The 141,344-nt window shown below is 39.0% G+C and overlaps 14 protein-coding genes across 22 annotated transcripts in view; 7 read left to right on the plus strand and 7 right to left on the minus strand.

Annotated features, from left to right (window-relative positions):
- Positions 1–2,418: 2,418 nt before the first annotated feature.
- On the plus strand, positions 2,419–20,459 carry LOC122358083 (serine protease 23). 4 transcript variants are annotated; one of them, XM_043257856.1, is made up of 3 exons: positions 2,419–2,436; positions 2,570–2,700; positions 17,986–20,459. In XM_043257856.1, exon 3 carries the CDS (start codon positions 17,998–18,000, stop codon positions 19,111–19,113), a length of 1,116 nt encoding a protein of 371 aa, XP_043113791.1. In that variant the 5' UTR covers positions 2,419–2,436; positions 2,570–2,700; positions 17,986–17,997; the 3' UTR covers positions 19,114–20,459. The 4 variants fall into 4 exon arrangements, with proteins under 4 accessions (XP_043113791.1, XP_043113790.1, XP_043113792.1 ...); XM_043257855.1 differs by having other exon boundaries at positions 2,422–2,436; positions 2,567–2,700; XM_043257854.1 differs by lacking the exons at positions 2,419–2,436; positions 2,570–2,700 and adding exons at positions 14,837–15,217; positions 15,387–15,454.
- Positions 20,460–21,602: 1,143 nt separating this feature from the next.
- On the minus strand, positions 21,603–26,250 carry cfl1 (cofilin 1). Its single transcript, XM_043257556.1, has 4 exons — positions 26,104–26,250; positions 23,034–23,332; positions 22,840–22,916; positions 21,603–22,563 (listed from the first exon to the last, which is right to left on the minus strand). The coding sequence occupies exons 1-4, from the start codon at positions 26,104–26,106 to the stop codon at positions 22,445–22,447; spliced, it is 498 nt and encodes a 165-aa protein (XP_043113491.1). The 5' UTR covers positions 26,107–26,250; the 3' UTR covers positions 21,603–22,444.
- A 1,241-nt stretch (positions 26,251–27,491) lies between these two features.
- Positions 27,492–37,103, minus strand: atl3 (atlastin 3). Of its 2 annotated transcripts, none has more exons than XM_043257510.1 (14): positions 36,997–37,103; positions 35,740–35,967; positions 35,494–35,628; positions 33,860–33,964; positions 33,725–33,775; positions 32,886–32,942; positions 32,381–32,473; positions 32,154–32,292; positions 31,366–31,493; positions 31,223–31,279; positions 31,062–31,133; positions 29,179–29,370; positions 28,853–29,092; positions 27,492–28,768 (listed from the first exon to the last, which is right to left on the minus strand). In XM_043257510.1, the coding sequence occupies exons 2-14, from the start codon at positions 35,941–35,943 to the stop codon at positions 28,700–28,702; spliced, it is 1,542 nt and encodes a 513-aa protein (XP_043113445.1). In that variant the 5' UTR covers positions 35,944–35,967; positions 36,997–37,103; the 3' UTR covers positions 27,492–28,699. The 2 variants fall into 2 exon arrangements, with proteins under 2 accessions (XP_043113445.1, XP_043113444.1); XM_043257509.1 differs by having other exon boundaries at positions 36,965–37,096.
- A 1,585-nt stretch (positions 37,104–38,688) lies between these two features.
- si:ch211-145o7.3 (forkhead box protein N2) lies at positions 38,689–42,563 on the minus strand. Its single transcript, XM_043257943.1, has 5 exons — positions 42,297–42,563; positions 41,207–41,813; positions 41,003–41,124; positions 40,832–40,887; positions 38,689–39,718 (listed from the first exon to the last, which is right to left on the minus strand). The coding sequence occupies exons 2-5, from the start codon at positions 41,765–41,767 to the stop codon at positions 39,426–39,428; spliced, it is 1,032 nt and encodes a 343-aa protein (XP_043113878.1). The 5' UTR covers positions 41,768–41,813; positions 42,297–42,563; the 3' UTR covers positions 38,689–39,425.
- Positions 42,564–42,699: 136 nt separating this feature from the next.
- On the minus strand, positions 42,700–46,152 carry yif1a (Yip1 interacting factor homolog A (S. cerevisiae)). 2 transcript variants are annotated; one of them, XM_043257944.1, is made up of 9 exons: positions 46,033–46,152; positions 45,692–45,730; positions 45,113–45,354; positions 44,833–44,937; positions 44,565–44,643; positions 43,991–44,048; positions 43,626–43,781; positions 43,433–43,526; positions 42,700–43,340 (listed from the first exon to the last, which is right to left on the minus strand). In XM_043257944.1, exons 2-9 carry the CDS (start codon positions 45,720–45,722, stop codon positions 43,182–43,184), a joined length of 924 nt encoding a protein of 307 aa, XP_043113879.1. In that variant the 5' UTR covers positions 45,723–45,730; positions 46,033–46,152; the 3' UTR covers positions 42,700–43,181. The 2 variants fall into 2 exon arrangements, with proteins under 2 accessions (XP_043113879.1, XP_043113880.1); XM_043257945.1 differs by lacking the exon at positions 46,033–46,152 and adding an exon at positions 45,835–46,010.
- Positions 46,153–49,133: 2,981 nt separating this feature from the next.
- On the plus strand, positions 49,134–53,780 carry fosl1a (FOS like 1, AP-1 transcription factor subunit a). Of its 2 annotated transcripts, none has more exons than XM_043257061.1 (4): positions 49,134–49,566; positions 50,146–50,403; positions 51,325–51,432; positions 51,530–53,780. In XM_043257061.1, exons 1-4 carry the CDS (start codon positions 49,444–49,446, stop codon positions 52,103–52,105), a joined length of 1,065 nt encoding a protein of 354 aa, XP_043112996.1. In that variant the 5' UTR covers positions 49,134–49,443; the 3' UTR covers positions 52,106–53,780. The 2 variants fall into 2 exon arrangements, with proteins under 2 accessions (XP_043112996.1, XP_043112995.1); XM_043257060.1 differs by having other exon boundaries at positions 49,135–49,566; positions 50,143–50,403.
- A 1,264-nt stretch (positions 53,781–55,044) lies between these two features.
- On the minus strand, positions 55,045–58,621 carry ccdc85b (coiled-coil domain containing 85B). Its single transcript, XM_043257062.1, has 2 exons — positions 57,784–58,621; positions 55,045–57,672 (listed from the first exon to the last, which is right to left on the minus strand). The coding sequence occupies exon 2, from the start codon at positions 57,509–57,511 to the stop codon at positions 56,909–56,911; it is 603 nt and encodes a 200-aa protein (XP_043112997.1). The 5' UTR covers positions 57,512–57,672; positions 57,784–58,621; the 3' UTR covers positions 55,045–56,908.
- Positions 58,622–60,543: 1,922 nt separating this feature from the next.
- On the plus strand, positions 60,544–65,031 carry fibpa (fibroblast growth factor (acidic) intracellular binding protein a). 2 transcript variants are annotated; one of them, XM_043256570.1, is made up of 11 exons: positions 60,544–60,692; positions 61,108–61,205; positions 61,292–61,490; positions 61,566–61,692; positions 62,132–62,232; positions 62,496–62,629; positions 63,331–63,439; positions 63,559–63,622; positions 63,698–63,784; positions 63,871–63,968; positions 64,703–65,031. In XM_043256570.1, exons 1-11 carry the CDS (start codon positions 60,658–60,660, stop codon positions 64,770–64,772), a joined length of 1,122 nt encoding a protein of 373 aa, XP_043112505.1. In that variant the 5' UTR covers positions 60,544–60,657; the 3' UTR covers positions 64,773–65,031. The 2 variants fall into 2 exon arrangements, with proteins under 2 accessions (XP_043112505.1, XP_043112506.1); XM_043256571.1 differs by having other exon boundaries at positions 60,574–60,832.
- Positions 65,032–67,760: 2,729 nt separating this feature from the next.
- efemp2a (EGF containing fibulin extracellular matrix protein 2a) lies at positions 67,761–80,076 on the plus strand. Its single transcript, XM_043257975.1, has 11 exons — positions 67,761–67,952; positions 71,598–71,863; positions 72,052–72,100; positions 72,816–73,028; positions 73,622–73,744; positions 75,456–75,572; positions 77,007–77,126; positions 77,235–77,354; positions 77,449–77,572; positions 78,142–78,337; positions 79,169–80,076. Exons 2-11 carry the CDS (start codon positions 71,768–71,770, stop codon positions 79,328–79,330), a joined length of 1,320 nt encoding a protein of 439 aa, XP_043113910.1. The 5' UTR covers positions 67,761–67,952; positions 71,598–71,767; the 3' UTR covers positions 79,331–80,076.
- Positions 80,077–91,783: 11,707 nt separating this feature from the next.
- npas4a (neuronal PAS domain protein 4a) lies at positions 91,784–97,757 on the plus strand. The gene is made up of 8 exons (XM_043256426.1): positions 91,784–92,294; positions 92,663–92,826; positions 92,973–93,075; positions 93,168–93,474; positions 93,585–93,694; positions 93,937–94,072; positions 94,165–95,948; positions 96,062–97,757. The coding sequence occupies exons 1-8, from the start codon at positions 92,120–92,122 to the stop codon at positions 96,088–96,090; spliced, it is 2,808 nt and encodes a 935-aa protein (XP_043112361.1). The 5' UTR covers positions 91,784–92,119; the 3' UTR covers positions 96,091–97,757.
- Positions 97,758–106,681: 8,924 nt separating this feature from the next.
- mrpl11 (mitochondrial ribosomal protein L11) lies at positions 106,682–135,626 on the minus strand. Its single transcript, XM_043258073.1, has 6 exons — positions 135,480–135,626; positions 130,906–131,072; positions 114,306–114,401; positions 108,771–108,864; positions 108,135–108,294; positions 106,682–106,904 (listed from the first exon to the last, which is right to left on the minus strand). The coding sequence occupies exons 2-6, from the start codon at positions 131,026–131,028 to the stop codon at positions 106,787–106,789; spliced, it is 591 nt and encodes a 196-aa protein (XP_043114008.1). The 5' UTR covers positions 131,029–131,072; positions 135,480–135,626; the 3' UTR covers positions 106,682–106,786.
- On the plus strand, positions 122,272–127,540 carry tmem265 (transmembrane protein 265). The gene is made up of 2 exons (XM_043258072.1): positions 122,272–122,907; positions 126,127–127,540. Exon 2 carries the CDS (start codon positions 126,128–126,130, stop codon positions 127,172–127,174), a length of 1,047 nt encoding a protein of 348 aa, XP_043114007.1. The 5' UTR covers positions 122,272–122,907; position 126,127; the 3' UTR covers positions 127,175–127,540.
- A 217-nt stretch (positions 135,627–135,843) lies between the features above and the next one.
- On the plus strand, positions 135,844–136,987 carry pfdn6 (prefoldin subunit 6). Of its 2 annotated transcripts, none has more exons than XM_043257511.1 (4): positions 135,844–136,036; positions 136,338–136,408; positions 136,515–136,639; positions 136,721–136,987. In XM_043257511.1, the coding sequence occupies exons 1-4, from the start codon at positions 135,973–135,975 to the stop codon at positions 136,839–136,841; spliced, it is 381 nt and encodes a 126-aa protein (XP_043113446.1). In that variant the 5' UTR covers positions 135,844–135,972; the 3' UTR covers positions 136,842–136,987. The 2 variants fall into 2 exon arrangements, with proteins under 2 accessions (XP_043113446.1, XP_043113447.1); XM_043257512.1 differs by having other exon boundaries at positions 135,851–135,904.
- A 3,893-nt stretch (positions 136,988–140,880) lies between these two features.
- Positions 140,881–141,344, minus strand: part of her5 (hairy-related 5) — a 900-nt gene continuing 436 nt past the window's right edge. The window contains exon 3 of the mRNA XM_043256512.1: positions 140,881–141,344. This exon is cut by the window's right edge and continues 37 nt beyond it. Coding sequence (XP_043112447.1) covers positions 140,881–141,344 — 464 coding nt within the window.

Raw genomic sequence — 141,344 nt, forward strand, 5'->3', positions numbered from 1 at the left:
TAACTCTCACAACACTGTGGCTTTAAGGTCAGTCATTAGGAAAAGAGCTGAAGGATTACAAAGTGCTGAGAGCTTTCTGGACTCGCTTTGGCATTCTGCTGCTCCACGGATGTTCTTTATCTGCAGCTCCAGCCAAAATGAGAAAAACAGGTTGAATCAAGAAATAGAGCAAGAAAAAATAAATAAATAAATAAATATATATATATATATATATATATATATATATATATATATATATATATATATATATATATATATATATATATATATTATATACTGTTTTATATCGTTTTATATATATGCACTGTTTTATATCGTTTTAAAAAAAGACAAAGAGAAACACAGAAATATATTGACCAATACACTGCCTTCATTGACCTAAATGATTACATTTATTTTTTTACTATTTTTTTACTGGGCGTCTTTCTGGGTTAAAAACTAGACTCATCTGTGTTTCATATGCCCAACAGGCAATTTTGTACAAAATACACTATATGCATTGTGCAGATGACATTAATTCAGCCTCTCCCACCACTTTCTGTCACAACAACATCAGTGCTTTCAGCTAGTCTCCTTGTTTTTGTGTTCCTGGTATTTGTCATGCAGTTTCTATGTGCTCATCAAAGCCATAACTGGTTCCTATTGAGTTTGATTTATATCCTGGAGATGTGTACAAAACAGCTTTGTAATGTTCGGTCTTTGTACCCTTCCTGCACTTAAATACTTGTGGTTAATGCTTTTAATTCATCTTGACTTTTCCCTTTGTATGTAATCTGCATTTTCCCGCCATTAGTTTATTAATAGCCCATTGCAGTTTAATGTAATTTACTTTCTCACTTGATCCCAATAGACCTCTGTGGTTCATCTTCATGGTTATAACCAGTCATACTCAGAAGTGTGTATGTTAAATAAAAATTACAAGAGATAGAACTGCACTAATAAACAAGATTCATAATTGGAATGTTAGTTACAGGCCTCGAATCTGATTGGCCGCGTTGCTTTCCAAGCTTTCTCTCAATGGTTCTGGCTTTTCACTGTGTTTGTATCACTCTGCTTTTATGTGTTTGCACATTTAGGTCGTATGTCAGTCTGGTCTGTTCATTATTACATTATTAGTGATGGAGACTTTCTGCAGGTTACATTATTACACAAGTACGCGATGACAAGTGATTCAGTGAATCATATGTTTTGTTTAGGAACAAAACGTCGCTAGCGAATGTTGGTCGTTGTCGCGTAGGTTGAATGTGCACTGGCTTTTTGTTGAATGTCGCTGGCTTAGCAAAACAACAGGAAGATGCTATCAATATTGTGTAAGTTTGTCGAACCTTTCTATAAAAATAACATTGAGCTCCTTGGTCTCAATGTCAACACTCTTAATCGTGTTATATTGAGTGTGCACACAGAGACCGCTTCTACATCTGGGGTTTCTGTTGGGTGCTGTGAAACTTGTCCAGACCAGCCTCCTGACTGATGTGGAAAATTGAGCTCACTTTATCATTTACTGGCAGAACATTCGCGACTCCATTAAAGGAGCATGTCAGAAGTTCATGTTCATCAGCGTCCAAGAAGATGAGGAAAGTGCATGGTTCAATCTAATGTTTCGTGGAAGCTTTTTAAGGGAATTGTGAGCCTGAAGTGAAGTGAAGGTCATGGATATAGAATTCAACCTTCCTTTTATCTGTTTGTGTACAATGCACACACCTTAAAGGTGATGTGTGCAACCCCAGACAGGTGTTCAGTTGTTCTGCTAGGTGTTGGCTTCCATTACGATTGCCTGTTAAAAACCACAGAAGAAGCCCTTGTATTATGGACACATAAAGAGCAGAGACGCCCTGCAATAAATCAACTCAGCTGCCGGGTCTCCCAAACATTGCTTCAGGCTCCACTCTGCAAGTTTTACACTTTTTGAAGTTTATTCAGTTGTGTAAAATCTTGCTGTGCTTTGCAGTATTTTTGCCAGGCTTATTATATTGTCAGCTTAGACTACAGTAGATACATATCGGCTTGTTTTGATTATTTAAAACTAGGATTAAGTATTTTAACTATGTTTGACTTCACAGTCAAATGTAACAAGTTACAGAAGTGACCCAGTATTTCAGATAGAATACATGTTGAAATTATTGGCAACTTATTAGTCAGCATTTAAAGCATATAGTTGATTACCATTAAATATATATATATATATATATATATATATATATATATATATATATATATATATATATATATATATATATATATATAATGCAAAAAAATAAGGTTATGTTAAGAAACTTGAGTAAATGACTTGGATCATTTAGAAGCATGCATACAATTTTATTAAAACGCATTCATTCTTATGTTAAAACCTATATTATATCTGAGTTTTAAACCATTTATGTAATTTTTCACAGTTGTTTTTTTTTAATTTTACAGCAGTGCATGGTTGATAAAAAGGTAAGAAACTTTTTTTCCCATTCAAATCATATTTACACAAGCAATTATGAGCGAGTGAAAATTCTTTTTTGTAATTAAAAGCATTATATCACAAATGCTATCACCAAAAAAAACTTCATTTATTCCTCAGCAGCGGAGGGAGTTGAGTTTGACAGCTTTCAGCGTCCTCTTCACTCAACAGCCTGGAAAACTATGCACAAAAATCTGCGACACCTTCACCACAGATTGGCTTAGGAAGTCTTAAGATGGGATTGTACCTGTAAGGTCAGTGGTTTACAACCTGCCCAAGTTGTGCCAGTTCCCCCTGAGGCGATTGTTGTGGGTCATTTAGGAAGTATTGCGTAACAACAGCTGCTTCACATTTGGTCCTCATTGACCGTTAACGGTTTCAGAACTGGACTGGCTCTGTGGCTCCGGATCTTCATCATTAACAAAGACACTGCACTGGCAGAAATATAATGTCTAAACTCCGGGAGATGATGCATTTATCTTCATTATTTTTTATATATGTATAGAAGGATCAACTGGGTTATGTTTTTGAAAATGTTGGAGTTCCTACTCTCCACCATGCAAACTTTTGGCTCTGGGAATTGGATGTTGGGGACGTGCCGGGGAAGGAGGATGTATTAGCCTGTGCTTGGCAGAATATTAGGGAGACTAGGCTCTCTCCTGGGATACTGGATTTTGTGCTCAATCGGACAAAAGATAGAGGTTGAACAAGAGGACACGCAGCTGCAGCCCAGTCTCTGCTTCATCTCATCTCAGTCTCTGAGTCCTCATGCTATTAATTAAAAAACAGCAGGACTGATCTTAGAGTCTGAGCGCTGTTTACAGCTGTTTGATACACAAGAGGATAACAGAAAGTCAGTGCAGGACATTTATTGCACGTCTTTGCATCATATAACTTTAACATTGCACAACAGAAACTGGATTTCTAATGTGGGGCCCATTTGTGCTGCTGTAAGTCTGCTGTTAATGACATATGGGGCGTTTAAAAATCCAGCACCTCATGCACCACAGGGCCAGATCGCTGTTAAAACACTAAATCATGAGGCTGTTTTCAGATCAAAGTTTCATACACCAGAGCTGTAGAATTAAAATATATCGCCGTGAAGAATAAGTTTTAGAGCAAACAGACAGTTTGCATTATTTACTGAAAATCTTCCCATCTGTGAAGCTCTGAAGTGAAATACGACACACAAGTATCAAGTTTGATTTCACGAAAGAACAAATAGAAAATTTAGTTGTTTTTTGGTTTTTTTGTAATCTGAGAGATGTGGTATTTATGCCATTGTAAGAGCTAGATTTTGTAAATTACCTTATGTTTCATAAAAAAAAAAAACAACAACGTAAACTTGAAAGCCTTTGAAAACAAATGTTCGACTTATCCTCCTCAGGCCATCCCAGATGTAGATGAGTTTGTTTCTGCACCGGAAAAAACTCGTCCTCTTACATCAAATCCACAGACATATTTGTTTAGAATCATTTAGACTGTTTTGACTTCTAAATTGACTTCTGCTTGATCTGTGATTTGTCTTCTGATTCAGACTAAACAAGTTTTTCAGTGGAGAAAGCAATATTATGGAAACTCGTTTGAAGTTAAAAACGTCTTGATGGATTTTCACAGCTTTTTACTTCACAAGACATTATTTGATGGACTGGAGGACTGTGTGTATTACTTATGGATTATTGTGTTTTTTTTATCAGCTGTTTAAGATCTCATTTTGACGGCACCCATTCACTGCAGTCGATCAATTGGTGTACAAGTGAAGCAATGATCAATTTCTCCAAATCTATTCAAAATAAGAAACAAACTCATCTCATCTCGGATTACCTGAGAGTGAGTAAATTTTCTGCAAACTTTCTTTCTTGGGTGTACTATTCCATTAAATAATGATTATAGTATAACTAAAGCAATGACACTTACTTGGTGATATGAAATATTCTTACTAGATTAAACCAAATGATTTACCACTCAAAGAACATTTTAGTCCACATGACCAAATTTTTTTGCTGTGTAGAAAAGAGCTTACTCACTTCAGCTGTGAACTATGGGAAGGCCCTAGAGAGCTTTATTCCCATAGTCTGTATGCAAGTGTAACTGTCTTGTAACAAGCCCATTCTCTCTGTACTTTATGTCCTGAATAGAGCACAGAGCTGGTGTCAAATGCGGCTGCTCTGAGCAGATTAATGTGAGGATGGGATGTTGGTTTTGTTGCTGGTACAAACTCGCTGTCACAATCCACTCTTTTATATAGCGCCGTCGCTCTGTTTTTATAAGCTTCTCTCAGATAGATTCCTGCTGTCATGGACAGGGATGATGTTTTCCCTCATGTTTTCTTTGGCCAGACACTAAATGTTTGAGATCGTGCACGAATCTTCTGCTACACTGACATGCATTAACGGTGCTGTTTGATGAGCCTGGTCTTGCTGGTGCTAATGCCCCAGAGGAGAGATGCTCGCTGCACAGCGCTGAAATCCGCATCAGACTGAAAGAAGTTGATAAAAAAAAAAAAAACATGTCAGGACAGAGCTTTTCGAAATATATCGAAATACCAAAAGCGAGATTAGTAAAGCAGATTAAAACAAAATCAGGTTTGAGGCATAGTGTAATCTGAGAATATTATTTGTGAGCTGTTTTTTATCACCAGTAGTGTGAGGTTGCTTTGACCCAGTCTTATGGCTGTTATTTATGAATAGATGGAGTAGAAAGGTTGTATGTTGATTTACATGTCGGTCTCCTTCACCGTTATCCCAGCACTCTCCATGCAGTCCGTCCTTCTTCAAGTAAAGGAGATAGACTCCAGTAATAAAAGCTGCCTGCCAAAACCTCAGTGAATTCCTGATGAAGGAAAGAATGCAGCAGGAAAAGAAGCCACATTTTCTTTCCCTTCATCCGACTTTTTTTTCCCCTTTTAAAAAAAAAAAGCAAAACTGTCCTATCCATTCTCCACAATTGTCTCTTTTTTTCCCCGTTTGACAATTTTGGCAGGCGTCGGTGCTCCGAATGCTTCAGGCTGGAAGAGAACAATGTAGCAGAACTGAATAGTTTTGCATCCTTTTCGAATGAAGTCTAATGAAATAAATCTAAATCGACTGAATGGATAATGTTTTACATTTCTACACCTGCTAGAGCTATAGGGAAAGTACGAGGGAAAGCAGTTTTGTTTGTTTTCTTGTAAAGCGTTAAAGGGGAAATGTCTCATTACGCAGTATCAGAGACAAAACGCAGACTGCAGTTTGTTTGGCTTGAGAAGTACGTCTGGTAATTAGTTTGAGCTGTGGCGAAGGAAAACTGCGGTCGTGCAGACGTCTGCAATGCACTGCGAGGCTCAAACGTGTCTCTGCGTCGGATTAGAAATCGCATTTGAAACCTAGGAAGTGAAAAGGTCTTTGTTCTGTTTGTTGCTTTGTCGTCCTGCTTGTGCATGAACTTGTGCTGTGCATATAGATGTATATTCATCCTGACAGCTCGGAAAGTAAATCTGTGGTTTATAAAGGAATATTTTCGAAAATTGATATTGTGGCCACACACTCTGTTTTATATTTCAGGCAGGCCGCTGTAATCATGAGCAGCGGTTTGTATTGTAGTTTTCTTTTATGCGCTAGGATGTGGCGTTAGTCATTCTAGAACTATCCGTTTGCGGAGACAGATCCACATGAGTGTGCTGCCTCAAGAGGCCTTCAGCCTGCTCCTCCGGTCACTCCCAGTTGTCATGGTTGGTGTGTAAATTACTATTGTCATTCTTATCAAATCCCAACACAACCCTGTTTGCTATTCAGCTGAATGGGATAGCTAACCCAAAAATTAAACTTTGGTCATTATTTGCTGACTTTCATATTGTTCCAACCTGTAAGCTATGGAGGATTGACTGGAAGTGTGATTTTTATTCAGTATGTTGCAATTTATTTCACACAATTCTGAGAAAACTGCAAACATGCAATTGTGAGTTTTAGCAATTTGGAATGAATAACTTACATTTCATAATATAAACTACAAGGTATGATTGTGAGACATAAATTGACAATTACACTTATAAAAAAAAAAAAAGGGTTGGTTAAATGCAACCCAGCACTGGGTGAAATATAGAGTAGACAAACCTGGCAATTGGGTTGTTTTTGACCCAAACGCTGGGTTTGTGCATATTTAAAGGGTTCGTTCACCCAAAAATTTAATGAGGGTTTTGCTCGCCTTCAAAGCATTCTAGGTGACGAATTTAATCTGAGTTATATTACAAATTGTCCTGGCACAAGTTCTATCATTGCAGTGGGTGGGTGATCTCTTTAACAGTCTAAAACATGTTAAATAAAGTGCAAACAAACATCCCTAGCCAGGTTCTGTCGGAAAGAAGAAAGTCACATACACCTAGGATGCATCGATGGTTAAAGCACTGCCTAATTTTTATTTTTGTGTAAACTAACCCTTTAACCCAGACTTTTTTACTGTTTTTAGTGGTGGAAAAACAACTGAGATGTAAAATTCTGAGAAACAATTAAGAATTATGAGGTGTTAACTGTGTATTTTAAGGGAAAAAAATAGTAAAGATTTGGAGATGTAAAAAAAAAAGTATGAATTGCAACAATATGATAAAAGATTGCAATTGTAATAAAAATAAATGCAACTGATATAAAAATAAAAAACATGAAACAATTGCTTTTATTTTTTTTCAACTTTCATACGCTGTCATGGCTGTGGAGTCAAAAAGGTTTTAAGTGATTCATAGTAACATAATTAACATAAATAAATACAAATTCACCAATTCAGGAACAAACTAGAAATGTATTTATTTTTTCTAATAATCTTAAATGAAATAAAAATTATTTTAATAAATTAAAACGGCACAGAAGTTAAAAACAACAAGGGTAATGAACTCTTTCTTTTGAAACATCGGTGATCCTGGCAGTCAGTGTTGGATAATCACCTGTGCTTACAGAGCAAATATACATGTGCGAGCCAAAGAAGCAGTGCTAAGCGCTTCACCGCAAGGACCACCGTAAATATTTGGGGTTGTTTATAGAGAGCCTCTGAGCTGATTTTTCTCTGTTTTTTAACTTGTGTTTTTTCTGCGGTCGTTTGTCTGTCATAACTGAACACAGGTTTAGACAGCTTGATTTCTGCTCTCTTCCCTCACATGGCCACAATAAGCTCAGTGTTAAAGCAGTAAGGCCAACTGATTGCTTTTCAGTGTGTTATCAGTTCAAGGTATGTGGTCAGGAAAGCAGAAGACCTTTCATTTGGTTTAACATTGAAGATGATATTTCCTACAGGCATTTTGTTCCACGTGGGAGTGTCATTTTTATACATTTTAGTTCAGTTCTGTGCAACTTATGTCTTGAATTATGTCTTCTTTAGGTATTGCTCTGGGCGTCTGAGTGAACTGAAACTGGCTTAGAGAACGACAGCCAGAGATTCATTTATATTCTTTTTCTCGGATTGCCTTTCTCCAATGATCCTCCCTCCCTCTCCTTCTCATAGTCTGAACCATAAATGAACTCAAAGCTCCAAAGTGGAGAACTATTATCCAAAATATGTGCATTAATCTGCCATGATTACGGCAGAATTTTCTATTTGCTCAGCTGTTTGAGAAGCCCTTTCTCCAATCAGCTCACTGCGCCGATGTAAAACCTCTCAGTGTTTCAGTGCAATATTTATGGCATATATAAATGTACTAGTTCGGAATGACTTGAAAAATAACACATATTTTTGCAGTGCAGGGCTGACGTGGAGCACTTTAAAGTGGCCATTACTATGGGAGTCCTTTCACAGGGTCAGGCCTCCAGATGAGTGTTGGACTGTGTCTGTGGTAACATCTGCAAAGCAGTCACATCAGACTCTCGACAGCTGTCTCTGTCTGCCAGTCCTCACATTATGACTGTTCAGAGGCAGAACACTGCTGGGAATATCCAACATCACCAAATCATTTGCTCAACTCCTCTCAGACGCGTACCAAAGCTTAACGTTAACAGAAATTGCTTTCGTATCCATCTTCAATAATCAGTTGTTTTTGTTTGTTTTTAGGTTTGCATGAAACAGTTGTGTAGTGTATATATTTGGTACGTTTGAATGTACTTTAATGGACATTACATTTGGGGGTGTTTTGTAAATGAACATCAAAATCAGAAATGATTGTTTACTTATATTATTTCGACATGAAAAAAAAAGAGAAAAACAATGTGTGGCCAAAACAATGAGGCATTTTTCATGTTCTGGCTTGGATTAAAGTGTACAAGTCATCTCAAACACTTTTAGAATATTTTAAAGGAGCTTTTCTTAATCATATTTGAAGCTTTAAATGACCATCCATTTTTGTTTAAATGGAAAAGTTTAGATTGTACAGTTTTCCTTACCTCTGGAAATATAATGAAAGTCAATAGGGTCCAAAAAAAAAAAGAGATGCAGGAGAAAGAGAGAGAGAAATGAGTGAGTCAAAGTATGTTTTGACTTGGGAGTATAGTGTACAAGGCGCCAGATCCACCTTTACAATATTTTAAATGTGCATTTTTTTTTTTAAGCATATACATCGCTGTTATATAACCGCTATATAAATCGCTATAAGCATATAACCACTTTTATTTTGACTGAAAAGAGCAGATTGTAAATTCCGCCTAGTTTTTGTCAATATAATGAAAGTCAATGGGGTCCAAAATAAAAAAAGATGAGCGAAATGATTGGTTAAAGCATTGAGGTTTTTTTTGGCTTGAAATATACTGTATAAGTCATCTGAACCACTTTTAAAATACTTTTAAAGGTGCATTTGTGTCATTTTTGACACTTAAAAATTGGCCACCCACTTTTGTTTTGCTTTTTTTGTGGAAAAGAGCAGATTGCACAGCCTGTGTAATATATTTCTTAATACAGAACGGAACGACTTTAAAGTTAATGATGACAAAATGTTCATTTTCGAGTGAACTATTGCTTTAAGTGGTGGGTAAATGTGTTTTTTATTCCACGGCTACTGTAATGGGAAAAAGAAACATTTATGTAAGTCTGCAAGAAGTAAGACATTCCTGCTGCAGACAGCAGGTTGGTTCAGTGACATGTCTCTTATTCTTGGCTTCATATCCCACCATGAGAACAATCATTTTCCAGTATGGTAATGCCTTCATTTCCACCATGTCAGTGCAGTGGATGTCACAGTGTTTCTCTTGCCTTGTTTTTGTTCCTAAATTTACAAATTAATCAAATTACGAAACGCCATTCTTAGTTTTCTACATTACTCCGAATCTCATTTTAGCACACGGCCTATAATAGTAATTACCATGAATGATTTTCTAATGACCCAAAAATTAATTCCAGATATTGGCATAACTGAGCTCTTAAACATGATAGTGACTTATCATTACAAAGTTGTTCAAGGATTAGGAAAAAGCCCTTATTAATAATGTTTTATTTCAGTTAAACAGAGCAACCCGGTGCTTGGAGCCAGTTACGCTTCTTACAAATGTTTTTGCGATAAGAATATTTTGTTCTGCATTCCTCGACTTGTTTTTGCAAACTATGTGTTTTTGTGTCGGTTTTCCGCTCACTCCTCTGAGCTGCCAAGTTGGGAATGAGCTCATACTGTGGGGAAGCAGAGCAGCATTCATACCCCTCTGGAGCTCCTGGGGAGAACAAGCCTGCGAGATGAGGAGGGGGAGCGCAGAACGAGAGAGCGAGAGATAGAGTTTGTCAGAAGAGGTTAGAGAAGACGAAAGAAGAATCTGTGTAGCACAGTAGTGGTCGGAGTCAAGGTGGACAGCTGTGTTGTGGGAGAGGAGAAGTCAGATTCACTGAAGGGGAACGGGGAACATAAGACGCAAAGGACAGTCGAGGACCTCTTCTGGTGTTTGACACTTTGATGAGGGCCAATTAAAAAATATGGATGGGTAACGCTTTATTTTAAGGTGTCCATAATACAGAGTAATTAATTAGTAAGTACTTAGTTCTAGTTTTGTTAATTTACATTTATGTAACCATGGTTGACCCAAAGTGCTATACAATCAAAAGACCAAAGAAACATATATAAGTAAAACACTGGAATTAAGCCCCAAGAAGGGCTTCTGATAAAAGATGTTTTTTCTGTAAATACTTGCTTGGGAAGAGACGGTTCTAATAAAAACAGATAACTTGTTCCAAAGTCTACGGCCTGCAACAGAAAAGGCTCGTGCTCCTCTTCTTTCAACAACAAGGAGCCAAGTGTTACCAGACCTCAAGGAGTATAATTAGAACAGACTTAGGAGAGATAAGATGGTGCCAGGTTGTGTAATGATTTAAAAACAAAAGTTAGGAGCTTTAAAACTCGATTGGTAACCAGTTTAAAGAAATTAAAATGAGCGTAACATGGTCAAACTTTCGTCTCCCAGTCAGCGGTCTAGCAGCAGCATTTTGAACCATCTGTAGACGCTTACAACTAGAATGACTAATCCCATAATACAAGGAATTACAGTAAACGAGACAAGAAAAAATGAAGAGGTGAATTAACTGTTCAAAGTCTTTTAAAGAAAGAAAAGACTTAAATTTTGCGAGGCGCCGCAGATGGAAAAAGCTGGATTTAACCATTGCTTTCACAGGTTTCAGAGCAAATATATTAATTTCTGTTTTACTTAACACCAGAAAATTTTGATCAAACCATGCATGTCAATAAGTTAAACAAGAGAGAAGTGGTTCTCTTTATTTTATATTATTTTATATTTGTAATGGAAGGTAAAGTTGTGCATCATCTGCATAGAGGTGGAACGATACTCCATGTTTTTTAAAAAATGTCACCAATAGGGAGCATATATAATGAAAAAAGTATCAGGGAAAGAATCAATCCTTGAGGAACGCCACAAGATAGAGGATGGGTAGAAGAAACATGCTATCCTCAGTAGTAGTCGTTGTACTTGCATAAAACAAAATGTACTAACCATGTAACTAGTTTATGTAACAGTTTGTACTTAACTCATTAGTAAACAGCTTAAATACACCTGTCTGATTACATTAAAATTACAGAATATTACAAACGCATAAGCTACTTAAATAATGTGTATCAAAATTGTACTTAAGTGTAAGTAGCTGTGTAACTGACTCTTTTTGTTACATATGTGTAACAGTAGCCGGCTGTTACATCTACATAATTACAAGTAACAAATAACAAATCATAACTCTTAGTCATAATTCTTAGTCCTGCTGTAAAAAAAAAATAATAAGTTGATCAGAGTATTTTCTTGTTTAATTCAAAATTACTTGGCATTTCTTTTGTAATTATTTGTGAAATTTATTATAAATTTCTGAATCATTTTCCAACATCAACTTTTTATTTTGTAATTATCAAGCATGTAGCACAATAAAGCATGTTTTATTATCTTATTGTAAGTGAGAAACTTGCATGTTTGTAAAAAAAATATATATTTTTTTTTTTTGCTTCATTTTAACATAAGATCTCATTGAAGAAATAGTGCACACATTAGGTGTCATCTTTTCCCGTACTGGAGTCTGATTGGCAGTATGCTGTGGAAGTGAGTCAAGTACAATGACTATTGTTATGAAAAGCTTTTTCCGCTGTTGTGAGTCCAAATCACTGGGTCCAACCATAAGTCAATTAATGGATTAAAGAGAACAGAGGGAGTCTCTGATCTTGTTACCAATACTTATTTGCTTGGATGGCTACTGTACACTGAGCCTCATTTTAATGGGAATTAAGGGTTTGGAGAAAATGGGACTTGTACTACACCCTGTAAAAGACTGGAAGCTGTGCACTAAACCACACCTATGTATTTAAGATAGAGTTCATACATACATTCATAGGGCATTTAATAGGAGTGTCACTAAATAGGTCTGGCTCTTTATTCCTGTGCAGAGAAGAAAGCATGGCCCCTTAAAAAGCACTGTTATTGAATACTCTTCATGCTATTGTGGCTTCTCAGCTTACCGTTCAAGACAAAAAGTCTGCTATCGTCTGTCTCCCATACGCATTATCTGTAAATCACTTATAATTGAGATGGGAATCATAACAACTGAATGATTCTGGTTCCAACTGCAACTCCTTAACAGTTCTGGTCTTTATCTTTAAATACACATTGGTGTATTAACATTGTTTTAGTAATTACAGTAGTTGAGTCTCATTGGCCATAAATCATACATCAGTTCTTGGTTAATGCTAAACTGAGAATCTACTCCAGTTGATTGACAAGTGATTCACTAAAAAAATGTCTTTTTCCTCATAAATCAGATTTTGCTGGTCATAGAGTGTTTTATTGACTAAAAGAAACGGCTGACAAAAGTGTTTCTAGTTTCCCAGAAAGCCCTGAGCTGTATATATATATATTTTTTAAAAAGCATAATTAGCTTTATAATTATCACATTTAGAGTTCACGTTTTCACTGCGCGATTTAATCTATTAAAATACAAGATAAGGGGGCAAAAATGACCCTATATCAATCAATCGTTTTTATTTATATAGTGCTTTTAACAACACAGGTTGTATCAAAGCACTGATATTGTATCAAAGCACATATTTCATGTCTTTCATATTTATATCTTCTGATATATTTAATATCACATGAAGAGAGACTTGAGCGTTTTAAGCTATATCAGTCCAAACCGGCACCAACAAAAATGCCACAACATTCAGCTTTAAAATATGCTCTTCAGCGGCTTTGAACTGAAGCATTATACCATAACAGCTGTATATGTCTGTGAAGGAAGCCCAGTGTCCTCTTCATTGACTTGTTTTGCATCCATCAGTGGAAGAATTTCCTCTTTTTTATTAACTTGGAGCATCAAAGTCTCTGCTACTGCAAATTATCCAGTGCTGCTGCAGAAAAGGCTTTACTGTTTGTCTAAAAAAAAAAACACTAAAGAAGAGAGGACAAGAATCAGTTGTTCTGAAAATAGACGGCCTGGTGAATAGAGAGAAAGCCACAGGGGCACAGGACTTGAGCTGGAGCTGGAGGTGATAAAAGATCAGCTTTGGAGGAATGGACACACTTTGAAAGGCCCCTCCTCACGGCCCCACCTCCCTCCACGAGGCATGAAGCCAGGACAGGTCAAGAACAAGAGTCCCACTGTAAAGAGATCTGGGGATTGTCCAAAGTAGCAGATTCCTGTCGAGTGAATGAGCTTTAGGCTGCATTTCCAGTGTCCTAACCCCTTATCGGTAACCGTGAAACAGCATAGCAAATATCAGTGGCTTGTCGGCTAGAATGATATCCACTTCGGTCTCTGGTGGCTTGTGATGTTAAATAAGATATATGTCTGGAAGTGTCTGAAAGAAAACCTGGAGAAAGGGGGCAGGAAACAGACAATGTGAACCGCGTGTCGGTGCCAGCACACGTCAACAGAATCTCGCTCACCCACCGTGACACTCAATGTAGTACATGATACCATCGCTGAACAGTGTTTTGCTAAGGTATTAGACATTTACAGGCTTCCAGAACCCCTACAAGACTTCAAACATTCCTTATCCTGGTGCAAAACTGCAGCTTGAGTGAACAGCCCTGGGGGTATTGTGGAAAGATTTTCTTGCATTGTAAATGCGGCAGATATAGTAATACACTAACATGAAATGAAAGCCTCACAATATCACAGTGGTGGCTTAATATCTCGCTTTGTGCCTTTTTCTTAAAAATTTACTTTCAATCTCACCATTTTTACTGTGTGTCTCTTATTGTAACTTTTCTTTTTTCACATTATCTCACATTTATCTGCAGGCTAGAATACTTTGGCGCATGATTGTATGCCTCGTTTATTTGAGCTAACTTGATACGATATGCGTTTTGTTATGTACGTGTGCGACAAAGGCAATTTAAACTGTTTTATTTTTTTCTCTCTTTTTACCTAAACACACACACACGCATAAAACTGTATTTTAGGCATTACGGCATTATTTTAGGCAATGCATATGGAAATCTTTTGACCCGAGGGCTTCCCGGAGAGTTTTTCTGCAGGTTAGGGCAAGTGGTGCGAGTGCTTGGAAAGATCAAGGTCAGAAGGTTATATTCAAGCTTGCGCTATGGCTCAAGACGCCATCACGACTGCAACACACCCAAGTATTTCTGGAATGTGTCCCGCTATAAGACCAACCCTGCAACAATCAGGCATTTTAACCCCTTTAATCCGTAAAAGGTACGCTTAGTCACACCTATAGGTAGCTCACAATGAGCGATGCATGATAAGAGTTACCTAAACACGTGTGCATGCTCTCGCGCTTGCTTTGAGTGGCGTAGTACATGCATTGTAATTTATCTGAAGTGAGAAGGAATGTGTGTCCTCAAGACATGACTCTGGCCTACCTTTGATAGACAGCTTAATAACGTCTAGGGGAATATTTTGATGTGTGCCAAGGCATGCCCAGGATGGCGTCTTTTAGCGTACAGGTTTGTCGTTACGTTTTACTGAGGGAAGGAAGTGCAGTACTGACGAAGTGTCTGTTCGCACGTAGATGTTGCTTTTGGACGCACCATCTTTGCCTTTATCCCTGCGGCGGCGGCGGCACTAGGACCACGCGAGCAGGCGCCTCGGTTATCGGGCTTGCACGACCTCAGTATTGCCATACACCATTCAACGGAGGGCAAGTATGCCGTCTGATGTGATGAACTAAGAGCCGTGGAAAAGAGTCCGCATTTGAAGTAAAATCAAGCATTTCGAGGCGTTAAAAGGTTTGCGCGTGTTTTTTTGGCGGACCTGTCACGCACTCCAGCGCAAACCTTCGCTGCGGAGATGGGAGTAAACCTGGAGACTGGGATACCCGGTGAACTTCCAGGAGAGGGATCTGTGATTTGGATTTAAGCTCGCCTCGGTCATTATAAACGCAGCTTGAAGTTAAGTATCACCCGTTAACGGATTTTTTTAAAGACCGTATAATTGCTTCGTCGCAGAGAGCGCGCGTAAAGCTGTGGCGCACGGGTCACTGCTGCTCTGCGTATTATTAAACTCGTTTTAATTGAGATACCTCCGAGGTTAATTCAAAGTGAATGCTCGTTTTGTGTAGATTTGGAAGACCCAGCTGTCTTTTGCGCAAGTGTATTGCAGTTTGTACGGGCGCAATGGGAAAGTGAGGTGGGTAAACAGAGTTTGTTTTCCTTGAGTTTAACAACAACGCAAGGCGTGGATAGGGTTGGTTGGACATTCATTGGTGATGTGAAAGACAACAAAAAGAGGCGAGATTGGGGGTTTTAGGACAAAGGGATGTTGTGGGAAACAGGTTGGGTCCAGGGAATTCCCCAGGTGTCACACATGGGTGTCCATGATGAATGGAGCAGATGATAATGTCCCTTTATACTTGGACTAATACAAAGTAATTTGTATTACGCCTATGTCTATAGACTGCTATGTGCATTGTACATTGATGCTTTTTTTCCCCAGACTGTAACTTAAATTTGGCAATCATAAAATGAATAATGGTTATAATAAATGACAGCAGTTAGTAAACAAACTGTATTTTACCGGCCAGTAGGTATGCAAGTGGGACATCCAAAAACACTGGTATTATTTAACAGATTAGAGAAAGCTAAATGTATAATTCATTTATTTTTAAGGCATAAGAATATTTCTGAAACAGTATTTGTATCTTTAATTAAACTCTTTGAATCTTTTAACCAACTTCAGATGCTATGGGTAATTTCCTTTAAGTGTCTTTTTATCGAACACTCTGACCAAAATGCACCGCACGTATTTATAGGTTACTGATGGTGGTACTACAACTCTTAAAATTAAATTTTCCAAAATAGAACTTTCAGAGATGCTATAAAAGGGCTCTTTTGGGTTCCTGAAAGAATCATTCAGTAAAGTTTTTTTAAAGGCTTGAGTATTCTATACATCGTTTGCCCATGTTTTTACCTCAATGTACATTAGATGCTAGTTATCGAAATGTTTAAAAACAGGTTTAAAATTTTAGCTTCAGACTGTGATTTGGAAGATGTCTGGACATTTTGAGTAAAGTTTAGAACACAGTGCTTTTATACAAAAGTCACTGTAAAGTAGGTACTACATTTAGTCAACGTAGGTCATCACTGAAAAGTATATTCTACGTATGAATATGGATAAAATAAATGAAATTCAGACGTACTACGTCTGTCATGTTGTGAGTGTCACATGGCCTACCAGCATTATTTGCATTGTTTCACCATTATTCACAACTCCTCTCTTCGGGCTTCAAGTGTTTGCTGAACTCCAGAGACTCTGTAAAAGTGTTGTTTTTCTAATACTACACTGTTAGTCACATGCTATCCAGTTTGGAAGTATTAGATGCAGTAATGATTTGTCATGTATTAAGAAACAAGGCACATGTTTCTGTGTAAATTTGTGATATTTAGTCAGATTTGATGCTTGTTTTTCTAACCATTTGCAAAGACAAAATGTGTTATGCCTAGTGTTTAAAAATTGTGTCATGAAGTGTATTCTTTTAGCGTGCAAAATGTTAAAGTAGTCATATTTTTCTTTGGACTGTTACAAGCTGTTAGTGCATAGATAAGATCCCTAAAGTTGCAAAAACTAAAGTTAAACTAAAAAGTGATATTCTTTAGTTAAAGTTATTACTTCCACCCCAAAATGGCTCGTTTAAACACACCCCACTAATGTTTTTATTTTCATAACACTCCCCAAATGTTTACGCAAAGAAAGAAGACAACTATTATTCTCGCTGAAGTGTTGTTGCTGCTGGTGCCATGTTCTGGAGTCATTGTGAAAGTGAAGCTACTTTTTTTGTTCTTCCAAAAGAGGACACAACTAGAAATCAGTGGTTAACTTATATTTACAACTCTGTACTAGAACTTTTCAACTCAGATATTAGAGTGTGTTCAGCGCATTTACAGAGGACTGATTCCTGAACTTGGAGAACAGCCTATGCTGGCTGTGCACAGAGACTATAAAGTGAGGCAATTACAACTTTGCAAGGACAGACTAGTGCTTCTGACTCACAATTAAGTTACTTTTTTTTTATAATAAAAGAACCTGCTGCTTATTATTCAAACGCTAGTTTTGAGCAGTGAAGGGTAAGTGCTTGTTGTTTGTCCGATCACAAATGCGGACATGGTCATGGATACGAGGCATGATGTAACACAACACATAAAAGACAGTACTAAGTAGTTATAATCATGTTCCCTCTAGATGCAATAAATGCTTTTATTGTTTTTGTGTCATAGTGCTGGGACGCAGCATCACGTTATGGTAAGGGGTGTAATATTTTCATCGCTTGAGGTGTTCAGCCAATCACAACACATTGAGCACACCTCTCTTTTTTAGAACGATGAGCTTTGTGCAAATCAACCTGTTTCAGGAAGGCAAGGCTTAGAGGAGAAACTTTAATGTACAGTATGTGCAAAATAAGGTGTTTTTGACATCAAACCGCATAACACATTGCATTATCCCAAATACACAAAACAAACATCATATGACCCCTTTAATAATCTGAAGTACCTTTTACACTATATAGTCTATAGAACCTTTTAGGAAAGTTTCTGCATGGAACCATGAAAGCCATTCCTGTTTTTAAAAGAGCGAATGCTCAGCATTAAATATCTTTATCTGCAAAAAATGGAGGATCTTGAGTTTTATTTCATGCTTGCATATATTCTTGTTTTTGCATTTAGGTTGCATACGCCATGGTGCCTAACCGGAGATTGGGTCTGGCCCATCCTTGCTGTATCGGCCTGCTGTTTCTGCTCCTCCTGCCCAGCTCGGTTTCAGTGAGAGAACCTCGTCATCAGTCCCAGCTCCCCTCGCTGATACCTCACGCCACCCTGCCCCTGTCCCGCTCCCGCTTCAGCGCCAAAGCGCAGTTGGACCTCACCACCCACTGCAACGAGAGCTGCTTCCACAAAGCAGAAGACAACGATAAAGAGCACCTAGCGTTCGAAACTCTTTACTCAGACGGCTCGCGAACTTTAACCACCGTCGACCTGGAAGAAAGCGACACTGAACTCAATGCCAAAGCAACCGCTCCCAGGCGCAAGCGGCTAAAGCGCCAGATCTACGGTTCGGACGGGCGCTTTAACATCCGCGGTGACCACTTCCTTCTGGACTACCCCTTCTCCACAGCCGTCCGCATCTCCACCGGCTGCACTGGAGTTCTGGTGTCCCAGCAGCACGTCCTGACCGCGGCCCACTGCGTCCATGATGGGAAGGATTACGTCAAGGGAGCGAGGAAACTCAGGGTGGGCTTTCTGATCCCTCCGTCTGTTAACGGTACAAAGCCGGGTCAGGCTCCTGTGAAGAAACCCTTGGTGCGCTGGGTGAGGGTTAAGCGCACGCGGGTTCCTAAAGGCTGGATTCAAGGCCCTCAAGACGTCAGCATGGATTTTGACTACGCACTTTTAGAGTTGCGCTGGCCTCACCGGCGTCCCTTCATGCGGCTGGCTGTGGCACCCTCCTCAGACAGTTTGGCTGGTAAACGCATACACTTCTCTGGTTTTGACAGCGACCGGCCTGGAGAGCTGGTGTACCGCTTTTGTCCAGTGGAGGACGAGTCCAACGACTTGATCTACCAGCACTGTGACGCGCGGCCTGGAGCGAGCGGCTCTGGTGTCTACGGACGCGTCTGGGACGAAACATTAGAGCGCTGGGAGCGCAAGGTGATTGGGATCTTCTCGGGCCACCAGTGGCTGGAAATCAACGGCGAGAATCGCGACTACAACGTGGCTGTTCGATTCACTCCACTGAAGTTCGCGCAGATCTGTTACTGGGTTCATGGAAATAAGGTGGACTGCAGTCAGGACTGAAATGATGTGACACAGAGGAATGGGATGATATTAAATCAGAGGATGTTGGACACTGCACTTTACAGTCCTTTTACAGGTGTGGCTACTGAAGAAAGAAGGTCCATGTCTGGTAGATCATTACTCACAGGCTTTGATCACTCGAATGGGCTGAGCTGGAACTTTGTTTAACCACTACCTTTAGCTTTTGCTCACTATACTGACAATGTTACACATAGATTTAGACCCAGAGTCCTGCAACCTAGTAGATTTATCTTGTCAAGTCTTTGCCAATGTTAAGTAGACATCTGATCTCAGTTATATGATTCTTTCCACAGCCTTGCTTTGGTCAGATTACACATTATAGATGCTTCGGTCTGTTCTTTGCACTTTTAGATTTGGTATGGAGAGAGTTTTTTTTTCTTGATATATCATGACTTGGGTGTTGGTTAACAGTAGATTAACATACAGGTCTTTTCATAGACAGGTCTTGGCCCAATCCAGGATTAAGCCATAGTTCAAGTATGGCATTTAAGTAATTTTTTTAAACTTGCCTTTGAAAGAGCATTACTGGCACTGACATGTTTTAAGATCAGTCGGTGCAAGTTTTTGTTTTTTTCAGTCCAAGACTAAGTTTTGCCTGTGAAACCGGGGGACAGAGTTTCTTTGGTGACTTAAAGTAGCTGCAAAATGGCTTTTGATTTTTTCCTTTCCATCCCTGCATATTTGTTTGGTCTGCTAAGCATAAAGTTTCTATGCCTTCTGATTTATGATTACCACAATAACATAAAAAAATCAATGACTGTGAGATGTAGAATGGGTGTTAAATTGAGAGTTTGTAGACAGAGTTTTAAAATATGTATATTTAAAGCATGGATTCAAACTATCAAAAAGTTGGTTTATTAATGCATTCATCTGACTGTATGAATATCGTTCAGTTCTGCAGTTACACATTTCTAAGACAGATAAAGACCTCATATTGGTAAAATGGCGTTGAGATATAATTTTCCCTATTATTATATGTCGGATTAATATAAAAACTGGACACAGACTAAGAGAAAAAGGTTGTGGGGTAAATGTTGATTATAATTCTATTTTTTAAAAGCTTTTATTTTAATAAACAAATATGTCTGTCGTTTTTCCTGTCTTTTTCATTACAATGTGATATGTACTTTCTTAATGAGGACTTTATGAAGTTAGTGGTAACATTAGATATGATTCCGTGTTGTATGTTTCCTGTATTATTTAGAAAAAAAAAGGATAAAAAGAAAAGGAGAACTACAATTTTGGTGTCTGTACGTAAAATGCGACACTGGTACCCTCTGGTGGTAAACGCATTAAAAAAAAAAGTTTCCTCACGGTGCACTTAACCCTTTGGACTGGTATCTTATTATTGTTTGTGTATTATTATTATTTGTATTTGCTGGTTCTTGGCAGTAGCTACTGATAGTTTGTGGTTGAATTTATAATCTCAAAACCACTGAAATACGCAGGGAAGAGTCGGTAAGTATCGAGCTCAGCACAGGAAGGTGGAAGCTTCTCTTTCCGGCGTGATGTTGATGTGAATCTCCACTGCCCTCCTGTGGTTGACATGATTAACATCTTCCTAGTCTTTCACAACATGGCTGAGCAGAAGCCCTTGGTATACCGACGTGATCACATTATTCGCATTGCAGTAGCTCAGCGCTTTAGTATTTGACAAGTTGTCCACTATTTTCTACAAGGAGCGAATCGTCTTAACTCACACTTTGTTCTTTCAGTAAGAAGGGTACACATACGTAGTTTTTGGTTAAAAAAATATTTTTTTTTCCTTGGGCTGCTTTTGATTAGTGTTTTTTTTTTTTTTTTTAGGTTAAATACATTAATCCTCTACATAATTGCATTACGTGAAAGCTGGTACAGGGTACTTTTATCAATCAATAATCAATGAATGGATGCATCTGCCCATTTAGGTTTTATCTTAATCATAGATTTGATTCAAGTGCCAGGACACTTTAAAACATTCGATAAATGCATCTATTGAGGGATTGATTCAAACAGTACGTGTTGATGGAATAGCATTTCTAGTTAGTTGTCATTCAAGTATGCCACAAAAAAAAATATATATATATATATATATATATATATATATATATTTGTTAGCTTGTAGTCTGCTGACCTAAAATTTCAGGGCAGTGTTACCATCATATTGTGCCACAAAACCACCACCCATCAACCTATAGGGAGGATGAGAAAGCAATCAGAGCCTTTGTTTGGATCCATTTAAACTTTATCATTTTTGCAAACGATCACATACTTCAGTGCATAAACCATGCTGAACACTGATAAAACAGCAACAAATGCAGAATATCCACACATAAAACGTAAGCAAATGACTTTAAAACCAATATAAAAGATCAATGTTTGCCATGTTGCAAAATTAGAGTCACCTTGAAGCAAAGCTAAAATAAAGACGGCCCTCGCACAGAGAATCTGCCAAACATGAAGAAACAAACCAGTTGTAACACAGCAGAGTTGTTTAGTGCTTTTTTTATTAGAGATAAGGAGACGATACAAAACATCCACTGACCAATATCCATCGAAGCTCTGTACACAGGCTGCCCAAATATATCGCTCCATCTAAACTTAATACGTGTCCATCAATCCACTCAATCCAATTCATCAACAGACCGCTCATCCACTAGGTCCCAGATTTTACAGGTAGAAGGAATGTGTACAATTTCTTGACACCAGTGCCATAGTTTTGAATTACATTTGGAAATATTTAAATCAGATGGAATCATTAAAACGACTTGTGAGCTCAAAATAAAACAAAATGGGGAAGGGGAGAGTAAATCGTGTTCCCAGAATGGTCCAATAACGTGTGATTTGAGTCAATTTTGTACTACACCTAGTCTTCAACACATGCATACTTAGAAAAACTTAACAAGACGTTTGGCAAAAAAAAAAAAAAAAAAAAAAAATTAAACCTTAAAGAACAAACAGTATGTTGTATAGCTGAATTGTAACGGCTGCCGTCTCACTCTTTCCTTTCAACAATCCAATGGAACCCAGAAAGAACGAAAACCTGCCAGTACACATTTACAGTTATATTACTTTGTTTTTATAATCATCATCCTTGGTTTTTGTCATTAAGATCTTTTTTTTTTCTCTTATGTTTTTGTTCTTGATCATTGTATGTGTGAACTGGAATGACAGCCTACATCTTTCGCCATGTGTGGAGTTTGGAAACTGTCACTTTCGCCCAACCCTCCCCACCCGCATTAACCCACCCCCGTGGCCCACAAACGGTCGTGCTGGCCCATCTGCCCCACCCATGTCGGAATGAACAGCTAACCCCTGAAATGTGTCAGCCTCAATCGCACAGAGGCTTGCCCTCCAGAGACACAACTGACGCTCCCCCGAGCTTCTCAGCAAGGGTCTTTCGGTCCTTGATATCTTCTAAACCGTTCACTTGCCACTCGTGCTTGATGCCTGTTAAAACAAGACGGAACGGAAGGTTACATTTCACAATTATTTTTATTGCACAGATTACACATCTCCATTTTTATTTAAACAAGCTCATATCTAAACTTTTCATATTTTGCAGCTACTACCGTTAAAATGGTCCATTTAATTGTATTTTGTTAAAGTATATATATATATATATATATATATATATATATATATATATATATATATATATATATATATATATATATATATATATATATATATATTTTATACATGCATTTATTTTTTTTGTATTACCTGTGAACTTCTTCTTGATTGCGTCCTTGGAGCTGGCGTAGATCATCTTGCTTTTAAGTGGAGCACTTTCTGGGGCCCTGCTCGACAACAATGGGAGAGATCAGATCGTCCGTTTAGATCAGTGGCACCCAATACCGCTCGCGAAGATGTACCTTCATCTCAACACTTCAGGGAGGTAGATCTCCAAGACTTACCAGAAGATGAAAACCAGGTCCTCTTTCTTGGTCTCTTTAGTCTCATACGTGGCATCGTAGAGAGCGTAGCGACAGTCGTTAGGAGGAAGCATCTTGACAAACTTAAGGTAGGGATCTCCTTCATCTCCCTGCAGGATCTCGCTGCCCTCCTCCATGATGATATGTTTCTTGTCATCGCTCAGGCAGAAGAGAACGGCCTTCTTCCTCTTGCTCCTCTCTTCCTCGTTGGCATGAGCCTTGCGCACCTTCATGTCATTGAAGATCGTCAACACGTTCTCGTCCACTGTAACTCCGGAGGCCTGCGAGAAACACGAACACACACAGGATAAGGTCTTGTGGAGAATAAAGGGACGCGAGCGAGCTGATGAGCAAGGATGCGTAAACGTGTGGGTGCCAAGTCAGAACGAAAGCGATTTAAAACAGCTTTTCTTGGTCTTAAACTGGCTGCCCTCTCGACAAAACTGGACCTCATCCGGCCGAATCCAAAATACTAGGCAGGTTTTGCCACGCAAGACGGCAGTAAATGACTAAACAAAAAAACCCTGACGTCAGAGAAACAGGCCTGCACTCTTCAAGGGCAGTGGAATGAGATTCGAGACAAAATGACTTAATCTGGGAGAAAATTAGACCGTATTGCAGGGATTTGTTTTTTATTTCTATAAAAACAGTGTAAGGGGAAAAAAAGGCTGATTTGAACAAGTCACCATTCTTTCCTGGTCACGTGACACCTCAGACATCTAACATCTGAATTAAGATAAGGTCGGCCACTTCCTCAAGAGTGGATGAGATTTGTACTGATGGCCTGATTTAAAACAGGAGCATCAAAAATATTATACCAAAAAAAAAAAAAAAAAAAAAAAACTCCATGGAGGTAAAACAGTCACACAATGTACAAAGCTTCAGATCACAAAACAATGATTCTTCTGTGGGGGACAAAAAAAGAAAAAGAAATTCAAAATGGCTTCAGTCACACCAGTCCCATAAACCTACTCAGGTCCTCTGACTTCTATTAGAAACGTGGATCAGTGACTCACACTGCAATGCCATAACCAGACATTCAACATTTCAGTTGTCAAGATTATATTGTGAGCAAGGAGGGAAGCCTTAAAAAAAAAGAGCAAGAAACCTGAACCTTGAATTCTCTAGCACTGATCCAGCTTCTTGAATAGCATATGAGCACATGAGAAAAAGAGAGAAAAAAGTGGACAAGGAGCCTTGCGGGGTAGATTCCTAAATGGCCCACTTACAGGAAACTTACGGCTGATAGGTGGAACCGGGTTTGCTTAAGGTGTGAACGAAAGGAACGTGGCAAGATGCTTCATTACATAACACACTAACAAATAATGGGAAAAATAGGGCACTAAGGGGGCCAGGATTAAGATTCCCGCACCTTTCGAACAAACTGCCACGAGCTTCTCAATCTTTATGATCACAGGTTATTTGTTTTGACATAGGTACGTTTTTGAAATCCAAAACGAGGCATTCCCACCCTCATCTACCACCATAAAATATTAAAGTGCAAAATAAAGTCCAAAGTTTAAGTACAAGGACGCTAATGCTGCTGGTAAATCATCCACGTTCACCGAGAAGTGAAACCCGCAGCGAACAGGAAACGTGACGTCGAGGGTTCTCGAAAGAAAAGAGTTTACACGTTAAAAGAAAAAAAAAAAAGCTATTGTATAAAAAGGCGTTTGGTCACATGCCTCTCTTTCGAAAAAAAAAAAAAAAAAAAAAAAAAAAAAAAAAGACTTGTATGGACGTCGCTTATGACGTCGCATATTGTCCTCGCGACCGAGACTGGTTGCACCGGAACCGGCATTTCCTTCAACCTCCACGCGGCATGAGCACCATTTCCCCTCAGCAATTTCACAAGTATTTTTTTTTGTCTACACAGACCAGTCGACACGCGCAGCAGCAGCAGCGACGACTCAAACACCGAACAGCGAGCAAAGAGCCTCGTTTCAAACAAACACGCACCGCGCGCGCGTCACGCGCTCGTTACAAAGACAAAATACTGACAAAACAGCAATTGCGTTAATAGAATAGACTCAGTTAAACGTCAATTACGCGGCGGTTTGTCAAAGTTACATCCCAACCAGGAAGAGCAGTCGTGCGCTGGCTGCCTGGTGATACGCAAATGCACAAGTAACGGGTTTAAAACGGTTTCCTTCCGCCCCTCAAACATTTCTGTAATTTATTCGACTTTGAAGTCCGAACGCAGTAGGCTAAACACGCGTTCCCGGTCGCGCTTTTCTTTTTTCGGTCAAAGAAATAAACCAACACCATCTGTGCATCAAGAATTAGGGTGGGGCCACGAATGCAGTGTTCGTGCATGTGTACCAAATATCCGCAAAATTGCCGCTTTCCAAAGACGAAAAGCGCGCTACGTACACGCGAGGATTCGGTCTTAAAAGGGAATAATCTGCGTTTTTACACGCGCCCGCGGCCGCTCTGGTGCGGCAAACGCGAGCGAGGGTGTTTTCTTTGACGGATGGCCGTGTTCAGACAAAGGACAGAGTCGCGAAAGCGCTTCGTCTGGCCGGAGAAAAACGCAGTTTAAACGCGCACGCGGCCAACGGTCGTCGGTTTATTCGCAGCATTTCCGAGTTTTCCCGAGCGACGCGATCGCGCGCGGAGCGATGGGGCCTGTAGGTAGTGTGTGATGTAAAACAGCGAGGCCTTTCCTGGGCCTGGGCTCACGGAAATAAAGGAGGCTGAGCGGGGAAATGGCGCCAGTTGTTTTTGGGTCTCGTTTTTGCCAATCTCGTCGCATCCGAGCAGCGGAAGGCCTCGCGCCATCAAACCACCGAGAAGCACGAGGATAAGCGCGATCGTTAACAAATACGGTTGAACGACGCTGCCTACAGAATCTGTTTGTGGTTTTCTGAACATTCACGGCACTTATCATAGCTTGCAGCTATTAGTCGGCGTAAGGGTTAATTGACAGATTTGATTCACAGATTATTCATTCGCATTAAAATCCAACAAAGCCCACAGCCTAACCATTAAACGCTTCAAACACGCCGAAACCTGCCGTAAATCGTATTAGTATTGTTAATTGTAGACGTACCATGGTTGTGTCTCTTCGCTAGTCGGCGTCTGGATGGGAATTGAATGAGCTGTGATGCAGTCCTTCGCTCTCGCGCACTTGATACAACACTCGGGCGCGCCCTTTTGCTCGTGGCCGAGCGGTGACGGGAGCGCGCGCCCGTGTCACGCGCTCGGTGAGGAGTTATGGGAACTGGAGTTCTGGGCTCTATACAAACGGACTTGGGCATAGTAAAATGTGACCCTGCACCACAAAAGCAGTTTTAAACCAAAAATACACTGCACCGGTCAAAATGATCGACATTAGGTAAAGATGGTAAATATTCTGTGAAAATATTTAGTAAATTTCCTACAGTAAATATATATAAGCATATTTTTTATTAGTAATATGATTTGCTAATGACATCATTTGGACAACTTTAAATACCATTTTCTCAGTATTTAGATTTTTTTTTTGCACCCTCAGATTTCATACATTCAAATATTTGTATAATTATTAGTTTCCAGCAAACTATGCATCAATTAGCCTATAAGCTTATTCGGCTTTTAATGCTTTTAATTATTTTATTTTTTTTTTTATCTAATCTATGTCTTGGTTTGTGGTCCCCGTTGTTAGGCACAAACTTTCAGAAAAATAGGTATTATGAAAAAGCTATATATGAGGTTGTGTATTTGAAGTATTTAAAAACTATTAACATCTTATTCATTAAATGTCGTATGCATTATTATCACAACGAGTTTATTTATTAAATGCAACAACCAACATTTTACATATTGAACGTATAGGCCTTTAGAGCTTTCTGCCCCATACTTGGTGAAGTGGCATGAAAGGTGCCGTTGTACTACTAAATTCTGCACCGAAACACACACCGCACGGATTGCACTAATCGCAGGGCACGCTGCTGTCTGAGCCTAACCCTTTGTGTTTGTCTCTGCCCCTTTTTAAGGTTCGCTTAACTCGCTTCCAAATAAGGAAGCAAATGGTGACAGTCGTGAGCGCGCTTCAGCCGAAGCCGCGCACATCAGGCGGCTCGCGACTCCGATCGCCATATAAGGAAACAAGGACATTTCATTTCTATAGGAAGAAATTCACACAGCGCACGCTAGAGGGAGCGGTGTACAGCAGCGAAGAATGAAACTGCAAAAGGAGGAAGAATGCGTCCCGTTTACCAAAGAGCACGGAACATGCTTTATCCACAGCCTGCAGCGAACAAACCGTGTACGCAACGAAGGTTGCGTTTATTCGCGTTTGTTTATTCGTAGACCCGTGCGAGCGAGCGGATGTTCAAACGTGGCCACGATGCTCGCCGAAATCCTCCGCGTTTAAATCAATGCTGACACCTAGCGTACAAACGTCGAGTCTCCTTCGCATTTCTGCCTTCGTCTTTGTACAGACAAGACCCGTCAGTGTATGGCATGCGCATAGCTTTATTTTTTTGGGATATACAAAGTGTATGGAACAGTGAAAGTGATATACAGGGACAGAGAATGATCCCTGTTAGGTCAGTTTAGGCAGGTTAACTCGGTTGAAAAAGTGAACGCAACACATTCAAAGGCCCCAAATGAGGCTCTGGTGGAATGCAATAACAGAACAAAAAAAAAACATCACAAATATTCTTTACAGACATTTCTTGGGGGACGTTTGCATATTTTCCTTGCCTTTAAAAACCTGTTTTCAGGTACTCTGGATTCTCCGGGTATGCTATTTAACCACCACATCATACAAGTAATGTCATAACATGCAACAGTGCTTAAATCACTCCAATAACAGAATCAAACCAGGAGTTTACCAATGATTTGCAAATATGAACCTGATTACTGAATAGTGTACAATGGCTGAGCTTTCCTCAAGACACTGTTGATATCAGCTTTTCCATCAATACTTTGAAGTCCAACTTAATGACAGTATCAGGATGGCTTTAAACACCCAACAACATGCCAGCAGTTAAAAAGTGAACAGAACCAATCCAGCACTCAAGAACGTCGGGTGGGATAAAATATGTTTGTTACCCCGATTATAAAACCCAGTACAAGTGAAACAGCTTATTGACAGAAACTCCCATGTAAATCATAAATGGATGTGTACAAGATGGAATGCATAGAAGGCCACAATTTGGTACAAAGAGCATAAAACGAAGCTCTTGCAAAGTTTACATAATATAGTTACACTTTTAATACTAAACATCTTATCAAGCTCAAGCCTTAATGAAGTAATGGCAGTTCATGTGCAAAGGTATTCCTGTCTAAAGAGAACAAACAGATAACATGTCTACAGAGCGCAATACAAGTGCAATCTAAACGTTATACGACCCTGCAATGGAGGATGTCTTTGGCTGAACTGGAATGAACAACTGTAAACATATCAATGCAGTTCTGCGGAGAGTTTAGCCCTTGTGCTAAATCTATACCTGTCCCTGAAAAACCAGCTGCTGGTTTGTGATATTTGGTCGAGTTATTTAAAAATCTGCTTTAAGGTACTCTGACAAAACGAGTCGGCCTGCATTAGAAGTAGAAATTTAAGTGCTATGTTTGGAGATATGCATTATTTGGTAACATATTATTGGTCGCGTCTGTGCAGTTTACATCTCGTTCTTGGCATCTTCGGTGTGGCTGAGAAGCTATCTTGTCTTTTTCTGCTGTGCAGCCACCTGACCCTGGCTTCTTGTCTTGTTTAACACATCTGTGGCCTGAAAAAAATCATAGAATTTAGACAACACAAGTAATACAAGCGAACAGGCAGGTGAGTAGATATAGATATATTTTATAGATACCTGCTCTAAGATTACTCCAGCAGCCTGGTCTATGGCGGAGCCTACTTCTCTGTACTGGCCAGAGTACCGGATAAAGGCCCAGGTCAGCATTGCAATCATGGCCAGGCCAACTACACAGTCACATGCAAAGGAAATAGTTTCCAGGCCAATGAAGAACAAAATTCCTGACAGCACGTAGAGGAGGCAGACCAGGACAAACAGCACTGCAGGTGTCCGGAAAGCGCTAAAAACATTCTTGGACTGGAGAGACGGCAAGTGTACATGGAATCAGTAAAGTTTTGAAACATTTTTCACACATTAAATTTCAACGCTTTTTCACTCGTTACCTCGTTGTGCTTGCTAAAGGACTCCCACAGCTCTTTCAGCTCTGCTTCCAACTGTTCTTGGTAACGCTTACAGAAATCCCGCCCACCCATCTTCTTAGTGCTGGAGAAGAGATGAAGGGCCTCCTGCAGGAAGAAGCGGTGCTTCTCCTCCAGTGAGTCGGGAGCCACGTAAGGCAGGTCTCCACCACACACCTAACAGCGAGGTGTGAAGAATAAATAAAAGGACATTATATAAAAGGTTAAATGGATATGAGGTTTGGCAGTCACATACCAATGCAAAAATAAAAATGTGCATTAATTGAGTGATTTGTTCTATAATCATATCACAACACCATCCAGTTTTTTTCAAATATTTTATTTGTTTCATAGCCAGAGAGTGAACCAACTCCAGGGTAAGGCTAAAAGCTGCCGAATGTTAGTGCAGTGATCCTCAAATCTGGATGCTAGATCCACTTTCCTGCAGAGTTTAGCTCCATCCCTGATCAAACTCACCTACCTGTGATCTTCTAATGATCCTGAAGACACTAAATAGCATGCTCATGTTCGTTTGATTAGGGTTAGAACTAAACTCTGAAGGAAAGTGGATCTCGCGGGCCAGATTTGAGTTTCCCTGTGTTAGTGTAACCTATTAAATAAATATCTAAAAGATTTTAATTAGGTCTGTCAGTTCATTCAAATTTTTTATCAAATTATTTAAAGAATGCTTCAATTAATCACTAAATTTGACTGAAAATACCCACAAAAGATCATTTAAAGCTATTTGGGTGTTAAATGAGAAAGTATCAAGTAGAGATTACAAATTGTGTATTTAATATGAAAATATTTTATTTCATTCAACAAAATGAATTACACTAACATTTAGGCTATAAACGGCCTAACAAACTACTATAGAAAATAATAAATCTCAGTATTTTTTTGTTTATTCAAGGTTAAGTTTATTCAAAATTGGCTAAAACGCAAAAAAAATTGTTGTCAAAAAAAACAGCATCAACTTACTGAACTGTTGTATAAAATTATAAGACAAAAACTAATAGAGGGGCATTTTTGTGCCAGTATCTTGATTTTTTAGGGCATTACTGTATTTATGGAGTTGTTGCCCTGCATTATATTTATATACAGTGAACCGTTTATAAATATGTGATAAATATACAGGTCTCAAGCCGGGGCCATTATGTTAATTTTGTAAAAAATATTTTTAATCACATTATTTTTTCAGAACTAATTAAGTTATCACGTTAAACTAACATACCTATTTTTAATATGAATTAAATTTCATTTTACGTGATAATTTACCAAACATTGCACATTACTAATTATAATGCTGACATTTCCTCAGTTATTCAAATAGCACCTACAGAAATCAATATTTACGTTATCAAAGAACATCATCACTGACTTAAGTCTAGCGTCGTTTATGTGCTTTTAAAGAAGTGAAGCAATGCACACCGTTTGCTGAATAAATCTCTTACACTTGCATCGCACATACATCTGAGCCTTGTTGTTTATGGTGAGAAAATTCAGCAAGTAATTTAAATTTAGGCAACAAAACTCTAATGAGATGATGCCACTGATAGCCCGTTGCACTCATGAGCTCAACAGATTTGTGATTGTTTATAATGCAAAACACTTAAAATGTCAAAAAAGAAATATGATGGAACAAATAAGACCTTATATTACATAGTATTACTAGCCTGATAATGAAGACAACAATAATAGTCTAGTTATTGTCATCAGTCAGAGGGGATATCTGTCTATAGTCTACTATCATTTATCAGCACAACACTAGTATTACTATTAGCTTAATTCAGCAACAATATGTATTAACCTTTTGAAAGAACTGTTATTACTGTACGTGCAGTATAATTAGTGTGTATTAGCCTGACCTTTTCCATATTCTTGTAGTACTGGTCTTTTGCCGATGCCACAGCTGCAAGGTTATTGGCCTCTGCTGTAGCCTGAATCGAGTCGAAACATTAATTCAACAATATGACATCTTGTGACAAGTCACAAATACCACCAAATGCGAGTAAAACTGCATCGTTACCTCTAGCATGGATTTGGGGTGTGGAAGGTCTTCTCCCTGATATATCTTGATATAAGCCTGACAGTGAAAAAAAAAAAAACTCATCTAAAATGCCGCTCAGCAAAACAGAGATGAAGATGATCATAAGCCAGCTGTGAGCTCACCTTGAAGTACTCCAGCAGGCCCCTGCAAGTCACTTTATTCCCATTGATCTCTTTTACAGCCAGCTCGTCAGTCTTCAGTAGGTTGGGAATGAGCTCGTGCAACTGATCCTTGAACTCTGGAGCCACATCTGAGGGGCAGAGGAAAAGATCGTTAGAGAGAGCGTTAGAACAGAACAACATAAGAATGGCAGGATAAAACGAGACATGTAAAAAGTAAATGAAACCCACAATGAGGGACACAAAGATGGATGCAGATATTACTAAATGGTGTGCTAATAACAAATAACATTTACTCTATTATTTGAGGTCAGCAAGATCTCTTCATTTATTTTTTATTCAGCAAAGATGAATTAAATTGATCACCAGTGACCGTACAAGTTATTAAAACATTACAAAAAAAATTATTTTAATAGATTTGTTCTTTTAAACTTTATATTCATCAAATAATCCAGAAAAATGTACAGTGGTTTCCATAAAATATTAAGCAGCACAACTGCTGTCAACTATGATACTATTGTTTCTTGTGAGAAGAAAGAAATCACAAGATTAAATTACATTTCAAAATATATGTAAAAAAAAAACTTGTTCCAAATTCTTCCAAAACATTAAAAACATCTTACAAACCCCAAACTTTCAGCAATGTGTGTCACTTATGTTTGTATATGTACCAGCAGAATTAGAGATGGGCAGTTCGATCAAAGTACTATAAAATGGCAAAATTAAATGCTCCAGAAGTTGTGCCCATCCCAAGGTAATACGTGAAGTAAAACATGAATGAAGTCTAATACCACACAGCTGTCCCTTGAAAGCAGGGCTTGTTGCCACCTTCAGGCCAGGGTGTGGTAAGAGAAAACAGGAAATGGAGGTGAAACAGGAGTGAATGTGCTCTCTCACTGTCTGAAGCTCCTCATGCTGAGTCGGCTTCACCTGAAGACAGCAAGACAAACACATCTCTACAGACATACACGCACACAACTCAACAAGCCAAACGTGAGTAGCATTCTCAGTCACATACTTGCAGACGTTTGTCCAAGAAATCACTTCCTCCTTTAAACCCGTATTTGTACTCATACGGGAAACTCCAGTCTCTGACCAGGAACATAAGTGACTGTGGGCAAGAAAGATTTGAGCTGGCATTTAAGGAATTATGAAGGCATAAACGTTTTCTTTAGTGCAGATGATATATAACGGTTATAGGTTCTACGTAAAATCTGTCCTGAGGTCTGCTGTGCTACCCCGATATTATAAATCTTGTAACAGATGCACATACAATGAGCTATAAATGATGATCATCCAATAAAAGATTTTAAATGCCATGATACTGAAAACATCCGATACCATCACTGTAACGTGTGCCACCACAAGTCCTGAGGTTATTGTACTTATGAAGTTAAATGAATGCCAGGGAAAAACCACAAATTTGAAATACAAATCTGAGCTCAGAGGGCACGTGTCACTACAAGTACAGACATTTAAACAAAGGTGACTCCAACGTCAATATCAGCGAGGTCTGTTCATACCTGAAAAGGCTTGAGAAAGATTTCATCCATTGCCAGTCGGCCATACTCCGTAAACAACTACACAGACACAAAAAAAAAGAAAGAAATCAAAGCAAAAATGACAGAAGTTAAAGCCACAATTTAAAACAAGAAAAATAAAAAGAACATAATTGTGGTATACTGTACGGTCTGTATGGTGAAACACAAATGCATCAATAATTTAGAGACACTGACTATCATAGGGTTTGAGCATGATGAGAGCTTGTTCCACATAAAACTAATGCAGAATTAAATTATAGCAGAACTCAAAACGTTTTCTGACAGCAATAATAGGTTATAGATATTTATTTGTTGATTATTAGTCAGTTACTAGGTGTTGTATTACAGCTCAGGAGCTTGTTTTTTCAGTGTTTCATGGGAAGTCTGTGCTCCGCTCTTTCTGTTGCGTTTCATTCCATGCTCTTTTAGAAGAAAATTACATTTTTGTGCATGTGCATACCACTACAAAATTAATCTGTTCAGGTTCTGATTACACAGGCCTTTCTAAACAGTGACTAGTTAGATAACTCGCTGACTAATTAAGCATGAAAATATGCTCTTTTATGCATAGCTAATGAGCTATATGTATTTTATCATCCAAACCACCGTTTTATTTTAATAATATTACTGAGCCAAACATTAGTGTACATTCTAAAATGTTAAGTATAATAACTGCATTACATTAGTTTTTTAAATCATGTTACATTTAACCCAATAATTAACCTGTGATCAATTTTCTGGATCAAAATCGCAGGGCAACCTCAAGATAAGTCGGTTCAAGTAAGACTGCTGTGTACTCGGTTAGTTGTGATTTGACTAACCTGAAGTTGCTGTAGATCATCTTCCTGAATATTCTGTGACAGGTTATAAATCTACACACACAAAAAAGGAATTACGATACAACTCCAGTCTTCTTTCAACTCATTCGTGGCCAAATAGAGATGCATTGTGTAAACCTGGACAGAGCTCGTCATGGTGCTGAGGGCGAAGATAGTAGCGCAATCTTTCACTGTGGACTGGGAATCGAATGCTCCTTGTGTGTCCATTAAGAGCACAGCAACCTAAAGAGAAAAACAAAACAAATGTGCTCTTTTTAAGACAAATGGCTCTTCAATCTCAAGGGAAATTAAAGACTGAAAAAGTGATTTGACGGTTTCTGTAAAAACTACGCATTAAGCCAGATAACGGATGGCAAAATCTTGACAGGAAGTGACAGAGTTTCACCACAAATACTACGAATACTATGAATCTGAAATCAGGGCTTGTGCAAGTGCTGACTGCCTACTGGACATGAACTACCAAGATAAGATATCAGTTAGTAAAGTTCATAATGATGAATTTCTGGGGAATTGAAAAAGGATAATACTAAATATTTAGTTCTTTATTTAAAGCATTTCTCAAACATGCTCCACTAGTGACTGTGAGTAATCTCACTTAATGATTCTCGGTAACTCGGAGGAAGCAACGAATATTTGATCCCCACTAAGCTTGGTAATATTGATTAACGTTACAAAATTTCTTATGTATGTATTTAACTAAACATTGTCATATACAGAACCAGCCAGTAATACTAATCTCACAAGCCTTAAATGTAACGAAGCTAGAATATTTACTATTTTTGAGTTGCGTGACCAAAAGTAATGACTTGCAGTTCAACGTAGGTCTTAATTCAGCGATTGTTTCAGCTGATTTTGACTGATTAATTAAAAATACCCAGGTCAGAATAATTCTTTCAGACTACACTGGCCACACTGCAAGTTATTTATGTCCCATCAAAGGACAATGAATTATAAGCATATATGACATACATAGATACAAAGAGAAACAATGGGCCTTATTCTCTAATAATTAAACATACATATATACATATATATATATATACACATACACACAAATATATTTGTTCTTAACTTCATTTAAATGTTAGTGATGTTGACGTTATTAAAATATACATTTTAACTACATATAAATTATATATGTAATATATTTTGTAATTCTCATTATGTTAAGACAAAAGATGCATTTCTTAATTTATCATAACCAAGGCTACCCAGAGCGTTTTTTCTTTGGGGTATTTGTCGTATCACGGTCAAGGTCCTTTTTATTTGTATAGCACCTTCAAACAACATTAATGCTGGCCAAGGTGCCTCACAAAAGCACAAAACAATGCTAAAAATACAAAATACAAAGTTTAATAATATAACTGTATATATTGTACTCTTAATTGTAAGTCGCTTTGGTTAAAAAAAATGACTAAATGTAAATGTAAATGTAACCAACAGCTTAAACCATAAAACCAAATAAAATCAGGAATAAGAAATTTAACACAAGACCAACATATCCAACAATTATAAATAGGCCTGAGAGAAGAGATGAATGATGAATCTTCGGGATGAGTACGGGCAAATAATACTTTTACATGACAACAATGTACTACAAAGTTAATTCAGCAACCCTATCAAAAATGATCCCCTTTTACACGGAAAGATGTTTGTGAAAACTGTCACATGCAGATTTTACAATCTAACCAGTGCACGCATATATCTTAACCAGTTCTGAAGTGAGCGGTCGGCTGTTGAGTGCTTGTTACCTCGCTTCCATTCTTCTTCCGCACTACAAAAACTTCGCTCCACAGCTGGATGCCAGTGGTCTCTGGTTCTGATCCTCCTCTCCAGGAAAAACCCGTCAGAGGCTCATTCTCCTGCCCAAGCCAGTCCTGACCAGGCTGCAGAGGACAACATAATATAAGGTGAACTTACAGTAAAAGTAAATACACCTTCATAAACAATTACGTGCTGCTTGACATGATCTGTATATTAAATGTTTTTCTTCTCACCTTCCTATACATGTATCGGAGCATGAAATCCAAAAGGAAACTTTTCCCCTTTCGGAAGGCACCGGCGACAGACACCACCACCACATCCTTATCTCGAACCTCAGGCTTCAACAGAACTCGACTGAGCGCTTCCGTGTCCAGGTCAAAGGAGTGATCCTCCTTGTTGACCGTCACGATCTGAACTGGCCCAGGATCGCCTCTCATCCTCTGTCCTATATCACACGCTTACTATGGGCGACAAAGAAAACGTTTTAGCTTTTCGGCTGCGATAAGATACGGTCACACATTCATATTCAAGCGAATGCCACAATTAGTTTTGACCTTTACGGCCGGCAGTATCTGCTCGGAAATATCAAAGACAGCGTGTTAAATCACTTTTCTTGGAGGCATTATTGAGACAGTACTGGCCCTGTTGGCCGGCAGGGCAGGGTCTGTTGAGAAATAGCGATGTGGCAAGCCAGTTAAAAGCTTCAAGCATGCTCTTCTCCACTGACAGACTTGAGCTTGAATGTGATTCATTGTTTCAATCATTTAGACTGCTTTCTCTCGTGGGCAAATGAGTACAATCAACACTGCTGTGGAAACGTCAAAGCCACTGACATCCACATATATTGGAAGAGTTTGTACACAAATGTGTGTATAAGTGAAACAACACACCCCGAGGAATAAAATACACAGGTGGAACCGATTAAATAAGGCTAGGTGTGGAACAGACAAACCGGCTGAAAAATGTCAGGAATTCCTAGTTTCTCAAACGAATATGTAATAACTACATGTACTTGCAGTACTGCATGCTTTGCATGGAGTAATGAAAAACGTGGCAACTGCCACTGACAAACTTGGGTCAAATATGCTAAATTACTATATGAGCTCGCCCGTGTCAACCATTAAACGCATCCAGAGTGGCTTCAGATTGTGTTCGTGTGTAATTAAATAATACTAAATAAATATTCATGAAACATTCGTGCAGGCACCTCCTCTCTCGACTGGCTGAGTTCCAGATCTTTTATGTAATATTTTCCATATAAGAATCAGAAGTTGTTTGTTCGGCGACATGATGCGTGCATATATTACAGTATAACATCAAACTTGCTAATGTTAACCTAGGTAGTTAATATCGCCTCGCCCCAGCATTGAGGAGTTCCAATCAAACCGACAACATATTCGAGAAACGGATGAAACTAAAGTAAGCCATTTTAAAAGTGTCTTGAGATCTACACGTTACCTTCTTTGTAAGCAACCAATTGTTTCCAATACCTTATGCTCCGTTTTTCACCGCAGACCTTCAACTGGTTCTGTGTCAGATTATGAACGTTTCAGTTTTAATAAACACAACTTTGTCCGTAAAAGAACGTCCCACCGCCTGTTGCTGGGAAATGTAGTTTTATGGGACACGGATTCTAATACACTCCAACCACCAGTAGGCCTCAAAAACTACAACACCCAAGAGAACCCTCGCATGTCAAGTGGCGTTTGTTGTTACGTCCAATCAGAGGGCGTAAATATTATTGAGCCTAGTGATTTATAAACGTGTAACAATATTTTAATCTTCAATTTTAATATAAATTAAATATCACCTCTCTGATTACCTAGTGGGCACATTCACACCTGTTTTTGTCACTCAGTGAGACAATGCACTTGAAAACATTAATGTTAGCTCATGCCAACATGAAAATGATACAAGAAAGTTTTGCCAGACATCTAGGGAGTGTCTTCTAGGTTTTCCATAATGAGTCACTGGTATGGCAGCCTTCACTTTTAGTTGTAGTCAGGACCAAGAACCACCCATGAACACATCTCATTTACTACATTACACAACAGATTTTGTTTTATGCAGTTTTAGCTAAACGTGTGTGTCAAATCACATTCTCAAAATTATATATTTCTACAGAGATATTTTTGCTTGCATTTTTGCTTTCTTGCTGATCCTTCTTTCTAAAAGTTACAGAAAAAAATATGTTTATAGTTATTTCCGTCCTTTTAAATATGTTTTTTATATACATAAAAATCTCACTTATATATGTAAACACAACATATGCTTATACAAATATATTTCTTCTTAACTTTGTTTTAATGTTATTGATGTTGACGCTTTCTAAATTAGATAAAATATACATTTTAACTACATATAAATTACATATGTAATATATATTCTAATTTTCATTATGATAAGATGAAATATAATTTACATTTATCATATCCAAGGCTACCCAGAGTGTGAGTTTTTTTTTATTTGTGGTATCACGGTCAAGGTCATTTTTATTTGTATAGCACCTTCAAAAAACATTAATGCTGACCAAGGTGCCTGACAAAAACACAAAACAATGCTAAAAAGTATATAAAAAATACATTATTTTTAAATGTATGTTTTTGGCAGCAAATTATTAAATGCATTCACGTGATTCATTAGGTAAGGCTAAATGCAATCCTATTACATTTAAAAAGATCACATGCATAGAAGATGTACTGAAAATCTGACTTGCCTCTCAAGTTGACCCACCCACATTACATCTTTTTAATGATACGGTTAAGGTTTAGGGTGGGGTTGTGGGTTAGTCCTGCTTGACAATATAATCTACCTGTGCTGACAGCATATTCTGATAGGCTAACAAGGAGTTACTCACAGCTAAACTAATACATTAGTATTGAATTTGAATAATATGTATGCTTTACATCGTAGCTTTGATTATGACAGTTTAAACTACCGGTAGGTCATCTTGGGTAGGTGGATCAGATTTTCAGAACACTGGCCTTTTTCTTTCAATTACCACATTAATGAAGGAAGCCACCGCAGAGCAACCATTATCTAAAGGTTAAGATGCATCATTTTCATACATTAAGCCATATGATAAGACATTAACAGCTTCACTTGATGCACTCCTTCTGGGTAAAGAGCTTGCAAATTAAAACGTATAATCTCATAGGTTAAATCAGGCAAGGATTTCAAAATAACATTTTAGTACTTTATTGCTACACGAGTTACACATGAAGTGGATGGGGTCAGAGTGTCATTTAGAGTAAACCTGTTAAACGTACTTAAGTAAACACGTCAATAAAGCAAAATATGACATGCACCATACTACACAGAAAACTACAGAATGCTGTAGCATGACAATAATCAACAATCAAGGGTTAGATATTAATCTTTCTATCTATCCAATCTAACAGCTGGCAGTTTATCTCAATAATACTTGAACGTGTTCATAATCTTGAACAATTTCATACTGTAAAAAAAAAAAAAAAAAAAAAAAAAAGTATTTTCTTCAAAGATCACATCAGAACTTTATCCCTCTAATCTGTATGCAGTTCACAACAAATCATTAAAATAATCTTAATGGAAGGGACTTAAAAATGACATGGAAGTGTAAGAAATATTACCTTTCAACCGTGTCGAAAACAATAAATATTTTGTTCTTTATGAAAGCTTTTTTTTCAGTCGCTTTATTACTTATTATACACTAATACCGAGGTTACCTTCACAGTGCTGTTGTCAGTTCCTACAAGTTTTTTGTGTTTTTTCTTAAATCACTAGATTATTTGGAATTGCTTCTGTTGCACCTTTCATGACAGTAAGTAAAAGTTCAGGCAGTTATAAAGTGCCAATAGTACATCAAGCCTAGAGCTCTCCCAGTGGCCCCATCACCCCGTTAACCCTCCTTGCTTGTACACAGCACACAGGTAATCTCTCAGTGGTTGCCTCCCGCGAGGTCGAGCAGTGACCCTGCAGCCTCCTGAGCCTCTGCATCAAGCTGCAGTATCTCAACAGTCTCCAGGTCCAACTCAGTGTCTCCTGGAAGAACCAGGTACTGATACTGCTGATACTGGTAATAGTGTAACTCGATGTAACCGCTGTCTGCCAGTGGATCCTTCTCCGAATCCTCGCCGACAACCTCCGTCAGTTCCACAGGCTCCATGGGGACCAGCTCCTCGTGATCTGGCGTCAAAGAGCACGGCGGGTTCGAAGACAGAGAATCTAGATCTGAGGGACGGCGAAAAAGACAAATTTGTGATGTGTATCATACATAACCACAGTCTATAGTTTGTGTGACAGCCACCCTCAGTGACTCACAGCTGCATATTTTCTTTCATTTACCAAAAAAACAAACAAACCACTAATCCAGTTACTGTACTATCGTATTATCACTATTTAATTAGTACTGTATGGTAAAAAAGATCTTTGCAAATGAGGAGGGAAAACTGTTTTTTTATCCGAGACTTATTTACTTAAGTGTCTCTGTAGTAAAACAGCGTTACACAGAGAAGACGACCATAATGTCAACGTGGCTATAGGTTGCTAGGGTAATGTCCGGCCGTTACCAAGACAACAGCTCACAAACATACCGTGTCTGGAAAAAGTGGATAAAGGCTAGCAAACAAAACGGTGTGTGCAAGAGAAACACCATATCACACACAACCACTTAAAAGTTTGGGCTCATTAGGAATGCATACTGCCACTCAGAGAGGCACGCAAATTGAATAAAAGTGACATTAAAGACATTTATAACGAAATAAAAGTTTTATATATCAAAAAATATGGTTATTTTAAACTTTCTAATCATCAAAGTATCATTAAAGAAAGGCTCATAACAGAAGAACTTTAATACAGATTGTTTCTTGAGTAGCAAATAAGCATATTAGAATGACTTCTGAAGGATCATGTGAACACTAAAGACTGAAGAAATGATGCTGAAAAATGCAGCTTTGCATCTCAGGAATAAATTACATTTTAAAATATACTAAAATAGAAAACAGTTATTTTAAAGTGTAATAATATTTCATAACGTCACTGTTTTTTACTGTATATTTAATCAAATAAACCCAGCTTTGGGGAGCATAAGAGACTTTTGAACAGTCACGTATAACGTGTTTTATGAACCTATATTTGATATTTATTTATAGCTATGCTGTATTTATGCTATCCTGGATGTTTTGGTCTTGTATGTGTATTTTGATTGTTGGTATGGCCAAGGCTGAACACTTAACTAAATGTGACTAGAAATAACTAATTTTACTTTTTGTTAAAACGTATTCATTCCAGTATGTTAAATTTAACTAGAGTTAAATTTAAAAGTTGTGTTCAATTGTGGCTTACCTGAAATTTCCATAGTCTCACCAAAGGTGTTCTGCCCATTATCAGCCGCCTCCAACCTGTTCAGAATGGATATGCATGTGTCAGTATCCCAATGAAAGAGTCACTTGTTCCTCTGACTTTGCACAATAACAAACAAAATTCAATATCGAGCTATAAAAAGGTTAAACTCACAAAACAGGCATGTTCAGCAAGTTGCTGTTGGTACGATGACAATAATGAGTTTTTCTAAGAACTTCCAGAAGAGCCGGACGATATTCCGGACAAACACACCACAACGAGCCCTTTCCGACGGACTGCAAAACAAAGCAGGAATATTTAATTAAACAACTGAGATAATAGAGCGTTCATAAAGTTCTGACTGGAATTCGGACGTACTTGACTCCTGTCTCGATGTATTCGTTGGAAGCTCTTGCTCAAGGAAAGGTTGTGTCGGACAGAGTTCCTCCATCCACCGGGAGCCTCTCTATAATAAGGGAAGTTGTCGACAATCCACTCATAAATAGCTTTCACCGGGAGCCTCTTCTCAGGCGAATCTTCTATTGCCATGAAGATGAGACTGCTAAAAGAGTACGGGGGTTTGGCAGGGGAGGAAGGCAGCTGTTGAACGGGAATAGGATCTAATGTCTGGGGCAGTGTGGCGATTTTGGGCAGTGGCTGTAGGGGTAACAGGTTCCCTCTTTGATGCAGCCAGCTGAGGCAGGTCAGGTCATCCTGGTCAGATACTGTGGAGGGACTGAGGCAATGTGAGCCTCCAGATGCCCGAGGGGTTGATGTGAAGTGAAGATAAGAGGATGGGGTGGTTGGGGAGGAAGGGGGGGACGCAGACAGAACAGTGGCGGGCTGTGGGAGAGAAGGGGATCGAGACAGAGCTTCCGAGTTATTTTGGGGGGAATGCAAAGGAGAATGGGGCGGCAGTGCTTGTGTGTGTTTCTCCATCGGTCTCCCAGCTGCAAGATACAGGTCCACACATTCACCTGTTCAACTGTAGAAACACACAAACAACGTATTATTAGCGAACTGTACCTATACTTAAAAAAAAGAAAGCAAGCTCTGAGGTTTTTTTTAAAATAAGTTTTCATAAAGAAGCAGATAAATAACTTGAACGTATTAAACCCAGGAATGTGGCTATATCATTACTTTTTCAATACTGAGCGCTCAACGAGTAAATGATTGAGCAAGGTAGTCAACCGAGAAATAACATACCATTCAACTGGTGCTAAACAAACACGGGTATGATGGACAGCTTGGCGATAATTAATGCGAAATATGAGAGAAGGGGGATTTTGAACAAATCCGATTGCTCTATCACCTGACAAACGCAGAAAGCTAAGCCACATGGTCTATATACACCTGAGAAAATGGCGCAAGAATATTAAGTTACATTTAGAATAATTACCCAAGCATTCACGCTCGCGCGAAGCCTTTATGTCAAGACAAAAGAGCGATGGAACAGCGAAAAACTTACCTAAACAAGTACGAACGAATTTATAGCATCCGGTATCCGATTCTTTTCTCTTACAAGTTGAAAGTTTCTGTCAAAGTGATAAAATAGCGGCAAAAGAAGCTGTTGTCTCGCACTATCCTGTCCTGTCTGCGCTCTGTCCTTTCCCGCGTTTCCTTGGAAACCAGAAGGACGCTTTGCAGCCGGCGCGCCTCCTGCGACCCCTCCTTAAAGAGACACCCATCAAATTAAACGGGGTTGGCTTTATTTTTTAGCTTAATTCGTACTTCTCCGTTTGCTGAAAAAGCAACTTATTTAAGCGTTTGCGACAGCTGAACACACATGTAATAACGCGCGTATTACACGACGTACTGTTCGTATCATAACATATCAAGCGTCTGACAAGATACAAACAATTCTACACACCTTAAAAGTCTAAATCGTGGGATTTATTTTGCTATAAAGAAGAAAACACTGCTGTTCATGCACAGAAACCAGAAAAAAAAGAAGGACACTTGAGTTGACCATGTGTTCACCAACTGCACATCACACAGGAATCACAGCACAGAGCAGATAAATCGGCATGCCTCTTAAAATGAACAGTCTGGATTTTGTGACACTAAAGCAGCATGGCGAAGACACAAGAGCAGTCAAACTGTTATTATTTTCCCAATTTCTCCATGTGAAAACGGCAGAAGAACACAACTCCGTAAAAACATTAAATTAGATTTCAACAATTGCTCTGCAGATGACAATGCTGATGAAGCCAATAATGAAGATCGGATCACAAATCCTCAGTGAAAAAACACAAACACGGTAAGCCACTTGTCAGTAACAATGGCAAAGTATGAAACCATCCCAGTCCAGCATTGTCATTTTAAAGTTCCTTCATGGTATAAATACTGTAGGTCATCTGACCAAATGAGCGGTGAGCCAGTAAATGATGATCGGCTGAAAGGCAGCTGACGCCAGGGTTATGTACAGACGAAACTGGGGCTTGGCACTCGCTCCTGCACCCATCGAGTCTGCTGAGAATGAAGACAGGATCTTCATTTTTAGGGAACGAACCTGAAAAAAAGATATTTTAAAGAAATTAATTGGAGAAACGTACTAAAAACAAATGTATTTAAAAAAAAAATGCATTTCTAAGGAAAACTTACAATAAAAAACATGAGGGCACAAGAAGACCAAGCAAGAGCAACAAAGTAGCCATCACTGCCAAAGAGAAGTCCACACAACACTGTGAAAATCATCCTGAAAAAAAAAAGAAAAGAAAAACATTAAATGCTATGTAAAACACATGATCCAGTTAAAGACATATAAAAAACATTATAATATCCAGTCAAAACATACCCCACATATTTGTATCCACTGTAAGCAACAAGGTCAAATGTTGAGAGGTCTGTGTGAACTGTGAGCAAGTAGAGACTGAGCAACATGACAAGAACTTCAATGATGATCCAAACCAGAGCTGTGCTTGCACACAAACCCAAAACCTCTGGACTGAACCTGAACATACAGAGAAAACGTAAAAAAATATTTATCATGACATAAAACACTGTCAAATAGATTACTTTAATGTGGCATTGACAAAGTTACCAATGCCCTTTTAGTAGGCTCACATGATGGTTACTCAATTTTATAGATTAGTTTACTAATAGATTATTTGATTAAAATGTATTTTTCTATGAATCTCTAAGGATGATTCTATCACTCACCGTTTCTGGATTCCTAAAGCCATTCCAGCTAGTAAAATGTAAGTGATAAACGCCATTGCTAGATAAAAACAAAAAAGTGTGATGATGAAATCATAACTGCATAAAATGTAACAACTTTATGAATTCACAGATACATTGTTTCTGACTTTAATGTAAGGCAAATGCACTGCATGCATGGTACTGTTGCTCATACTTAATGTGCAGTCTTGCATTAAATCCTAGGATACAAGGCAGCAATACAGTTACCTTAAAATGAGCAGTTATTTTCAGGTAGCTAGGGTAAACATGTTTATAAAAATCTTTCTTAACTGATTCTTTCTTAGTTTCTTAACTGATAATCTTCCATGACTTGAAAGGCTAAACTAAAAGAGAAAGCTGGCTGTAGGAGAAGAAAACTTTACTGAAAAAGTCCAAAATGGCCCAAACCTGACCATGAATTCGCATTCACATAATGCTTGCTTAATGTTTCTTTTGGGAAATTAATTAAGTGTCTAAAACTAGGTATTTAATAATGTCCTAAGTATAGATCAGGATTTTGTCTGGTTGCTCAGAATGAATAATAAATATTAATTACTGGGTATGTAGAGATCTGGAGCATTGACATCATGGCGGGGCGTAAGGGGAGTGTCTCTGTGGTAACGTACTTCCCAGTCCTGATGATATCACAGCATGCATTAAAAATACAAAACATAATGGTATACAAAAAAATTCTTACACCATATTTAATGCATATTAAATATTTAGGGTTAAAAAAAAATCCAGTAAAGAGGCAATTGTAATTAAAATAAGAAAATAACATTGAAAATCATTAATCTCTTTGATTCCGAAATTAATATTTTTACCTGGTGTGTGTACGGGAACAGGAGAAGCAACAGTTTCTTCATAACATATTTGGTATCAACTGCAAAGAAATACTTCAGCTTGTTCACTGACATGAATCGGTTAATCTGTAAGAGATCACAAGGTGGGAGAAAAATAAAATCAATTACGCATTTAACAACGATTACTTAACATTTATCAGAAGCCAGATGCAATGCATGATTGACATCTATATTTGGGTTAGCCCTTTCCACTTCATTGACATAACATACGCCCCGTGATGCCTTAAGTTAAACGTCTCACCTCTTTATTCACAATATCTTTGCCTTGATTGGCAAGTGATGAACCATACATCATGGCAGCACTGGCCATTGGATCAGCAAAGAGGTTGCCCACTGCAGGTTCTTGACCTCCTGCTGACGCATCAGCCATATTATATCCTGAACTATAGTAGTTCTGGTTGTTCATGGGTGGGGTCCCAGAACTTGTGTCATCAAAAAGAAGGGGACCCCCAGTGGGTGGAGATGCCCTGGCTCTGGGTTTTGCTGCATGGGGGGGAAAAAGAATTCTTGCATAAAATATACACCTACTTATGCATCAAAACGCTAAGATCGTAACACATTTTTCAATTTCCTTCTTCAACTATGACCTGTGATGTTAACTAATTAAACGTGATGTGGCAAAGAGTTAAAGAGTTCACTCTGCACGTCACCAAAGCAAGATATCTAATTAGGTCTAATTACTTTACAATCTGCATTGTACTTTGGTGCCAGACCGATCGTGATGTAATCAATTTAGGCTTTGCTGATTTTAAAGTACAGTATGTTTTTGTCCACGTATCTCCAAAAGCAACAATGTTTTGCCAAGTTCTTTCATACGTACTTGCCCGGTATCCATGCTGCTGGAAATCCATCTTCTTTGCTGTTTTGAATTCAAAAAAACAAACTGATTAGCTTCAAATCTGCAATCCAACCGATTAAAGTCTGCCACTAGTGTGTTGCATCTGATGTCAGCATCAGACTAACCTTTCTAATAATACACTAGCTTGCTATGTAGCTAATCTAGAAGATGCCTAACAAAACATGTCTTAATAGCTTGAATGCGGTAACAGAATTATTAAAAAAACACTTATGTTGACGCGGATACAGACGATCGGGAGTCACCTACAATTTAAATTTGAAATATTGTTTTCTAAATAAGTTCTCGTGTTAGCTTATACTCACAGGTACGCCTTCACCCTTACGCCCGCCTCGCCTTGCTTCTCATTGGCTGATGAGAAATGTGCCTGCGTGGCAGAGATGAAAAATATCACGATTTCATTGGTTAAAATGATGGCTACGTACGCTGAAGTTCTTACATTTTGATTGGCTGTACGCGAGGCACTAAAAAAAAGAAAGTGGCGCTCAGCAAGTTACTAAGCAACCGAATGGAAAATACGTCGTAAAACAGCGGCGAGTTTCAGTTAATTTATTTCACAAGTTTCACACGGTTTATTTCTGCGATTTTGTTTTAAATTCTACAGTTTTTATCAGTTTTGAAAGACGTTCAGCTCTCTATTAATTTACTTCATGGAAATACCGCATGCTGTAATGTTTAGTTTGTATAAATAAAAAAATGTATGAATAATATATAAAAATATAAACATTAAATGTAATGGCACACCGGTCAAATTGACTATTAGGACATCTGGCCTGCAGACTATCCTTGAATCTACAGGGTTTTTACTGTACATATACATTACTATTACAGTACATTATAGCAGTACTTTGCTGACACAATAAATACTCTGAAGCTGTAGTCAATTACTTCTTACCTGTCTTGTTATACTATAGGAGCTTCTAGACTAAGAAACTGCAATGATAAATAAGGATATGACCAATTATGTAATGCATCTTGGCGGAGGTTTCCATTGTGTGTTAATTCTGTTGTTTAGTTTTCTAACTTTTCTGTGCTTTCATCTACTGTAAGATCACTTTACAGTAGCATAATGAAAGTAAAAGTTTATCGCTGAACTTTACTGTGTCTGCCCCCCTTTCTGCTGCATACTGTAACTGTGACTTGCAAAATGTTTCTTGTTTCCAGAAAGGGGATTTTTGCAAAAGTGTTTTGAATTGATCTTACTAGTGTTTTCTCAAGGCAGGAAAACTGTCTGTGTATTTGACAAGTTTGTATGTCATCTGAGCCCAAAGTTTGAGTGTGACGAAAGAGAATGTGTTTAAGTTTGAAAACATTTAAAGTTACCCGGAATTGTGAGGTTTGCACAAGTTGGTGTGTAGTTTTGAGATGGTGTTTATATAGTTGTGAGAAAATTGTGAATTGTTTAATGAATTGTGTGTTAGAAATTGGGGAAAAACTGTAAAATTTACATCTAAATTTAAATGTAATTCCAGGTGTTTGTGTGTGTGTGTGTGTGTGTGTATTTCTCACTTTATTTATTTGTTAAGTTTTTAAATATTCAATGAGCCATACCTTTTAATATATATATGACTCACTTTTTTGTACAATCATGAATTTGAGACACCTCTGTGTATTTGTGGTAATCAGCCAAACGCTTCACTAGTTACATTTCTTATAATGTATGGCTTTCATTTCTTAAGCTGATGCATAATTATCACGTCACAGTTAAAGTCCATTACCAAAATCACTTAAATGAAAGCATTCGTATAATCCTAATACACGACAATTAAGTGTGTGAGAAATAATAAGCTTATTATCTCAAAATACTATAAATTATCTGGTGTAGTGATGGGATACTATTTGTGTGATAAATGAAAGAATAGCCGCGTATTTGGTTGGGGAGTGCCATTAATTTTTGAAGTGTCCAGAACATCAACACACGTAAATTGTTTGCATCAGTACCAAGCCTTGAGTAACAGCACATCCTATCTGGGTAAGATGCACCTTGCCTGCATGTCGAGGCATGTTGCGGCAAGTTGCAAAAGGGGAGTGTCATCAGGGCATTCCATTCTGCTTAGGTCATAATTCACATAATGAGGCACTAACACTCTGGTTACAACCAGATCTTGCCAGATTTTTCCTCAAAGATAGAATGGGACAGATATCATTTAGATATGACATCCAGTTCATTCTTGTGGTTTCGTTTTTACACACATTGTTTCCTATGGCACAGACAGATCATTGCTGTTCTGAAGGCTGTTGTACTGAACAGTTAAAAATGAGTCATAATGAATTTGAAAAGGACAGACCTTGAATAACGGTGACAAACAGACTGCGTTTGACCATTAATAAACACATATATTAAAAAAGTAACAAAAAATAAAATTGAGGTTATTGTTTATGTGTTATTAATATGGGGAATACCCACAAGATCAACATATTTTATTTAAAAAATGCACTTTTACAATTAAGAATGATGTTTAAAGAAAAAAAAAATCTACCAAATGTAATAAAGAATGACCATATATTAATTTTTGTAATAATTTTTGGTGTAGTTGGTGATGTTTTTGTTCAGAATTTCAAAATGATTTACCCAGTTATATTGAGCATTTCGCATAACACACTGTGTGTTTTTGGACAATAGTGTGAACACTGTAACAGGAAACTGGGCATGATAGAGCGACTTAGCCAAAAAGCACAAGTTTGCTTTAAGCAACATCTGCTCAGCGATTGTAAATTATTTGCGTTCAAAACACACCAGATTGCAGGTCTACAGTGAGCTACCCAACAGTTTGCGGTTTTCCAAACAAAAAGGAAAGCGCACGAATGAAGATTTCACTGCCAGACACCATTTAGCTGAATCACTTCGCTTTTTACCGCGGTAGGGATGATTCAGCGGAATGGTGAAAAGCAGTGAAAATTGTTTCATGAGCCTTCATTCATTCATGGCTTTCATTCACAGCGTGGTGCTTTAATGTGGTCTCTCCACTGGAACGTGCCGAAACCTCAGTGTATACACGACTTCGCCTGTGAAGACCGGCCGCACGTGTTTACTCATCGGAAGAGTACGTGAACCGGTTCGCGTGTCCAATTAAACGTAGACCACACGTTGCTCACCAAGTGTTAGCATGACAGAAACGGCACATGTCTGTAGGATCTGTATTTAGCGACTTCACAAGAAACGGCAAAATAAATAGCGAAAGCTTTTGTACAAAGTTTCGATATAGAGTTGTTATTATATTGAGTGAGCCTTCCACTAGACTAGCTAAAACAGAAGGAGTTCCCGGAAAAGCCCATACATGGTCATATACGTAACAGGCCATGTGACCGTACGTCTTTCCAAAGACTGGAAGCACCATTTCCAGTAATATGGGAGGGGCGAAAACTGTACAGTTCTTTATCACTTATTTATATTCTGGGGAACCACCAGTCAAGAACCACAAGTAGAATTGTTTCACACATATCATAAAACGTTTTTCGTGCATTTTCCTACCTCTGTCAGGATTATGACATTTTAAACGCCGACAGGCACCGCTAAACTCCCCCGTGAGTATCGTGTTGGATTCTACCGCTTTCCCGCAATAAGGTGGATTTTTAACCTGCTTTTGAATTTCGCGAGAACTGTCAGTGATATAAGTAGGAGGAATCTTTTTGGGAAAGCAGACCCAGAAAAGTAAGCAGAGTTCACGGAGTTAGTCAACAGTTTCCTGTGGATTACCAAAGAGTCAACGGCATACATGTACAACTACGGTAACCTGGGCAGAGGAATCGACCGTACCTTTCCAGATAACAGCTCTGGATCAGGCTCGAGCTCTGCGACTATCTCTACAACCGCTGTCACAACTCAACAACAACAACAGGTAAGCGTCTCTATCTCATAGCCCATCTATTAAAGTAGTTCTTTATACTTCTAAAAATTGTGTATGAACGGTAGTAAATGACAGTTACAGTATCATTTTCTATATTGTTCATTTACGGCAAAAAAGTAACACTTTAATTATTATTATTTTGCGTTTCTTTCTTTTTTTTTAAACATTTATTTTAGTGTTTTACTTTTTTAATTATGAAATTTAACATATCATTATGCTTTAATGCACAAAATATAATTTAAAAAATGGCTGTAATTCATATATCTTTAAAATAATACATTATTTATATACAGTCTTAATCTAACTCTGTGGACCCTAGAGTCCATGTTAAGGATTAATGACCAAATAAATACAGCCAAAACCGAGACTAGGGCAGATGGTAATACATTAGTAATAATAATAGTAGGAAAAGGTTTAATGATTCAGGTTGGTGTTTCAATCTGGGTGTTTCTGTAAATGCAACAACAATGGGTTTTTGAGTCATAATGAGATTTAATAAAGTCTCCTCCCTAAATATCTAATGCCTTGGTAACTCATGATATATTGTCGGTTTCTTGTACTTTGAAGCAGAAATATTCCGTGGCAGGATCAAGTCAGTTTGTGCCCAGTCTGAATGCCATAACTTCGAACCAGGACCTTCAATGGATGCTTCAGCCCTCCATTCTAAGCACCCCGGGACCATCCAGGCCACTTCGACCTTCCTACCCACTGCCTCCAAGAATCCCATCTATGAATCCTCAACTATCCCAATCGCATTTGTCCCGGCCGGGCGTTATTAGAGCAGCTACGGCTGTTGGCAGCTCAACGAGAAGCAGAAATGATGAATATGTAAGTCCAATTTAATAGTTGTCAGTCCGTCTAAGTGGTGAGGCCGTGATGAATCATGACGGGAGACTGTGACAGCATGGTTTGTCACTATGCTCACCTGTCATCCTGTCCACTTCTGAAATCAAAACCGGCCGTTCGTGTATATCTAAAGATTAGGGTGCACGACCCAAAATGTGTAATATCCTGTTGTCCTTTGTGCGAGAATATGTTTAGAGAGAATATCATTTGGGCTTATTTAAAAGTTTGAACTGTGTAACTCTAATTGTGTATGTTAAAAAAGACATGTAACGATCTTATAGTGTGCTACTTACAAGACAGCATCAAGCCCAGATGAAACCCAGAGATGCTCATTCAATATTAACTCATGAAATCCTGCCTGACTCATGCATCCAAGTCTTGAGTATGGCGAGAGTGAAATAATGAGACAGGAAATGGGATGTCATGTGATTCACTGGAGTAAAATATTATGACTCATACTTGAGTCACTAGGGTGTTTGCAGGTGATTCATCAATATAAGGTCAGGAAACTGCATATGGTGCCCACAAGAGAAAGAGAGCGTGAAATTAATTAAGGGAATATAAACGCATTCATAATGGAGTAATTACAAAGATGAAAATTGCAACATTGCCTCTAAATATTCGGTGAATTTGAAATGAAATCTCATCCTCTAGATGGCAGTAATTTCACATGTTTTTCAACTATAAAAATTTAATACCAATTAGGTTCCGATGGCGTTAAATAAGAAAGAGGTTTTTCAAATTCGAATGATTTTATTTGATCATTTATACTTTTAATTTCATTTATTACTATTATTATTATTTTTACTTTTTAATATTTTATTAAAAGTGCGTACAGTGTCAAACTACTGCATGAATTTTGTATTATATTATATAATATTATATATTGCTTTCTCATTCCAGCTGTCCCCTGAGGAACTTGAGAGGCGTAGAATTAGAAGGGAACGTAACAAAATGGCTGCGGCTAAGTGCAGAAATCGTCGACGCGAACTGACTGACACGCTTCAAAATGTAAGTTCATTTTACTTATTTTCTAAGTTTCCTTTCAATCAAAATGCCTTTGCATTATTGGGCCCGAATTGAGCATTTGAACTCTTTCCTTACGCAGGAAACCGACCAGCTAGAGGATGAAAAATCACGTCTGCAGAAGGAGATAGCCGAGCTTCAGAAGGCAAAAGACAAGCTGGAGTTGGTCCTCGAAGCCCATAGACCCATCTGCAAAGTCCAGGACTCGGATTCCGACTCTGACTCCAACACTAAGCTCCCGTCGCTGAGTGGAATCAAGATTGAGCCAGAGGACCCTGATCTTCCTGGACCTTCCAGAAAATCAAAGAGTCACGCCAAGCTTAGTAAACCCAAGCCTAAAATCACCATCCCACCTGCACCTTCAGCCTCCACTGTCAGCGTACCTCTGGAATCAGAGTCTCTTCATACTCCCATCCTCATCTCCACTCCATCTCTGACCCCCTTCACTGCCAGCCTGGTTTTCAGCTACCCTTCTTCTTCGCTGGATACCAGCTCTGTGACGTCCTCCCAAGCTCTCAATCTCTCTTGCTCTCACGCTACCAGCCAGTCATCTCATCAGCAGCCTCCTCAGGCGTGTGGCGTCGCTCATCGTCGCAGCAGCAGCAGCGGAGACCAGTCAGATCACTCTCTCAATTCACCAACCATCCTCACCCTTTAATTTCTCACCTGTTGTGCGGTAAAACATGTTTATGACTTCCACAAGTGTCCTTACTACTACGTACCAGCATATATGTTATGCATTTACCCGTGGATTCTGTTTACCTTTTATTAATTATCAAGCAACTTGAAAGCATTATGAGAGTACAGAAGCACAAGTTAAAGGTGACGCGTGTAACGTTTTTTGACGTTAAAACACATTTTCCTATCCCAGCATAGTAAGGAGACCCAACTATGCCATTCGTAGGCACGAATCAATAACAGATAGAGTACGTTTTTAAGAAAAGGCATTTTTGTTATTTTATTCGGTGACGCCAGTGGAGTAGAAATGACACACTTCACCTTTTAAGCAGGTGTAGTGCAAAATGAAATGTATGATCATCCTTATTATGAAGTAGACTGAAATCTTTACAGCACATAAGTATGTAACACTGAAAAGAAAACTGACTGACTTTTAAGCCATAATGTTTGACTGTAGTGGCATTAACCTTAGTATTACTGCTTTTAAGTATTTTACTTAAACTACATATTTAGCGTATTGGTGACGGTACTGTAGCAGTTAAAAATCTGGCCGGCTAGCACACGGTTAAGAGGTTGCTTTGGAAATGAAAACACAGTATAGATCTATCACTATTATGCCTTTCAAGAAGGGATGTCAGATGCTTCGGGAAAGCTGGTTTTAAAGAGCATCTATTACATTATTTATTATTATGTTACAATTTTAGAATTAAGGTGTCAACTGAAATTGAATTATAATTTTTTTTATCGGTTTTACTGTCTTGCTATGCACACGTTTGTGAATTTACACATTCTATGGTCCTGTTATTATTTTATGTGTTTAATCTTGGTTTAAAATATACACCATTATAATAACAGTGTATGCTGAATAAGCTAGTTTTAAAGAAACTGAAGGGATGCATCCTGCCTGGTTCTTCACATGCAATGTCTGCAACACTAAAAAAAGTGCACTTCAACGACAGTTCACGGTTACACTGGTTACAAAAATTATATTTTAACTTCACAAAACACTTCAACTGTTACTATACAGGATGTATGCTCTACAAGTTCACAGGCCAGTAGAAGTAATATATATATTTTATGCTGTATTGAGTACACTACTATTGCTTGACCACATATAGAGTATTTATTTTTGAAAAAAAAAAAAATCTTTTTTACTGATATGATTTCCCTTAATAAGGAGAAATGTTGCATGCTATTTAACATCTAATTAACAATTACTGAAAATATGTGCTGCTATTTGGAATACAAAACCATGTTATGACCCTGAGCTGTTTTGTAATATACTAGAGTGCCTTAAAATGATGACATCTATTGATTTTTTTTATACTGAATGAAAAGTATCAGATGAAGTTGATATATTGCCCCCCTTATAGCTGTAATTGTATTGCAGGGGGTACATAGATAATATGGCAATGAGGTAATTGTTTAGAAAGTTATATTATAAAAAGCAAATCTCTCGCAGCACACAGTCGCACAAGGAGGAGGGAAATGAGAGGTTGAGCGCAGTTTCCTTCTAGGATTTCCTGATGACAGAAATGTTCAATGAGTCATTTGCCTCTGAACTAAACAAGTTGTTAAACACCTTTGTTTAAGAGTGTTGATCTTTAACTGTTGTACCGAAAAAATTAAACAAATAAAGTTCTGCTCAGGATAAACTTTTTTTTATGTGTCTGTTTATGGTGAGAGATTAAAAGATTCTTAAGCGCTTCATAGTTACTGCGGTCACAAAGAGGCGTAAAATACCTGGAAAACAACGACAAACAGCCTCGAGAAACAAAAGTAATAAGTAAGTTAAAAGAAGCCAAGACATCTTGAATATACAGAAAACAAATGAAATAAAGACAGTGCCCCTATTTCCTCCACACTGTGCCCTCTGTTATCGCTCTGAGTCACTTAGCGTAGACATGAGAACATATGATTGAGATAATGAAGAGAGAGTTTGTACTAAATGAACTGGCGAGCACATGTTTTGCTGAAAGGACCTCTGTATGCCAGGCACAGTGAAAGTATTACTGTTCTGGCTGTGTAAACAGCGTGCCAAAAATAAACCAGTGAAACATCAATAAATTAGGGCCTGAGCTACAGCATGACTAAGACCTCATTAAGACATGACTGGGAAATTTTCATCCATGTTCTTTAGAAGTCCTTTCTGAGGGGAAATCTACACTTTAACCCTGTAAAGCCTGAAATGAATCAGAAAACAGTTTTCTTTCTAATAGAACAGTTTATATTGACCATTTAGAAAAACATTTAAGCATCATCAGCTACCAAAAATATGTTTTCAACATTTTTTTCCCCCCTCATTCTCATTAAGTTCTAAGAAACATTTTTCTAATGTTCTCTGAATGTTTGCTAAGCCAAACGAACACTTTCCTTACAAATATCATGGGTAAATTTCACTTTATTATTTTGCAAGCATTAGTTTTGAATGTTCTTTGAAGATTCTAAAAACAGTACGATTTAAAAAGACATTTGGCAATAGTTCAACTAAAGGAGATATGTGAAACATGTTCAACTGGTGCTCACATTCAAAGAGGGAAAAAACACGCAATTTTAAAATTAATGATATTTATATGTCCATGATGTGAAATTCTGAAAGCTTGTAATGTAAATCAGTGAGATTGTTTTAAAAGTTTACCTGGCATCTTAACATATAACTATCTCCCATCTTAGTTAGATAATAAATGCTTAGTTTTATCATCAAAACAATGTTCTGCAGTCAAATACAATCATGATTGAGAGATGCACAAGCGTTCCTTAAAAAGCCATTAAACATTTTACAGCAGAAAGACCTGAAGAGAGGTATGCTGTTAGATATATATATATATATATATATATATATATATATATATATATATATATATATATATCCACACACAAGTATGAAAGTATGAAGGGAAAAAAGACAAGGACAGGACGTGGTGTGTCAGTCAAGTGTATTTAAAGCTATCTCACTCACAATGAGCATAGCCTGAAACAAAGTAAATGCTAACCAATCAGAGAGCTGGGTCTTGTAGCTATAAAACTGCAGTCATTGAAATAATACTGATCATATATTTGGATTTAAAACATGTACAACGGAACAATCCTATGTAGGAGGGTCTTGTAGTATGCAGCAAATACAACAAAAATGACTATATTAATAACAATATCTAGCACAATAATTTTAAAACTACATGTCAATGTTTTCCCCTCCGAACATCAGTGTCAATTCAGTGTGCATTAATTAAAGTCATGTCAAAGCAACAACTGAACACAAAAAGCTTTGTACAGTACAGCTGTGTAGTTAAAGTGGGGTTAATGCAAAAGATAGTTCATTTTGGATTCAGTGCAGAGCACAGCAACATAGTTTAGTGGAGCACACGTCACTACATCTAGTGAATTATACTGTCCAGTTCAAAATAAACATGAAACAAAAAACTATCTCCTATTGTAGAAAAGTGGTCTAGTAACGTGCATTTCCAGTGAATCTTCTTGGGCCTCCGTGATATAGCCATATTACGTCAAAAAAACTGATCAATGGAGGCTTCGCTTTCCCACAATCCTTTGATACTACCATTTCCTCTCCGTTGCTGAAAATGATTCAGTGCTTTTTGTAAATGATCTTAAACAGATCACTACATATTATATGGCTCTAATCAGTAAAAATGTGAATCTCTAAAGATTCAAGATTCATTGCAGCCCTGTCATAGTGCATCGTAGGAGAAACATCAGCCCGTGAACGGATCAGTGCACAGTAAAACCTGGTATAAGTTAGCAATATGGTTAGTCTCTCCCAATGTTGTTTAAAATGTCGATCCCAAAACTAAATTTTTTTGTTCTACAACCCTTATAGGAGATGATAGGAAACATTCTTGCAACACTTGGAAAATCATACAATTCAAATAATGCTACTAATACAATAAATAGGCCTGTTGGGAAATCAGAAGCTTTTGAACATCGTGGAAAGTTCAAGCTTGCAATAGACCAATTTTGGACCAACTGGTCACCTTGGTCAAAATAGTTTTCGACTAGCTTAGACCAGGTATAAACCAGTCGTCATCTTCCAAAAAATAAACCTACCATCTTAATAGAAACATAAATCAAAGTTGATTTATTCACGTTCATTGCAAACCTGTATGACTTTCTTCTGAAGGACACAAAAGAAGATATTCAGAAAAATGCCATAGTGTTTTTGTCCATATACAAGTGACCCCCTCCCTTTTATTTTAGCCATGTAGCTGAACAACTTAGTTAATCCATAGTTAACATTTCTATAATTTAACAGCTAACCCGCATGATGTTACGGGTTCCCTAACATGCAGGTAAACCATTAAAATATATGACCCTGGGCCTCAAAACCAGTTGCACGGGTATATTTGTAGCAATAGGCAAAAATGCATTCAACACAATTTCTTTTGCATTCCACAGCAGAAAGTCACGAAGGTTTGGAACGACATCAGGGGGAGTAACTTAAGAAGAAACTTTCATTTCTGCGTGAACTGTGCCTTTAAGCTGGATTTCCTTTAAAGCTTAAAAATAATTCTGATTTGCCTGGCACCCAATAATTTCACTCAAGTGTTAAAGGTCTGCCAACTATAAAATGTTAATCAATGAAATATAGAGAAACTGTATTTATGGCATCAAAAGGCCATGAGTAAACTAGCCTACTTTAGAAGTCTTGGTCTATTTCCACCGAAATAGCTGAGATGTCATTGTCAGAAAATGTAAACTACTTTAGTAGACATAAAAAGTCTCAGCATCGAGAGAGAAGGGTAAAGTAATATGGCTCTGCTCCTCTCCTTCAGTCATCAGGTGAACACACCAAGTGCAGCTGGTCTGGACTGCCAACGCTCCCGGTGCTGGAGCTCCCGTCGCCCACGTCCCGGGCCACCATGCACGGTATATTGAGATCCGTGGAGCCGCCCGGGCTGGAATCACTTCTGCTCACGCACTCTTCCTCGAGCACCAAACAAAGTTCCTTCAGATCCAGGTTCTCCTTCACCAGGCCGTCCTGCATCCTCTCCAGGTCGGCGAGCTTCTTGAGGTATCCTCCGAGGTCCTCGCGCATCACTTTAGCAGCGTGATGGCCGAACAGTTGCCACTCACGGGCCAGCTTCTTCACCTTCAGGCGGTCGTCGTCCAGAAAGCAGCACAGATCCCGAAGTTCCTGGTTCTCCTCCTGCAGCCTCTGGTTGATGACTTTGAGTTCCCTGATTTCAAGCAGATGTCCCTGCAGTTGTTTATTGACCTCCTTGATTAATCGACCGCGCTGTATGAGAGCGGACATCTTTTCCGATTCTTCTCTGCGGAGTCGACTCACCAGCTCTTCCTTGGAACAAGCCAGCAAGTCTTCATCGGACATCTTTGACAGCTCCCGGTTCAGTATTTCACTGTCGCTCCCCATATTGTACACAAATTCACCGTCAATCGCTACTACAGCGGTTAAACCATAAAACAGCTCTTTCGAGGCACATGAGATGTCTGTCAGTGTAAATGGATCGCGACATTCCTCATCCACGCACGAAGAAAACGCTCCATTTCCTCTTCGCTCTGCTATTTATAACCCTATAATAAAGGGGAAACACACGATTCATATACGCTAATTGCTTTTTTGCAGCCTCCAACGATTAAAACATATTAAAAAAAGCCTGATTGTGACACACCAAACGGGCCTACCTCTCTCCCCGGTGCTTTAAATTGTAATTGGCAGCATTTATTTCTCCGTATTTGGCTTCTGGGAATCGCCGAAGCACAATCGCTTTCGTCCCCGCTCCTCGGGTTGGGATGAGAGGTCAACACGGAGGTTTAAAATAATCCCCGTGGAGCATCTCTTCTCTTCTGTATTATCAGGGATCACAATGTCCGCCCGCATCCGTCTCTCTCCGCCCCGAAACGCTTTTTTTTCCCCCAGCGAACGACCACGGAGCTATTTAGCGTCTAAACAGGCAAAAATAATAATAATAATAAAAAATACATCCAATCGCTCGCGTGCGCACGAACGTAAAAATAAATAAATAAAAGCGAAATGTAGGACAGGCTGGTTATGCTGGTGCTGCGCGCGATTGGTCGGTTTTTACAAAGAAACAATGTCGGATAATCCGAATTAACGACGCTGAAATGTATGGCGGCTGCCTTCGCGGTGATTCCTGAGGAATTCGTTGATGTTCCTTGAGATTACAGTGTTTCCTTTGGCGGTGGTGGTGGTGGTTGGGGAGGCAGTGATGTCTTCCCCCATCTCCTGCTCTCCTCCCCTCCCTTCTTCACCCCCTCCCCTCTTCCCTTACCGTAAAAATCTGCACTGTATCCTGGACAGTGAGAGTTCCCCTTCTCCCACAGCTGTTCCTAAGCCTAAAGCTCACAGCACTGCTGCAACCCGCCGAAGACGCACAGCGAAGGACATCAACACGGGTTTACAGAGAAACATATCTTTAGATGAGGTCCAGATGAGACACTGGACACGCACAAAACTAACGGAAAAGGGTGACAAAGGCTTTTTCTCTGCTTTAAGCCGGGGTATTTAGCCACATCCTTCCGCCCCGCTCTCCGGCACAATTGCTAGCACGAGGACATAACAATGTGGGGTGTTAACCAGGGCCTGGGGTGAAAGGGGGGGTTGCGAGAATGGAAACAGGCCACAGTTTCGGATAAACGAGAGGGAGGGGTGTGCAACGGCATGCAGGACAATAGGGGAGAGGTGCAAAATAATAAGGCAGCGTTGAAAACACACTTGTGGCCTTCGGTGGATTTAGTGAGAGTTAATTGCAATTTGAACTGTTAAAGTTACGTTTGCCGCAGGGGACTGAACATTCGACATTATTGTAATAAAATGCATTCTAATAATCTGGTAATGAAGGCACGGTTATACACATGAGACACATTATACACAGAGAATGTCTTTTTCAGTCTAATCTTGGAAATGTAAGAGATTACTTAATTGTAAACACCTGATAGCGTCACGACTAAGTCTTTAAACGAATCTTAGGCTTTTACTGTTTTTTAACATCTCCCTGTTCTATAGCTCACTGTTTTAGACGATGTTTGAAACTTTGTATTGTTAACAACTGCTGTGTTTCTCATTTGTAAGTCTCTTGGGTAAAAGTGTCCGCTAAATGAATGAACATGATATTTTTCAAGATTTGTAGTCCGCAGAGGCTCTCTCCAGCAAACAAATCATCAAATGCATAACACCTAAAACATTAAATACGATCGTGTCAGGTAAGTCCACTTACAATTTGCCTCCTTTTGATTAAAATGTAGTATTAAACATTTTACATTTCATCAACTTATAAAATCTTACATTAAATCTGACATTTTCCTGCACGTGATCCGTGTACAATCTAATTAAAACCAATAAGCAAATGAATCGATAAAAAGAAATATAAAGTGATTCGTGTGAAAGTGAGCAGGTTAGTTAATTTGACACTTCCCACCCAGATGGTTTCGTATGCTAGGGCAGGGACGTTTCCTCCTAGTAAATAGCTCAAGGACAAAGTACTAATAGGGCAGGATTGTGATGCCATTAACTTCTCAGTTTCTAGGTTAACTCTACTTGGAATTAAACATGTGACAACCTGCTTTCACAAAGAGGTTACAGACATCACAATGGATTCTTTTATTAAAAGCATTCCTTTTATATTTGTATCACAATCAACAACTTTTAACACTATATTCGGCGATCCAAAATCTCACTTTACAGCTGACATAACTATTGACTTAACTATGCCTTTTTTTTCATTGGAAAGTATCAAAGTCACAAACAGCACTATTTAACCAGGCCTATAAGACGTAAGTTTAGTTAATGGTGGGCTCAGTATTCAGTTAGGTCTATTAGATTCATTAAAATAAAGTAAAACATTATAAATCAATAACATAATGCTATAGTGTATATTGTTATATTATATAGTTCATACACTAGTATGTACATTAAAATATTGCAATGTTCTAAAAAAATTTTGGGAAATTATTTAAAGAAAATAGTGCTGTTTCATGATAATGGCATGACAAAAAAAATCAGTTTTCTAAAACATTCATTAATATACAGTTGTGATGATACTTTTTTTATTTGATTTTTTAATCTTTTTTTTATGCATTGAACAACAGATACAAAATAATACAATAGACAATACATAAATAAATCAATAGGATTAAATGAAAATATAAATAAAATAAGAGAAAAAGAAACACACAACCAAGGCCTTCAGATCACTAAAAAAATTTAAAGACAGACAGCTGGAAAGTTTTGATTGCCTTTCTATTAGTGCTTCTTTGAATAGTATAAATAGTATTCCAGTTCTTTATAAAACACTGGGAAACAGGGTTTTCTATTAGAAAATGTACATTTATGAATGTAAAACTTCAGTAATAAAATGAGTAGAGTTGTGACGATACTCGAGCACCCGTTAACAGAAACTACAGCGTCACACAGTCACGTGGAAGTGACGTAATATGAACGCGGCGCACACCCGGAAGTAGTCACGACAGTGTTGCCGTTGCTATGGATGTAAAGTAGTCGCTAGATGGGACAGTTAGGGTTTGGTAAATATTTACGTGATGGTTACCATTTACCCCTCGATGACCAACTCCTGGTAATAATATTTAAACAGCGTGCACGCTTAACTATGAGATAAGCTTATGTTCTCGACGGGTAAAAGTCGAAAGGAACTAGACATAGCAAAACGAGAGCTAATGTTGTGATATCTGATTGCGAGTGACCAGCTTGTGTCCGGTGGGTGCGCGTAGTGTTTTTGAAAATACATTGTAATGTAGCATGCATTTGGTTGTTATGGATTAGTGAGATAATTGCTGGTTAATAGCCGCAGCTTTAATTCTGTGCCAGGAATAGCTACTGTCTGTGTGTCTTGCAATTGACTTTAGTGTCAAAGATTGACACTCGTAATGCCAGTTTACTATTGCAACTCACAAATAACATTGAATGCAATGTCCAGTCATCTGTTTAGCATTAACTGACCATGACCATGTGACTTTGCACGGTTTATATAGTGCCGATGTCAAGATGTCTGTGGAACTGGATGTATTTGTTGGAAACACCACCATTATGGACAAAGAGGTGTATCAACTGTGGCTGAACGGATATACAGGTAGAGTGTTATCCACGCTACCATAAATATTGCAATATCTGTTTAAGAAGTCGTTAATGTATTTGTGAATGTGGCCGGGCTTATAGTGAATGATGCAGTGAAGGTGCGGATAGAAGGAGGTGTCATGGAGGAGTGTGAGGCGAGTGCAGAAGTGCTGCTCAGTGACACCATGGACCAGTACAGAACTTTCCAGATGTGCGAGAGACTTTTGCACCACCCAGCTAAACTAGCCAATCAGCTTCTCTTTCAGATACCACCCGACAGACAAGCCATGCTCATCGAAAGGTATGCGCCGCTTTGGGTGTTAATCGGTTTGGGTTATTCGACCTAAAACATTTATTTGCATTTTTTAATTTCTAGGTATTATGCTTTTGATGATTCGTTTGTCCGAGAGGTCCTGGGAAAGAAGCTGTCCAAAGGAACCAAAAAAGACCTTGATGATGTTAGCACGAAGACAGGCATTACGTTGAAGAGCTGCAGAAGACAGGTGAGCTAAATTCGGTTCTCCTTTTTCTATTGGTCCATAAAAGAACATTCTTAACATTTATGCTGTAATTTCTAATACGAAACGGAAGACATAGGAATGGTAACTTGCCCAACCTAGACAGCTTTATGACATATTTTGTGAGCTTACCAAATCCAAAACCATGTGCCGGGCTACATGCACTTGTTGTATATGTGTAGACGTGGTGGTATTTTTATAAGCTCACAAATAGCTTATAAAATGTGTAAAGGAGTCAAAACAGATTTAAAAATGCTTTGTTGCATAAATGGAGATCTGCTGCAGCAACTGATTCAGTTTAATCTACCAAGTATAAACGCACCCTATGATTATAAACCTCTAGTTGGTAGCTAAGATTTACGTTTGGATATGTTTCTGAGCACCTTTGGACATTAAACGATTGTGTATATCTTATTAAATATAGTTTGACAACTTCAAACGAGTGTTCAAAGTGGTGGAAGAACTTAAAGGCCCCCTGGTGGAAAACATACGGCAGCACTTTCTGCTACCTGATCAATTAGCCAGGTGAGAAAGTCTTTTTGTGGGATGTTTTTATCTTTCTAAACCTTCCTAATGAATCCATAGTGCTGGTAGAATTGAGGTCAAAAAACGAGGAACCAAACAACAACAACAATAAAGAATGGTTATTACATTATACACATCCATTCTTCCAATTGTATATTAGTAAAAATTGTGAGAATGCAAGTTCCCATGAACAGTTGCTTCAGTGTTGATTTAGTGCGTTTTCACCTTCTCTTGCTAAATGATCCTGCCAATTCCTCCTCCAGAGACTATGCTGCAATAGTGTTCTTTGCCAATAATCGGTTTGAGACGGGGAAGAAAAAGTTGCAGTATCTAACCTTCCAGGACTTTGCCTTCTGTGCTGGGCAGCTCATCAACAACTGGACTCTAGGAGCTGTGGGTAAGACCAGTTACACAGCTCTTACGCAGCCATCTGCAATACTTGGAATTGGTCAATCGTGGCATTGAATGGTCAAATACGTTTGTATAATGGCTACTTAACTCAGTGAATGTTATGCCATGTAGCCCATTCTATACATTTTGATGCCACTTGTTTATATACTATTTTTTTAGTTTTTATTCTGTAATATTATCTATCTATAAAGGCATTATAGTAATAATAATCATAACAATTATTTATTTGCTTATTTAAGTAGCTGTATATTAATTGAGATAATTATATGGTCATACTTTTCAAAATATTTCTGCATTGAAAGTGATGCATAACATAAATAAACACACACACGCACACATACATGCATACATACATACACATATATATATACACACACATATACATATATATATATATATACATTCATACACACACATATATATATATATATATATATATATATATATATGATTGTATCTATATGTGGATATAAATCAGCTGGTCATTTGGTCAAATAAACCCTTTCAGAGTGATACATTAATGTCGTAATTTTGTGAATCTGCATATTCTTGAGCATCTAGTCTGAGGTTATTAAAGGACACTGTAAGTCTGACCAAATGTGTGGTTTAGAAAAATATTGACATAGAACAAAAGATCCTCCTTTTATGTCTTTGTCTGTTCTCTCAAAACCCATTTCTCTCCTTTAGATAACATGATGGAGGACATGGATGTAGATCTGGATAAGGAATTCCTTCAAGACCTCAAAGACCTCAAAATTCTAATCACAGACAAGGATCTCTTAGACCAACACAAAAGGTGTGTGTGAGCGAGTGATCTGGAACGGGAGAAGAGAGATACATTGTAAATGTACTAATGTTTCATGATTACTCCCTCTGTCTCAGCCATGTGAATAATGAAAGCTCTCATCTACTCAGTTTAGTGTGCACCGCTCTGAGGGGTAAAACTAATGTCTTCATTGAGATGGAAGCCAATTTTAAGGTAAGAGGGTTTATATTCTTGTGAAATTCATGTTTTTCTACACGATTCTTGATTTCAAAATATCTCCTGCTGTAGAATCTTTCAAGGGGCCTCGTAAATATCGCTGCCAAATTAATCAACGCAAAAGATGTTCGTGATTTCTTCATTGACCTTGTCGAAAAGGTACCTTTTCAGTTTAATAAAAGCATCTATCAGATCTGAAGTAAGATTTAAGTCTTCACAAAGCATTTATTCCTTGTTTTCCTCAGTTTATTGAACCTTGTCGATCAGACAAGTGGACATCAATAGACGTGAACCTCTACCTTACTCATTATACTAACTCAGCACATATCCTTGACACCTTCAAGTAAGTCTCACTATGTATACTGTACACTTTACAGTTTGTACATAATTTTTTTTTTCCAACAATTGCTGCATAAAGAGGTCTGTGTTGAAAGGAACTTCTCTTTTCAGCCAGTGGGGGTCACTGTATCATATGCACATTGTTTTATCTGTAGTCACCTTTGTTTCCTGTCCAGTCATTTAATGCGGTTTAACCACAGTGGAATGAGGTTTTGTGTCTATGCAAACATAAACCACAACACAATCATTTAGAAAGTATTTATTTATCTCAAGCTGCACTAATCTTTTAGGTTTTTGAAAGACTCTCTTATGCTCACCAGAACCTGCATGTATTCAGTCAGAAAATACAGTAAAAGCAATGACATTCTGAAATATCATTACAATTTAAAATGTTTTCTTTTTAAATATATTTGAATTCATTCAAATCGTTCTAATATATAAAACAGTGGTGCTGCTTTGTTTTTAAAAACAGATTTTCTTTTTCTAGAATTCTTCTGAATACAAAGTTCAAAAGAACATTTTTTGTTCATTTATTACATTATTACTGTCACTTTTTATCATTTTAATATATACTTGCTGAATAAAAGCATTTTTTTTTTCGTCTTACAAGCTGGAAACTTTTCAATGGTAGTTTTTATGAAGAAAATTTCAAAGTGTACATGCATTTACAAACTGAACATTTAATGGCTGCATAAAAGCGACACATTTTTAAAACTCTCTCCCTCTTTTATTTCTCAGGCACCATGCCGTCTGGACCAGGTACATGGGAGTCATCAAAAGCTGCATCCTTAGAATGTACCACGACTAAAGAAGAGTCCATTTTTGCCTTTCCTCTCTCTTAATGATAACTCATCTGCATGCAGTCGTGCATCTGATGAATATTTGGCCTGATGTTTAATTTCCCCCAGTTCATCATCTACTTTCTTTTAATCCTTTTCCAAATATGTCCCCCCCTACCAGCTGTCCATCTCTTCACCTCCCTCTCCCTCTATCCTGGCTTCATTCTTTCACCCCTTGGCCTCCAGAACTGTATGACTTGTAAATAAACACAGCATGATTTCCTCAGACACTGTCTGCATTGTGTTTTCGTGAACTCTGCTTTGCGGGTTTTCCCATTTAACAAATCCTCTGGAAAAAAAAACCACAGTATATTTGGTAATGATGGTTCAGAACAAGATTAAGCACTGATCATACTTGTTTTGACTGGCATAATGTGGGGGTCTTAATGGTAAATAACGGGTTAACGGTCCAAAGGATGTTGTGGCTTACATGTGTGTCTTTATGACCCATATACTCCTGACCCCTCTGGCTTGACTAGGGTAAAAGGATGTATGATGGGTGTGAGGTCTGTGTGTGGGCCCACTGGGGGCTGGGAAATCAGTGGGGGGTCACAATTTGTCAGGCCTTGGTGGCACAGTGTACGTGTGTGTTTTTGCCATAATAGTATGTAATGACAGCTGTCAGGCCTACCACATTACTCTAGAGGTGTTTTGGTACAAGAGTAATGGCAAACAGATTTGTTTGGCCTTTTGTCATGTGCAGAGCAAAACGATGTTTGTTTCTTCGTATAATTTCAAGTTTGAATGCGATGCCTGATTTTGATCAGGAATGCGCAACTGGACACAAGTTGCAATGTTTAATAATTTCTTTTTTATACGCGGTATATGAAAGCCCTCAATTGAACAAAAGCACATGTCTGGCATGTTTTTGTAATTGTATTTGAGGTAAATAAGATGAAGGCAAATGCACTCCTATAGAGGTGCAGTTTGTAGAAAAAATCATAAAAACTGGTTGAAAAGAGACAACCGCACACTCACTTGAGCAAAGATTATTTATTACTATTTATAAATAATTTTTGGTCAAGTGAGGGTGCGGTTGTTTCTTCATTACTAGTTTGTAATTACATATAACATACTATTCTTATGACTTCTGCCAAAAATAACAGCATTATAGCTGCTATTCTGATTTCAATATTACATCCTTAAAAGTAAAGGAGAAAAAGAAAAAGTCATGCCATAGAAGAACGATTTTTGGGGGAATGCTTCACTGAACTAATTTTGAAAGAAGAATTTTTGAAGATCATATTAATAATCTAAAATATTTACCATTGGTTTACCACCTTTAATGGTTCCATGGATGTAACAGGTACTTCAGTGCCAATGCAATGCACATTTTTGTATTATTAATATTTTGTAGTTCTTCCAATAATTGTGAATGCCTTTATATATTAAGCATGTTTTTTTATTGGCTTGTGCTGATTTCAAATCAACGAGGAAACTTTATTATTCAGTTAACTGTTGTGAAGAGATTTAAGCTTTTATGTTTTGGAGATTTGTAAAACAAAATTATTAGAAAGCACTGAATATAATTTAATCATAATATTTCATAATACAAACAAACAAACTTCCAACAACTTCCAATCTTTTCATTAATTTGAGATTCTTATTTGACTAAATAAGTCATTTTTCCAAAGGCAGCTACAGATTTCTAGCAAATGTATAGCAAATTTCAATCAGTAACAAGAAATTATGTATATGTTCATGTATTTGCTTCTGTAAGAACAGTCATCTTACAGAGCAAACATCTCTTCACTTTTATTTATATAGCGCTTTTAACAATACAGATTGTATCAAAGCCCTGAACAGTTTCAAACAGTAGAATACAATGATAGGGATGTATAATGATGAGACTGAACAATTTGTTATTAAATGCCGAGACGGTCTCTGTAATCAAATCAACGATAATCGCAAGAAATAGCTGGAATAAGTTTTAAAAGACTCGTACACAACTGCCACAATGACACAATCTTGACAAAAAATGGCGACAATTTGCAAACGCTCCAACTTTTACAACAAAACATAATTAACAGTAATGTTTTAAAATCAGCAAAGCAATATTGCTCAATTTGAATTTCGTAGTCCAGACTTTGGCTAGCTGAGACAACATTTGGGGGAATTTTTTTGAACCAAAAATTGTTTTCAGTGTTGAATAACTTACATTTCCTCTGTACTCATGACTCACATACCCACAACGTGTGATAACACATATGCGGGTGACATTATGACGGGACAAAAATCTGTGTAACGCAGTAAATAATATGTCAACATCATATATGCATTTTGGCTAAAGGTGAATCTATCATACTGATAGATCAAAACTCCCAAAAGAGTACCAGCAGTAAAAATGCAAGTTATTCCATTGCCTCTCTAGTAATACTTCCAGTTTCAATATTTAGATACGGCAAAAAAAAAAGCGAACAACTTTTCCAAGCAGACGCGGGTCCTATCCTCCCTTCTTTCCCTCTACCCTTGCCTCCTCTCTCTCTCTCTTTCTCTTTCTAGTTTGCTCTCTAATTTTTGTCTGCATTCCACCAGCTTCTCCCAAGCTATAAATATCCAGCCCGAATGAAAGGAATAGAGAGAGAGCAAGAGACCAAAAAGATGGGAGAGATGAAGGGTGACTTGAGGTGGAGGGGAAAGAGAAAAAAAAAAAAAAAAAAAATCGCAGGCTGTGGGGGGCGAGTTTAAATGAAACCAGGTGGGGTCTCTGCCTGTGTGTGTGTGTGTGACTGGTTCATATGTGTGTATGGAGGGGGTTGGCTCCATGTGTGTGTGTGTGAATATGTATGCTGTTGTTCTGTCGTTGAGCTGGACACATTTGGAATTTTGGTATTTGGGCCGCAGACCAGGAATTTTCCTCCTGGGGGGTCAGACGAGGGGGTCTGGGGGCGGAGGATGGCCGTGCAGGGGGGCTGTATGGGGGTCGGAATGGGCTGTCCCTCTCTCCTCTCTTCCGTCTTTCCCTCCCTTGCATACATTCACAGTCCAGCTGTCCGTCTCCACACTCACTCTCTATCAGGCTGAGGAGTGAGGATAGAAGAGAAGACGTGCCACCACTGCACTGAAACAAACTAGAGAGGGATCCACCGGAAGAAGAAGGAAGAAAAACCACTGCATTCAAGAACACAGCCAAGAAGAAAGCCCGGCCTGTGAGTATAGCGCGTTTGCGAAAGAAAATCTAATATTGCACTGTAATATATTGTCATTGTACTCCAGTAGCTGTTGTTTGCATGGGGTCTTTGGGCCATTGTGGATCTGCTCCTCTAAGTAAAGCAGACACGTCACGCTGAATTGAAGTTATGTCACAGAAGGAGAAAGCCATAAAGGGCAAACTAAGGAAAATTTCAACTGGCCGGTTTGCTACGAGGCTGCACACGTCACGCACACTCTCCAGCTCTCTTCCAAACATCCACGACTACAGACAGCACACCAGAGAGAGAACAATCAATCACATTATTCGGCATTCCACATCTCCTACCATACGTACCGGCGAATTATCTTATTACATCTGCCAACTTTCCATGCTTATGCATTAGACGTTGTTGCGTTTTGTTTCAGCGTTTATTACTCAACCATCAGGATGGCTTTACACATCTCTACACGTCTGAAGTGTTGCAAAACTTTCCAATCTCGTTTCCAACCTCTGTTTCACAACCAGACTTATGCCATTGACTGTACGTTGTTATTTGAGCGCTGCGAGCGTAAAATGGGTGACTTTGTTTGGATAATGTTTCTATTTTTAAAGACAAAAAGCTGATTCATACAAACTCCCGTCTGTTTATATGAGCTGATTTGATGTGAACGACACAGCAGAATGGGAACATTACGCACAGACTCTCAAAGGTTTCTGAGGACACACAAAGTGCTGGGAATTTTTATACCAAAATCGTTTTGGATGCACAGGTGTTGTTATAAGAACGAAGGCTCAATAAAATGGCTGTGTGACATCAGAACAGGGAACACTGCTTTACTGTACTTACACAGGCCACTGCTGTTACGTCACGTTTGTTTATGTGTTCTGCTAATTACTTATGTTAGATGTTTTATTTTATATGGCTGGATGCTGACTCGAGCATTCATATAAAAGCAGAGAGTGTGACAGCGAGTCAAGTAAATCAGACTGGGGCCCTCTGTTGTAGCCACATTAGTTTTCTATTTTTGGTATTTGGAAATATTAATTTGTCTTCTCTGGGCTGCTAAAGTAAGCAATATGGAAGTAGCAAGCATCACTGATGGCCACCGAGGATCTTGTTTAGACCTTTATAACATATACACTAACTTTTAAAAGAATCACTCAGAAATGTATATTTCTGTTTGGCAAGAATGCATTCAATTGAGGTGCTACAAAAATATTTTTATTCCAAATAAATTATGTTTATTTTGAACTTTATATTCATCTAAACTTTATCTTTATCTAAACTTTATATCATCTTAAAAGTCATCACGCTTTCGACAAACATATTAAATAGCTCAACCATTTTAAGTTTTAGGGATCTATAATATGACTATTCAGAACAAGCTATGTGCTTTATTAGTAGTTACATGCATGCAACTATATAGTATAGTAACTATTTAATAGTGCAAATTTGTCCCTAAATGTTACTGATATGTTACATCTAATGCATTTTAAATTGTGGCTTTAGTGTCAAATTAATTCGGGCAAAAACCACAATGAATACATGCGTCTATGCCCCCTTTGTTACCAGTACAGCCATGGGGGTCCTGACATAAAAACCCCACTTAGGTTTGTACAGGTGGGAGGAGAGGAGGTCGTATTCATAAAATTATAAGTGCACTGACCAGAAAAGTTTAAACCTGGAGTCCCTGCCTGAGTGCTTTGCCCACCATGAGTTTAATGCCCAGCTGAGCACACGGAGACATGACACTAGACTAGTGTGAGCGTGTTTATAAGGGTGAATGCGAGGCAGGAGGAGAGCGTTTGTCATTACACGTGTGTGGTCCGCCCATGAAGTCCAGTCTTTATTACTTGTGTTATTTGCGGCCATATAATCACTGCAGACTTTACAAAAGTCATGGGAATACCAGCCAACCAAATGTTAAGCAAACAGAGGCATGCCTATCACGTTTATTCATTTTGCTCCATATGATGATGACACATCTACAGAAATTAAAAAAAAAAGCAGACTTAAACGAGGGCATTCTGGGTAACCACACTTGACCTTTCCGGCGAACCTTGGGGGGTTTTCCCGGGAATGCGATACTGTGGGAAACACAGCGAGTGTCCGGCTGACCGTTATTCAGAGCGCTGCCCACATCCTCTCCGCTGGCATTCCAGAAGGTCAAGTGCCACTCAGACACGATGGCGGACGATATTACCCACGCCTCCACACTGCCCACACTCCGGGCCAAGCGCCTGGACCGTTCTCTCGCTGGCTTTGACTTTGTTTGTGATGGTTGATTTCCGTTTTTTCCTCAGTCCGGTGCAACACCATAGGGACAGCTGGCTTTGAGATTTTGCGGGTCGCTATATAAACCATAAGTAGCACGTTTGTCAGTCAGCAGGAGCGGGTAAATCACACAGATGAGAGATTTGCGAGCGTGTTTGTTTGGTCGCAGCCTTTCAGTACAGTGTACGGCGGCTACTGTAAGTGGCTTGAATCATTTCGTGCGGTTTGGGAGGAAAAGCACAACAATTCTATCTGGAGGCTGATGAAGCGGGGATAGAATGTGCAGATTCGCACGTCACCCTGCGGTTTGCTGTTTGTCGCACTGAGTCAACATGACAATACTTTCAGACTGGACTCCCTGAACTCAGAAAAGAGCTACTGTTGGGCTCTGCATGTGTCATGTTGGAGCAGCTTTTGTGTTTCCATGCTGCTTTTAAGCGTTTGCGCGCACCCTCCATGTAAATGTCAACGTATGTGTGTGTTTACAGAAAAGAAGGCCAGGAAAACAGAGTTGCATTTAATAGGTCTGTGCGGAACTTTGACATTAGGGAAAAGCCAGAAAGGCTTCATATTTAATAATACTGAATGCAGAAAGGAGCTACTGAAACTAGCAAAAAGTACTTCAGTGACACTTTGACTAAATTTGACTAGAATCTCACTGCACGTACTGTCTCACATCAGTTCACTTCCACAACAATTACTAAACAAACAATTATACAAAAAACAACAGTAACAATACATAAACACAAGGCCACAATGCATTAGTATAGTGAGTCATTTCTATTTTCTAGGTCCCAGAGGCCAATTAGAATGACCTGGTGGATCATTGTTAGGTCATTATTTATTCATAATTAATTAATTTATTTAGTTATGTTACCATTTATTTTATTTTCAGCAAATGTACTATTTCTATTGGTACTCTGAAGCACCTTGGAGAAGGCTACTGTGTAAATAATATTTATAAGTCTTATTTATCTCGCAAGAATCATAAAAGTATCACAAATATCCTAAAAAAATCTCTGAAAAAATCTCATAAAAAATAAAAAACACTTACTGCACAATAATTAAACAATTATTTGTCTTTTTTCAGTACTATACAAGTCCATCTGGTCTCTTTAGTGAGTTTGTTGAAGGCTTTTTGATTATGTTGTAATTTTAATACAACCACTAGGGGGAGTCTGGTAATCAAGCAATTTCAGCGGCCGTGTAGATTAATATTAAATGGCAGGCCCTGACACTACTTTAGGCCTGTACACTTAATAAAGCTGCAGTAAACCGCAGGCATCTGTTTTTACTTTTAGTTGTGACTAATACAGCGGCATTACTTGTATGCGTTCGAGCAGTGATGCGCAAAAACCTCTCAATCTGTTTGTTTCTCATCCACAGATTCCTCAGTGAAACTTCATCGCAGCATCATCTAATCCACACCAGAGACTCGACCAGAGAGTGTGTATGTGTGAGAGCGCAAGTCTGTCCGATTGTTTCTCTTTAGTCAACGCTCTTGGAGGTGTTTTTGTGCCTGTGCTCATCAGAGCGTGTAGAAGGTGTGTGTGAGGATGCGGCCCGGGTGTGTTTTGGTCTTTTGTACGTGCATCTCTGTGTTTCTCCACTGCGCTATTTCACAGCCACCCACAGAAACTGACACCTACACGGTAAGGAGGAACGAAACCCGTCTCTCTCCCTCCCTTTTCTCTCTTTAAATACATCTTCTTAATGTATGTTACGTTATTGTATCTTCATGTCTTATATTCACGCAAAATGTGTGACTATGCAATATGCGTATGGTATATTTCCTCTAAAGTACGCTACAATAAATAATAATCTTTTTTTCTTCCTATAGGAATGTACAGATGGATATCACTGGGATCCACAGACTCAACACTGCAAAGGTAAAACACTTAACTGCCTCAAAACACTTAAAACATCATCAATACAAAGGGTCCCTATGCAGAGTTCAATGCTATCTAATACACTGACCAAGGATATGTAGAAGTTCACTTTACTTTATACAATAGTTAAATAAGGAAATACTTGATCTTTATTTAAAAATATGCAATATGTAATAAATGCACTGTAAGATGATTTATTCAGCAAGAATGCATTCCATTGACCAGAAATGACAGTAAAGACATGCAATGATACAAAAGGTTCCTATTTCAAATGAATGCTGTTCTTTTTACCTATTCAACAGAGAATCCTGAACAAAATGTATCACACCTTCCACAAAAATATTTAACACCAAACCTGTTTTAAACGTTGATAATAATAGGAAATGTTTCTTGATGACCAAAAAAGCACATAAGAATGATTATTGAAGGATCATGGGACATTAAGGTAATGATGGGGAAAATTCAGCTTTGCCATCAGGAGTAAATTTAATATATTCAAACAGAAAACATTTCACAATACTACTTTTAAAACATGCATCCTTTGTTAGCATAAAATGCTAGTATATTAATGCAATGGTAATGTAATATTACACATTTAAAATAATTTGAAGTGTTAGTGTTTAATATATGCACGTGTCTTGTAACTGTTAACTGTTATCATATAGTGTGCTTTTCACCAACAAACACCTGTGTATTCTGGAATGTGTGTCCACAGATATAAATGAATGTGAGACTATCCCAGAGGCCTGTAAGGGAGAGATGAAGTGCTTTAACCACTATGGGGGCTACTTGTGCCTTCCTCGCTCTGCCTCGCTCATCCCTGCCCCTGAACCACCAAACCAGATCCACCCCAGCCTGGAGAACACGGCCAGCGAGCCATTCAACCCGTGCCCTCCAGGTTTTGAGCCCCAGGGAGACAACTGCGTGGGTGAGTGTGTGAAAACAAGAGCGTGTTTGCAAGAACAGGTGTCAGACGGCCTGCGAGTTCGCAGGAATCAGCGTTGTAAACAGTAGCGTGCCATTATACAAAGTCACCGAGTCATGTCCGGATCAAAAACCGAAAATCAGAATCAGTTGTATGAGCGGACGGGATGGTGAAAGAGGGGATTATTGCATGCGGCGTTTTAGTTTTGACTGTTAGCGCTTGAATGACTCAGACAGAAACAGGTGGTCGGGGGAAATGGTCAGCTAGTTTTTTCGCGCTCAGACAACTGTGGGAGTCACGCTGAAGTCTTGGCAGGGGGCCGGTCTGCAGGGGGTCGAAGAATTTACTAAGACTGAGGCATCCCAGCTGTCGTCTACCGTCAAGAGGAAGCGAATAGAGATAACGTTACTCAAGACCTCAACAGTATGTAGACACAGCTTTTACTTCCCATGAGCTGTGAACCAATAAATGCTGCAATATCTACATTCCACAGTTATGGCGGCTCCAGGGCCAAAACTGAGAAGACAAAGAAAGATAAAAACCGAACCAGAGATGTGTCCACAATAAATTTCCTCGATTCTGTCTCACAAAAACAGATGTGGATGAGTGTGAACAGGACAGTCACGACTGCCAACCCAGTCAGCAGTGTTTCAATACAGAAGGCTCTTTCTCCTGCCAGTGTCCAGATGGGTATCGCAAAGTGGGCACAGAATGCATTGGTGAGAAATGAAAATTCCTGTTTCATTTTGTAGCAAAACCATAACATAATTTATGGAAAAATCTGTCACAAAGATGGATTTTTCTTTTTCTACTCGTGTCATTTTTATTTATACTCATTTATTTATACTAGGTTCATTCCAAGTCTTACTTTGTAACAACGAAGTACGCTTAAAGGGGTAGTTCACCCAATAATTAAAATTATTTTATTGTTCATGCAGTCTTAAGTTGTTTGTAACCTGTAGGAGATAATTTGAAGAATGTGTGTCCAAACAGTCCCCACCCACTTCCACAGTATTTTATTTTTCCATAATATGGAATTCTGTGTGATTCATCAGCTGTTATCCATATTTTTAATATGCCCCTATTATGGGTTCATATTTTGGTTTTGGGAGTCCCACATCAACGCATCCAGAGTCGACTCTTTAACTTTATACATGATGCAATTTCAGATCTAAATCTTTGCAGGAAGTTTTTCATTCACTGTGTTACACACCGCATGACAGCTCATTTTCAAAAATCCATAATAGGTACACTTTAAGAATATCTTCTTTTATGAAAGTCACCTAAATGACTGATTTATGGGAACGGACTCACAGAGTTATAGCTGGTTTATTTAGATGCAAAGATGGTGAAACCGAGAGATCACCAAGTCTGAGGTCATGAAAGTGTGCTGTAAATGTTGACATACTTTCATTTTGGGTGTTTTATTCTTTTAAAGGACGGTTTTGGTACAATTAATTAAAATATTAATTTATTTTTGCAGGTAAAAGTTAATAAAGTTATTACTTGCTTATATTATCTTTAAATGGTTAGTTCATTAATTGTCATTAATTACTTAGCTTCATGTTGTTCCAAAACCATAAGACCTTCATTCACCTGTATTCGTTCATCTTTAGAAAACAAATTAAGATATTTTTGATGGAATCCAAGAGCTTTCTGACCCTTCGTGGAGAGCACTGTAACTGAAATGTTCCCCGTCCCAGAAATGCAGTAAGGACATCAATAAAACAGTCCTTCAGTGTGACTTCAGTGGTTCAACTGTAATTTTACGAAGCTACAAGAATAGTTTTTGTGGCCAAAGAAAACAAAGGTAACTGCAAGCATGTAATTCTGCTGACATTCGCTGAGCCTTGTTTATGTGCAGAGGAAAGCAATGTGCATGCATCGAGGTACTCTCCATAGTGGTGGAAAATGTGATTTGGAGGAGAATGACAGTTGTCATTACTTTTGTTTTCTTTGTGCATAAAATGTATTCTCATAGCTTTGTATAATTATAGTTAAACCAGTATTATCACACAGACTGATTATTGATATCCTAACTACCTTTTTGTGCCTTGACCATGGTAGGACCCTTGCTGTCTATAAAGGGTCGGAAATTCCATCAAAAAATATCTCAATTTGTGTAGAACGACATGAATAATTAATGACAGAATTTTTCTTTTTAGGTGAACTATGCCTTTAAACGATCTTTTATCTCTTCAAGTTATATTATCTTAATTATAATTTAGAAAGATTATCTTAATAATTATATTTAAATATCTATAAATATCACACTTTTGACTCAAGCTGTTGCTGTTAATTTCCAGAGAGTATATTGGTGCTTTAAATGACATTAAATGGTAAGATAATCTATCATTGCCTGCTCAGTCATGCCAATGAGGAATACAATTGATTTATACGTGTTCTAATTTTATGTTTAATACTTTTCAGACATTGACGAGTGCCGGTACCGCTACTGTCAACATCGCTGTGTTAATGTCCCTGGCTCATTCTCCTGCCAGTGTGAGCCTGGTTTCCAGCTGGCTGGCAACAATCGCTCCTGTATTGGTAAGCCAACCCACACGCTCACTCCCACGCCCCGTTTTGCCATACCCTGAGTCATAGGCCATCCCACCCCACACACACTCTTATACACACACACACACACACAAGCACTTGGAATCCAAACCCACGTACTTACACAACTCCATCCTACACCTCATTTTCTTTGAGTAAGAGCCAAAATATAAACCAGCAAAAGAGTGGAAAACAAGAAATCGAGACATTAAAGTCAGTGTGAATTGCTGTTTGCAGCACTTTTAGCTTTCGTAATTGGATTTATTTCCAAGTAAAATAAGATGGGACAAGGACTCGATTTTATCTATAAAGAATTGATTGGATCATAAAAAGTGAGTGAATGAATTCCATTTTGCTGAAATGCTGTCAAAATAGCCTTTTTGTAATATCGATTAAAGGAATAGTTCATCCTAAAATTAAAACATGCTGAAAATGTACGCAACTTCAGGCCATCTCAGATATAGATGAGTTTGATTGTTAATCGCAACAGATTTAGAGAAATTTAGCATGACATCATTTGCTCACCAGTGCAACCTTTGCAGTGCATGGATGCCATTCAAACAGCTGATAAAAACATCACAATGATTCACAAGTAATCCACAAGACAACAGTCTTTGTTTGTAAAAAAAAAAAACAGCAACAACAACAACAAAAAAAAAATCCATCAAGATGTATTTATGCCTGAAATACAAGTAATCTATCTATAATATTGATTTCTCCAGTGAAAAAGTAATTTTGCCTAAATTACCAGAGTAATACTGTATATAGTCAGTCCAAAGCCAGAACAGAAGTGACAGTTTAAAGATAAAATGCCTTTGATGGACTGAGTGGTGGGATTACTTGTGGATTACTGTGATATTTTTAATCAGCTGTTCTCATTCTGACGACACCCATTCACTGCAGAGGACCTGCTGGTAAGCAAGTGACGTTTTCAGAAAATTGTCACTTTTGTGTAAACCATTCTCTTAACCTCTGGTTTCACAAACAAGGCTTAAACCGTCTCCTAAACTAAACGCTAATCTGAGTAATGTTTTATTCTAAGGTACGTTTTTAAAAATGACTTTAATGTCCAAAACTGAACTATCGTCTAATCCTGTCTATTAAACCATGCCTCAGTCTTTTAATTTAAGATAATCTGGATGATATTCGTCTGGAGAGAACTATACTGATGAACTATACACAGTAACACCAGGAATGTGGATTACGTTTTGTCTCATTGGTTGCACTAAAATTAATGGCACACTGTTTCCCTAAAACAAAAGAACAGAGTTTTGGATTTTGTGGCCTCCTAAAACATTGATTTACGCCAAAAAAAGCCATTCCAGCTCAGAAAGTATGTTTGAAATAATTATTCTTCACTGCTAGCCTTATGATTTAGTGTTTTGATGCACAATCCTGTCTGCTTGGTCATTCTGCTGCTCTCAGATGTTGATGAGTGTGGCATGGGGGCCCCCTGCAGTCAGAGGTGTTATAACACGTACGGGACATTCCTGTGTCGTTGTGAGCAAGGCTATGAGCTCGGACCAGACGGATTCGCCTGCAATGGTAAGCCGAGGGCAAACACAAACAATTGTGGAAAAACCAAAAAAATACACGTTTGTGAAAAATGTTTATGCATCTTACAAATGAAGCATATTCCTTCTCCGTCCTCAGACATAGACGAGTGCAGCTACTCCAGTTACCTGTGCCAGTATCAGTGTGTTAACGAGCACGGCAAATTCTCCTGTGTCTGTCCTGAAGGATATCAGCTCCTGGGCACGCGCCTCTGCCAAGGTTCACCACGAATTAATGCTCTCTCCGCTTCCCACATTCACTCGCAGGGCAAATAACAGACATGCATTCTTTTTGTGGCTGTTTTTGTATCTAGACATAAACGAATGCGAGACAGGAGCTCATCAGTGCTCTGATGGACAGACTTGTGTGAACATTCACGGAGGTCATAAATGCGTTAACAACAAAAGCTGTCAGGAACCCTACGTGCAAGTGTCAGAGTAAGTAAGCGATTCGAAAATACCACAAGAAGCGCTCGCAGGCTGTTCAGTTCACACGCATCAGAACGTCTGAGATATTTTCCTCTCCATTAATTGTCTATTCTTTTTCAGTAGTGCCTGTTGAGACATACCTGACATGGTTTATTTATTTTTCCATATCTGAGGCCAGTTCTTCAGTCTGTGCCTCTGAGCATGTCTCAACAAAATCTGCTGTTCCACAAGCTTTAAATGAATAACAGGTGGTCAGGCATTTCTGAAGAAATATCTGGCTAGATGGATGGCATCCAAAATTTTAAGCCAATTTGCTGGACATATGGTACACATTCTTGTATAATTTGGTACAGTTGTGGCTAACGTAGTTATTAGTCATGCAAAAGCCTAACCTAGTGGATTCTATTAAGATTATGTATGAAGTTTAGGGCAATTCTGTTTAAGCCGTGTAAATGTTACTGGTGTGTCGATTCTTTTCAGTGCAGGTCAGATCACATCTTTTCTATTCACTTAGGTTTAGTCCTGGAAAATGTATCTGAAATCTGTTTTAACTGTTGTAATTTTCCCTCTTTATCCAGTCGCTGTACGTGTCCTATCACAAAGCCTAGCTGTCGAGACATGCCCTACTCTGTTGTGCATCGCTACATGAGCATCACGTCAGAGCGCTCCGTCCCCTCAGATATCTTTCAGATCCAGGCCACCAGTGTCTTACCCGGAGCCTACAACAGCTTCCGCATCCGCTCTGGAGATGACAATGGAGACTTTTACATCAGGGTACTTAAAAATGAATTTACTACATATTCGAAAGAATAATTTGGTATATATTCGGACTATACCGAAACATACAGTAGTTTTTTCAATTATTTTGTCTTGCTTTCCAGTACACGCTCGCAATAAGCATGAATACAGTTTATTCTTCCCCTGTTGGCAAAATATGATCTTCAATATATGAGGAGCTGATTTGCAAAAACGGATTCCATTTTTAACAATTTTCAAAAATAATGATTTTTCATTGTGCATTACATTTAATCGTAATCAAACTGCCGTTGGGTTATTTTGATTAGGTCAAAAACTAGCAAAAACACAGCTAACTAACAATAATAGCATGATAACGTGATAAAAATAATTGTAAAGTTTTGTGCGGATAATTTTTAATGAATTAATACTTTTCAGCAAGGATGCATTAAATTGATTAAAAGTGACATTATTTAAAGAAAGTTCAAATAAAATCCAGAAACAATAAATAAGTATATTTTAAAAATGGTATAAAAAATATTAAAAGAAAAAAACAACAACAACAAACTTTTATTGAGCACCAAATGAGCATATTAGAAAGATTTCTGAAGGATCATTTAGCTTTGCATCACACAAATAAATTAACTTTTTATAAATATGTGAAAATACAAAACTGTTATTTTGAACAATTTCTTTTACTGTATTTTTGACAAAATAAATGCAGCCAATGAGACTTACTTCCTAAAAATGTAACTGGCCCCAAAACCTTTAACCTGGTGTATGAATAATCAAGAAGACCCCTTTGAATCCTACTACATTTCTCTCAGAGTCAAATTTTGAATCGCGTGCCTGTGTTATCTGTTTCCTCAGCAAATCAACAACATCAGCGCCATGCTTGTTCTCGCCCGCGCCGTGAACGGCCCCAGTGAGTATGTGTTGGATCTAGAGATGGTTTCCGTGAACCCGCTCGTGACCTACCACACCAGTTCTGTCCTGCGCTTGACCATCTATGTTGGGCCTCATGCCTTTTAGCTGAGAGAGATGCCCAGAGAGGGAAAAAGGGGGTGGAAGAGTGGAAGCACTGATTGATTCATCCAACAAGGAGGGTTTATGAGCTGATGTGTCTGGCAGCTGACAGACATCATTTCCAAGATTGTATAAAAGTCATTTTCATGAGAGATGTACCAACTTATACAACCTCTACATCATAAATAATAAAAAGGCTATTAGAGACAGGCACTATATCTTAAGGACAAGATAACAACTCGCTATATTGTGTCATATGGAAAATGGCAAAGTTACTAGCTGCACTATGACTCCAAACCTGCTGTACAACCAATGTAAACTGTCTTTTGTCATTTCTAAAAATAGCCTCTTTCTCAGGATGAGGGCTGCAGCTCCGCAGACTCTTTCCACTGGTTTGCTCTTCCAGTTCAGAAGTCATCAATGATAATGAATCCCTCCTAATCGAATAAATGTAGCAATAACAATATCAAGGCTGTAAAAAGTATCTCTGTACGTTCTTAGTGTCAAAAAGCCTCTTTTAATTTTCCACTACGTATACTCCATCTCTGAGTTCAGTATTGTTTTTATTCATTGTTGTTATTCAGTAACCACTCAGTCATCCTAAACCTCTACCCCACCACCACCATCAATAACGCTCATGTTACTTTGAGTAGTTTTTTTTTTTTTTTATACCACGCTGCCGTTGTTTGTATTTCGATCCTGGATTTATTACTGTAATAAATTTGATAAGACTATAAAATTCTGGCTCCAGACCTCTATATGTTTGCCTTCCCGCTGGGATGTTTTCTTGGCATTTCTCTGCTATGCATCCTCTTCCACCTAATGGAAAGTCTCGCTCACGTGCCCTGCTTAACCCTTCCTCCCACCCTTCTGATCTCTTGACTCATCTAACCACGGGATAGACTGGAACCCCACCGAGCTGCTGTCCGCCTCTCTGCAGCCTCATTAGCACAAAGCCCGACAAGAAATAGAGCTGATTTAGAGAGCTGATAACATTGTATATTCAGTATAATCTACAGGCTCATGTCTGAGCTATTTGTGAAAAATATTTAAGGTGCAAGACAGTTACATTTTAGGACACACTATTCTAAAAATAATTTTTTTCTGAGCAATACAGTATTAGCTACAGATGTAGGTTAATAGAGCTTTCTGGATCTAAACTCGGCCCTATTACTGGCAGCAAGAGGGCTATTTCTCAATTTTGAGAATGACAAAGAAAACTTCTCTGAATGGAATTGCAGTGGCCCAAATCATAATGGAGTTATTGTTCTTGAGGCTAAGGGATAATGATCTCACAAGAGTTACAGTACACAGTTGTGTGTAGGAGTCCTTTTTCACATCTGATTTAGCAAAAATTTAAAGTTAACTTTTTTTGTGTGTGTGTGTAATGTTAAATGATTTTTAAATTAATTTTAATTAAAATGATAACTGAAGTGGCCCTTTTAGTTGACACAGCTACATATACAAAGTGGAATTCTTTTGTAATAAAATGATAGTTTATTAAAAATTATTAATACAACATATTACATTTAGTCTACATTTTAAATAAGTAATTTTAAATATTTTAATTAAAATGTCTTGCTCCAACAGAAATTGTCCTTTTATTTCAAAATAATATATAATATATAATAAAATAATATAATACAATATAATGTAATGTAATATATTATAATTGAAATGGTCTTCTTTTGAATTATATTATACTTACACTATATATTATTGTACATTACTGTATTATACTGTGCTGTACTGTACACCCAACCATTCATTCTCCAAACTGCTTATCCTATATAAAATATATATATCATTCATTAAATAGTATATGTTACACTGTATATTAAATTATGTTGAGCAAATTTGTCCTCTATGAACCAAAATTACATTTTAATCCAAATATGCAGATTAACGCTGTATGGACTGATCTGGACAGCAAAATGAATAAAACCCAGCTCATTTCATGATCAGATAAGATGCCCAAGATACATTTGGACTATTTGCAGCCATACATGAATGCGGTTCCAGAACCTTCCACCGACAGCATCACTGCTTCCGTTTGTTCTTTAGCAGCTTTTCAGGAGTTGACCACTCGCACAGATCACTCGGAGCCAGAAAAAGCAACGGGAAAATACCCACTTTCACATTTCATCGTCCCCAGCGCTGCTTGCCCATCCCACTGCCGTCTCCAGCGCTCTGTGCCAACAAACACACACAGTTCTACCCTCTCTGAAACAAGCCAATGATGACTCATTCCCTGCAATGTCTTACATAATCACAGATCTGGAAAATGACTCTGGTCTGCCACTTGGGGGCAGTGCAGCACACCGAGTCCAAGGCCCAAAATAGACACAACTTGAAGTGATGGAATCTTGCAGCTGGTTTTGTAACCTAATTGTCCAGTGAACCAGATTCTTTACCTTCTTCCTGTGAACTGAGTGGCTACATGTTCCCAGGCTAGACTGTACAACTGTGAACAGGGTCTTATACAACCATACAGTCACTTACACACAGACACACCTGAGAATCTAGGTGAGTAATACACGTTCGTTGGTAAACGCAGACTGACACAGATGGCACCAGCAGGTTGTTTCGATCATTACCTCATAGCAGAGATCATGATAGAGACACGTTCTTTAGGAAGTGGGTGACGGGGATGTATGTGGGTGAGAACGTGGCATTCTCACGCCGTTTCCTGCTGGACGGCAGACAAAGCGGTAAACCCAACTGTGAGGCAAACGCAGGAGCGAGATGTGCTGTACCCACCCAGCAGGCACAGAGACAGAGAGAGAGAGAGAGAGAGAGGAGGGCTGATGAGCTGTGCCAATATGCCTCCGCATGTGGAGGTGTCCTTGAGAAAAGGTGTGTGTGAGTATATATGCATCAACCCATGAGCGTGTGAATATGTTTTATATAGAGTCTTGTGTGTGTCACGGTGTCCTATGGAGTGGAGGGGACACTTCACGGTTCATGCCAAACGTGACCTCATTTATGGGTCAGGAACAGGTGAGTGGGTGGAGTGGGAAGGGACCAGATGTCCCGGGATTGAACCGTCCCCCTTGCTCAAATGCTCAAACGCAGAACAATGTGAATTTTGTAAACTTTTAAGCTGGCTTTGGACAGTGCTAATAAAAAATGTTGTAAGACCGTCCTCGCTTTATTCTTTTTTTTTACAAACATTCTAGGAATGTTACTTTTAAATGTTCTCTGAACCATTTCGAACAAGCAGTAATGTTTAAAACACAGTAGACTAACGGCCAACTGTTTCAGGAAAAGAACGTTCCGTTAAATGTATATTTTTGCGTCTGCTAACGTTATATTATATCTATATCTTATATAGTATGTTCCCGTTTGCTGATATCAAATAAAAAATGGCAGTTTTCTGCATTCGGTTCAGTCTGTATTAATTCATCACTTTCTTGCTGGGAAGGTGATTTTCAATGCTGTGTCTGCAATCTCTCATTTTGTCCTCACCACAGTGAACTTGTGTGGCAAAAATTGTGGGCAACTCCAAAAAAATAAAACTGCTGATGTGATTTTTTTCTTTGCACAGCCAGGAACGAATGCTTTTTTTATAGCCAGGAAAGAGAGTTTTTCCTTCATGCCTGAGCGCGCACATTAATTGAGACACAGGACCCCTCAGGAAATTCCCCACAAACACGGCTGCTGTCAGTCATCGAGACAGAACCACTATATTTACCGGGATATCTATGGTTATTTTTGAATGGAAAGAGGAAACACTATTGCCCTCCGCCTTCTTTTTCAAACACATTTAGGCCATTACAAAACCAGCACTCGCCGTCCGTCACATCCACTACATTAACTACAAACAAACAGAGAAGTATTCATCATATCTACATTTGCTAAGCATGTGTGTGGGGAGGCGGTGGGCAAAGCAAACATAATTTTACATGTAGCCCTAAATATAAATACCAAATAAATATGCCAGTCTCTTGGGTAACAACTGTGCTTGAACTAGCTGGAGCTGGTTTAGATTGTTGATACTCCACCATGTTGTAAAAAAACAAATTTATCGTTTAAAAAAATGAAAATTGCAACGTTCCTTCACCTGACACTTTAAAAAGATAAAGGTTGTTTATTAGCATCTGTGGTTCCATGAAGAACATTCATGGAACCTTGCTTTGCATAAATAGAATCTTTATAGAGATAAAATAGGTTATTTAGAATGGTTCTTTTAATACATTTCAACACTTTATTTTAAGGGTTTTCTAGCTAGTTGCTTTTTAGCATGCATATTACTAGAATATTAGCCATTTATTAGTAGTAAATTAAACACATATTAATTCCTTATTATAAATTAGCTTAATTCTACATACGTAATCATATACAATACCTAAACTTAACAACTAGCTTGCTAACTATTAATAAGCAGAAAATAAGGAGTTTATTGAGGGAAGTGAATAAATGTTCCCTATTCTAAAGTCCTTCATTTTAAAGAATACATTTATTGTAAAGAATAAAATTAATGAGGAACAAAACAACACTTTCATTTTATGGAGACTAAAAGCAGAATATCATATTTTGTGTCATACTGTTTTTTTTTGGCTAAACTCTACGCATAAGACAGCATAACTAGTTTGTATCTGGTTTACTGATATCCACCAACTAAAAACCAGCTATCATGTCTCAGAGAGCACCGACACAGCCGACACTGGATTTCCCAGCAGGCTCGTCTAATCAAGCTGGTATGACATCAGAAATAGCCTTTATAAACAAAGGTGTCAATTGTAATGTTTTGCGACCCTCGTTGGACCGTTAGCAGGGTCTGTGTGGAGAATAACCTGCTCAAATGGGTGATTAGGGTTTACAGAGTTGCTCTATTAACGTGTCTCATTAGCTCCAGTCCACCGCATCCTGAATTATGGAGGATCTCCATACAAGAGCAGACAGGGGCTCTTTCACAGACAGAGAGTGAAAAGGGACACATGTTGGTCACTGATAATTGGGCCATTTATTTAAGGGAATTAAATTGACCTCTGAATATTATAGACGCTCCTTGATTAGGGCCTCGTCTGAGCTGGAGTAACTCTGATAACAAGAGTCATCTACCTCATCTGCCACTGATTGGCTATTCAGATGAATCTAACGAGGAGGGCTAATTACATTATATGGCTCACAAACTGAGAACTACAATCAGGATCGACAGGTAATTTCAAATAAGACGTTATAGCGAATATCCGGTTCTTTGTATGCTTTCACCTCTATTATAAAGCTTTAAAATATAGGTTTAATATTCAGACCCTGTCTGAATTTATTGATAAATGACTTTCATAATCTCACCATTGTAACGCTTTGAATACGAGGAGCCATCTTTAAACTACATACTCACGGTGGTCAGTGAAAGATACCTCTACAACCCACCCTTAATTTTTTTTCTCCCTGCGTAAATGTGGTTACTATGATACGACAATGTGTTGCTATGGTCGCGTGGGCGTGCGAGCAGAGGGATGGCAATAAAGAGAGAATTCCTTCATTGAAGAAGGGAGCATATTTTTTAAATTAGTAATAACATATGAAACGCTAAGCAGTCAGAATCACCATTGCAATATCATCACGAGTGTGACTTGCTGTATCTCATGCACATATGGCCTAAGGATGCAAATATTTTGATTTGAGGCCTAATGCTTCAAACTGAGCATCGAGAGAGGAGAAAATCGTCTTTTCGGACTAACTGACACTGCTTCTCTGTGTCAGAGATGGAGAGAGTGAGACAGTAAAGTGAGTCTATCCTCATGATGAGTGAATGAGTAATGTGTGAGAGACTGTCACCATGAATGAGATTTGCGGGTGAGAGTCTGACTGCTGAGTGTTAACATAGGGTGTTAAAAAACAGCTTCTGTGGCAAAATGAAAATGACGCTTCAGGCAGATTTAACAACATATTGCAAGAATGCAAATCACACTCACATTCCACTGCTCTGCTAGATGACTTCATTCAGTCATAAAGCATAAAGGCATATATAAGGCACATTATGATCCTGCCGTTCATCTAAGCCAGAAAATAGCTTGTACCCTCGACGGTACACCTTTGTACCTTTGCACTTTAAGTACCTAAAAGAATAGTTCACCCAAAAATCTCACTTACCCTCATGTCATTCCAAATCTGTAAGGCCTTCATTCATCTTTGAAATTCAAAAGCTCTGTGACCCTGCATAAAAAGCAGTGCAGCTACCATGTTCAATGGCCAGAAAGGTAGCTAGGATGACAATTTTACTTTTAAGGCTAACCATTTACATTGCATTTCCCACCTAACATATGTTGGTAAAGTTTTGCGCCAAAAGCAGCCCTAATCTTTTCATGGCCTTTCCTTCTCTCTCTGGCCCTTAGACAGAATTGATCAGCACAGCCCAGGTTTTGAGAAGAATGGGAATGCTAACGAATAACTATCTTCCTTGGTTTGCCTAAGAATTCAGAAATAACAATTTTGGCAGCTTGCTCTCATGTAATCGAGATCGATGCATTTTGGACTGGGAAGAAAGTTGAAATGTGAAAGTTACTCTACGTTTCATAATTAACTCTTAAAACTGGAAGCAAAATATGATTCTTCATGATATGACTATAAGCGTCTTGGGATGTTCATTCAGCATAGATCACTCATAGGTTGGGCAAAAACTGTCAGTTAATGGACTCCCCATTCATAAATACATACCAATGATTCAGCAGGCCAAAAAAACTCTTGCTATTGTTCAAATCCAAGCATGGTGAATGACATGCTCCATTCTGCTTCCTACTGCCAACTGTGCGGAAGTGTTCATGCTGCGAAGATGATCACTAATCATGGGGAAAATATCGGTTCTCTTGGGGGTGGGGTGATATATTTGCTTTTGAAGAGAGAGAGGCAAGGGGAAATCGAGGACGGATAAAAGCAATAATCGTAACTTTAGCCTGGAGCTAAAAAAGGCACTGAAGTACCTTACTTTCTCCCTCCCTCCTCACAGCTCACTCTCTTCCTCTTTCTAAACATCTCTGCCCACTCTCTTCTCTTCTAATAGTTATGCAATGCTTTATGAAACTTCATATTCACTTGTTTTCCCAATGATTTGTTGACCTTGCATTTGCATTTCATACATTTTATATAACAAATTACATTAATATCAGCATATTACAATTTGAGTGAATAATTGACCTGACATATTAGCATAAGCATCAAATTACATCTGATTACTGGCTTAGAGTCCGCAAGATATTAAAAGATTAGAATATTCACTTGCATTCAAGAATTTGTTTCTCCGACTCAAATTTGAATATGGACCCCAACAACAAATACACAACTATAGATGACAAGGATGAAGAAGAAACCTGGGCACTACAAATACTGTTACAAAGACTATAGTTTGATTGAGAGCACACTGCAGTCAGATCGAAACGCACAGAGATGGGCAAAGAGAACACACTGAATCATTGATCGCTACCATCAAAGGCAGGCCTGAATGGCGAAGAATAATGGATCTCTTAGGGTCACTAAGAGCCGCATTACTTTAAGAGAAAATGCAGGACGTGCAGTTAAAAGGACATCTTTCTTACATTTGTGAGGTGGGTTTAGATCAGAAGCTCACAGAGGTGTTTTGTAATGTAATGCCTTTGGCTTAATATGAAATGAGATGGGAGAACAGAGAGCGAGCGACAGACTGAAAGGGGAAAAAAATCTGCTGCTTGAGGTCTGTTTTGATGTCACACATCTACATCACATCACCATGGCAACCTTGCATCAGCAACAACTTACGAAGAGAGAGAGGGAGAGTGAAAAAGGAGGGTGAGAGCACAATGTGCTGGCATGTAGTGCTGGAATTGAGTAGGGAGCTTAAACAGCAAGAGGGGAAAAAAAGACCTTATGGAATTATAGAACGCTTTTGCTGGACTATAAATAGATCGGTGGAAATTTTTCTTAACAGAAAGAGAGAGAACTGCGATTTAAATGGCGCTTGTCAATGAAAAAGTCGTGAATTAGCAGCCGCCATTCACAGAACCTGAAAGAGAGATAGAAATACTTCAACAAAAGTCCACATTTTACCACTGTTCTGAGCCCTGGGTCTAAAAATACACTGCACAAGGAAAAAAAAAACAAAAAAACACCAGGCTGCAGGCTGGGGAAGTATCTCTGACAGAGATGGGGAAGGGAGGGAGGTAGTGTGTGGGTGTCTGAGTGTTACATCTGCTCACTCACAATAGTTTATATGAATCAAGCAGCGCACAGCTGAACAATGCATTTGATAATTTATTAGACTTAAATCTAGATGATTTAAATGCCACGACAGGTGCAACTTCATCTGCCTCTCGGTAGGCTACGGATATCACAGATATGCCCACACATTGGCATGATCAGCCGGCCTCTCTTGACTTTAAAGGCAACCCCACACCCTACTCTTTACCTCTGTCTCTCTCATCAGTTTCATAGACAGCTTCAGTTCTTCCTCTTCCTCTCTTCTCTTCCTCTGGCTTTGGCAGGAGTGGGAGGTGTTGCTAGGCGACAGGTTAGCTCCTTTCTTTCAAGAGGCAGAGTGAAGACCTTGATTCTCTCTGTGTAAAAATAAACAGCAGTGAGGAGAGAAAGAATCTTGAGATAGAGGACAAGCATACTTCAGCTGCACAAGAGGCCAGTGACATTTTGTTTCTCATTAAAGTATTTTTCCTACTTTCAAAACTCTTTGATGGAAGAGCAGGATTACATTGCACAGACGGCTTTAGAATTAGCTCACCTGGGTCCAAACATAATTTTAATATGTTTTTTATGCATGGCATGATGGATAATATAACTTGCATTAAAGCAAATAATTTTTACTCCATCTAGAAGCTGCCTTCACACAAGTTTTGAAATTAGTCGCATATGGGATTAAAAAGGCTAGAAATTCACATTCTTCGAAATTGTGACAAATTCTTCATTTCCGGCATGGTTATTTTTGTCCATTGTGTGTAAAATCAGAGGAGGCTTCAAGGGGGCAGAGTCAACTCGGTCGTGCTCTTTGGGCACAGGCTAAATGACATCTTCCTGTTCCTAGGGACATACTGCTATAACAGAGAGATGTCATACTGGGCACTATCCATTTACTCCATCCATTTACTGGCAGGCACTCAACTATTATCTTTTGCCCCTAGATAATAAAAGACCAAATATGCCTCTAACTTCTGTATGTGATTTATAATGCAATTAAAGACATGGGTCACCCAAAAAAAAAAAAAAAAAAAAAAAAAAAAACTTGAGCCATCCAATATGCAGATGAGTTTCTTTTCTTTCTTTGCAACAGTTTTAGTGAAATTTAGCATTACACTTGCTCACCGATGGATCCTCTGCAGTGAATGGGTGCCGTCAGAATTTAAAAAAACATCACAATCAGTAATCCACATATCTCAAAGTATGTTTGTAAGAAACAGATCATTAAGAGGAAATAAATTAAACTATTGCTTAACGCTAAAATAAGATCCTTCTATCCATAAGGTTGCTTCTTCGGTAGTCTTATCTGAATCAGGAGAGAAGTATGCTTAGGTTAAGCATTGCTTACAAGCAACGGTTCAAAATAGTTTTAAACTGATATGACGGTGGATTTTGATGTGAGACATAAACAGGAGATGCAATTTTTCACTGGATGAAGAGCTGTTATAGACTTTAGCCAGAATCCACAGTTTTATGTTAAAATATCTTGACGAATTTTTTGTGGATTATTACTGTTGAGCAATTTCGATGCTCATGTGTACATGCCCTTGCATCCACTTTATGTACTGAAGGGTGACCACTCATTTAACATATCAGAACTTGCACTCAATGATGCTCATTGACTACTGCCAATTTACAAAGGAAACCTCCTCAAATAACAGCGGTGCTCCATATTGTACCATCTCTTCTTAGATATCATATAGCAGAGGCTATTCATCCAAACTACTCTTTGAAAAAGCCACAAAAAGCCTTCCATGCTTCAGTGTTTCTGAATTACTCTGTGGGCCTGCTGAACAAAAAGAACCCATCAACTATTAAGAGGTGAAATTTGTTAAAGGGTGACCATTGCCAGGGTTTAATCACGAATGAATGCAATGCAGATGGATGCACTGTAATCACAAAGGATCATTAGGGATCATCTCGATCTATAATCAGCATTAGTTTATGCACATTTCTGCCACTGAATATGAGTGCATCCTAATTAGTCCAAGCAACTAAGATGCCTTTTCTATTGTATCAAAAGGAACAAAATGTAAAATTTTAATCCTGCATTGAATTCAGACTTAATTAGTCAATAGTTAACAACAATAGTTAACGTCAGAACAGGACAATAACTCCGATAATGAGACGCAGAAGGCAAATTAAAGGCCCCGTGTATAAACACTCCCTGTATTCTTTTTCATTGTCTTTTTGATATTACCTATAACCACATTTGCACAAATTAAGTAATAAATAATAATAAGAAGAACCTGAGAACATCTCTAATGTGAAACGAACATCTGAAACCAGTCTATACCAGTAAGCTCCTGTTCAAGCTTTTCTGTTAGCTAGTTTAAAATGTAATTTGGGCTTTGTTTAAGGCATAGCCTATATCACATTACCCACTGACAATTAATATTCAGCCCATATTACTCCTACTCCTATCCATTTTTAAACACAAAACACAAATGTTTGATTAAAAAGCCTAAATGTGTCGCCGAGGACGATAAATCTGGGTGCGTTTGTCAAACACTAGCCGCGGGCTATTTTTAGACGAGCGAAACGGTCAATTCGCACGCGCTCCTCACGCGCAACAGGTTTCAGAGACGTGCGCGTGCCTTTGAATGACTAGCGAATGAGTGACGAACACATTTTGATTCAGTCTAAAACAACATGATAATTAAATAGTATTTCTCTAAAGGTCAATACATTTAATAACCTCTCTCGGTCATTTATCAATGAATGAAACGCACGATTTAATGCGCCGTTGAATAACCGAGGCAAGGCACAAGGATAACACCGTGATAACTTTCCTAAAAGCTCTGGAGTTTCTGCATGTTGCTAAAAATAGCTCACCTTCACTGAACAGGCTACTTCGCTCCCTCTTCAGAAAACGAATCGAGTCGAATGGCAGAACCGCGGCGAGGGCTCTGCACTGGACTTCTGTCTGTGACACTCGGCTTGTCGGACATTATGGATGAAATAAACTGGTCAGAAAGAATGCAAAGAGATGTCAGTAGAGCTTGTGATATAAATGAGCAGCTGTTTAACAGGTGTTTTGTGATTTATAATTTGCTTTGTGATCCAACTGGCGTTAGATGGCCTAACAGAATATATATATATATATATATATATATATATATATATATATATATATATATATATATATATATATATATATATATATATATGATAGATAAGAATAATTTATGAACAAACTCTATTCAGTGAGTTAGGCATGATGGATAGATGTCCATTTAATTCTTGAACTCACATATCTTCTTGAACATCTCATATAGACTGCCCTCGTCAGGAGCATCTCAAGTTCATAATGAAGCAACCAATTACTGCGACTACATATTGCGCTGATAGATTCTCAGTGAGCCATTGGCTCTTCCCTACAATGTCGCCTTACGCACACAAGCTCATAAGACATAACTCAATACAGCTGCCGTCCTTGTCTATGCTCGCCCGATGTTTCCCTTATAAGGACAGAGAGAAAGCATTTATGTAATAATAATTAGGCAGAGATTTCGGTGTTCTCAGTTACCCTGTCTGGTTCACTGGGGCACATGCACTGCTGCACTTAAAGTCATCATAAGCACTGCAGCGCATTGTTCCGCATGCCACTATAATCTGCCATTTTGTGAATGGAAATCCCTTGAAGGATTCGTTCTGCGGTCACGCAGCTTGTCAGAGGCAGATTATTTGACGCAGATAACGCAGCGGTGCACGAAATGACAGCGTTAATGTCAGGGATTGCATCCGTGCTTCCATGCACACCCTTTCTGCATCCATGCATGAGCATGCAGTGCAAGATACTGAAATTCAAGACAGAAATCATTTTCTGAATCATATCCGAACTCGGTCGGTTGGAGGCAATCAGCATGCCACACAAGAGGATTGGGGGAGAGTGCTTCTCTATCTCGTTCGTATGCAGCTCAGAAACAGAACCCCCCTTCTCTGTACACGTCTATACACCGGAGTGCGGTGACTCCGTCTACGTTTCACTCTCAGTCCCCGCCCATTGCTCGGTTTTGTCCAAATCGGGCTTTTTGCGTCGCCGGAGCTCCCGATTTCAAGCCAACGTCATCAACGGAGAGAGGGGATGCTGACGTCGGAGCAGAGTCAGAGCGCGCGGGTTGGGAGGGGTGAGACGAGTGAGTTTCAGCACTGCTTACACTGATATGAAACGTATAAATCCCCCCCGGCCCCCCTTTTACTCAATCCCCCCTCCCCTTGCGCTTTTTTTACGTCGGTGTTGGCGCGTTGGGAGCCCCCCTACACTGGTGAAGCCCCAGCCTATATAAGTTACCGGCTTGCAATGTTACTCCACCAGATTTACGGACTCCGGATATCTGGGCGAGAGACGGCTTCAGCAGCAGCCGACTGACTCAATCTCCGACCCGGAGGAAAGATCCACCAGCCTCCGGTCCGCAACCTGAGCCAGGCGCTGTGGCGGAACCGAGGGGGGAAACCCGGGAGAGGCAGGCGAAAGGAGAAGAGCAGCCGTTCTCTGGACATGTGCTGAGATGACACACCTGTGAACGCGCCTCAACTCTTTCGGGAAGGAGCCTCACACTTTTCTCAACTTGCAAAGCAGTCAACACTTTCAGCGAAGCTCAGAGAGAGCCCTCAGAGTTAGTCAACACAATGTATCGGTCCACCAAAGGAGCGTCGAAAGCTCGAAGAGACCAGATAAACGCGGAAATTAGGAACCTGAAGGACTTGTTGCCCATCTCCGATGCGGACAAGTCTCGTCTCTCCTATCTTCATATCATGTCGCTGGCTTGCATGTACACGAGAAAGTCTGTCTTCTTCAGTCAAGGTAAATATAATTTTAGTTGTTTTGCTGAATAAAAGTATTTTCTGTAATCCTCAAAGCTTCATAGATCTGAGTTTGTGTTGAGGCAGTACTTCATAATAACGCTCTTGTTGCCGCGAGTTCATGCAACAGGTGCATTTTATTTTTTAAACACGCTTCTTATGTGTATAAAACTCGGATAAGTATTTTTTACAATACAAAAGAACATGCGGTTTTAATACAGCGCTTTGAGACGACATTTCTCTCCATGGTGCTGAAACAAAACGCTGTCCACGGTCCTGAAATTGAAATCGTGCTATCGCATTCGCGGATCTTCTTTTCTTATAAATGAAATTCAATAGCTTATTTAAACTTAAAATTATTTATTTCAGATACAGCTGCAGATAGCAGTGCTGAGGAAACTGCGGGATTCCTGACATTTCATGAACTGAATGAGTTGGTACAAATGATGCCAGGCTTTCTTCTGCTATTGACTGGAGAAGGGAAGTTACTCTATCTGTCAGACAGCGTCTCAGAGCACCTCGGACACTCAATGGTGAGTCAAGCAGACAATAGACAGTTATTCTCATCAAATCTTTATAGGCTTCCTCTCCCTTTCATGTCAAGTTATTTCAGCCTATTCATAAGCAACATAAATTAATGAGGAATTCACCTACAGTGTGTTCTTTTTTTAATATTTAGGTAGATTTGGTCGCTCAAGGGGACAGTGTGTACGACATAATAGACAGTGCGGACCACTTTATTATGAGGAGTAACTTGGTGCCTCCAACTTCACCTGACTCAGGTAAGATCTTATAAAAATGCTACACAGATACATAATATATGTCAGATTTCTAAGTACTCTGATTTTAATGCCTTTCTTCTTTTCTTCTTTAGATCGTCTGTTCCGCTGCAGATTCAACACCTCCAAATCAGTGCGTAGGCAGAGTGCAGGCAATAAGCTTGTTTTAATCCGTGCCCGCTGCTTATCACAAACTCCCAACGAGTCTTCCCCTGGATCCTACTGGACTTCCAACCCAGTGTGGGTATGTTTCTGTACTCCTCTGGAGCCTCACACATCCCGAGGTGGAACTGCCCCGGACAGAGAAACACAGTCAGCTCCAGCACTAGAGAGCAGTTTCTTCCTGCCATCTTTCCGTTCTCAGCACAGCCGTGACATGAGACTTCAGGAAGCACAAGACAGGTAAGGTTAAAAGTCTTAGATGTTTTAAATAAAACTATGACGTGCCAATAATCCCGTGCTTTAAGAAAATAAAAAAATGTCTTACATTTTTCCTTTTTTTCAACTTTCAGCGTGAATGTTTATTTGGGTCTAAATGTGGAGACACTGCGATCCCAATCTTGGTACAGCTTCCTGCATCCTCAGGATCTTTCACATGCCTCAGCTCAGCACTGCAGCCTATGTGAGTCTCAGGCCCGAATGATTAAACACATAAAACTCAGCCTTATTTGCTTGGTTAGGCCCAGCATGAGCACTCTTCCAGCTCACAGTTGCCTATCAACATTTGACACTTACAGAGAGCAATACAGAGTAATGCGCATCTGCTGTAAAAAAAAACACTTCTGACCACCTGCAAAGACATGACACAAAACCTCACAAGAAGTTGAATATGTTTTGACTTACCCATCTTTTTTCCACACACAGTGAGAGAAGGAGGAGAGGGCAGAGCTGAAATGGTGGTTCGTGTAGAGACTGCAGACCACTCATGGGTCTGGCTTTACATGGTCTTGCAGCTGGAAACAGGGGAAACACCTATTGTCAGTAACAATTATATTATCAGGTAAGGCCCAGGCTACATTTGTAAAGACTAAAAAGCAAAGCTAAAACAAGCAAGAATAGTATTAATTCTGTGTTTCTTTCTCTTTGCCACAGTGAAACAGAGGCTTGGTCAGTCAGGCAGCAGCTGAGCTCTGAACAAACCCAGCTGTCCTTGGTGCTGGGCTCAAGCACTTCCCAACAAGAAAGCCTAAGCTTACAGAGTCCAGAAACACTCTCAAGTCCTGACCAAGTGTTTACACCAGGAAGCAGTGGCCTTTCCGGTCAATCATTTGACTTCAGCACAGCTGCATGCAGTGCAGGGTCCACTGAGGAACAAGGTGGCAGCTCCTCAATGGAGCCAGCACAACTGGAAAGTGGCCCACGTTCCAGTCTCTCCTCTTTGGAAGAGGAGAGCTTCTTCCAACATGAGCCCAGCGAACCTGTGGCCAGTCCTGCTTCTGCGTCATCCCCCATTCCAGTCACGGTTGCAACAGTGTCTGACTTGGACTTCCTCACTCAGAATATTCTGCTGCCTCCAGCATTCCAGATAGACCCTCCCCTACCAGCCTTGCCTCTTCCCCTTCCACCTGTGCCTACCTCCCAGGCCCAACAGACCAAGGAATTTGTGTGCACACCCCCATACACACCTCAACTAGGTGGAAGCAATTTCCCCTTTGGCGAACCTCATTTTAGCTTCGATCCTACCGGGGCTACCTCACCACCTCCTCTGGCTCCAACTGCAACAGTAACAACGACAATGGCTCCATCTCTTTCACCATCTGCGCCAACAAACCCACAAGGCAGCCCACCTCCTTCAACGACAACACTCTCAACTATTTTGCCTCTCACTATAACATCTCCAACCACAGAGCTCCTCTTCCCAGTGGAGCCATGCAGTGGGTCGCTCTATGAGAAACTCCCTCCTACTCCTGACAGTCCAGGTGATGGTGACTGCACGGTTATGACCCTACCAGAAGTCCGTGGTCCGCTGTATGTTGACGTCCCCCATGGACCACTACCTTACCCACCAGAAGGCCTCCTCACACCTGAAGCCTCACCTGGAAAACAGCCCAGTCTACCCTTTTTCTCCTCACTACGTGAAAGAGAAAAAGAGAGAACGGAGATCTCGCTTTTAGCCCAACACATCAGCACACTAGTAGAGGGTTTCTACCTCGATCCACTCCTGACCAAGCTGGTTCCTTCCACCATTTCTGAACGCTCTCAATCTCCATCACTAGATTCTACAGGACTTGATTCAATCCCCCTGTTAGGCGAATTTTACCCACTGAAGTCCTGGAAAGGCCTGGACCTGCCCATCTTCCCTGATGATGACTCTCTGTTTGAGGAGAGTGTTTTGGAGACCCTTCTGCAGGACCTCACATCCTCCCCTCCCCTCTCACCCACACCCTCTTCCTCCTCTCACTCTAGTTCCCCCTCCTCCCCCTCCACTCCTGAGTGCTGGTGCCCACCCTTGCATTTTGACGGGGTCTCTGCTGTGAGTGCCGGTCACTTCTGTAGCGTCCAATCGGCGCACTGTAACAATGAGGCCGGGCGAGGGGCTATGATGTCGTCAGTCAACACAGGCAACATGGCAGATGGGAAGGTGGCAGGCGAAGTTGCCATGGAGACAGAGGTAGCATCATCGCCTCTGTTCACGGGCATACCAACATCTCCACCACTGCAGCTGACTGCCTCCCCCGCCTCCCCAGTTTTGTTGCCTGTCTCCTCGCCTGTCAGTCCCACATCGCCCGGCCTGCCCTGCGCCCAGTCCCTCCTCGAGGAGCTGGTCGCCCTGGAACCCATGTTTGGGGCAGGTGCCTCGATCACCCCTGGCCTGGGGCAACAACCTGAGTTGTATCAACTCCAAAGTCATGCGCCGCAACAGTGCTTCCGCAAAGGTAAGAAGCCGAACCTTTTTCTGATCAATATGCTTTGTTTTCATTTTTTGTCAAACTGAGTAACTGTTACCGGTTTTAACATTTTGTCTCTGTTCCTTTTTTCTGTTTTTCAGATGGGAGTGGAAGTGATCCTCCGTTCTAAAATAAGTCTGTGACTTACTTCATTAAGTATGGCATATTGTCATATTTCATGGAGCTACTTTTGCTGAAAAGTGAATATTAATTAACTGTATAAATATATACATAATGTATATAATGCCAAAAAAGACTTGAACTTCCTCAAATCCATTGAGAGTAAATCATCACGTTCACAATTGTTCATCTAATTATCCATTTGTTTATGTTAATAATAGTGCAACCCTTTGGTAGCAATGCAATATACTAGTCTTAAACAAGTCCTAAGAGGACTAAGAGGTCAATTTATGTCTTTCTGCTATAACGTAACATGAGCTTATACGAGTGAGAGTTACAGCTCTGACTTTGTAAGTGTAAACCGACTTACAGACTTGCATTTGTATTCACTTGTAGTGAAAAAAATCAGTTGTGAACTTTCAGGACATGAAAAAAAGCTTTCAGTAAGTAACAACAGATAGCTTATAGCTCAATGTCTGTCATCCAGCATCACACACACACAAAGCCCAATGTGTGGAAGCTATTCAAGCAATCAATCAATTCACATAATAGCTCAATATTTAGTCATTTCAAAAAGTGACCAGTGTTTAAACGTTTTGATATCAGCACGTTTCCCACAGCTGATTTACTTTCCTCTCCAATCTTCCAGCACAGTAACTGTAATATCAGGAAAAGTATTATTAATGACAGAATTCAGACTACATTGGGCTTTGAATTTGTGAATGCAATTCTTGGACATATCATTTCAAATGTGTTTCAATGTGATGTACAAATGTGAACAAATTCCACTGCAAGACAAGTCAAGTTTTCACATTGTTCTCCTACTGGCCGGTGGACACAAGCTGCAGCGGAAGCCGCCAGGGAGAAGGACAAAATATTGTGCATGGCTTTGCATGCACGGACATTACTGGACTTATTTCTAGCTACTACTGAGTGGCAGAGTAACGAATCCATTCGACCGGCTACTCTGATGGGCATGGCTAGAAGGAATTGCACTGGACTTTTGCAGCATCAATATTTGTAATGCTAGCAATCTGCTTAAACTCTTGAGTGCCTGGCACATCAAGAGGTTGCAGACCTAAGAGAAACAGCACCTTTATTCAGTGAATACCACGGTGACATCGTAACTTTGCTGTCTGCGGTGTGGAGTGGTGACAATGACTGTGTGAATGACCGATTCTTCTTTTTTGAGAGGGGTTAAAAACAACGAAGCAAAGTTTTGTTTTAAAAAATGAGCGAGAAAATACAGATGGGGTTCTATTTCTATTCAGTTACTAATCGACACGGGTTGAGAATGGTTCTATTCCCATGGTGTCGACATGCTAACGTAGAGTTGTCTACGGTCAAGTAAAGGATTGATTCCTATGTTCTAGCTATTTACATGCTAAGTTTAAAAATAAAAAGTATTTTATTGTATGTATGCTGATTTACAGGGTGCTTGGTGCACGTGCCTCTAGCTAGGCATGATGCGGAACGGTTAATGATTGTAATCATTTGTACATTTGTACAAACAGCGGCCTGTACATATCAGAGACATTTCTATTGTATGAGATGAAAACATACTTGACATGCTATTTATGAAGAATGGACATTGTGGATCAGTGTTCTTTTGTGTCGCTGATAAGTGTATTTGGTCGTCAAAACAGAGGCATTTATATTAAAGTGCACTTAAAAGTACTCATGTGTGGGTTTCCAGTTCCTCTTAATGCCATTCCCGTTTGCTAACCACTGTCTTTTCCTCGCTCCCATTCCTCCATCACCCTTGTCGCCATATCCCTTCTTTTCAGTGCATTCTCCTCTCTCTTTCCCTGGAGGCGCGGACTGCTCAGCAACAGCACTGACGCACGCTTGCGATGAGACGCTATCTGACTCAGACTGACGCACACACTTGACATAGAGGCGCTTGCACAGACCGCCAGCTTCCCGCTTTGACGCACTCACGTACTGAATGCCACACGCACGTAGCCCTCCCCTCCTTTCTCTCTTTTTCTCTCAGCCCACATTCAGTGTACCTGCTATTTTGACGTCGCATGACAGCGTTATCAGACTCCTTATATGGGCTTTCCTGCTCAGGGGCACCAATTTTAGTTCCCTCCTCCCTTTCCTCACAGCATCCTTCCCAAAAAGGAGAGAGAGAGAGGAAAGCTGTGTTGCTATGCTAATGAATTTAATGCAGAAGGGCCAGTCAGCCAATTAAAGCGCCCGTTGTTAAGTCGACAAAAGATGTGATTCAAACCCTCCTCCCAATTCTATCTCTTTTATGTAAAAGCACAATCCCCGCTAACTCTTTTCTTTCTCTCCCTCTTTCCTTCTATTTTTAGACACAATGCACCTTGGGGAGCTTAAATATAATCAAGCATCATAAGTATAGTAACCATCTGCCATAAAAGAGTAGAACAGAGCTGTGCGTCAGCATGTGAACATTTTGTTCCAGCCTCTTATTGCTCCCCCATTGCAGCTTATTGAGACTAAACAGTGTCACAGAAACCCAGATTGGCTCTCTTACACCATCTGGTGTCAAATAGAATACATCTATGTAGTAAACCTAAAAATACAGCATTCTAAAATTAGGATAACAGAATTTGTTAACTATAAACTAGAACAATGTGAAAAATTGCACCCCATATACACGATTTTATTTCACAAAACTATTTACAGAAAGATCACTGAATGTTTTTTTCTATCTGTGTATTTCTGAAAAATAGATAGATAGATAGATAGATAGATAGATAGATAGATAGATAGATAGATAGATGGATGGATAGATGGATAGATAGATAGATAGACCAACTTGTTATAACATGCAATCATCAAAAATAATATCAAAAACATAAAAAAAATAAGCACAATGTACCAATTGCACTCATACTGCATTGCAAAACATTTCTGTTGATTTTGAGGTGAGATACAGGGTGGATTAAGGTGTGAGGGATGGGTCAACAGTGTAATTATAAATGTAATTACAGAAATTAATTTTAGATGTAATTACATCCATGTATTTTTAAAGTACAATGTAAACCCTTCCATGCACACAATATATGAACCATATCAAATGATTAATTTAAATGTAATTTTACCTAGAAAATATTAATTTTCCATATTGGACTGAGTGGATTGTCCCTGGGTCCATAGTCCCCTGTATTAAATGAGAGAAAGCAATTATGAATCAAACAAGACTCAAACACAAACACACACACACACACACACACACACACACACACACACACACACACACACACATATATATGATCTTTTCTTATATATCTTTATTTTTTTGGTATTTTGGTATGAAAAACAATTACATCTACATCACTAAGCCACTACATCACATACTAAAACATACAAAAATCATTTTTTTTAAATAACTGTACTAAAAAAAAGTATTTACCAAAATAATGATGACATGATTCATTCATGACTATTTCAGTTGCGACAATTCTATCGTCTAATGAAACTCTACCAAACGTTTTGGCAGTGAACATTTTAGATATTTTAGAACCTAGCTCAAAAATGCTAATAAGCACATGGTTAGCTAGCACAGTTCTGAACAGTGCTACACATATAAAAACTAAATGTTATGGAATAACTGAAAGTGCTTAGTTGCACACAAAATGTTTCAGTGGTGACATTCCTAAAAATTACACGCAGATTTGAACACATATACATCAAAATGATAGGGCCTATCTACTCACACTTTGTAGCTATGAGAGAGTTGGACACAGAAACATTTCCTGATCAGTTTAGGGGTTTAGTTAAAGTCAGTCTAAAACATTCTTGTTTCAGTAGTGCCATGACAAATGTGGGAAACATTACTTTACATAATTTAAAAAAATAATTTACAAATAAAATATATATTAGTTTGAACTTTGCTTTTGAAAGAATAAATAAGTTACAATAATTGAAAAAAATACAAAAATTACAAAGAATTTTTATACGTTGAAATTTGGGGTCCAGGATGGCCACCTCACAACTAGAAGTACCCAATACATGATGATTTGATATATCAAGCTTGTTAATATTTTAAATATTATTGTGGGCTTCAATATATAATAGAAAGATGTTAGCAAACATTTAGAATTTGACATTTTAAATGCTTTTAAATGTGTTTTTTGTTTGTGGGACAGCAGTTTGCAATTCTGTAGAATGGCCCATATACTGCAAACAGAGAAAATATTAGTAGGGGTACATACAATGAAACTAAAATGCCCCCTTGTGGAAATACACTATACAGACACTTTAGAAAGAGGAAGCCTGAACATAATTTACCAAACAGACAGATTAGCAGTTGACTCAATATTTTCTCAGAACTAGACCACTCTAAATGTATGGAAGGGTGACTTCCTTTCATGTGTCTTTTTTCAATTGTGACATGACACATAACATGAATTACAGCACACCAGTTGTAGGGTGGCATGATTTCCATTTATCACAGAGCCATGTAATGATGACACTCCGTTTTGTCTCTTTAAAAGCTTAAGAACTGATTGCATTCATTATGCAGAAAGACTTTTGAAGTTAGAAGAGACGGCTGACAAAGGTTAGTTCACATCAAAGTAAAGCCACACACTGGGGCTCGAAGACGATCAGACAGAAGCCAAGATCAGAGGAAAAGCGTCTGAGAAATTTGTCTCAGATTCTAGACAAAAGCATCTAGTTATGCCTGTTTGAAAATTATATGCACACAGGGACACAGATTTAGCTGGATTCTCGGGCTAGAGGCTTACATTTAGCTCACAGCGATATGCGAATCACACTCCATCCAGGATGTAGAAGAGGGAGTTACACTCACCAGTGAATATCTGTGCGTTAGCATCCTCAACGGTCTTTAAAGATGCAGTGCCACCATGTGGACATCCAAGAAGCCTTCTGTGAATTAGATTGCAAGTCCAAAGAAATAAATGTAGCCTTTACAATAAATTAGGGGCTCAGATTTAGCCATTACGAAACCATGTTTTCAAAAAGGTTTATTAAAATCAATTAACTGTGAAAAATACTTGTAAAGCATTTATTAATTTCAGTTTGTCAATTTCAACATGCAGCCATAAATTTTGAAAAATAGTATGGAATAAACAACACGCAAATGCCAAAATGAAAAATGTTTCCATGTAAAGGTTTCTTTTCATTCTGAGAATGAATTGTTAGTTCTTCTAAATAAACTGGAGCGCATCTAGTAATGAACTAAACTGCAGCAAAAGTTGCGAGAAAGAAGTGTCGGTAAATGAGGTCTCATTTTAACATTCAACTAACCTGGAAAGCCTTTTCCATGAAGTCTTCACTTGAGTGTCTCCATCTTCAAATTGCTGCCCATTTGGTTACACTCGTCCTCTTCTGCATTTCTTTGAAGTGGAGCAGACATTATCTTCCAGCTCAAATTGCATCTCTGCATCAATTCAGCTAATGTGGAGCAAGCTTCTTCTAATGTTTTGTATTTCTGAGAAAACTGTTCAAATATAGACATTCAGATTCAACGAGTAGGCCTAAAAGCTTGCTATAATTTCACATGTAGCTCCAGAAATATTCATTATGGCAACTACTCATTATGACGGTGTAGCATACTCACTTCTGCCTCCCGTTAACATGCACAAGATTTGTTAATTTTTGTTTATGACTTAGGCAATTATATACTTATATTGATTTTAAAAAATTAGGAAATATACCTTAGACAGACGCCACATTGAAATTTACGCGGATGAAACAGACTACTGTATTATACACTTTAAAGTTGTTGTATGTAAGCTCTTTTAAAGCCAAATAAACAACAAGTTTGTTGGTGTTTAAGAAACGCGCTATGTTTATATAGCTGTTTCTCTGAAAAATAATGCTACAGACAATAATTCTACTCTGAAATGTGCATTTCGGGCAAATTCTAGACCGGAAGTGCAGTATCAACGTTTCAACCGCTATTTAAAGAACACGCGTTTGTTTTCATTTGTCGCGCGTCTCCTAGCAACAAGGCGCACGTTTCTGCGTTAGTCTGTGGTGATCGGAATAACTTTAAAGTCCTGTAGCGTATTATGGGCAGTTTTCCTTTGTCACTATTCACAATTGTATGGTGCCAAATATTAAGTCGTGTAGTTTTATTCCTGCCTAACACTTCGACTTTGATACCCTACAAATGGCGGCGATGCCCAAAATGCACTTCGGTTCCCCTGAGTGTGACGTCACCAGACCGATTGCTAACTAAACGTCTTAAATTATATTTATATCACTGAAAAAAATATTTTGCGTCACATTAAAATAAAGAAAAATTTAATAAGTCTATTTTACTTACATTTGAATGTGAAGTCAAAAGTAATCCCTACTTCGTTTTTAAAATACATGGCAAGAATACCTAACTGTAGATTACATGATCACAAAAGGAAATCACTTCCGTCGAATGACCATGGCATGTTCCCTTCACGAACAGACTTCTGGAAGAGCCCTTCTTAAAGAGATTCAGTTGCTCACTTTCGTTTGGAAGGGCCCTACAAATGGCGTCCCCTTCCTGAAGTGCCCTTGAAGGAGGTAAAAAAGGCGTCTGGAATTCTCCCTAAATATTCAAAACACAGCCTAGATACATGCATACATTATATATACTATATTGCCACAAGTATTCGCTCACCTATCCAACTCCACGTAAACTGACGGAGCACGGTCAGCGGATGCTGAGGTGCATAATGCGAAGGGTTTGCCAACTTTCTGCAGAGTCAATCGCTATAGACCTCCAAACTTCACGTGGCCTTCAGATTAGATCAAGAACAGTACGCAGAGAGCTTCATGGAATGGGTTTCCATGGCCGAGCAGCTGCATCCAAGTCATACATCACCAAGTGCAATGCAAAGGGTTGGATGCAGTGGTGTAAAGCACGCCACCACTGGACTACAGAGCAGTGGAGACATGTTCTCTAGAGTGATGAATCACTCTTCTCCATCTGGCAATCTGATGGACGAGTCTGGGCTTGGCGGTTACCAGGAGAATGGTACTTGTTTGACTGCATTGTGCAAACTGTAAAGTTTGGTGGAAGGGGATTATGGTGTGGGGTTGTTTTTTCAGGACCTGGGCTTGGCCCTTTAGTTCCAGTGAAAGGAACTCTGAATGCTTCAACATACCAAGACATTTTGGACAATTCCATGCTCCCAACTTTGTGCAAACAGTTTGGAGCTGGCTCTTTCCTCTTCCAACATGACTGTGCACCGGTGCACAAAGCAAGACCCATAAAGAAATGGATGACAGGGTCTGTTGTGGATAAACTCAACTGGCCTGCAGTCCTGACCTCAACCCGACAGAAAACCTTTGGGATGAATTACAGCGGAGACTGAGAGCCAGGCCTTCTCGTCCAACATCAGTGTGTGACCTCACAAATGCGCTTCTGGAAAAATGGTCATAAATTTCCTAAACACACTCCTAAACCTTTTGGACAGCCTTCCCAGAAAAGATTAAGTTGGTGTACTTGCAAAGGGTGGATCGACTTCAAACCCTATAGATTATATATTATATATATATGTCTATGTTTTTTGCAGTACCATATGTTATTGAAAACATAATACATTTTAATAATCCAGTGCTTGCCAAACTAATTTTTTAATGAAAAAACAGATTTCTTTATGGTATTGTTGTCAAATCTGTTACGGACAAATTGGGCAAAGTGCAGAAATAACAATAAACCATAAATAATAATAATAATAACAAAATCCTTGTTTCATTAGCGTAGAGAAACTGTCCTTACTTTTCAGCTCTGAAAACTGAGATAACATTTCACCTATGCATACCTTGCAAAATAACTCTTAGTGTAAAAAGGTTTTAGATTAAAATATTAATCTAAAGAGTTGACGCAAGATTTATGTACACATATTTTTAAGAAAAAAACATTAATTTTAAATGACTATTTGGGGTTTTCCTAAATAAAATGAATAAAATGTTGCCAAAAGAAAAGTACTATAAAATATTTTGATTGCACATGAATATATTATGGGAAAAAATACACCGACTAATTTGGACAAAAAGAAAAAAAAAACATATTTTTAGCTAATTAAGACAAGTTATAAATAAATTATTATCTTCCTATGGACTGTAACTGGACTGTAGTATATTATTAAAATAATGAAGAATATAACCATTAAAAAATAATGACTGACACCAAATGTACCTGACAATTATAGAATCACATAGTTGGCAAAGCACTGTCTTTTAGTTTCAATCTTTCTGAAAATCCTACATCAAATCCTTGTAAATGCATCTGCGGTAAAATGAAGGTAACGAAGGACCAAGTTCTTACAGACGTGGTCTGGAATTTTATTATTAATAAGTTATTAATAAGTTAACTACTGTATGGAATCCACTATACACACTGTGCCTCTCACAGCCTCATTTTCATTTGTATCAAAAATTAAATATGGCGCTACGCTTACTAAACTCTTTCATATTTTTGATTCCTACTAAGTGGCGTCCTGTATACTTTCTGCAATATTCAGGAGGTAGTGTAGTGTGGGGTTCACTACAGGTGTATAATAATGAAGAGGGATTGAATTACATAACACCAAATCTCATTTGTATAGCAGAAACGCACTGCGGATCTTACATGACCACATGACCGTGTCTGGAAAAGGCTCTTGCCTCTAGACCCCTACAGGGCTTATGTGACATTCTGCACTTTGACAAGCTTTATCTAATTCATAAGATACAGATTCAGATGCCTTTTGCCCCTTACAAACACCGAATATAACAGCCATCACTCCATATGAGCCTCAAGAGGCCATATGAGAAATCACATCCTCTTTATGTTATCATCTCTCGTCTTTCCCCGTTCTTGTGAAATTGCAGTCAGAGACATTGAGAACACTTCGTCACTGAAGCCTGGATAGAGTGCAGTCACCACAATCTTGTTCAAATCAGAGAGAGCCAAATGGTCTACTGCAGTACTCACTGATGGAAAGAAATCTCTGACCTTCATTCACTTTCGACAAGCGTTTTGGAAAAACAATCACAAATGCACTTGACTTTAAGGAAAGTGATTTGACAGTGCTTGTGAAGTCACTGTGTCAGATGGCTACTCCATCCCAGAGCAAATTACATCCATTACACATTTTCCCTTTGCCTACACAGCCTGACACTTCCAAGGTTTCTTTCCCAAGCGGTATTTCAACAGTCAAGTCTGTATCCCAACAGACAAACATGCTGTTTATGTTTATAATATCTAAAGGAATAGTTCATCCAAGAATAATTTTTGCTCTAAATTTTCATCATCCTCAGGCCATCCCCAGATGCAGCCGAGTTTGTCTCTTCATTTGAAAAGATCTGGAGAAATTTTGCATCACTTCACAAATGGATCGTCTGCGGTGAATGGGTACCGTCAGAATGAGAGTTTAAACATTTTATAAAAGTCACAGTAATCCACATGACTGCAGTCCATCAACATATGTCTTGTGCAGATAAAAGCTGCTTGTAAGACACAAATACATTTTTAATCATTGTTTCTAACTAAAATGCAAATCTTCCAGCCATAATACTGATTTCTTTAGGGAAAAGGTTGTCTCATCTGAATCAGGAGAAAAATACGGACAGATCAAGCACCGTTTACAAGAGAAAACAGTCTGAACCAGTTGTAAACTAAAAATTGTTGGATTTTGATGTGAGACCATAGCAAGGGAAAGAACTTTTCCTTGATGGAAGAATTATTATCAAACACTATGCTGACCAGATTCAATGGTTAAATCCATTGAACAAATTTCATGCTAAAATTCTCCAAACCTGCTCTGATGAAATAAACCAAGAGTATATATTCAGCAGTTTTTCGTTCTTGTGTGAACTACTCATTTAAAATCTTTACATCTTTTGGTTGCATTCAGCAGATAACAGCTGGGCAGTAATACAGTTAATATTATATTACATTTTGCAACAATACAAGCAAGCAATCAAGTAATGGACATATGCTCCATAACATCACTTTATGTGAATATAGTGTATTAATGCAGGTAAGGTTGTACTATAGACTAAATCTGTTAATGTATGTGAACTGCGTACTATACTAAAACCCAGAAGACCAATTCGTCTTGGGTTCCCTTGAGATTTTTCCAATGGGGTTTTATGAATGGGTTTTCAATCAATGAATAAAATAAGGTGTGTTGAAAACTGCACACTGTCACGTTCCCCAGTTGGTCTTATGTAGGTACTTATTTAAAAAAAAAAAAAAACTTAACTGCTTTAAAAAAAAATAATAATAATTTTACAGGTGTGTGTAAATTACATATATACATATATATTATATATTTACCACATATATGCTATATACTGAATATATACAGTGCTAAAAATATCCTTATTTGTCAATGCTTATCAACCCTTGTCACAGTGTTGCCAAAGGGCAAACTACTTCAGGAAAGATGTCAGAAGACACAGCAGCTATAAAAAACCCCCAGTATTATTACCCAGAGATAGTGAGGCGAGATGGGTAAGCCGACGGATGTGAGGGAAAAAGTAGGTGAAAGTGGCTCAGAGGCCTAAAAAAGGTTGAAGGAGACAGAGAAAAGAAAAGTGAATGTGGGGGAGGTAGAGAAAAGTCAGAAGGCAGGATAGAATCAACAATGAGATATACAGAGGAGAAAAAAAATATACACTTCAATACATTTGGATGCAAATGAGCCGCATTTTATTAGAAAAACATATTCGGAATAGCAGTCAAATCCATGTGAACGGGGGTTTTGTATTGATAAATAGCACACAGCAGCTCTTCATCTCCTCCTCGCTGCTGTTGCTGCTGCTGCTGCCTCAGCGGCTGCTGCCTCGGCTTCTGCCTTCAGTCTCTCCTCACGCTCTCTGAGAAACTTCCCGTACTCTTCCGGTGACAGGCTGACAGAAGCATGACAGGAGAGGAGAGAGAGAGCACCGTGAGAGTGGCAGAAGAGGGAACAGACAGAGAAGATGGAGATTAGAGGCATATCAACAGATACATCTACATTACATTAGAATTTCAAACATTTCTAGCAATCGATTGAAATGCAAGGCGAGCATTGCTCTTCCCTCATGCACAAATGATGGGTCTGGGCATTTATGCCTCAGTGACATGGTTCATTTATTAAAGAGGTTCGGTTTAAGAAAAGACAAGACTGCTAACAGAACGGGCTGCTGTCTAAATGTTTCAATGGCTCAAATGACATTTGATGGGGCAGAGACTGAGGATATAGAAAAGGCTCTGGTAGCTGTCAAGCAAACACTCCTCTAATGAATAGTCTCAATACATAAGATAGCAGCATCCCTTACAATTTCTCAGCATTATTAAGACATTAATTATACAAAACATGAATTTTATGATTCATTTTTAAAAGACTGCAGATCAAGCGCAATCCTCAACAGTGAGAAATGGCATAAAATTCCAAACGAGCACGAGAACTGAAGTCATTGGCGAGCGTGTGAAGTAAGACTTGATTTATTCAGCCATTATTTATTCACATCTCTTATTAAGGTCTTTACTAGGTGGTGGGATTCCTGCAATATTTATACAAGGAAAAGATGGATGTTTAAAACTTGCAGAGGAGACCAGACACGCAGAAAACACAAATGAAAGCATAAATGCCTATGAATCCATTTCCTAATAACTAATATTTCAATTAGATTTTTTAAAAAGATATATACTACCATTCAAAATCCTGGAAATGGCAAGATTTTAATGTTTTTTAAAAGAGAAGTCTTACCCAGCAAGAAATTATTTGATCAAAAACACAGCAAATTGAAATATCTGTTTACTATTTCAATATATTTTAAAATGTAATTTATTCCTGTAAATGTTAGAAATCATACTAATATGCTGATTATTTAGCACGCTCAAGAAACATTATCAATGCTGATATATTAATACTTAATGAAACAATAATCACTAAAGGAAATGCAATAAAAACTAATTAATGATCAATTTAATGCATCTTTGATTAATATACTCTTGCACCTTTATTTCTGTTATTCTGTAGCTCTGAAGACATTGCTAATGTTGTACATCGTAAAGGACGGCAAGAATGAATGTACCCAAACATTGTATTGTATGTTGTGAAGAATGCAGCAGAATGAAGTTTAAAAGGCTCTCACTCATTGACGACTTTGATGCCGAGGGATCTGGCTGAACCGATGATGCTCTTGACAACGTTCTGCATAGAGATGTCTCGCAGCTTAAAGCTGTCATCCTGTGATTTGACCCGTGCGATCTCATATACGGCCCTCACCGTCACCATACCTGCGATCTCATGCCCTGAGCGGAGGAACAAGGCAGGAGAGGAAAGAGAGAAGTGATGAAACACAGTAGCACGGAAAGAGAAACCAGCAGGAGGTGTGGTTGGTCGTGATTGAGAAAAATGGAAGTGGAGATGGAGTGAAGGGGAGAGGTAACGGAAAGAGAGGGGAAGGAAAAAGAGTGGGCGCATAAGAAAGAATAATTGAGGTAGAGTGAAACGTATGAAAATGAAGCAAATCCATAATTCTCTTTTTTTTAACATGCCACCTTCACCGCAGCGTTCCTCTTAGTAATTGCACAGCTCTCCACCAGTGCAGCTCATCATCAATATATCATCAGTCAAAAAAATTCAATCTGAACCAAAACACCCTGCAGGGGGAAGTCTGTCCATTACTGAAACATAAGGCGGCGGCGAGATATACAAATAGACTGCTGCGAGATGGAAAGAAGGATGTATGGTCACAGCCGCCCCGGCTGTAATAGGTCTCGCTTACCAGTTTTTCTAGCTCCTTTTTCAATGCCGGCGGCTTGTTTCAAGAAGTAAGACACAGTGGGCTGCCCGATTTTCAGGTCATACGTCCTGTCCGACTGGAGGAAAGAAAAGAGGGGTAAGCTCGGTCAGAAACATCACACTCATTCAAACTAGCCCTCGTCCCTCAGGTCATCTTGTGCGCCAGGTGGATTAAAAATTAAAGAAATAAACAAAGATATGGGGTTGGTAGGATTTCATGTTTCGAAAGCTTCACTGAGGCTGCATTTAGTTGATGAAAAATGCAATAGAAACATAATAAATATTTAATATTACAACATTTTTAAAAAAATATTTTCTATTTGAATATATTTTATGTGTTGAAATCTTTTTATTAAGGTATTCAATGAAACAATCTAATAGATATCGTTAAATTATTCAAATATGTTTTAAAATGTAATTTATTTCTGTGATGGCAAAGATTCATTTTCAGCAGCATTTCCTTCAGTCTTCAGTTTTGCTTCATCCTTCCAACATCCTTCTGATATGTTGATTTGCTGCTGAATTATAATCAGTTATTATTAGTGCTCAGCTATTAATAATGGTTCTTATTATTATCATCAAATGTTGCTGCTTAGTATTTCTGTAGAAACTGTGATACATTTTTCTCGATTCTTTGAAGAACAGAACATTCAAAAGATCAGCCTTTATTTAAAATATTATGTAACAATATAAATGTCTTTACTGTCACTTTAATTAATTAAATCAGTTTAATGTGATCTTGCTACATAAAAATTTATATAAAGGATCATAAAACACGGACAGAAATGTGCTATAGTGTTTGCTTTAAACTGCCCATCTAGGCTTTTTACTTAATAAAATTAATTATCAAATTTAATTGATAAAATGCAGTTTATATTTACATAAAGGTTTACGTAAGGTCATATGGCAGAAATATGCAAAAATATGATAATGAATAAATTATAAGATGTATATAAGACAAACAAAATTAGATATTATACCAAAAAGACAAATAAAATACATTTCCTGAGAAAAACAACTTTAAACAAAATTAAATTCTTGGCCATCACTGGCTGCCGAGTTCAGTAACAATTTTGCTTGGTTTTTTTTCTTACAAAGAACTCATGGACGCCGTTAAAAAGTAGTTTTTCCTTTTGGTGTCTTATCATGCCTAAGGCACCAAGTGAACCAGGACTGAAACTGTTGCCTTCTTTTATTTAAAAAAAAAAAAAAAAAAAAAAAAAAAAAAAGGAAAGGTGTGCTCACTATAAGCGCATACATAGCTTTGCTTCATTTGCTTGCCAACCGAAGAAAAAGAGAAAATGTGAATTACACTTATCCTGCGTGCATAGGTCAAATGTTGTAAAATCATAAAAAAAAAAAACGACACAATCAATGATAAACAAAGCTTTCAATATCTGAGAAAACCCTCATGTACTGCAGGTAAATCTGCAGCATTACGGACTGCAAGTTAAGTTTGTTTTTGACGATTATCTGTCGAGACTGTGGGAACAGAAGGTTATTTTCGTTTTCGGATTTGTGGGCGTCAAGCTATCGCTCTCGGTCTATCAGTCTCGTCGCACATAGCGGGTGGTATCACCAACGCTATCGTCTTCAAGAGCAAGAGAAGCTAAAATCCTATAGCTTCCAATTGAGTCTCTGGAGCCTGACAACCTCATTGGCAACCATAGACTCTGACAGCCTCTCATAAACTCAGAGTCGAGTCGAGTGAAGCCAGACGCACACATCCACACCCTCCGTTCCCCCGGCACACACCCTCGACAGGCCTGCCGAAACCAAAGCTTTAAGGCAGGGATTAGTCTGCATAGAGAGGCTCAAAAACAATGAGTGTGCAGCAGACAGCTTAATGGGACAACTGGGACTTCACAGGCAGTCTGACTTCGGGGAGACAGCCTGGCTAAAATGCATTGCAGCCATCCGGCTCAAGCCTAAAGCAAGCATTGTGCTGCGAACTCAACCAGAATATTCTCTGCACCCCCTGGAGCTAAAGATCACGTAGCGCAGGCTAATCTTCAATCCCTGTCGAATGCTCATCAGTATAGTGAGAGGACGCTAGCTTTAGGGCCTAATCTGCCTGTAGGACTCGAAGAATGAATCACAAAAAGTATTTTTCCTTTTGTTTGGCAATGGAGCTTTATATTCCAGGAGATGTCTTGAAACGATAGTTCAACCAATAAATAAACATTCTGTCATCATTTTCTCAAACCTGCGTCCTTCGAAACATGTCTGTTTCTTAATATGCCTTCATAGCAGGATGTTCTTTTTCCATGCAATCGCCCGCAATACAGTATACAAGTCACATCTTTTTTTTATTTTGCCCTTTTCCCTTTTTGCAGCTTGGTCTTCTTATACTTTCATTGTTGAAGACAGTGAACCACATGAGGGTTAGTAGACGATGGCAATTTTTATTTTGGAGTGACCCGTCTCATAAATACTGCAAAAAACTAAAAGGGTAAAGTAAGTATACACAGTACTTCGTCTCTTTCCCCATCATTCCTTTTGACATTTTTTTACTCTTCATTCTATAGCTTTTATATTGCTTTGTGCATGTTTGTTATGCACTGCAAAGCCCCTTTGGGTTGAGAAAGACACTAACCGACTGGCTAAGCTAAATAGTGGTGTTTAAGCATCAATTACTATTCATCAAACATATAGAGAATTGTAGGACTGTAACTAATGACTGTTTTGTAATCGAGTAACTTAAAAATCCAATTACAAATTTTATTTTGAAGTGATAAATATAGACCTAAGCAATCAGCCTTTAAAATGACTTAAAATACATGTATAGCAGCAATGAGGCACTAATAATTAGTTCAAATACAGCAAGCAATTATATGGTTTTACTGAACAAAACATTGTATTGTTTATATTACATAATAACAAATGAGTACAGAGGGCACCAACAGACTGACGATATTTACTGTGCGATCTAATCCTCGATTAATATTGACTAAAAAACATTTAGTTCAAATGTTCACTTAATCTTAAATATTTGCTATTTCTTTATGACAGAAACGCTACATTCACTGTCATTTCTTGAATATGTGGGTGTCGAAACGTGTAAACTCAGAGTGAGAGTTTAGACTTTTACTTTGAAATCGCATTGAACAGTTAGCATAGGAAAAATATTGATGTATGATCATTGGTCGTTGGTATGATGTCGGTTACTCGACAGAGGCAAAATGCAATTGAGGATTTAAAATATATAAGAAAAAATATAAGAAAAAAATGGAGTACTCCAATTGAATCGAAAAACCGTGACAGTCCTAGGGTCTGTTTAATAAAGATTTAAAACTGGGTATGTAACTTTAAATTAAATAATTCCACCGGACAGCTGGTAAAGAAGAGTTTAATGCTGTTACATATCTAAGTAATCAGATATGTAAATAAATATGAATATACTGTATGTTGTGATAGTTTTACATTTCTACGATCTCGAATGCAGACATGGTGTTATGTTTACACGGGGTAATGAAAGAGACGTGTAAAAAAAGCAGTACTAAGTCATTATAATTAGCAATTACTTCCCCACTAGATGCAACAAATGCCTCATTTAAAATTTATAATGCGTTTTTATTGTTTTTGTGTCATAACGCTGGGACACAGCATCAAATTATGGTAAAAAGCGTTACATTTCCAACACTTGCTTGAGGTATTCGGCCAATTACAATGCAGTGGATAGCTGGCCAATCAGAGCTCACATTGCTTCTCCGAACAAAGAGCTGTGTAAAAAAATTTCAGAAACGTGGGGAGTAGAAGAGCAACAATAATGTAAATGTGGAAAATAAACCGCATAAAAACATTGATGTTAATATGATAAACTAACTAAAACTAAAATATATATATATTAAAAATATATATATATTTTTTTAAATCAAAAAAAGCACACAATAATATAGCTAAAAAAGTACACTTATTAAATACAAGAAAAAAGTTAATTCAACATACTATAGAACTTTTGTGTAGAAGAGCACAACCAACAGACTTCAGAATATGTAAAAATGCAGTTGTTTTTTTATTACTGCAAAATAAAATATTGTCAGCAAGTCAAAAATCAGAGTGAGCTGTTGCATGTGCATTCAAAGAACGAATGATGAATGACAACAGCATGAGGTGCACGTTTTCCTCTCTCTCTCCCTCAGAAATCATCTTGCATCTGCTCCTGGAACGAGAGCTGATGTACCTGCAGAGGACTGCCAACAACAAAGGCTGACAATTCCCACCCTCGGGCAACCACGACTGACAGGACAGCACAAAGGGATGAGCTAGATGAAGGTGACATTGTTGCTGAAGATGTTGCTGAAGATGTCTAGTCCTACTTTATGCAACAGAAGTCTCTGAATTCAAACTGTGGCAGAACTGGACCACGGACATTCGCTTAATCGGCTCAGAAAAAAAGATTATGTGTTTGGGTTCTGACTGAGACAGAGCGTTAGACATGAGCCAGAGACATTAAAACACCCCAGACTGGATTGGGTTACAGTGCCCGAACATAATGCGGCCATATAATTTCCTCACAATGTCTGCACCGCCGTCTGGACTGCCACAGCATCACCCCATTTCGATTACAGACACAGAGGGTTATCGAAACCAGGACTTCCTCCAATTGAAATCACACAAGAGCTTTTCAACAGTTCGGTAATGTAAAAGAGATGGAGACCTGTAATGAGAACTCTCATTTCACGCAGTCGTGCCACTTTAAAATTTGTGAGCAATGACCCCTCTATAATAAAAAGCCATTTCTCACAACCTTCATAATGGGCCTTTGCTCAAATGCCCCTGTGCTCTGTCGTCGACTCGGCAAGCATTACTAACAGCCATCAATCCATCTTTATTTAAAAGACTGAGAATATGAGGAGAAAGTGCTAGACCTCTCATTGTGTTACAGAGGGCGGATGAAAAATGGGAGAGACTCGATTAGAAGAGACGGAACGATCGTACGAGAGAAACAAAGACTAAAAGGTGTCAGGGAAAAAGCTGCTAATGCACACAATTGAGGAATCCATCAAACGGCCTCATTTCTCCAAGAAAGTTGGAGTTGGAGTACATTTACAAGCTTTGCCTTCAAGCACAAACGAGTGTCCTTGACAAAAGCATTATAATAAACGTGCTCAGAAGGTGAGACCTGAGATAAACCTAGGCCAGATGAACATTACATATGCCGCATCAATGAATATTCCTCATTTACGAGTCACGCTCAGATCGGGAGAGCTGTGTTCTTCCGTTTAATCCACTTCACTCAATACCTTCATTTGATCATAATGTCAGAAGAAGGCCTAATCCGTGCTTTGGCATTCGAGACGCATCTAATGCTGTTTGCTAATGCGCCTGGGATGCGAATGTAAACGAGCACCTCCAGGGACTCATAAAATGAGAAAACAAGCGGCAAAACAAACGAGAGCAAGATTGATTGAAAGCAATAAGAAGTATCATGAGGCCCTCAAGACTTCACATCTGTGACTGATTGGTAAAGTGGTGCTGACGTGAAAACAGTGCTCCTAATGAGCGGTTACGTTACCTTCACGCTGATCTTGATGGGAAGAGGAATGCCTTCTTTGAGGTCTTTGGTTTTCTCATTGAAGTCTTTGCAGAAGGTCCCGATGGGAATTCCTTTCTGGAAAAGAAGGCATAGGAAAAACATTCAGAAAGGTTTAGACCCATGCACATTTTAGCCCGTTATTCACTGTGGCATTCTTTTGATGAATACCAATAGCCATTTAGAGTGGCTGCATGGTGTCAATCATTCGATAACTCATTGGTGCACTGTGAATGCCTCGGCATGCTTGGATGCCTGCGTGAGTGAGTGAGAAAGCGAACGAGAGAGGCTAGTGGAAGCCTATTTACCCAAGGGTGTGGGTTTGTGTGTGTGTGTGTGTATGTCAGAGTATGGCAGTCATCATGCCTCTGAGACTCCAGATAAATTAGATTCTCTTTCCTGGCCCTTGCCAGGCAGAAAGCTAAATGTATAGCTGACATTAAGTCAACACTGGCTGCCATTTCTCCTGTGCGGCTTCACCAGAGCATGAGTGTTTTCTGTGGGTTGACTGCGGAGGCGGTCGCTAATCTGTAATCTTATTACAGTTGTAAAAGTTTTCCTTGCACTTGAAGGATCCATTGTGACTGGAACAATCGTTTCATCTTGTGGTAGATGTTACAGAGATTTATTTAACGTTCTGAACTATTGGGAAAGAGTTGCTAATGCAGTTTCAATTAAACACCACACTCACGTATCACCCTCAGTTCACCCACTGATCGTTTGATGCATATTGCATGGACAAATGCAAAGAACTACCAAAAGTGGCATTTACTAGCTAATATACACAATAGAAGTTGTGTATGTGAAATAATATATAATTTCTATTAGATAGACATAAATTCTCAGAGTCTTACCATAAACTATCATTCCAGCATTTTGGGTTATGTAATTTAAAGACGTCTTTCATGCACACACACATATATAATATATTTAAAAATTTATGAACATGCTGTTTTGAAATGTAATTTATTCTTGAGAAACAAAGCTGAATTTTCAGCGTACTTACTCCAGTCTTCAGTGAAAAAACAGCATTTCAAAAAAAAAAAAAAAAAAAAAAAAAACTCTTACACATGATTTTTACAAATATCTTCAGTATCAATTTCATGCATTTGTTGTTTAAATAAGTATTCATGTCTTTTAAAAACTTACCCCAAAGGAGCAGTGAATTTCACTTTTCTGTACACATGATCACAGACTGCTGAGCAATTATTAGATTTTTTTCTTGAGGCAACAACCAGGGTTTTGTGGCATTCAGAAATCATTATAAATTTATTTAAATTGAATTTTTAACTAAGCTATGTTAGTATGACAGGATTAACTGTAATGGGATTCTAAATTTCGCCCAAACTGTTATGCATTTCAGATAAACAAACTTCCCTGAGCATGTTAGAACAAAATAAAGTGAGCTTAGTCGCTTTAAATAGGCCAGTCAGACCTTTCCTGCAAGTAGGCGGTTCTTGGCCAAAATAAGCTTTAAAATATAACAGACATTCTGGCAAAGTGAAAGATACATCCCTTATGTGATATATGAGCCAAGACAAACAGCACCTTTTGGCAGCAAAGTAAATTTGTAAAGAAATTCCTTCAAAACACCATTGATGTTTGAGCCTAAGTTCTCAATACTGATGCAATCTTTTCAGATCAGTTAAAGCAAACACTGTCATGTGAGAACAGCAAATATTTCCCCTCAAATCCAGAGGTATTACTGTTCAGCCAGCACGTTGCATAATAATCAAAAAATTTTCAACACTAATGAAATGAAAAACAAAAGCCCCTGATGGCAGGCAGCCCTTCTCCCTCCTGACTTGCTTATTAATAGTAATCCCATGTCAACCCACTAGCATCTCCCCGAGCTCTGACTTCAGCGAGAACAACAGATCTAAGTAAACAAGAAAGGCGGCGGGTGATTCCTAATTAAATATGGATTAATATTAAACCGAGGTTGTTAGGAGAGCCTCAAAAACCCTTGGGCTGCGATTCCATAGCGCTTCTACTTCGTTTTTTTTCCACCCGCTGCTTCATAACTCCCTTTAAAGTTGTTGTTTTTGGTCTGAAAGAAGTTCAAGCAAAGCCACTGGGTGAGATGCGGACAGATCTGTGAGGACATAGCCGTCTGACGATGGGGGGGGAGGCAGGCAGGCAACAAGGATGAAAGGTTATGGCGGTGTACCGACATCAGACACACAAGACAAGACATTCAAACTGTGCCAAACAAAGACAGGTACAATGGAAGAAACCATAGTAATTGTGCTCTGTGTAGCGCTTTTAATAACATAAGTGTGGCCATTATAAAAATGGGAATCTGCCGTTGGTTAAAAAGACAAGGCTTGAAGATGAAGATTTTGCTGGCCATCATTACGAAATAAGCTCCGGATGACCAAGACATTGTGCCTTTAATGGCAGATACATCCACTTTCGAGCTCAGGCCAAATTGCCAGTGTAGCTCTCTAAAAACCAAGATCTAATCATCCAGAAGTCAAGCAGTCCAATTAAACCTCCTCTTTCTTCAAATGCGTTTGATAAAAGCAGGACTGGGAAGAACAAAATGGCTGCAGTACATCACCTCGATGGAGGCGTGCTACCAACCTTGGACACTGCACGTTATTTATTATCGCAGATGAATATTAAAAGTGCTTATCATATCAGTACCCTGTAGGATGAAGCAGCCATTCACGGTGAAGGTTCTGACAGAAGAAAAATCTTGGGTGAATTGTGCGAGAAGATAACCAGTCACGAAAGCTTTCGAAAACAATCATGCTTATAGATCAATTTGTTATGAAATACGTTCTTTGGAAACAAACAACTCTCTAACAGGGAGAATAATTTAATAACCAGACTGAAAACCCCTTCATCTAATATATGTTGTGCATTGCATCTGCATCCGAATTGTGTTTGTGATTCACAAAACAACTCCTTTATTCATTCTTTTCATCAGTTCTCCCGCTTTGCATTTGTTTCATTATTATAACGTAAGCTTTCAGCTTCAGCGATTCTTTTTAACGAGATGGCCGCTGACATGGATGAATGACAAAAAGAGTGAGAACAGGCTCAGAAAGTAAAAGTTGTTTCGAATAACAGGGCACATATGTAAGTGTTGCATATTTCCTGTGAGGACAGAGAAGAACAGTGTTTCGTTGGAGTCACGTCCCCTATGAGAGCAATAATGAAGATCAATACTAACATTCAGAAGGTCCGTTTGACAAAGCGGGTGAAAGGCTTCTGAGAGCTGATGTATGGAGAGGCCATAGGGGACCCGCATGAATAAAGAATGCATGTGTGAGGGCTGCGAGCTCATTCCATTAAAGAGAAGCAAAAGAAAAAGGAGCGCAGTGGTGGGTTCAAGTGGTTCAATCACTTTACAGCAAAGCCTCTAAGGAGAAGGCATTAGAGGACAGTGTGACTTCCAACTAAGTGAAAACCTGCGTAATTAAATGCATGAATAAGAAATTAAGCAAATTAAAATTGTTAACAGTTCACATAAGAAAGGAAAAGAACATTGCGAGGACAGAAAATGCTGGACAAAAGACTTCAGTGATGGGAATTGCTATATATAAGAAATTAAATTACTGCAAAATGAGGCACTTAAAAGGATAGTGCACAAAAACAAAACTTTAATTGCGTTATGTATGCTTCATTCACTCTGATGCTGGTCTTGGGTAACTTTTGTGAAATCTGCAAAGGTGGAGTTAACACTTCCAAGCTTAAAAAGTACCACAAACGTCATTAAAGCAGTGATATTTTAATATGTTTATATTTATTGATATTTTGGTTATTTTTAGTAGTTCCAAATTATTTCATTAGAGTTAGCAACATTATTGAATATTTGCTAACGTTTTTCTTTTAAATTATTATTTCATATGACTTTTGACCCCAACAACAAGATGACATGCATGCAAGGTCAAAAAACACGTTGTCTTATAATATGCAACAATTCATTTTTCCAAACCCCTAATCTGCGGTGACTGGTTCAATTGGATTCATTTTCATGAAGAGTGCAGTGCTGCTTTGTATACAGCTTTACTGGGGAAAACGTTATTCTACCGCATCAAAAGTGGCACCTAGTGGCAAAGAATAAATTTGCATTTTCATTCAGACAATGAGAAAAGATCATCAAGTGGGAAGGCAATATGCTAATATTTCATACTGAAACCAACATGAAATGGCTTGTAATTCGTTTATTAAAGAAATGACTCGTTTCAATGATTTAGAGTTGACTCTTTTTTTTAAGAGACAATAACTGTATGCACGGTGCTCTTTTGCTTTTAAAACTTGGCAGGATGTTTTCATTCACTTAGAGCTGTGTTACACACTGCATAAAAGGTCATTTTCGAAAATCCATAATAGGGGCACTTTAAACATTTTATAGTTTTACTATAAACAACAACAACACTGTATATAACACCTGTATGGTGTTATATTCTAAGTCTCATATTGTCATCCAATATCTCCGTGTGACTAACAAAAAAAAGGAACTCAAAATTTCTCCTTTTGTGTTTGACGAAAGAAAAAAAATCATAGCGGTACATGCGGGCGAGGAGATGACAGAATGATAAATGAATTTTCATTGTGCAGACTAGACCATCCTTCTACCGACAATAAGAAACAAAACGATATAAAGAGTAAAGAGTGGGATAAAGAAGTGGGAGAGCATAACTACAGTTTCTTTCAGAGGGCTCTCTTAGTGTGGGATTTAGAGGACACGGCGCTGCATGTTCCTTCCTCGTGCGCACTGATATGTAACGGTGAGTGAAACAGAAGTGCAAAAAAGGGCGTGTGTACACAAGCATGACAGGGGACGTGGCCTCGGGGCAGCAGGCAGGATTAATTGCCCCTGGCACCCAAGGACGGGCAATTCATTGCCCAAGCCTGAAAGATGGGGGTGAGGTGGGGGCTGTAGAAGAGGGGTTAATTAAACTCTGCAGTGTGAGACACTCTAATTAATTACTCTGGTTCCCCTTCCCTAATTTAATGTGCTGAACTCTTCCCATTTTATTACATTCTTCCCTTTAAGGGTGTCATACAGCTGATTAGCCTCATACCCTCCAACCAGTCCAGGCGGCCCGATATGCAGTTGGACGCCTCCGGAAAGAAATGGACAAGGCTTTCTACTGGGAAGGGTCCTGTTTTTGGGTGCAAAGAGGATTAATGATTCACGGGCAATCATAGAACGTTTGCATCAGATATTGTGGAATCCTAGCATAAAAAGTTTGTCAGAATGGCTAATGGCTTTATCTTTGATCATCCCAAATTCCCCTGTACCCTCAAACACATCTAAAAACACATCTCTTTTTTTAAAAAGTACAAACAGTGATGATTAATGCGTTCAAAGCGAATGCCACAAGGCGAGACGTGCCACCGGGGACACATTATTTTCGGGTCAATTTTACGGTGCATTTTTACAGCCAATATTGATAGCTACTTCAGTCGGAAGGAAAAAAATAACATGTTGCTCCTCTAGTTGAGGATGCAGCCTCACTGCGTCCTTGAATATGAGGCGTGCTGCCTTGAAATCAGTTTATTACAGCAGAACAAACAGATTTATTTACAGATATTAAAACGCAGGGTGAAGGTCTAAGACACAGCGGCATTGAAAAAGTTAAAAAAGGACAATAAATGCTCTGAAGGAGCCGTATCTGTGCTGATGTCTAGCGTCTGATGGAAATCAGCTAGTGTGAAAAGATTTCATTAAACGTATGTTATTAAAGTAAAGAGCCCAATTCCTCAGACCCGCTCTTCAGAGAATTACATCGCATCAGAGAATGTCTTATCTTATCGTAGCTTTGCAACATTGCAGTTGGTTAATCAGGAAGACTGATAATTAACAGAGTATCATTATCAGTTGAGCCAGGGTTGGTTTTAACAGTAAGATTTATAGATATTTTAAGTTCCATGAATAAAAGGAAGGACTTTAAGGTGCGCATTTACGATCAAAAACAGTGTATCAAGCTGTGCGTTCATTGGGAGAATCTTCCAGTGGGTAAGACAGATTGTCTCGCTGTGGCTGGAGAGCAAGTGTGGCGTCAGCTAAGAGCTCTAATGCGTAGCAGATGGATGCAGCGAGGAATGTCTTGGGACGAGCTTCCGCCAGTGCACACCTGGGGCACCAATCGGGCCCGTAACATTTCCAAAAGGCTATTTTTTTTTTTAATCTTAACCAACTTTATGTGGGTGAAAGTGTTGACTCTGCACTGCTGGACTCTTGTTGTCTCATTTTCTCCGCCGTTCTCACTCCCTCTGTGCTGAAAGCTAGCCAGATCCGAGTGACCTTCAACCACTTCAGCCCCACGGGGAGAGGGAGAGAGAGAGAGGTAGAGAGAGAGAGGTAGAGAGAGAGAGAGAGAGAGAGAGAGAGAGAGCAAGAGCAAGAGAGAGCGAGAGCGAGAGAGAGAGGGAGGAAGAATGGAGTAGTGGGTGGGGCTTAGAAAGGCAAAAAAAATATCAAAGGCAAGGAATGGAAAATGTCTGGAAACCAGTGGTGCGCATAGATGGCTTGACAAGAAAGATGACTTTGCCTTCTCTATGCCTTTCTTTCCCATCTGGCTGATTAAAACACCAAGATGACCCCCTCACCATGAATAAATGAGGTGAACATTGTAAAGAAAAAATATAAGACGAGTAACCTTTGATTTCACGTAGGCCACAAAGAGAATGGAAACTGGCCTGTCAGAGCAGTTGTGGCAGAAATTTAACAGATAATGAGATTCAGCTCAATCTCCAGTCACACTGCTGCTCTGATCATGCAAGAGCAGTTCCTACCTCAAACTCATTAATATTAAGTTTCCGCATCAACTTTTTCCTCCTTATTCTACATAATTAAAACAGACCGATGTGTGCATTTTTTCAAAGGGGCCAGTGCATGTAAAATCAGACAGGGCTGATGTAGAACCATATTACGCTCAGAGCTTGCTTGTTTCTTCAGCATTTCATATTTTTCTTCAGCCCCCTGAAGTATTCATTATTTCCAACAAATGTCTTTTCTGGGATGCCATGTTTAGAGTATGATATTTCAAGAATTATGATTGCCTGGCTCACAGGAATTGGTAGATATATAGAAAATCTTGTTGCTTTCAGGTCCAAATGATTCAGCCTCTCTTCTGGGTACAAATATTTTCGTAATTGGCTCCAAAAGTTGCAAAAAGTTTCTTGGTGTGGGTTGCGTTGAAGCATTAATTGCATCCATATACACAAATAAACAGTGTCAAATATGTTTTGAAATTAAAGCATAAGCATTGATTGTCAGTGATGTTTATCAAAAACGTGAGATATATTCTCAGTTCAATTCTGTAGGCTCAATATAAAGGACTAAGTTGGAACTGCCTAGCTACAATACCTAACAATACATGTGCCTTTGACCAATTGTTGCCACTTTTAACTTCTTCTAAATAAAGTTAAAATCACCCTGTGCAGATCTTTTTTGTATTATCTACAGTACCTAAAACTACAGGCATGGAAATAGGTCTATAGGTGACCTGTTTCCAAAAAAATAAATCAGCTTTTATTAGGCCACTGATGTGCCTGTACATGATTTAAACTGTTTCCGCCACTAAAAATAAAATTTAGAGAGATAAAAAGTGCAATTTAAAATAAAAAGACTGCATTAGTAAGTCACGCAACGCAGTCACCCGTCTTCAGTTAGGCAGTTAACCCAGGGGACCATCTTTGCAATTAGTTGTTCAAGATAATAATAATAATAAAAAAAAAGAGTTTTAAATGACAAACAACCAATCTGTAAGGACCTTCTAGTTCATCTCAGCACACAATCATTCGTCACTAACAGCAGGGACATCGGGGTGTTGTTTTCTCCAGCCTGGAACAATGTAATTATCATAGCAATGATTGCACTAGCAGCAGTAATTAGTATCGCGGACCCTTCCGGATGGTGACTCCCATGCAATATGCACGAGGCCATTCAAATATCCCCGCCTGCTATCTGAAGTGAAATCCGAGAGGCTTAGAGAGAACAACTAAGCGGGAGAGTTAGAGAGCGAGCGAGCGGAGGGAGGGGTACGAGCGCACGTCAGCTGCCTACAAATGACACACTGCAATCATAAACTGTCTCGCGACGCGTTCTTTCGCGCCTTTTCGTTGGCGAAGTAAGAAGAAGACACCGTGGCACTCGGAGAAAAGCGGCTTCCGTTACCGATTCGGCGGATAAGACGTTTCTAGCGCACTTCTGAGGGACTTGCACTCTCCTCAGCCCCCCCTCAAAAAAGCTCCATCGCAGCCGCCTGTGAGTCTGGATGGACCGCGAAGGATCCTGCCGGAGCTCGAGCCGAGATAACGGAATTAACCCCACGCCGATTATATAAGGATTTTGCGACAAAGAAAGTCGGGAGACGTAAAGGCTCGCTAATTCGCCCGAATCAACTGCACGCCAGGGTTTATATTATGGACAATGTAGTCTTTGAGCTCGGCGTGGCTGACTTCTCTGGATTATTTTCCACGTTTAGTTATGCTGAGCAGCGGTTCAGTGTTATTACTGGCGCGATTCTGGACACTGGATTTAGATGATATCGTCTTGATGCCCGCAGGTTCGCGCTGGTCAGTAGATTGAGACTGCCGTGTGAAGTCTTCATGCTGTGGGGTAAATACACTCTCTACTTCATCTAAACCCGCTTTACGTGAAGTTCTGCTCTCTTGCAACTTGATATTCAATTATTCATGCAGCCTTCAAGTCTGAAAGTTCAAATGTTTCGAGCTCGCTGGCGAGATTGGCACCTGCCAGTTCGGATGGGCAGGTCCTAATGCATTGACACCTGTCGCAATATGGTGATATATTGAAGTGGCACAGGTCTGATCACACATGTCCTGCGGTGGCAGCAGCACGACACTTACAAGCATCAAGACAGATGATGCCATTTATTCGCGAACGCTGATGCTCTCACTGTACAGATGATCTTCTCTGTGTGGGAATGGCTCAATGGCACATTACCGACGGACATTTTCAGCCGTTTACTCGTAAATGAGGGCATGTGGCATGAGTCCAGCAGAGAGCATCTCCAAGAATGAGAGGTAGACGTGATTATGGGCACTTGCACACAGCAATTAAACATTTACAATATTTATCACGCTATATTTAACCCAGTAATATTGACCGGTCACTTCAGAGTGTTAATTAGGAGAAGCTTTTACGTTTCTTCTTACATTGTCATGCATTACTTCATTGCATTACTTATCCTCTAAAACCCTGCATGCATAGTTCAAAATGCGGTCATCATTCATGACTTTTTTTTTCTCTCCATATGTGGAACATAAAAAAGCTTTCTTCTTTTAATGGTCTCTTCTTTTAATGGTTTGGTTACTAAGATTATTCAAAATGACTTCTATTTGGTGAACTATACCCCTTTAAAACAATTCAAATAAATAAAATAGGTTAGTTGCGTTTTAGTGTTTGATAGTCACATTTTTCAAAATTCTGCTTTTAGACACAATAAATGATTGCTATTGCAACATTCATAGCATATGCATTAGTGCCTGTACATCAAAAGACTATTCAAGGCACATCTTTCGTTGACTTACTAAATACAAGTTCAGATCAAAGCACACATTTGTACAGCAAAATTGCATAAAATTATGCACTGTAACCAGCAGCCTTAAGCCATCACTTATGCTTAAAGATGCACTGGCTGTCAGTGCTGATGTTTAGTTATTATGGATGTGCCTGGAGAAAACAACACAGCATCTTCCAAGTGACTTGATAACCTGATGAATTATGGGCTGACAGTGAAGTAAAAAGATAAACTCTGCACCTACAGGCAACCCTTCTGGGTTTCAATTCTTCTTCGTTTTAAAATAACTTCTATCATTTTTCTGATTGAAAAAAAAAAAAAGTGTGTCCTTTGCAGAAGCATTTTTCTCCAGGATCCCGTGGCCCGAGTTCAACACTCATAGTCTGAGATTATTGGATTCAATTGAATTCCAAAGCAGAAAATCAGTAACAGAGACAAAATTAAAGTCTACATTCAAAATCAGATATTAGTGACGCACACTCCCTTTTCATTCCACAGAGCTCACAGAAGATTAATCATTCTAGGTCATTTACCAACATACTCCCTTCATTTCCTCCACACTTCCTATTAATGCGTTTAATTTCTACAGTTCCCAAGCTATGAATATATTTCCATTTCCATTCTCATCAACAATTCTCCAACATCACATCTCCCTTTTCCCAAAGCACATCGCCTGTGCTTTTTGTGTTATACTCGTCACTCTATCCTTCTTCATTTCCCTCAGCTTATTTATGAACTATTACCATCATACCGTAACACTTTATTAGGTCTGTAAAAAGCCAAGGGAATGAATCACCATCATGCTCTCGCCGTCTCTCTCACTCCATTCATTTTCCATTTCACCTCAAACTTTCTCATGTATCCACGCCTAAATGTCAAAAATGACATTTCTGTCATAATTTACTCTCACTCATATCATTCATTTTTTGGCGAATTGTTCTTTTTGTGTAGTTGCAAGTAGAAAAATCCAAAACAAAACGTAGCAAACCTTTATCTTAAACCCTGTTGACACCTGTACATCCACAACAGTAAGTTTTTTATTTGAAAAGCCATCAATCTGAGGTGTTGACATTTACGTCAGACGCAAATGGTCAGATGGCTGTAGTGCAGCAGCCACTGAATTCATCCGGATGAGAAGGCCTGCATTCGATTTCACCATAAAGTCCACAATCATTTCTCTACATTAATCAATACCACAGTTTTACACTGTCCGTTGCTGAAATATGGCCTGAGGAAACATGAATAAAATCAACATCAGTATGCGGTGTTATGACAACACGTCTCGGACAGTATTAAGATTGAGCGTCGCCATTTTGCAGGTGGCCTTATGCACCCAGAAGCTTCATTTTGTAAAAGAAACCAGAGAATCAGACTTGATCAAGTCATGTTTCATACAGAAGCTAGAGGCAAATAAATACAGAAAACCACCAGCATGGAAGGCAAGCCATGAGGAAAGAGGGCTTCGAAAGGGTGTCTGGGTTCCCTTCAATATAATTAATTAATAAAGGAAACACGGGTTGACATAAGTGCTATATACTATGCAGAAAACCTGGGACACTTGAAAAGATGAAGGGATTAAAATTTTCATGAGCTGAAAAATCATATTTAGAAAGACAGAGAAAGAAAGAGAGTTTCTGGCATGTTCTATTATATCTGAGGCATCAAGTAGGAAAAATAAATTTCACTGGAAGCAGAAAGATATGTTTTGGAAGTGATGAAAAAAAAAAGACCCTGACCACCCTAATACCCCGTCTAAAACAAGCAAATCATTCAGTACTGCCACAAACCTCATCTTGCTAATCCAGTCAATGTCACCGGCTTTGTAAACTGAACAAGCCTTTGAAATGCCATGAATTGTAAAATAGCCCAGGATTGCAAACTACATTTGTCAAGACCTTCGGTACAGACATTCAGCAACTACCTTTGATATTAAAGGCAGAAAATGAAAACCTCTCCCATTTAAACATTGACAAACAATGGTGTTGCTTCAAGGGAAAGCATGAATAGTGTATTGTTGACCTGCACATTGCAGAAAATCATGCAATTTGCTCAGTCCATAAAAATGGACGAGAAGGCCATAAATAGTAATACGTACATGCACGTTCAAGGCTTTGAAGATATATGGCCAATTTACTCGGAAATTGCACTTTTCTCTGTACGTTCCAGACTGGTAATAGCACATAATCATGCAGGCCATGTCCTTATCAGGATATAACCTCTACAACCATCCTCGTCTCTTTTCTTAATGAGTCATCAGAGTCTGACTATGTCCTTGTTTCTCCTTCTTCCTCAAGCATGTTGCCCTCGCCCCAGGTGTGCGTGTCTACTCTGGTGACAGTGAGCACGATGGCCGTGGTCGACCTCTACCTGCTGGAGCAGAGCATGCTGGGACCTCGAGGCGGAGCCCGTCCTGCAGTATGGCCATGTGTTGCCGTCGCGCTGGGTGACCTGTGCTTCCTGCTGGCGCTGCGCTTCGTTTCCGCCGGTGTGGTTTCGGAGGCTCGCTCTCCCCGCCGGGGCTTCGCCAACGCTCTGTGGTTTCTCTTCCTCTCTCTGCTGCAGCTGAAGCTTTTCTTTGTGTGTCAGAACTACAGACAGGAGCGACGACCCCCGGATCCTCTCGCCCGCAAGACTCTGACTCTTCTTCTTTCTGTGTGCCTGCCCTCGCTGTTTCTCATCCTGACGGGAGCCGATTACATGACTCCGCTCAGAAGGAAGCAGGAGGTGCGCAGCCGGCTTCTGTGGGTGGTGGTAGACTTGCTTGATGTGTTGGATCTGCAAGCCGGGCTGTGGGAGGTGCAGGGAAGCGTGGGGGTACCTCTTTGGGTGGAGGGTATAGTGTTCTTTTACTGTTACGTACTGTTGTTGTTGCTGCCATGTGTGTCGCTCACAGAGCTGGGTGCCACTGCGCTGCCTGGTCTCCAGGCGACTCGGAAGGAGGCCATCTATCCGTGGCTCAGCCTGGTCACCATTAACCTGTTCACGCTCGTGCCCAGAGGGGTCGGAATGCTGTGGTACAGAGACCCACGAGTGTCCACCGTGTTTCTCGGGAAAAACCTGCTGGCTCTTGCGGTGAAGTTGAGCTCTGCCTGGGAGAGGCACAGAAAGGGCAGAGGAGGGACGCAAGGCACAGGAGCCGCCTCAGGAACTGGAAATCAGCCTCGAGGGGCAACATCGGAGCAAACCACGGAGCAGGAGCAAGAGTGCACGTCTCCAGTGCCGTCTTCTACACGCTACCACACGCTCTCACGCACTCACGGGCACAGCCACTCGCTCTCTCACGTCAGCTTAGACCCCACCGAAACCTCTTTGGGACCGGCTTACATTTCCCACGAGCTCTAGAGGTCATAAGAGCCCCGAAACTGCCAACAACCGGAATTTGTAGGCTCATAACTATCCCTGGAGTCTCTGTGCTTTTGGCAAGATTAGCAGAGATAACTCACCGTATTAGCACACTTTGTAGTTTGTACAGCTGATGATTTGTAAAGCCAAACACGAGCAGCCTGCTGCGGTGTGAAGCTCCCAGACAAAAATGATAATGAGGGGGGAGGGGGTGGGCTGTTTTAATTAAGTGCCTTCTTAAAAGAGCAACAATTAATATTGTTACTCTTGTTCGTTTTGGTGTTCATCAAGGACTTGAATTAAATCATGTACTGTGAAGCATGACCACTGTTAATATTCCACTCTGTAATAAAAATATTTCATAGACACCTGCCTCCACCATTGTTACCGGGTCTCAGTCAGACACTTAATATGTTGGTCTGACATGTGAGACAGAAGAAGCTTTGAAGTAAATTTTTGGCCAGACCTGTCAAACCTAATGACAACATTTCAAAAACTATATGGGATGGAACTTCATTTAAAAATCACAATTTTTATGGTTGGTCCTCACAAACAAATTAATCCATTCCTCCATCAACGACATGGGCATTTCACAGTTGGGCAAACACAGTAACGAATGTATTCGTCAATCACTTTTAACAGTAAAACTACCCACAGTAACATACAGTGAGGACCAAAAGCCTGAGACTACGAGTGAAAAATGCTTCTGTTTTGCACTTTTAGAAACGTTCATTACTAAATACATTTCAGGACAAAATTGACTTTAGAGATTCTTTTAATCTTTACATATTTATATTATCCCTGGTTATAATGACAGCAGCACTCGAGCTGCATAAACTCAAGAAGTTTGTATCTATACCAGCGCAGAATAAAGCACAAATGCTCTTTTGGATAATAGGAAGCAAATGTCTTCATCCATCTGTACGAAGATTTCACATGTCACCAATTTTTCAAAATCCTGAAACTCTGTTTATTATTTAGATTCAAATTACAGTTTTTCAATGTTGTCTCAGACTTTTAGTCCCCTGTATGGGCAGTTTTAGGCATCTGTACACAGAATAGACAGTGATGGTTCATTAATCTCCACCTTTAAACGTATCATAGTTACCACAGCATGAAGCGTCCTCTCCATTGTGGTGACCAATGACAGATCTGTATGTATCAGAGTATGATGTTAGAGAGGGACGCACTTTCTGATGTGGTGATAGAGAATGAATCCTGGTGCAGATTATGGTGGGGGGGGTTGGGTATTATTCACTCTCCATCAGCAGCCTCTACAATCCCCCCCCAACTGCTCTGATAAACCATTATTACTCATATTAATTGAAAAGGGACTCATTTATCAAAGAGCTAAGAGCTTATACCGCATTTCATTCATGATTTACATGGAATATTTACAGAACATAAAAGCGGACAAACTTGCATGACAAATGCTAAAAATAAGCCTAGCTATAAATTAATTGAATTACAGGATGCAGTTCCACATGAAGCTGATTTAGCTTCAGATGTATGTCAGACATATGAACCAGACCAGAATGCCATTTCTCAGCCTTTCATCTCTCTCTCTCTTCCTCTCTCTGTTCATTTAAAATGCACACCCTCCATGTTATGTCCCCTGCTTTCCAGTAATGAAAATAAATCAGTGAAAGGAACAGAACTAGAAGGGTCAGACATGCACAATGTATGCTGAGTGAATATTTCACCCCAAAATTAAATGTTTTGCATAACAATTTTTTTTAATAAAAATATTGGGGTCACCAAAGCTTTTTTGTATCTGTTAAAAATACAGTAAAAACAGTAATATTGATGAATATCATTACAATTAAAACTTTTCTGTTAATACTTACATTTTAAACTGTAATTTAATACGTAATTTATTCCTGTGAGAATCATTATAATATGCTGATTTGCTGCTCAAGAAACATTATCATCAATGTTGAAATCAGTTTTAATATTAATCAGTTTAATATTTTGGTGGAAACCGATGCATTTACTTTAAAGATTCCTTGACGAACAGAAATTTCAAAAGAACACCTTTTACAGTATGCATATATAATTTATGTATCTATATAAGCTTAAGAAAAAATAAGAGTTAAAACGTCTGTAACACATAATGATAACTTTCAGGCAAATGATCCCATTCTTAACATAAAAATAATGTCTTATCGCAAAAAATACATAGTAAATATATCGATTTTCTTTTGATTTTTAGGGATGAAATGAGATGTGAACTTGTTTCAGAAATTCACCCATTTACCTCAACTGAGCACAGTGTTAGTCTGCCTGGTCTCCATGTACAAAACACTTGAACTATTGTCTTATACACCCCTCTTTTATTCTGTCCTCTGTTTCTCTCCTCCATCCGGCTGAGTTAATTTCTCTCTGGACTGTAATTACTCTCCTCCACAGAAGCTGTCAGTTTCCCCCCTCTCCTCCAGAGCTCCCTCTTTTATTTCTCTCGTTTGTTTAAATTTGCCCCCCGGCCGACAGGCAGCCTACCTCTATGCGCTTACCCTGTCAGGGATGGTTAGGCAGACGAGAGAAAAAACGAAGGAAGGAGAAAGCGGGAAGATTAAAGGGCCAGAGCTGTAAGCTGAAGGCCTGCTGCCTGCAATTTATTTACAGTTTAATACACATAAAAGTTGAGCCAAAGATGGCAGCATAGGCACAAAGGCAAAGCAGAGCTCAAACAGAGCTGACAAGAGCAGGGGTAGACACATGCTCAAACACGCGACTGCATGTGTTTAACTGACATATGGTGCCGCTCTGCTTGACTGATGCTCATTACACCTCATATTTAGTTCACAACAGCTTTCTTCAGCAGGCAAGCACACTCAAGAGGCCAGGTTGACTCGCACTGGCAGAAGAAAATGTGTCTCATTTATTATCATCAGGATGGGCAAGGGACTGTAATGACATCATTGCAGCTGTAATTAGCTTGTTAGTTATGAATGTGCTTTACATATGTGAACAGAGGTAAGCCTGTGTCAACATTTGGCTAAACGGTTTGCCCAGACAGTCCCTATGGTGGAGGAAAACATGGCTGTAAATGAATGAAATTGGATGTTTGTTACTGAACGTTCAACTGCTTCAGAAGGCAATTTCAAACGGTCAAAGCTATAGAGCAGTGACAGCTGACATGCTCGTAACATAGCACTGTTCACACCGTGGCGCTTTCTTGACCACAAGAGCAGTGGTTCTCAGCCTCTTTAACTCCGAAGACCACCATTACAAGCAGCAATATTCAAATGCCAGACACTCTTATTTTCTGTCTATTGAAATATGTAATTTCAGGATTCCAACAGTAAAAACAAAAATGTGTTTTTGTAGGCTAGCTCATAAGTTAATATCTCTCTTACAAAAAACACAACAGGGTTTTCTTTTGGCTTTTTGGATTATTCCAAAAATTAATCTCTGTGACCAACAAAAGTTTCTAATTATAACCTGCTTTGTTCATCATGGTAATCTTCACAAATTTCCTTGTGAATTAATTTATGAAATATTAATATTGTCTTAAAGGGATACTCCATGCAAAAAAAAAAACATTTTTAAAAATTAAATAATCGTTTTATCAAAATCCTATTAAGAATGAGATGTGCTAAAATTAATTGGAAAAAAAAAAAGAGCTGGTTAAGAACCACTGCAAAGCAAAGACCGCAAACATAATAAAGAATAAAATAATGAAGCAGGAAATCAAATCAGTGTTGAAAGATAGAGGTCTAAAAGCTTACCTGTCCTAGGATGGGGCCCAGTGGAGGCCCAGGAGCTGCCTGGCCGGACCTTAAAATTGCTTTGATCACAGATCCAGTATCCACCTTTTTCACCACCCTGGCTGCTTTAGATATCTTCGACATTGTCTAGGTGTCTGGCCTGCCACACGTCTGTCCGTCCCCTTTGCCTGTTGGGAAAGGTAATTATTGAAGTCTCCTTAATTCATTAAAAATTCAACAAAAAAAAAAAAAAAAAAAAAAATCAATACATGTCCAGAGGTTGAAAAGTGAGTTACACAAAAGCTCTCCAATCCATAAAAGCTCTCCCAGGAGTGCATGGCGGCCTTATCTCGAGACGCTGTAAGTGAAGACAGTCGCGAGGCGAAGTGCTATGAAACCTCAGGCCCTTCAGAGATAAGGGATAAAAGCACAGGTGCGTCACGCACTCGAGGAGCTTCTGTGCTTGGCTGCCTTCAACGATTCCCTGCACTCTGCTGATCCATTACGGTTAGCTAGCGCTCTATGGGTCCAGATCAGGAAGGGTCGATGGAGCAGATTGGACGGTAGCCACCGTTCAAGCTCCAAAACACGCACAGAATTAGCGTCAAGCGCAAGGGCGAAAGAGTGGTACCTGGTTTTTCCATTCAAGACGGAATTCAATTACATGATTCAATCAATTAGTTGAGTGGTGGAAATGGCCTGAAACATATGCGCTCAGGGAAGCATGAGTCATAAAAACCACACCCCGTAATCTGATATACACCAAAGGCAATAGAGCCCATTACGCATTCAGCCGATCGCAGCCTGGCTAATTACAAATATAACAGAGAACTTGACTCATTCTGTGACAGTTCAAACCAGGTGAAAACAATATCTCCAAATTATTCACAGCGCTCCGTTCCCAGGTTAACCCGACTATTTATATATTCATAAATGCAAGGGAGATGAGGACGGAGGTGAAATAAACACACCTCGCTAGCCACACGCTGGAACGCGCCATTGGTTTTAATGCCAGGTTAATCCTCGCATCTGTGCGCGCAAGGAGACGAGCAAGGAGAGCTTTTCGCGAACGTCTTGGATCTCAGAATACACAGGCTATCTGTGGAGAGCAGAAGCAGCAGATATAGGCAAAAATCACACCGCGTTAAAAAATTATTCTCAGGGTTTTCTTTAAAATGCCAATCACATGCTGGCCTTCATTTCGCCGTTCTATTTCATGCTGTTCTCCAAACATATTTTGCCGTTTTAAAAAGCATGCTGAAGCTCAAATCAATTTAAGAGGCAGTCGGGGAAGGTTGGGCTGCTGGTAAACCTCCACTTCTTGGCAGGTGGTCCAACCGTTTTAACATATTCAGAAGCAGAAGAGGACAATCAACAATCCTGTGAGCTGAATTGAAGCAATTTATTCGGAACATTGTGTTTGGCACCAATTTACTTTTTTTGAGGGACGGTTTACTTGGTGTCGACAATAACAGTGTTTCTGACTGTTTTGAAGAAACATGCATGAAATTTCTTCCCATTTAAAGCAACTCTGTTGACGTGATGGGGATGTAAAATACACGATGAAAGAAAAAAAGTCTGAGGATGAATGACTATACACTGCAGGCATGTTCTGTCAAACTTTGCCGTGCTCGCTAGGTTTCCTGCTTTGAAGCACTCTTTGGCTTTTCAAATTAGATTAAATTGCTTGGGAAAAAACATTTGATATTCTCAAGAACAAAAACATGTTTTGTTTGAAGTACTGCGATTAGGAAATAAGAAACAGCATGTACACACTACCTTTGTAGCTTACGCCTGATAAGATTTCAATTTTAAGTCTCTTATGCTCACCAAGGTTGCATTTCTTTAAACAAACTTTTTGAACGTATTTTAAAATAGCAAGGCAGAACTTCCATCAGCCATTAAACTCAGGGTTATGTGATCCTTCAGAAATCATTTTAATGTGCTGGTTTGCTGCTCGTTTCTTATTCTTATCAGTGTTGCAAACAGCTGTGAAATACTGGGGACTTGAAAATACAGCTACTGTATGACCTAACAGCATTTTACCCAGGGAAAATAATGATTTGATTTGTTTACCATTTCAGATTTTAGGCTCATTTAAGGATCTGGAAATGCTGAAACCATTACTGCATGGCACATCCGTATCTGTTTGTTTGCTACAAATGAATCTTTATCCAATATGATTCTATTCTACGTTCTTTGAACAGAGAATAATGAAGTAGGTGCACAAACAATTGCTTCCTGAAAATGAATTGTTGCAATGTTTCACGCTGAAGTATCTTGGCCATAACAATGATAAAAAGGAAATGCCAAGCTCTGGGATTTTAAATTGCACTGGGAAAATAGGGCAATATACCATTAGCAATAAATGAACGTGGCTAAGGTTTATTTATTTATTTTGTTAAGCATTTTGTCCATTGCCCAAAAAAAAAAAAAAAAAAATTGGATGTTAAAAATCCCTGGACTCGGTAAAGTGAATTAATATCTTAATGCAAATTCAGAGAAAGCAGTAACGCAAGAAAAAACCTCAGAGACCTAAAGCAGCTCTGTTCTGTCAAACTTCAGTTCAAAGGGATAAAAGCAGGTTTCAGGAAAATGAAATAGTCAAGGGAGTCAATGGCATTAGCATGGCTACATCATTCGTGATTTAAGATGACAAAGAGAGACAGGACTCTCTTTATGAAGTGATTTAAGAACCTCAAAATCATTCCCTCTGCAGCTTCACATTTACATTTATAGATTTACAGCTCCACTTTTGAAAGCCAGCCAGTTCATTTGGATTCTCGTTCTCTTGATATATCTGTTTTTGGTTTGAGACAAATTGAACTTGCAGACATGGGAAAACATGTTTGTTGAGGCAAGAATAGCCCATTTAAAATACTGCTGAACAAGCGATTGTGGTTTTCGCAAAGTAGACAAAAGCTGGAAAATAAATGAGGAGGAAAGTGTATAAAACATTTACGCATAGCAGAAATGACTGGTAAAATGATTTAATTCCTTCTACCAGCTTGCACAAAATGGGAAGATGTGGGGAAAACTGGCCTTCCTGCTTTCGCTGTTGTGTACAACAGTAAATGAAAACATTTGCTCGCTAAATGCGGCTAAATGAAGCAGCGCAGACACAAAACTGAGATTCTGTCCTCCTCAAATAACAAACAATGGTGCAATACAAGTCACAATTCAGCAAGCAGGCTGCTGTTTCGGAATTCAGCTCAATTCCTCTGATGCCCTGCAGGTGCATATTGATTTTGACAAGACCGCAGAGTATAATTTGTGATAACCTCAGCAAAGAGCTAAACTGCCTTCTAATTTACAAGCAGAAAAAGGTGGGAATACTCAAACGACATTGAAGCATCACTACTGTGTCAAATATAACATCATTAACAACACGGGTTTCAGTCAACAAATGTAAAAAGGTGGGAATATTCTGGTTTAATTAGTGATAAAGAGTGTGTTTTAGGTCAACTATCCGCTTAGTATCTTACTCTTTGCTTCCCTCTGAAAATGTTTTTTTTTGTATACGTTTCCACCCCAAGGACAAATTTATAGTTTTAGTTTGCATAAAATAGTTACCGAATTCCATTCCATCCTTTCTCAGAATAAAGCAGTCTGCTTTCTGCTGCACCTTCACAAAATGGAAATGAGCAACAGCGCAGAGCGGTTTCTCTGGCTCTCTCACAAAACAGGCTCGGAGGTGAGCTATTGTGTCAAAAGGCAGTCTTTCACAACATCCAGCTCTGAAATGTGCCACTCAAACTGCAGAGATCACACTTAAAACAATCAAGGGCCAAAATAGACTTCAGGCACCATATTTAATCCAGACCCTTTATTTTATTTACAAATATCTCAAAGACCCTTTAGACCATTATACTTCATCAACATATCAAAAAACACACCCAACCTGCAGCGGTGTCAGGATAACAACAATAAAAAGCATAATAATAACAATAATAAGAATGAACAGCAATATCACTGTACTGAATAATACGGCACATATTATGGCTACATAAATCCAGTTCATTTTAAACAATAGTCTATTTAATCTAACAACATTTGTGACCAAAATGTACTTGTGGGGTTGCATGCTCCAAAAGGGCTGTTTTTGACTACAAAATGAAAACTAACTTGGTTCAATGCTGAACGTTTTACGTCGCCAAAGCACGCATCCACGTGACCACAGCTGTTTAAATCCCTGTTTGCCCTTTGACGGATGCTGTCTGTCAAAACTCTATAAAATGAAGCATGCAACGTCTCCCAATACACATGCAGCTAACATATTTAGTACTTTAAAGCATAACGAGCACATTAGTAAATAGTGGAAAACCATAATCCTTCATTTAAACAACCGATAATTACAACCCGTGCAATTTAAGCATTGCTGTGTTTTGTAATTTCACACAGTTTAAAGAACGGAATAAAACGCTTTTTGAAAAGATAGAATTAGCAGTCACGATTGTAATAACAGAGCTTTAAAATAACAACGCATCATATAGCACATGAAGGTGTTTTACCTAAAGATGCTTAATGAGCAGCTTCACGTACAAGACACAAGTCGCATTTAATTACGATATAAGTAAAGATATGGTTTACATTACCTGCTGGTTTGATGATATGTGCTCGCGTACACCCGAAAAAGGACCTTCACGTTAGTATTTAAACCATGCGCGCTGCCATGTTGCCTTTGCTGTCACTTCAGACGGTTTGGTGAAACCAGAAAGACTGCCCCCATACGGACAGGAGGAGTATTACACCTATACATACAGGAGGAATGTCGTATTTATATAATGAATGTTATTCGTAGGGAACGCTACATAACATTTAAATATAACATAAATCACAGTGTTTATCTGAAGTGTCGTCAGTGAAAACCAATGAGCGTTTTGCATTTACTGGGCTTCAACACTAGATGGCGAAGCGACCCTTTTCGTCGCCTGTCAAACCGCCCACGTGAGCATTGCGTCATTTCCCGTGCGCCCCAGACCGTGTTGCATGAACCGTGTGCTGGCTCGCTGCTTTTGTTGTAAGATATCTCCGCTTGTTGTCACATAGCAACATATAAAGGGGCCCGTTGTTAGAATAGCTGTTGTGATGGCTGAAGCGATTCAGAAGAAGTTACAGTCTGAGTTGGAGAAATATCAACAACTGCAGAAAGGTATGCCATCACAGCGCTAGCTAGACAGCTATCCATGTTAGCAGTCCTCCCAACACTCTCTGCGTCTGCATATTGACTCGCATTTGAATCATATTTTACTTTAATGCACAAAGAAGTGCCTGTAATTACAAATTAGGCCCCCGAAGAATGACTGATTGAGCTTGTTAGTCAATGTCTTGAACTGTCATAATGATCACTAACGCATAATAGTCACTAAAAAGTGTTTGTCTTTGTAACGTGTTCGATTAATACAATGTATATTTTATATAGCTTTGTATTCAAGTCGTTTTATTTTCCACAGATGTCAGTAAAAGTATGTCAGCGAGACAGAAATTGGAGGCACAGTTGACCGAAAATAATATTGTTAAGGAGGTAAGATTACAGTGCATCTTCCACATTTATGACATGCTACATTACCTCATTATCACATACCTTTTTAAAAAAAAATTATGCTTTACCGCATGTCGTCCCTTTGTAGGAGCTTACAATGTTGGACAGCCAAAATACAGTTTACAAACTAATTGGACCAGTTCTGGTCAAGCAAGATCTAGATGAAGCCAAAGCAACAGTGAGCAAGAGATTGGAATACATCAATGGTGAAATGTAAGTTTTGCATTTGACTTTGTTATTCGAGTGCGTGGCTCACATAGGCAATCCCCCTAACTGATCTCTTCTCGGTCACAGTCAGCGCTATGAAACCGTACTGAAGGAGATGGAGAGGAAGTCTGAGCAGCATCGGGAAGTTCTGTCCAGCCTGCAGCAGGAGTACCAGCGCGCTCAGGGTCAGGCTGTTGGGAAAGCTTAAAATGGATTATGATTCTGGACACTAGTCCTGTCCGGCAAAACTCAGAGACTGAATATGCCTGCTAATAACACATGCTTGTTCACATGTCTGTTAACAGAATCCTGTAGGTTTTTTGTTTGATGCTGTCAATAAATTTTGGTTATTTATGTCCAGCCTCCTCTTTTTGTGAAACATTCTCGTTTTGACATCAGTGGACCCTTAGTTGGGAAAACAGGTGAACTACAAAATATAATACATAACTGCAAAAATATAATTTGAGTTCTTATTTGCTCTAATAGCAAAAAAGCACTAACGCTACACTGTGTTGTAACACTCACTGAATCATTTTTACACTAATAATAACTGAAGTACCTCGTGGCATTCTGTGAAAAGTGTCTTTATAAATAGTGAACAACGTGATACCTGCCACAAGTTTTTAACATGGGATTATACTGAGTTTGGGTTACTTTATACTAAATTCAAATGCAATAATGCATAATTCTGAAACGACTACATAGACTAAAAGGAATTGAAAGCTTGGTTTTTCATACAACAAACTTGATAAAATTAAATGGTTCAATACGTTGTCTTCTACATTTTATTTTATGTATTTTAGTGTACTGTATATTCTCTGTATGGCACAGGAATCCAAAAAATACACAAATACGTTGAATATAAATCGCAGTTATATACTGTTTTAAAATATAGATAAACGACAAGAAATTTCATTGATTCCCTGTATGCATTTTTTGGCTTGTTTAGGACGATTTGTTGCTGTTTTCAATAAATGCCAATAAATACACTGATGCTTTTAGGAAAAATGGTAGGTTAGATAATAAAAAAAAATACAAGTACAATTCTCTTTCCTGTTTCATGGGATTGCCTGTAGAATGTGTAGAAATGTATGGGAAAGTTTCTCCATTCTTCTCCATTTCGTTTTATAAAATGAATTGCGGGTACCTCAGGTCATAGTAAAAGTACAACTATTTTTTTTATTAATGGAACAGCAAGGCTTGTGGATCTGCATGCACAAATGATTCTGAAAAGCTCAAGACCTTGGTCAGGTAATACCTCACACTGCTGTGCATCACTATGCGCCAAGGCCTTGAGAGTGGACCAGTGAGGCGGCTCGTTTTTCTAATTAAAGGGGCAGGCGAGTGGTGCATGCGGCCAGATGTTGCTCAGGGTAATGTCATTGAAGCGCTCGGTCAACAGGGCGTGCATCCGCCCCTGCGCAACAGGCCATCAGACGCGCAATGGAGAAGCGCTGAAGCACAGACGTCCGCATTGTGGATGCTTACCTCCAATTAATATCCCGCGGAGGGGGACCTGTCCCCCTTCATTTCCCACCCGCCGGGGATTAACGCACATGAATAAAAGGCATTAGAAGCACGGCGCTACTTGTAAGGGAGCTGTATACGCTTTAAAAGCAGGTTGCCAACGCACCCGCATTAACTCCAAATCGTAAACTGTGGCGAAAAGCTTCTAAAGGGATTAGCTATTTATCGAAGCAATAATATGCAAAGCTAATTAAACAGACTTTGAGGTATTATACGCCTTTTTGAAGTAGGTAGACCCTTTGGACTAAGTAGGGTGCATTATGCACGATAATGGAAGCTTTATCACTCCGGGCTTTGAGATGACGCCAAGCTTCCGACGTGAACACGCAATAACAATATTACATGTAATTGTTGAAAACAAACATGCATTGCTCGAACTGTCGTTTGAAGTAGAGTGCCACAGCGTTCATTTATTATTTTTATGCGTCACGGCAAAACGCGCGCGCGTGTCCGTCGTCACCTAAACACGCGCGCTGCGCTTGTTTTTATAACCGGGTCAGAACACGCGCCGGTTTAATTTTACAGCTCTTTGCCAAATGGCCAGGATGACCACATGCCGGACTGGTGAAGCGGGACGACGGCCTTGCTATAAACGCCGTTCCCACGAGTTAGGTGACAGTCGGAGGAGAAAGGCAGCACCTAACGCTCGCGCGCAATTTGGCAACATCTGACAACAGGCGCAAAAAAATAAAATAAACCACACGCAGCTTGTTTGCTCGATAAAGAAGACTGACTAGATCGTGTCAAATCAACCCGCCATGAGCGAGTTAAGTTTAGGGGGAAATGTTTAGGATGTAAGTTGAAGTTTTGAAAGCAAGAAAGCAAGATGCCAAGTTTCGGTATTTAAAATAGCATATATGCAGGCTAAAAAAAAGTAGCGATGTGATGAAATAAGAGATAAGAGATGCAAATAATAAATGGTTGCGTATAAGAGCAACTTTACAGCCTGCTAAACTTCTGAGATCTAACTGAATTGGCACGGATTTAAAATCTTTGGCGGAAACACGACATTCGATAGTCAAAAATAATTTATAGGACCGCTTTAAATCACATCTGCATTTTGTAATTGTGCGTTTGATATACTTGGCTGCGCGCGTTGCTCTTTGTTGATCAGAACAGACAAAAGCACACATCCGGTCTGGATAATCTATTTACACCCTTTGTGTTGAATGGCATTTGGGAGACTTATCTGTCTGTAATAACCGGTTCAGGCATCAGCCGGTGCATGGCATCTTTCAAAGGTCTAATCTCATTTCAGCCCAAACTCGTTTATCTAAGAGCTTATCCAGAGCGACAAAGCGAAACAAAGCTGCGCGTGAAGGTTGATTTAGGGCAGAGTATGAGCTTTAAGTACAACTAAGCCATTATATCTAGTGTTAAATCTACTTTACAGGTCATACGGTTTTATGACAACTTTTAGTCTTTAAATACTTTAGATTGTACGGTTTAAGTCTTTACAGTAGTAGACCTGGCCTAACTTTTGCTATGTCAAAGCCTAATATAAAATTAATTACGACCTAGTGATTTAAATATCAATGGTTTTTGCGTTCAGTCGGATTTTGGACGCATATGTGATATGGATTAAGACGAAACGTTTGGTTTTATCAGTTCATCCAGAGTTTATTGTATATATAGATTACAAACATGTTTAAATGTGGAAATCTGTTTCTGTTATAAGCAACAATAATAACTTTTCCCAACTCATCTCCGCCAATTGTTGCTAAAAAAGCGGATCTGTGATTTATTTTGGATTCATTTAAGATACCATAATAGATCGAATGATAAATTCCAACATCGTGTTTTTATAAATTAAACCGACATTTGCTCAAAGGCCCGTATAGACCACACCTAAGCAATCTACACCTCAATACTTTATATCTTCCACAGATTAAGCGCGACGTTACCAAGATGACCAAACGATTGCCCGATGAAAATCTGCAAATGCCAGGACTGTTATCGAGTTATCTACCGTTATCACGTTGGAACGCTGAACATTCACACCGGCGTCTGAAGAACAATGCCGTTCAATGCCGAATATCTCTTAGGAAATGAATTGATGGACATGCAAGCATTAGAAACAGGAGCAGGCCAAAGATAAAAGAATATATCCTCAGAGAGGTTTAATTCCTTGTTCAAAGTAGAAGAACATACTTTACGAACATTTCACATGTCAAAAATTTAAAGCTTCGTTATTTTGTTCTGACCAAAAAAAAAAAAAAAAACCTCACGAATTAACATTTTTCATCGTTTCAGAAGAACACAAATATATGGCAGTCACCACAATAAAAACAAAAATGACACAAACCGGTGCTCTGAACAGTTTCTTGGCACTCAAGTTAAAAAAAATAAGAACAAAACCATTGAAATGTTCACCTTGTTAAGTACATTATTTTCCATCAAAACTGGATTTAGTAAAAGTCTTGAAAGAAAATTCTGCTGGTATAAAAGCATCAAAGCTCTAACTGAGAAATATATTCAACTCAACACAAATGTGTATCTCGTTTGTTCGGCTGTAAGATCACTATACAGGCACAGACTTCTCAATGCCTTTTTATAACAAAATAAATCTTTGGCATCTACTGTACAAAATCCACATATTTACACGAGTCACAGTCTGCTGTCCCAGTGTTGCTCCAACGCCGCTGAATCATTAATCACGGTAGACCGAGCTGGCCTTTTCAGTCTTTGGGGAGTTTTGCAGGGACGTTGGACGTGATCTCCTACCAAGGTCTCCAGACAGCGTCATAGAGCATTACAGGTTGCTTGGGACTCGAGGTCATGTTGGGAGCAGAAAGACCAGTTCTTTGGGCGAGCTTCGCGCAGCCTGATGGTGTGCAAGAGTTGCTCAGCTGGACAAGAGCGAGATGCTGCTGCCCGGGCCCTGATGGGTCCTCACCGAGACGCACCTGAGTCTCTCTGCGGGATGGCGTGGACAGTAGCTGTGCTTTGTGAAGGTTCCCGCATGCTTTCTCCACTCCCTGTCCAAACTCGTGGCTCTTGCCAGCAATAAAATTGCTGACTCGTATCAGACACGTCCTCATTCCATCACGATAGCTCTGACATTTGCTGGGTGAGCTCAGCTCCTCATCAGACTCCTCCGTGCGTGCTCTTTTTCCTCTAGTGATTTTAAAAGGGTCGGCCCCCGGTCCTTGGTCAGCTCTCAAGAAGTGCACAACACTTTCCA

The sequence above is a fragment of the Puntigrus tetrazona genome, chromosome 14 (genome assembly GCF_018831695.1).
Source record: "Puntigrus tetrazona isolate hp1 chromosome 14, ASM1883169v1, whole genome shotgun sequence".
In the NCBI taxonomy this organism is placed as follows: domain Eukaryota; kingdom Metazoa; phylum Chordata; class Actinopteri; order Cypriniformes; family Cyprinidae; genus Puntigrus; species Puntigrus tetrazona.

Coding starts and splice junctions, on each gene's coding strand:
- LOC122358083 (XM_043257856.1), top strand. CDS start 17,998: ATGGTGCCTAACCGGAGATTGGGTCTGGCCCATCCTTGCTGTATCGGC.
- cfl1 (XM_043257556.1), bottom strand. Junction 22,917..23,033: donor GACCTGGTTTTCATCTTCTG/GTAAGTCTTGGA, acceptor GTTGTCGAGCAG/GGCCCCAGAAAGTGCTCCAC. Junction 22,564..22,839: donor AATCAAGAAGAAGTTCACAG/GTAATACAAAAA, acceptor TTGTTTTAACAG/GCATCAAGCACGAGTGGCAA.
- atl3 (XM_043257510.1), bottom strand. CDS start 35,943: ATGAGAGGCGATCCTGGGCCAGTTCAGATCGTGACGGTCAACAAGGAG. Junction 32,474..32,885: donor TCTTTCTCAAGCCTTTTCAG/GTATGAACAGAC, acceptor TCTTGCCCACAG/TCACTTATGTTCCTGGTCAG. Junction 28,769..28,852: donor CTGGAGTAATCTTAGAGCAG/GTATCTATAAAA, acceptor GATTTTTTTCAG/GCCACAGATGTGTTAAACAA.
- si:ch211-145o7.3 (XM_043257943.1), bottom strand. CDS start 41,767: ATGGAGAAACACACACAAGCACTGCCGCCCCATTCTCCTTTGCATTCC. Junction 41,125..41,206: donor TACATCGAGACAGGAGTCAA/GTACGTCCGAAT, acceptor TTTGTTTTGCAG/TCCGTCGGAAAGGGCTCGTT. Junction 39,719..40,831: donor TGAGACTATGGAAATTTCAG/GTAAGCCACAAT, acceptor GCCGTCCCTCAG/ATCTAGATTCTCTGTCTTCG.
- yif1a (XM_043257944.1), bottom strand. CDS start 45,722: ATGGATTTCCAGCAGCATGGATACCGGGCAA. Junction 44,644..44,832: donor TGTTCCCGTACACACACCAG/GTAAAAATATTA, acceptor TGATATCATCAG/GACTGGGAAGTACGTTACCA. Junction 43,341..43,432: donor GTGCCCTCATGTTTTTTATT/GTAAGTTTTCCT, acceptor TCTTTTTTTCAG/GTTCGTTCCCTAAAAATGAA.
- fosl1a (XM_043257060.1), top strand. CDS start 49,444: ATGTACAACTACGGTAACCTGGGCAGAGGAATCGACCGTACCTTTCCA. Junction 49,567..50,142: donor CAACTCAACAACAACAACAG/GTAAGCGTCTCT, acceptor TGTACTTTGAAG/CAGAAATATTCCGTGGCAGG. Junction 50,404..51,324: donor GAAGCAGAAATGATGAATAT/GTAAGTCCAATT, acceptor TTCTCATTCCAG/CTGTCCCCTGAGGAACTTGA.
- ccdc85b (XM_043257062.1), bottom strand. CDS start 57,511: ATGGGGAGCGACAGTGAAATACTGAACCGGGAGCTGTCAAAGATGTCC.
- fibpa (XM_043256570.1), top strand. CDS start 60,658: ATGGTTACCATTTACCCCTCGATGACCAACTCCTG. Junction 61,693..62,131: donor TGAAGAGCTGCAGAAGACAG/GTGAGCTAAATT, acceptor TATTAAATATAG/TTTGACAACTTCAAACGAGT. Junction 63,969..64,702: donor CATATCCTTGACACCTTCAA/GTAAGTCTCACT, acceptor TTTATTTCTCAG/GCACCATGCCGTCTGGACCA.
- efemp2a (XM_043257975.1), top strand. CDS start 71,768: ATGCGGCCCGGGTGTGTTTTGGTCTTTTGTACGTGCATCTCTGTGTTT. Junction 73,029..73,621: donor CCAGGGAGACAACTGCGTGG/GTGAGTGTGTGA, acceptor TCACAAAAACAG/ATGTGGATGAGTGTGAACAG. Junction 77,355..77,448: donor GGGCACGCGCCTCTGCCAAG/GTTCACCACGAA, acceptor TTTTGTATCTAG/ACATAAACGAATGCGAGACA.
- npas4a (XM_043256426.1), top strand. CDS start 92,120: ATGTATCGGTCCACCAAAGGAGCGTCGAAAGCTCGAAGAGACCAGATA. Junction 93,475..93,584: donor CTTCAGGAAGCACAAGACAG/GTAAGGTTAAAA, acceptor TTCAACTTTCAG/CGTGAATGTTTATTTGGGTC. Junction 95,949..96,061: donor GCAACAGTGCTTCCGCAAAG/GTAAGAAGCCGA, acceptor TCTGTTTTTCAG/ATGGGAGTGGAAGTGATCCT.
- tmem265 (XM_043258072.1), top strand. CDS start 126,128: ATGTTGCCCTCGCCCCAGGTGTGCGTGTCTACTCTGGTGACAGTGAGC.
- mrpl11 (XM_043258073.1), bottom strand. CDS start 131,028: ATGTCGAAGATATCTAAAGCAGCCAGGGTGGTGAAAAAGGTGGATACT. Junction 114,402..130,905: donor TGGGCCCCATCCTAGGACAG/GTAAGCTTTTAG, acceptor CTTCTTTTCCAG/AAAGGAATTCCCATCGGGAC. Junction 108,865..114,305: donor CCATCAAGATCAGCGTGAAG/GTAACGTAACCG, acceptor TCTTTCCTCCAG/TCGGACAGGACGTATGACCT.
- pfdn6 (XM_043257511.1), top strand. CDS start 135,973: ATGGCTGAAGCGATTCAGAAGAAGTTACAGTCTGAGTTGGAGAAATAT. Junction 136,409..136,514: donor AAAATAATATTGTTAAGGAG/GTAAGATTACAG, acceptor GTCCCTTTGTAG/GAGCTTACAATGTTGGACAG. Junction 136,640..136,720: donor GAATACATCAATGGTGAAAT/GTAAGTTTTGCA, acceptor TCTCGGTCACAG/TCAGCGCTATGAAACCGTAC.